Source organism: Mauremys reevesii, linkage group 8, assembly GCF_016161935.1.
Source record: "Mauremys reevesii isolate NIE-2019 linkage group 8, ASM1616193v1, whole genome shotgun sequence".
NCBI classification, from domain to species: Eukaryota; Metazoa; Chordata; order Testudines; family Geoemydidae; genus Mauremys; species Mauremys reevesii.
This window is the reverse complement of record NC_052630.1, coordinates 14,649,064-14,775,626: the sequence shown is the minus strand read 5'-3', so window position 1 is coordinate 14,775,626 and position 126,563 is coordinate 14,649,064. Positions and strand designations below refer to the sequence as shown.

Sequence of the window (126,563 nt, the reverse complement as noted above, 5' to 3'; positions counted from 1 at the left end):
ATTGTTTCAGTATCCTCACATGCTGCATGTCTGAGTCCAAAAGAACTGGGAGCCCTGCTAGCTTCAGCAGAATGGAAGTGAATCATCATCGGAATCCTTTTCCTTATTGGAAGGGGATATCCAAGGGATTTTTATTTATTTTGCCACGACATTTTATTTATGAAATGCACAGGGACTGAGTCAGAGAGGCAGGAGCAGGATTTCTTGTTTGCCTTTCTCAAGTGACACATCTAGGGTGACCAGATGTCCTGATTTTATAGGGACAGTCCTGATTTTTGGAGCTTTTTCTTACATAGGCACCTATTTCCCTCCACCCCCGTCCCAATTTTTCACATTTGCTATCTGGTCACCCTAGACACATCTCACTGGAGTAGGTGAGATTCCACAAAGCAAGTTAGGGTCTTGGACTAACTCCAAGTCAGTGAAAAAGATTCTCATTGGCCTTAGAGAGCTTTGGTACAGGCTTTTAGCACTAAAAAGCATTTCACATCTTCAAAGCCCAGCACAATCATAATTAACCCTCACAACCCCATGGAAGAACATTCATTGTATACGCCTGAGCCAAAGCCCACTGAAGAGCACAGGAGTCTTTGCATTAACTTCGATGGGCCTTGGCTCAAACCCTTAGTGTCAGATTTTCAAAAGATCTCAGGCCCAGATTTCTCAGTGCTCAGCAGCTACAACGAGGGCCAGATTTTCATAAGAGCTCAGCTGCCATTTACGCACCTGAATAAGGGGCAGATTTTCATAAGTATTCAACACCCAGCAGTTCCCATGGCCAGATTTTTCAAAAGAGCTAAACATCCAACATGACGAGCTGTTGAAAAATCTGGCCCTTTATTGTGGTGCCTAAATGGGAGCTGAGCTCATTTGAAAGTCTGGGCCTGGCTGAGGGTGCTGAGCCCTTCTCGACTGGCATCGGCCCCATGTTTTGCTTTAGCAGCAAGCAATCGTTCAAACGGTTGTTCGCAAGCTCTCTGGTGTTCAGTTGCTTAGGTTATCCCCTCCCCACCAAGAGGTTTCCCCACTCTGGACAGCAGTCCCCTCACTGTACTGACTGAAGAATGGTGTTTGTTTAGCAGCCACATCTGCAGATAGTTCGGCAGAACTGGGTTCGTAACATATTGTGGACTGTCTTTGTGCACAAAGACCAAACTCCATTCATCCCAGTGCAGAAACTAGTCAACAGATTTTAAAACATTGAATTAATACAGTCCCCATGAAGCCCGTCACGTTGCATAATCAGCTGGTTCTGCTCCAGGTTTGGTCCATGTTGAAGCATGTGTTCTGAGCCCAGCTGTTTGGGATCAGAATCAAACAGCAAGTTAGTGGGAGAGCTGGAACACACTCCAGTTTTTGTAATATGTAGTCCAGGGCTCTGTGATTTGGAGGCCAATCTCTTTACTGCACCCACATTATCAGAGTCGCAGACATAAACCTTCTTGTTCCTTGGCACCCAGCTGCATTACAAAATTACCTTAAAACTCTCGATGCAAATTTGCGCTAGCTGCCAGTCATGTCATGCCCTTGATACCACACGTTCTCCTAATGCAGGCTAACAAAACAGTTGTGAAAATTTAACAGCCTAGATACCAAAGCTACTCATCTGTCCTTGGCCGTATAAATGATATTGTACCTACCCACCAAAAAGATTCACTCTCTGTGCAGCGAGAGGGTGAGTAGAATTTTGCAAGGCAGTAAATACATCGCTCAGACTGTTTATCTAACACAGCGGTAAACTCCATTATGTAACAGCAACAGGTTCTGCTCCCAGGGAAGTTAATAGCAAAATTCCCTATGGGCCAGTACTGCACAAAGCATTTTGAGATCCTTGAACATAAGGCTAATTTATCTGTGACAACAAGGAGTGCGCTCCAGACACAGCCTTTCTCAGAGACTGTTCACTGCACTGGTCATGATTAAATTATACTCATTATTATTTCCAGCCCACCTCAGCTCTCCAAAGCTTGATTCTCCAGGCTACGCTGTGCTTCTTTCAAATCAGAAAGCGAGGGTGCAGGCAGTCAAGGGGATGCAATACAATAATCTCTTGATTTGAGCATAGCTGCCTTTTGGACCCACAAAACCATGAGCTCCAAGTTGCTGAACCCTTTCTATGCTCTACCCTAGCATCCTATCATGTGATTTTTCATTTGGGCCAGCTGTTCTTACCGCCAGCAAAAGCGAGCACCCTCAGACTTGGGCTATGTCTACGCTATAGACCGTACAGCGGCACAGCCATACCGCTGCAGCTGCGCCGCTGTAAGGTCTCCTGTGGAGCCGCTCTATGCCGACGGGAGAGAGAGCTCTCCTGCTGGCATAATTAAACCACCCCCAACGAGCGCCCAACGAGCGGCAGTAGCTATGTCAGCAGGACAGCGACCTCCCTCCCTCCCCCGACATAGCGCTGGCCACGCCGGCGCTTGTGTCGGTGAAACTTACGGCAGTCGGGTGGGTTGTCATATCTTGATATATTTAGAAATTGAGAGTGAGATCATGACATATGAGTCGCTGCTTGTGGTACGGGAGGAGCACCGCCCTAGCAGAAGGTCCTGGACACATTGTGTGGGCCTGGTTTTCCTCTTGCTTCGAGCAATGTACATCAGGAGTAAGCTCTCCGAAGTCAGTCACTCTTGCAAAAGGAGTGAAAGAGGAGAGCTCACTATGCCTGAATCAGGTGCGAAGTCTCCAGGAGCACAGGACCACTGACACTCCTTGCTCAGCCAGCCTAGCTCCAAGAACCAGTGAGGAGGGACTGTGTCTCCCACAAAGAAGTTAGAACTGAAACTCCTGCAGGTACTCCGGGGAGAGGTGACTTTTGGTGCATTGTCTCCCTCACTACCCCCTTCTGCTCCAATGCAGGGATAACCACAGTCTTTCTCCCCACCCCATCCCCACCCCGCCCATTGTCCTCAATCAGCTGATGAGTAGGGATGTGGTTTTTAGGGTGGTGCAGATACAAGCAACAGGCCAATGACCTAGCCTTGTAAAAAAATGTTAGTGACATAACAAGGCAGCCTTTTTTGCAAACAGCATGACAGACAGGGATGGCAGAGCCTTGTTTATGCCCTCAGTGAGCTCAAGCAGAGTGGGAAGGATTCAAATTCAGACCTGGATCCCAAGCACGCAGATTGCCAAGAGCCCTCAAACCACATGAGGAAAATGCCAGGACAGGATACTCAGCACCTCCCAGGATCAGATCCCTTGACAAATTGCCCTTCCTGCTGCACACATTTGATAAGGGATCCAGCCCTTCCTGTGGAACAGCATTACAATTCAATAGTGGTGACATTGTGATGGAACAGGTAAAATTCTCTAATTTTTCCCCAAAGAGGCAAAACAGCAATTTTTAAAATTAATAATAATAATTATTATTAAAGTAGGAGCCTGATCCAAAGTCTATTGATGTCAATGGAGAGACTCTGGTAGATTTTAATAGACTATGGATCAGGCACTAAGATAAGTCATTTGGATTCTGGGAAATTGTCACCACCGTCTCAGGGCATATTTTCTATAGTCTGAATATCTCAGTCACCAGGGATAGCACATAGTGCCAACTGGGCAGCACTTCAACATTCTTGGAGTTATTTTCCTACATGTGCTGCAGTCAAGCTTCTTCCTTGTACAAGAAGCATTTATAAGAAATGGAAACAGTTTAAAGCTACCTTGCTGCAATTCACCATCTGGATGACTGGAGGGAAATGATGACTCTTTGTCTCATATAGAAGTCTGTGGACAAATTTTGCACGGATTTAACCCCACACAGCTGTGCTAGCACCATGGGTGGGACACGTACATCGCTGTGGGTGACACTGGGTCCTAAATCTGGGAACAATCACTGGATGCTCAGTATTAGGGAGAAGTGGGAGCTGTTCCGTAGCTGAGATTGAAGGTAGCTTCCCATTTTTATATTCCCAGCCTAACTCCTCTAAAAAGTAACAAGTGCCCCTAAATTGGGGGCAGGGTGAAGGGAGGGAGAGAAGGAGAAATGCAGGAGAGCAGGAGGTTGGAGGGTGAAGGGATAATAGAAGAGGCGGACAAAGAACTCCCAAGTGGGGTAGGAACTGGGGGTGGTACTATGTTCCCTGGACTCAAGATGGAGGGGTGCACAGGGCGGGTGTAGGAGACTTGTTGAGCATGGAGAGAGTTAAAGGTGGTTCAAGGCACCCCGGTGGTGTGGAGGCAGGCAGAAAGAGGGCATGAAAAAGGTGCAGGGGAAAAAAGATATATGTTAAAGGGACTAGGGACCGGTGAGGAGCATGGAGAGAGGTGAAAGGTGGGTGGACTGGGGAAGACAGGCAGGTGCTTAGAAGGAGGATGCGGGGAATGGAAAGCGGGGTGTTGGGCATAGAAAGGGTCAGGTGATGTGGGGGTGGCGGGGGGGAAGGAGACGAGATGTGTGATGATTTGGGGAAGCTGTGTATACTTTATGAATTCTGGCTGATATTAGGAAATTGTTACCGTGAAAACGACTTTGTCATCATGAATGCCCCTCTGTATCTGTGGGTTCCCCCATTGCTGAAAAGGCTGTGTCGTGTCTTCTCCAGACCACAGCCAATGGAGAGTGGTCAATCTTATGACTGTGCTCTGACCATACAATAGTTACTTAAAATAGTGCCTGAGTAGGGAAAAAAGTTTGGCCAAGTGATCTGCAGTGGTGGGGCTTTGGAGAGTGGAAATTCTCCAAGCAGGACAGAGATACGTGACCAAAGCAGGAGGGAAGGCTCAGGGAGACACGCAGGAGAGGGCATGGGACAGACAGGCCAAGTCAGAGAAGAAGACCTGGGAGGAGAAGGCATAATGTGTCAGAACACAAACTATGCACTGGCGGAGAGGACTCTGGATGGTCCCAAAGGACTCTGACCCCAGCCCAAAGAGTGCTTCAGACTGGTGAGGAAGTTGAGGCAGGGAGAGCTGGGTAGGGTTTATTATTTGTGTATAGATCTATGTATTTCTCTTGTGATTAAGTAAAGAACAATAATACTGTAGATTCCTGTGCAAAGACAAAGACAAGGACAGTGCCTGTTCAGATTCTGGAGGCTTAAAACATTCAGGATCCAGCTGCTAGGTCCCCTCACAGCAGTCTGGTGAGTGGCATGGAAGTTTTCCAAGTGAATAAAGCCTCTGTCCCTAACACTATCCTCTAACCCAGGGATCAGCAACCTTTGGCATGCGGCTTGCGAGGGTAAGCACCCTGGTGGGCCGGGCCGGTTTGTTTACCTGCTGCGTCCACAGGTTTGGTCAATCGCAGCTCCCACTGGCCGCAGTTCGCTGCTCCAGGCCAATAGGGGCTGCGGGAAGCGGTGCGGGCTGGGGGACGTACTGGCTGCAGCTTCCCACAGCCTCCATTGGCCTGGAGCGGCGAACTGCGGCCAGTGGGAGCCGCGATTGGCTGAACCTGCAGATGCAGCAGGTAAACAAACTGGCCCGGCCCGCCAGGGGGCTTACCCTGAACAAGCGGCAGACCGGCTTTGAGAACCACTGATGTAGAAGACCACTTACAATGAAGTGGGCAGTTAAGGATTAGCAGCCAGTAGGGTGTGTTACCAGTTGTTGTAGTGAGTTATAAAACCAGTGTCTCTGTTAAATCTAATGTCTAGCAGAGTTAGGAATCTAAGTTCCCAGGCTCATCTTTTGAAGGTGGTGTGCAGGCATCCTTTGAGGATGAGGACTGAAGTATCCTGTTGATTATTTACTCAAGAGGATGGCCCAGTGGTTAAGGCAATAGCCTGCAACTTAGAAGAGCTGAAGTCAATTCCCTTCTCTGCTACAGACTGCGTGTGTGACTTTGGGTGAGTCATTTAGGGCTAGACTTTTAAAAGGTATTTTGCACCTGCCTTTAAAAAATTGGCCTTTCGTCTCTCTGGGCCTAAATTCTGGCTCTCTAAAGTGAGGATAATAGGTCTACTCTACCTCACAGTGGTGCATGCAGATAAATACATTAAACATTATGAGGTGCCCAGATACTATAGTAATGGGGCCACGCAGGCACCTAAGCTAATTCCATATCAAATAAAGTAGGACAAAGGAATGTAGTTCCTGGGTACGTTAAGGAATGTGTGAATTCATAGTTCTCACTATACACAACATGTGCTACTCCACTATGTGGAGCAGAATACTTTTTTTATGAATGATCCATCCATTTCTCGAAGTGTGTTGATTACACAGTGTTTGCTGGTTTGTGTAAATATAGCGTGTCCACATTTGTAATTTTTACTGTGTTAACTATATCGTTCAGTAATTACCCGAAGCAGTTTTGTTTGTTTTTTGTACTGAGTAGGGTTGTTAGTGTTTTAGTATATAAATGGGAATGGGAAATAGGATTTTAGTTCTCTCTGAGTCTAATTAGAACATAACATACAAAGGTGTTTTATCTGATTTTTTATTTCTTGGTCCCGGGCAAGAAGCAAACAAATGAAACAAAACAAGCACCACCCTGATTTGGGTAAAATCCTTTGCAGGTCACTCTGAGTGGGATCCTGCAGCAGAATGTGGATCTATGGGCCAAATTCTGCTCTCACTTAAACTGCATTGCACTGAGTGGAGTTACTGCTGACGTAACTCTTTATAAGCAAGAGCAGAGTTGAGATCAGGGTGTTACTCTCCCTTTGTGTATTCCTACTCTGCATTTATTTTGCTTCCCAGTATAAGTAAGTGCCTACTCACAGCTCTAGATGATTTTGTAGATTTAACATACATAGCAAAGAAGATTACATTATGCACCCCACCAGGGGCGGCTCCAGGCCCCAGCACGCCAAGCTTGTGCTTGGGGCGGCATGCCGCGGGGGGCGCTCTGCCGGTCGCCGGGAGGGTGGCAGGCGGCTCTGGTGGACCTCCTGCAGGCATGTCTGCAGAGGGTCCGCTGGTCCCGCGGCTCTGGTGGTCCACCAAAGCTGTCGGACCAGCGGACCCTCCGCAGGCATGCCTGCGGGAGGTCCACCGGAGCCACCTGCCGCCCTCCTGGCGACCGGCAGAGCGCCCCCCGCGGCATGCCGCCCTGCTTGGGGCGGCGAAATGTCTAGAGCCGCCCCTGCACCCCACACAGCGCAGCTGCTCCAAACACAGTAACATGTAATACTGAAGAATACTGGTCCACCAGACCTGAAAGGCCCAGAATAGCCATTCTTAAAAAAAAAGAGGGGGGCAGATTTGTGCCCTCCCCCCATCTTTATTATGTATAAAGAAGCGTGTAATATTTTCTCATTAAATCATCAGATCATAGCTACTCCCCACCCCGCCTGAAAGACTGTTGGATTACTGGACATACATAGGATGACATAAAACCCACTATGCAAATGACCCCTAATTAGTTCAGTTAATAAGTGATTTATATTTACCCTGTTGACAGCTCTTGTTTTGCATGCCTGCTTTTGTTAGCATCTGTTCAATTCAAATGCCTGAGAAACAACTGGGAGAAAAGATATTTTTGTTCAAAGTTCAACATCTTCAGCCCCTCTGTTCAGAGATGAGAAAAATGATACAATCGTAAGAATTTAAAAAATAGTTTTTGGAAGCAATATAAGCATTCATGCTTCAAGGCAAAAAACAAACCTCTAATGCAGTAGTTCTGTGGACCACTGGGAGTCTGCAGACTAAGCCCTGGTCTACACTGGGGCGGGGGAGAATCGATCTAAGTTACGCAACTTCAGCTACGTGAATAATATAGCTGATGTCGACGTACTTAGATCGACTTACTGTGGTGTCTTCGCTGCGGTGAGTCAATTGCTGCTACTCCCCCGTCAACTCTCCCTGCACCTCTCGTGTTGCTGGAGTACAGGAGTTGACGAGAGATGGCTCAGGGATCGATTTATTGCATCTAGACTAGACACGAAAAATTGATCCCCACTGGATCGATTTCTGCCCGCTGATCCAGCGGGTAGTGTAGACTTTGAGGGAGGTTTAGGTTGGATATTAGGAAAAACTTTTTCACTCAGAGAGTGGTGAAGCACTGGAATGGGTTACCTAGGCAGGTGGTGGAATCTCCTTCCTTAGAGGTTTTTAAGGTCAGGCTTGACAAAGCTCTGTCTGGGATGATTTAGTTGGGAATTGGTCCTGCTTTGAGCAGGGGGTTGGACTAGATGACCTCCTGAGGTCCCTTCCAGCCCTGGTATTCTATGATTCTATACCCTAAGTCTAAATTTTCCAAAGGAGTCTGCATTTCCATTAACAATTTTTTAGGGGTCTGCAAATGAGAAAAATGTTGAGAACCACTGCTCTAATGGAACCTTTAGGAAGAAATTTTCCCTGTGGGCAGATTATTGCATGACTGCCACCTGTAGGTTTCTTGTAACCTCCTCTGAAGCAGATGGTACTGGCCACTATCAGTGGTGATAGGATACAGTCCTAATCTAGAATGTCAATTTCTATATACCTAAAACTCATGATCTCTCTCTCTCTCAAGACCTCCAACAAAGCCAGAGAAGGTCATACTCCACATTCTGGTACTTCTAAAGTTTACACGCAAGCAGAAAACAGGGCTTTAAAATAAAACAAACAAATCTTTCTGGCCAGCTTTACATAACACAAGTCAGTGAAAAAAGGTAAATAAATAAACTTCCTTCTCCTTTGCAGGTCACCTTTAGAATTGAATGTTACAGCATTTCAGATCAATTGTAGCTCATTGTCTGGAAGTGGAAAATGTGTTTGTTGCCCCTGATTGGGGAAGAATTGCACATACCCTCTCATTTTTGCTGCCTTGTCTCCCTGTCTCCATACTGACCTGCTTATTTGTCTCATCTACCGGTTAGGCCTGGTCTTTTAGACTGTAAGCTCGTTGGAGCAGGGACTGTCATTTTCTGTGTGTTTGTACAGCGCCTTGCACAACAGGCTCTGATCTGGCTGACATGAAGGTCCTACCATAGCAAAAATGTTAAACAATATATACTAATAAAATTATAGGCTGAAAAATTAAGAAAAATTGAGAGATTTCTGATTTTTGCTTCTTTCTTTAGAATCTAAGCTTTACTTTTTTTAAGAGTATGTTTGTGTTTTTCCATCATGAAAACAGCAGGCAGATGCTGTTAACCTAGATTTGCAAAAAATCCCAAACCTACCTTCCTCTTAGATGTGAGCTTCATACCTTACTTGGGGACCATTAAAATGCTAGCATGAAATGACTAATGACATTTCAAAATGACCTCACTCTCTGCTAGAATCAAGTCACCGGTAAAAATAGCGTACCCAGTTCTGCTCTCAGGGACCAATCAAACTCTCTCAAAATAAATGGGAGTCTCTCTGTTGACTTCAGTGGTGTGGATCAAACCCTCACCTACCCCTGTGCCTGCCCAGAGGCATACAGGAGGAGAAAAAATGGTTACCTTCCTTTCTTTAGGATAGTTATTTCAAAGCAACACCTCCCTGACACACTGCCGAAGCTGGAGAGACCGGGGGATGCTTTCTTTCCCAGTGTCTGCAAAGTGTCCTTGTCTCCCAGTCCGTCCTCCTCCATATGATAGCTTTGGAGGGCAGGTACATAGGATGAATTTTAAAATTGCTGCTACAAGCAACTGTACGTATCACCTGGTAGATGGATGCTGTGGAAGTAAAAAATGTCTTGGGACTCACTGGAGAATTAAGCAATGTTCTATAACCCTATGGGAGCGAGAGACTGAGACCAGATTTCAACTAAGAGTTTTATGAACAGAGACACCAAAGTAAGATCCCATCTATGCTACAACTATAACCAAATTAAAGGACCCAGTTAAGATTGTCCAGATTTTTAACCTGGTCACAGGGGATGGTCAAGTTTTGTCTACACTACCACTTTTCACCACAGTGAAACCGGATGGGGACTATGTTATCTGCAGCTCCCCTGACTTAATTATTTTTATAATGTACACAGAGACTTGTTTGGTGCCTGCATTCAGAGAGGCCCCTACCTGCTTCTTTTAGACCCAATGTGCATTCCCTGAACATTCAACACTGCTAGGTTTTGAGTTCTCAGTTAGTGCAGGATCAGCCCCTTACTAAGATGGATTGATGTATCTGCTTGTCATTTTAAAGACACACCAGTAACTTCAAGTTACTTTGACTCAAGAAACTGAGCAAACAGGCTCTTAACTATCACTACATGCTACAGAAGTTTAAAAAGAAAAAAGGAAATCAGGAACATTCCCCACATATTCCTTTTTCCTGCTATTTTCCTCTGACTTGGTTTCCACTGGTCATCATAGCTGCTTTTTATTCCAGGTGCTGCTACATACTCTCTTACATAACTCTAATATTGACTAAATATATTCATGGTTGCAAGGTCCACCTTAGGACTCATGAACTGTGTTATCGGTGAGTCTTTCTTTCTAGTTTGTACTAAACTGATGCCCTAGAATGGTGTTAAGGGGCAGTCTTTTCAATGAGATGCTAAAACAGCATCAATCCTTGCCAGTTGGTTATAGTCCCACAACCCTTTTTGCAAGAGTTTGGAATGTTAACCCTGACGTCCTGGCCAAATAGGGTTTTTTTGCAATTTCAGCTGCATGCAGTATTTTCATTCATTTCCTGTTCTAAATTGTTAGTGTTGTTATGTGCTTTCAGACAAGCTGCTGCTCTCCCCTGCCACCCCCACTGCCATATTTCAGGGGTGGATTCAACAATCTTTGTGTGTAGCATCCTAGTCGGTCTGCTAAGCGCTTTAGGAGCTGTTAGAATGAAAGGTAATATTAGCAAGCAAGATTTTATGCAGAGGGAGCTGGTCTAGTGGTCTGAGCATGGGACTAGGAGCCAAGTTCTCTTGATTTCCAGCTGTGCCTCTCTGACCTTGCACAAGTCATCTAACCTTTTATGCCTTGATTTCTCTCTCTGTAAAATGGACACAATACCTGCTACACACAGAGATTATGAGGCTTAGTTCGTTAGTGTTCATGTAGTGCTTGGAGATCCTCAGGGGGAAGGCACCCAGAGCACAGAGTATCACTAGTAATGCCAACACACCTTGCCCTGCATAAAGGTGTGCAAGAGACAAGATCCCTGCCCCAAAGACCATGCAAAAGGGGCCCAGAACTGACAGCGGGACACAGCCCCCAGATCCATATTTGGATTCAAGCCCCTCAGAAGTACAGGGCTGGATCTGACCAGTTCGAGAAACTGGGACAGTGGGACCCAGACCCTGTCTGCCCCCCAGGGATAGGGACCCAGCTGCAATGGGACAGGACCCGGGGGTCACCTGCTCCTGTGACACTGATGGGTGCACGGTGGCTGGGGAGGCAGTTTCAGAGGGCTCCCAAAGAGCCTCTCACTTCTCCCCCCTTCCCTCCGCTCCCACACCCTGGGAGCAGCAGGGAGACGGGCGGGGGAGGGGAGCCGTACTTCCCCTTCAGCCTCTAGTGCTACAACAGCCTGATTTCCCCGAAATGATGCTCGCCGGCCAGCCAATGAGCGGAGGGCGGAGCCGAGCCAAGCCTCTGGGCGAATGCTGATTGGTCGGCAGGAGAGGTTCAGGCCAAGCAAGCGGGGAATCCCGACTAGTGTTAGGATATACCGAGACCACCGCGCTCCGCAGCCTGCAGAAGTCGCGGCTCGTTCACGGGAGGCGGATCTGCCGGCTCACTGGGCACCTTGGCAAGGCTGTGCACTGGGGACCGGAGAACAAGGTGGGTCACGCCTGGTGCAGCTAGCAGCCGCCGAGTCAGAGGTCTGCTTCCCCCTCCTGCCAGGAGCACTCGGTGCAGGACAACTTCGGAACTGGAGTGGCAGGACTTTGCCAACAGCATTCGGTCCTGTAACCAGGGAGCCCAACAAGGAAATAGTAGGAAAGCAACTTTTGCTCGGAGGCTTGGCAAAGACAAGGGATGCACTGAGTATTTAGTCGTGTGAGCCAGGGGACAGAGAGCAAAGGCCAGTCGCAGGAAGCTTGCATGGCAAGTAGGAGGCAATAAATGGCCTTAGCCCTGCAAATCAACTTCTGAACTGGTAAACGAGGAGTTTAGTGAATTTGCAGACACTTAAGCTGCTGTGCACGTGAGAGGTTCAGTCACATTCTGGTGACAGAATTTATTTTGTTAGGGAGGAAAGGGTGTGTTGTTGTTTTGACTTGTATGTACAGTTATGTGTAATGCAAAGACACAGTAAGTAGCACCTCTAATTCTGTGCTTGGGCATCAGATTGCTTTCTGAGGTGATGTGGGGGAAGAGAGTAAGACAAATACGAGCAACTGTGACAACAAAGGGTGCTGCTGTTGCTGCTCTCCGATACACAGGAAGTACAGGCTGAAAATAAAGTCATGCTTTTGGCTTCAACACCGGAGAGCAGCGTTCACAGGCAACAAAGAGAATTAAAGCATTTGAATGCAGATGAGGTTGGGAAAAGCTAAAAATAGTCAAGGTTTATGGGGAAAGATCTGTGGGACCAACAAATAATGAGTCAAATCTTCAGGCATTTGCAGAACTGGCCACAAAAGAGGTGATTGCTGTTATTTACGATTTTGTGAATTTGAGGATTGTTTGTTCAGATGAGCCCTGTTGCAAATTAACATTTAAGGGTGTGAAATTCAGGTGTATAATTATTAGCTAGAGAAATATAAGATCACGGGATGTATTTTGAAAAGTATTTTGTACTTTGGAAATATATATTGTATAATATGCATATAAATACAACTTTAAACAAAAAAATCACAACAAAAATGTTGGAGCTAGCACAGTTGATGGCATCGTTTTAGTCTCACAAAAGCAATAGTAAGTAAAATGAACACTCACAAACTGTGCCAAATTAATGGCAAAGCTCTAACTTTACACCTACCAGTGCAAGGAAATGCTGAATGCACGCATGCTTAATTCACCCATCTGAATCTGAGTAACACAAGGGTCTTGGAGAAAAGTATAACATTCTGTATTAGAATTTGCCCAACAGGGTGAGGTAGTGAGAGTGGAAGTCAGAAACCTTAGTGTATTGGCTGCTTAGGAAGCAAAATTGTTGCATAACATTTCTTCATGTTAGCATAATCTATTGTGTCAGTACATTCATGAGGAACAGTAAGCATACGGTGACAGGACCCATGCCTTTCTGTATATATGTGTTTAGAGGGTCTGATTGTGATTGGGGGCCCTGGATGCTATCATCAGACACATTACCTCATCAATATAATTTGCTCTTCAGGATTGCTTGCCAATGTTTAGTAATGCTATTCTCAATCACAAACATTGCATTCCTGTTTCAGTTTATAGACTTGTCATTAAGTATGAAGGAGCTACATAAAGCTGAAAATAATGTCAACTGAGGCTTTTTTAGTCAAAGTCAAGAACCACTACTAGCTTGAAATTGTCTAATTAACTATGTTTTACAATAGAACTCCAAGCATCATTCCTTGAGTTCAGTTTTGCAGCCCTTCTTTAAGCCTATCCTAGCACCAAAGCTAAATGCTAATGTCCACATGGAGGCCATACAGGCAGGAATGTGTTACAGGAAAAGAGAAGGAGCCCAGTAGAAAAGCTGCATGTTAACTTGGAGAAAGTAATTGATCTCCTCTCCCATTATAAAGGGGGGTTGGATTATGTAAGCCTAACCCCACTGCCAGCCCACTGAAGCCGTCGAGGAAGGTCTATTATTTGTAAAACGCTGGATTCTATTGTTTTTGGAAATGCTGATATTTCCATATAAAAAACAAGACAAGAAATATATTTATGCCAGTAGATCTCAGTGCAAGGAAAACTTTGTAGCAGAGTGCACCATTTATAGACTAATCTACTGCACTGTTTTTTTTAAAAAGGTAAACATTAATGATAGGGGAAACTTGGCACGGAAATAAGTGGCAACGAAAAGACAAGTAACAAAGACACTCCCTCAGAAAGAATTTTTTTTTGCTAGTCTATAATTCCTCTGGAGCCTAACACTCACGCTTCACACACACACGCCCCCTCAGCCACTTACAAAGATTTTAAGAATTTTTTAAAATTTAGTGTTCATGAGACGCGCGGGCGTGATAGCCCTGGAGACGGACATCCATCCTTTAGTATGGCACAGGACAAGTTCAGCACAGGACTTAGCAATTCACACTGCCCTGCCAGTGTGCCTTGGCCACAACCCAGAGTGACTAACATTGTGGGTGCAAAGAGAGAATTCAGAGTCCATGAACCTTTGACTTCTTGCCTTCTGCACCCAGCCTGGGAGGCAGAGTACCAGAGGTGTTGGTGGCTCGTGAGATGTGGCAATTTTGCTCACTGGGTAAAGGTCTGAGACCAAACTTTTTTCACGTAAGCCACCAAACAGCACCTGACAGTAATACTTCTCTCTCACTACAGGACTGAGTTCTGAAAGGTAGCGTAGGTGGGAAGAGCTCTGCATTCCAGTACCAACCTCCAGAGCCGTCCAGTTTCCCAAATTCTATAATTTTATTTCTCTATGAAAGGGATAATGTAGCCAGATTAGAACTAAAGTTGCCATTCAGAAACTGCCAAGATTTTGGAAGAGAAATTGTTTATTGATTCTGGACCAAGTTTGGGCTTTGTTGAAAGACTGCCCATGAGGAGGAGTGTTAAGAGTAAGCAGTGAGGGATGGCATTACAAAATGCCCAGCATACCAGAATATTTACTCTTTTGCTTACCTATATTTATTATTTTCCTTTCACAGACAACATGCCGGTAACAAGAATGCGCATGAGGCCCTGGCTGGAGTTGCAGATTAATTCCAATCAAATACCAGGATTGGTGTGGATCAACAAGGTGGGTTTCTTGGTCATTACTTTTGTATCTTTAATCATCCTCATCCCTGTATTCTTAGCTGATTTTATATAAAAATCAAGGTCACATCAATAGATTAAAAGAAAATGGAAAGAGTTTACACGCACGACATAAAACAGCATTTTTGTTATCAGAAAACAGTAGCTGTAATTGATCATGATAAATGGAGTAGACCTGACTTTTATTGGGGAAGTACTAGGAAGGAAAAAAAAAAATGAGAGCAGTCAGATCATAACAGATGTTCTTGGCTCCCAATGAGATCTGCCTCTAACTTGGGTCAAGCTATTTGTCTCAGTTAAGGAATCAGTGTTACAGTCTCAACCACTGAAGGGGACTTTAGGCCAAATCTTGAGAGATACTGAGCATCTGAACCATTGACTTCAGTACTGCATGCCCATCACTTCACTGAGAATTACAACCATATGAAACTCACCCACAATAAGATTATTTAGGTTTATCCTCATTGATTCAGGACTTTTTGCTCATTGACTCTTTTAAACTGTAAAGTGTCTTGAAGCGCATATGAAAGGAGTTATCTGAGCTAAATTAATGTTGCACTGTAAGAAATATCTTTCTTATGGTGGACATAGGTCCTTATTGTTAATTTTTAAAAAGATTCTGCGCAGACAGAGAAAGACACCTAAGAATTTTATGAGAAACATAAGGATCAGAGACAAACCAACAGACCAAGGTAGTTCTGAGATGAGGCTGGCAGTGTCCCTCATAGCTATTATATCTTGTTATACAGCTCTGTGAAACTCAGAACCCTTGGGGAACGTTACATGGGATGTAGAACATAGATAGTACTAAGTGAATGCTACATTAGGAATCTGGTGGCAGCCTTAAGGCAGAGTTCCCTTGGTGTGGCTGAGTTATCTTGGATTAAGTCCATATTTAGTCATGAATGGGTGTATGTTATATTCTCTGTATTCAAACCTGCATTGTTTAACTACAGGATAAGATGATGTTCCAGATCCCATGGAAACATGCAGCTAAACATGGCTGGGATATAGATAAAGATGCCTGTCTTTTCCGAAGCTGGGCCATTCATACTGGTACGTGCTGGTTTTAAAATTCTGTCTGTCACATAAACAGATAGAGCCTAATTCTGCCCTAATCGACATCCCATGTGACTATATTGACTGCCTTATATGACTGAAGAATGGAACACAAATTAGTTCTTTTGGGACCGATCTCTGCAGAATCTCTGAATACTTACGCACCATCTCTTATTTATAGGGAGATACAAGGTAGGCGAGAAAGAGCCGGACCCCAAAACTTGGAAGGCAAATTTCCGCTGTGCCATGAATTCACTGCCTGATATTGAGGAAGTGAAGGACAAAAGTATCAACAAAGGCTGCAGCGCAGTCCGAGTTTACAGGATGCTGCCACCCTTAACAAAGCTTCAGAAAAAAGGTAGGTGTATTAGCCTATCCTCAACATAATTTGCCTTAAGGGGACCATTACTGCAGTTAATTGTCTGTTTACGTTTCCTGTTCTGCTTGTGAACAGGTACAGTATAAATTCCTTGATAGAAGTAAAGTATTGCTGTGAATAGGCAGTATTATTACTATTGCTAAATATTACTTCAGATGTGTAGCTCCTTTCATCCCAAGATCTCATAGCAATTTTTTGAAAATTAATTCATTGTCACAATACCTCTAACGGGATCACTTCATCGGGCACAGAAGTGCGCTCCCCTCAGGGGTGGGAAGAGTACAGCAGTCGCTGCTGTCACTGAAATCAATAGCAAAACTCCCAGAGCATGATCATGCTCTTGCAGCGCAAAGCATCACTACACAGAGCAATTGCGGTCATGTAAGATTGGAGCCATCAGAAGTGGCTGCAGGCTTTTTCTCACTGTCACCTTGTTTTTGCTTTCACAGAAAGGAAGTCAAAGTCATCTAGAGAGTCAAAAAACAGGAGTAAGAGAAAGGTACGTATTAACTCTAGCAGTTAAAGGAGTCAGAGGTTTGCTTTGAAGTTTTGACATATGGGAACAAATAGATCACATCTTGGTCTAATAGATCTTTCATTCAATGCACGTGTCTTTATAGTCATATGAAGACCAGAGGATGGATGAGGCAGTAGAAGCACTGAACAGCAGCAGTCTACCAGATGACCACAGTGGTTATACAGTTCACAGCTATGCAGAACAGGAAGTGGAGATTGAGAACGCCTCCATCACCCTAGGTGAGATTCAATTTTAGTTCTTCAAACTTAGCAGAATGTGCTGCACTTACCAAACCCCAATATATGAGATCTCGGCATCATAAGCAGAGTGAACAGTGGCTTTTCCTGGGCTGCTATATAATGGGATATATGCAATGTGCTGTTGCATGGATTGTGAGGGATTGGAGGCTATTCTGAATTAGAAAGCCTTTGCATTTCCTAAAAATTCTAACTCTTCCTTTCTGTGCGTTCCATAGATCTCTCACCGTGTGATATGAACACAATGACAGATTGGAGAAGTCCAATGGAAATAGCAATGGCTGACAGCACAAATGACCTTTACCAGCTTCAAGTGTCACCTTTGGCTTCATCTTCTGAAGGTTGGTATTTTATTGGTTTAAACCTCAGGTCAACCAGATGGAAATAATCCTACCACTGCTGGTTTCAGGGGCAGAAGCAGGACATGTAGCTGCATGGGGTGCCAGAAAAAACAATAGGCCCTTCAAGTACAAGTGGCAAGATCTAGCATGCGTTCCAGGGTTAATGGGATCTACTCATCTGTAGTCAAATTTATTATAAAAACAAAAAGCTTTAGTTTGTTAAAGTTGAGGGGCCTTATGTTGCAGCTCTTATATGTGCAAAATGCCTGCTGAAGTCATTGGCAGTTTTGCATGCAGAAGGACTGAAGGTTTGGATGAAAAATATTTTCATTAGCTGCCTGAACTGTGCTGGGATATAACATGTCTCAGACTCCTCACTTCCAGGTATAAAAGTGTCACCCTCAGGGGTAAGGAAGAGATCTCTGATCTTGATACATTGTTGCACAGTGCTTTGTACTTGAGAGCTCCAGGGGGAAAGATTTGTTCCCCCAACCTGCTGGGAGAGTGTAGAGCAGATGCAGAGTACAGAGTACAGTGTAGAGTACAGCCAGCCTACAATTGTCACTGAAGTTCATGACCTCTAACAGTAACTGGGTTTATAAGAGGACAGGAGAAGCTTGAGAATGATGGAAGCATCTAGTTGTGGATCAACTGTCCACTCCGCTGATGTGATCTACCCTCAAATACCATGTCATATCACTGCAGGAGGAGGGGTATACTAGGGGCTCAGAGTTTTCTAGAGTGGTGACCTCTATAGCCTGCAGAAATTCCTAGGGCTTCCTGTTACCCATAGAGGTGGCAGAAGTGACCCTGAATCTGCTGTCTTATAAGATGTTTTAGTGCTATTATGTCACTAGAAAATGTGAAATAGTCTCTGGTGATAACTGAATGGAAAAGCCGGGAAGCTGATCTGTGATTTTTGCCAGTGAGGACACCGAGTTAACAGAAACATGTTTTTTTCTTTTCCCTATGTCTTTATAAAACCTAACAGTAACAGATGATGATGCAGAAGAAATGAAAGAGCAACTTTACAAGGTAAAAAGATGATCTCTTCTTTTCAGAATAATATGGAATAAGTTGCTATTTGTATCAAGGGAGGAGGAGAAAACAAAACATATAAACAGAGTTAGGTGCACTGAGAACTTGTAAATAAAAATCCAATGTACAGCCAGGATATGGAGAACACCCACAGGTGGAAATACTTAATATTCTTCTATAACTTTGAGAGCACATGTACCATTTTAGAGACAAACATTGAAAAGCTGGGTGATGGATCAGAGACTCAGAAGACATTTACACTCTAGAAGGAATCTCTTCTATACCCCCAACAAATGTGGTGCATTTAAATCAAATTAGCTATACATCTAGGCACGTAACACATTAATCACTATTATTTATAAGCACCTTCCTTCTTGGGGTGTTCTCTTGGCATGTGTTCTGAATTAGCTTGATCCCTACTTAAATTAATAGGAATTTTACATATATGAGCAAGGAGGGAAGTGAGTTTAGCATTTATGACAGTGAGGGGCTATTAGCAGTAAGCATAGTGTGGGTAGGCTTTGTGCAAGCTTTCCTACAGGGGTCCTCAGTACTGATCTGCAGTACTTATACTAATCCAGTGTTCGCTCTCTTGCGTGAAAATTGACAATCCCAGCAAACTGTGAGGTTGTTTTATGATGTGTATTCAGAGTTAGTTATCTGCATCATGATGAAATCTGCCCTTAAATTTAGCTGCAATGCCAGCTGGCATCATCAGCCCTATGTAGGAAATATTATTGCTGCTGATCTGTTTGTCCAATGAGGTTTTATTTGTTCTCTTTAATGTCGTAAGGCCCACAAATTTCCAACCTTCCCCTTTGTCTCTTACAGCTGTTTGAACAAGACTGGCATGCAACCAGTGTTGGTGGGAAAGGATATCTTACCAATGAGCCCGGCACACAAAACATCTGCAGCAACTTCAGCTACAAGGAGCAAGATTCTGAAATAGATACAACCTCAGGTACAAATCCCTTAATTTCTGAAGCAAAGTTACTTTAGAATACAACCAGAGGCAGAGGGAGAAGCAGATTAAGCTCTTTATGCAAGATGGCTTTAAGTCGGGTGAAAAACCAAAAAGAATAGAGCAGTTCATGCATTACTGTGTTTTATTTTAGATTTCTGACCAGCACGTTAATTTCAAATTGAAGGAGTTTGTTGGGGATTTTTTTAAAAGACAATTTGTACTAGAAAATGTACCAGATTGGTGTTTAAAAGTTATATTTATATGCAGTCTTGGCCTGATTAGTGGGAATTCAGCACAGAAATATGTGCTTAACTCAATTTCCATTTTAGCCTTACAGATTACTTTTAATCTGTGTCAGTTTCCAGAATTAAAGTTACCTAGCCGTATCACCAGTGAGAATGTTTTTAAAAAATGGAAGTTGTAATAAGGATTTCTGCAAATACATTCAATTTTAGTCAGAGATCATCTGAACAATGTTTACATTTCATTATAGTATTGGTATACATAAACTATTTTGCTGCTGCTGCCACACATGATAAATTTCTTTTCATTTCTATTTTTTTTCTTTTTTTTTAGGGGAAATAGAGTTCAGATTTTGTACTGATCTGAAAAGCGGTCTAGAATTCTCTTGGCTGGACACAGTTCGATCTACTGGTATACAAGCCATTCCATGTAGCTTGTAAACCTCTCTTGCTCCCTCAGACTGTGAACTGCTTTACTTCTCCTGTTCCTCAGGAAAGTGAACAGAGTGGGAGGCATTGTTTGTTACTGACTGTGTGAGAAGAAAGAACCTCTACTTTCCGTTTAGCTTCTGGGACTGAAGAGATCGAGCTAGTGAAACCCCGTTATTAAAAAACCTTAGCAGAACTGTGCGCATTGAAGTTGGTTGACTAAGCCATTGTCCTATAAAACTTAAAATTGCTTCCGATGTGAAGCTGTTCCTACATTAATGTGAAATGGGGTTCTGACCTTTTTGTTGGGATACAAGTGAAAGGTGCTGTAGGTCAGTAGAAGCTGGGCCAGGATCCCCATTTCTCTCTCATGAATTTCATATTATAACTTAAAAGCACTGCTTTTGGAGGAGATCATCTACAGTTTCATTTACTCTCCTTTACCAATCCAGTGCTTAGGGCACACTGGGCAAATTTGCCTACTCATGTTAGCTCTGGTTGAGACGTACCTGGTGAAGTACTGCTGAGCTTGATGACAATCATTACAGATTTTTGGATTCAACAAAAATTGCACTAATTGACCCTCTTTCCTTTGATTACTCCAGCAAACATTTGACCGACAAATCAAATTCCTCACTTTTGTAAATATATTTAGTCCGAGAAAATGTGAAAATCAGCTACATGCTTTGCTTCAACATATTACAGTTATTCAGAAGATCTGCTCATAGGACATTCTATTCTGTTGTCATTATGCATGACGTATACCAGTTTTTCATTTAATAATTGTGAAAGAGCTGCCACACGTTGGGATCCGTTCTTTTTTGCACTGATGGGCATAACACTTTATTTATGCAGTGCCTTTCTCGGCAGCCACCTTAATGCTGTTCACTGCAATAGAGTACATAGACTACCATGTACCGTATATTCCCAATGAACTGTGTAGAGAAGATCTTTAGAGAACAAAAAGATATAAGCCTATGCCGAGCAGTACAAAGTACAAAAAGGAGGGAGGTCTTTTGTGATTTATGCTTATCTGGAAATACATCAAATCACTAATTGTAACTGAGCATTTTCCTGTACATAGTTGTGTATATAAAAAGTGTTGTACATTTGTTTTAATAAAAATGTTTTATATATGAAATGTATTTGATTTATTTGAAAGCTAATGCGAAAATGTGTTCTGGGTTGTTTGGGCAGAATCAGATTGCTGAGAATCAGCATTGCTGGCAGAAATACTTCTGGTGTCACTATGTTTAAATATGGGGTCTGTTGTCATCCCATTTGGTACCCAACAGAACACTCATTGACTTAAATGGGATTCCTTCCAGCACGAGTCAACTCGGAGCCATGGGCCTGGGCTGCGTTGGAGACATTTTTAAAAATTCCCATCATTGGAACCAGTGGCTTATCTTTACCAGCGTTAGCAATATTGAGAAACCCTAGTTTAGGTGAGCCACTTGCTGTCACTGATGCTTTAAGTACTATGCCAGTTAGACCTGCTCTGAGCCGCACTAGAGGGCATGGTACTTAAAAGAAAAAAGCACCAGTGGCCTGTCTGTGCTCTGACTCCCAATATTGCTAATTCCAGTGAAGTCAAGCTGGTATCAGTGAAGATGAGATGTTTTTAGAAGCGTCCTGAGTGTAGATATAGCCGAACTGGTTAGAGCACTCAAAGTAGAAAAGCAAATAGACATTTAGCTGCAAAGAAAGAAGCTTAACTTTGTACTTGGTTTTGTTTTTCCACATGCTGGATTGCAGAAGCGCTGTGCTGCATTAGAAAACACTCCTTCTGGGGCGGGTGGAGAGAAGGGGCGGATGGGGCAGCACATGTGGCCTGAGTTAGAGACACTGAAAGCTGATACCTCTTACAACATGGTGTGTGGGACTATTGCTTACAGCACGGGGGTGCAGCCAAGTTTGGGACAATGCAAATTCAAGCTCCAGCTGAGGAAGAAGCTGGGTCAGATTAGTCTCTGGGGTCAGTGACATGTTTGAGGAATAACACCCTTAGCCTGAAGTGAGAAAAGAGCTTGGAGAAGTCAGAAGACAGTTGGCAGGGATGCACACACAGACACAACCAGTAAATAATGCTTCTCTCCCATGGTAACTGGCCTTGATGTGCAGTGGGGCTAAGGTCATGGAAAATGCTGAACAAATATCAGAACATTTAGAGAAATTACTCTAAGCAAGGAATGAAGCATCAAGCCTTAGCAAGACTCAGGCAAGAGTCTTATGAACTCAAATGGGAAGTTTTGCTTGAAAAAAAAATAACAACACTGCAGCATCCAGCCCTTAAACAAACACCAGGATAGGCACTTCAGGCCAAGAAAGACCAAGATCTAAACGCTCAGGGCCTGATCCAAAGCCCACTGAGGTCAATGGAAAGATTCCTATTGACTTCAGTGGAGTTTGGCTCAGGCCCTTATTGGGCATGAAACAGAATGTAAAGGAACATGGGGAAGTGTAGCTCAATGGTCAAAAGCGGGTCATGTAACTCTCCACTAATGGAGCTACAGGGGAAAATAGAGAAATAAAAGTGAGGCCATAAAAATTAGGGGTTTACTGAAAACTAGCATATTTGTGCCAGATTGATGGCATCTGGAAGCACAGGGAATGAAGTGGTAAAGAAGATTATTTCATTATCTGTTACCATCACCAACCTATATATTAACTTTGATGCAACTCAAAGTGGCAGACAACTGTGGGCAGTGGAGAAAAGCACCTTTCCCCCAGCTAAGTATCAAAAATGTCGCAAAAGGCTTTCCCCATCATCCTGGTATTGCTTGTGGTGTAGCTGCAGGAGGGGATCTTGCTGTTAACCCATTATGGCGATCAGCCTCTGTGCTTGCTGGTGCCCAGTGGTAAAGGTAAGAATTGGAATGGTGTCAAGATGGATGTTCAGTAGTTTGGTGGAATCAGTTGATCCATGGGAAGGGTTTTGCTCAGCTGGAAAGTACATGTCCTTTAAGTACTGGGTTCATTTACATGGTCTTACATGCCATTGCTGCTCATAGCAGAGAGCTTCTTACCCGCCTGATGTGAACTGTAGCTACTAAATAGATATTGGTGACTAAGACATTGTGTTCTCTGATGTTCCCCACAAAAGGGGCTATTCCCACTTGCGTGGTAACGAAGCACTCCCACAAGGCGCACTACGCAATCTTCATGGAAGCCACCTAAGAGAACATGCTGGCTGCCCTCTGGCTTAGATCACAAGTAGGACTGGAAGTGGGGAAAACATTTTTGCTAAGTGTAGCGCAGCATTGATATAAACCTAGAGAGAGATTAGGCTTCAGCAAGTAGCAGTGGAAGGAAATCAACTTCGTTTAAAAAACTAAAAGCCTCATTACAATTTCTTATGTAGCAGGGAAAATGAACTATATTAATGCAGATTTTCTTCAGCCCATAATAGTTTTTTCAGTTGGGTAACTTCATCTACGCATTAAAGGAGAGAAAGTTTCTACAGGTTACACTGTGATATAGGAGGATGGACGCTTGGGAATTTATTTATTTATTTTTTTTTTTGGAGATTACAGGCTGGAGACATAGATTTGGGGACAAAGTGGGCAAGGCTGAAAGGGGGCCACTACCTTCCAGCTGTGAGTCACAAAAAAGACCTTCTAAAATATCCTGTGATGGTCTCTAACCAGCCCCCACCCTCCTTAGTGACTTCCTAAATTAGGGTATAATATAGTTCAGTGCAGCTTTTTTATGTTCTGTTTTGCCAATCAAATCAGCTTGTATGTAAAAGAGCTGGAATTGGATGTGGTGACTATGAAACTGGGACTATTTTCGGGCAATAACCGCGGATAGAAATAAACTGAGCTCCGACCTCAGAGGAGGCTATGTCGGAGAACAGCAGTGGCTGGAGTAGTATTAAAATTGAACCCTGGAACAGTGCAGCATGAACTGAACCTTCCGGAGGGTGCCATGCACTGCTATGCAGCTTGTTTAGCTAGGCCATCATTTCCAATATTTCACTGCCCTTCCTGGGTCTTTAGCAGATCTCTCCTGGAAAACATTTCCTTTGATGTCACCAGTTTCTTCCCAGTACATTTTTAGGAAAGATCCCTTGCTGCTTGGGCCTTGAGAAGCATCCTGATCCCTTTGCTTTGGGCAAACTTCATGCCATTAATATAAAATTACATTAATTCAAGAAGTTTGACCCTTGGAGCAGCTGGAAAGGCTCGGAAGCTGCACTCCTGAAAGATAAATGCAGAACTTGCCCCGCCCGAACATTAGATCTATACAGAGTGTGCATTAAATATTTAATATTTGTATTGCAGTAGAGCCTAAGAGGTTCAGACATGGACCCACTGTGCTAGGAGATGTTCTGTTTTTATACAAAAAGATGGTCCCTGCCCCAAGGAGTTTGCTATCTAATAAGCCTCCATGTGACTTTCCCTAACGAAATGAAAGCCATTTTGCGGCTGTGAAGTGGTCATAGGAGTTTGCACTGTGCATATATTTGGCATGGGGAAATTCCCATATAACAAGGGGAGCACATCGTTGCAGTGAATCCAATTCCGCTCTGATCTCAGCCAAAGTAGCTAGATGGACATCTTTGGATGACATGAGAATACCTCCCTCTCATTTTGCATAGTTGTAGCAGTGGAGTTTGCTCTCTTTGTTCCCCAATAATGTCTCCGTTTAAAATAAACAGAACCCCTTCCCTCCCCCTTTTCCCCAAAGGATAAGTCAGTGTCTAAAGCAGAGGTAGGCACCCTATGGCACATGTGCTGAAGGCGGCACTCGAGCTGATTTTCAGCGGCACTCACACTGCCTGGGTCCCGGCCACTGGACCGGGGGGGCTCTGCATTTTAATTTAATTTTAAATGAAGCTTCTTAAACATTTTAAAAAAGTTATTTACTTTACATACAACAATAGTTTAGTTATATATTATAGACTTATAGAAAGAGACCTTCTAAAAATGTTGAAATGTATAACTGGCATGCGAAACCTTAAGACTCGGCACAGCACTTCTGAAAGGTTGCTGACCCCTGATCTAAAGTGTTTGGTGGCCAGCTGCCCCAATGTAATCAGTGGGAATTTTGCCACTGCCTTCTACGGGAGCAGAATCAGGGTCTCTCTTTTCAGTTACGTTCCTCTTCATCTGCAGTTGTTTTTATTCAGGGGTTTACTGTAGTTCCCCTCCTCCCCCAAATCAGTTCATTTGCTGGAGAAGGAATGACAAAATCTACCGGAAACAAATTCCGATGGACTCCCATAGATAGTCCCACAACATGACACCTCATGACATAACATTGAAAAACAAACACACAAACCTTGTTGCAGCAACTACAGAGAATTTGTGACTTTACAGGCAGAATTTCTGGGGCATTATATCCAAAAGGTTTTCATTGCTGAAGATACATTTCCATGCAAAGATTTTAGAGAACTGCCTTTGGATATTATTGCATTTTCAAGAGATACCTGTGAAATAATACAGCAAAAGGGTGCTGATTTTCCCTGTGTTTTAACCTAAACTGCTCACACAACGGTACCTGCCAGGATTAAAAAAAATGGCATGTGCATTTCCCTCCTTTCACTCTATGTGAAGCCTTGTTAATCAGAAGGGTTTGGTGAGAATTGTACAGCCTATGGGACTGATCCTCCCCTGCCTGGCCCCTTGGGCACTCAGTTATGCCTATGCAAAGGGAGTGGAAAGCGTTACCGCCCACTTTGCATAGGAGTATCTGCACCAGGCAGTAGAGACTCAGAGCCTATAAATAACTCTGTTTGCAGTATCCTGAATCCTTTTCCAGTTAATCGCGTGACTTGCCATATCAGGCCCTATAATAGCTTATGATTCTTCAGACTAAAGGTGTAAATGTACAATGGGGAAAACAAAAGGGGCATATTTTAACTTGGAGCTGCAAGATAAGCAATTTAAATAGCAACGTGTTGAATAAGAGTGCAAACATTGATCTTCTTTACAGTGGTGGACCTTCCCACCAGCTGATGTAATCTGATAATTTTGTAGTGAATCGATGTTTTCATTGCTTTTTGCTCCTTCTCCAGAATGATACTCTATGCTCCTATGTGTTATTGTTTTCACCAGGGAAACCAACTTAAATGCCTTTATGCCTTTAGACTGGAAGCATTTTTGGGGCAGTGACCAGTTTTTGGTTCTGTGTTTGTACAGCACAATCAGGTCCTGGTCCATGCCAGAGGCATCATAAAAAAAGTAAATACATAATGTGTAAAATAGAATTCTGCAAAGTGGATTACAGAGATTTATTTTAAATAAAGCCACTTTATACAGAACTCTCATTCGACATCTCCTTACCAATGCAAAGAGAAACCACAATCTCAGTTCAATCAGATTCCCAATGATTGGATTTTTAAGTGAATCAGCTGTCTGGATATTAATCATTAATTTAGCAAAAGAAAGTGATGGACAGAACAGAGTGAAGATAGGGAGGCACTAGAACTCCTGGATTCCAATCAAAGTGCTGCCTCTGGCTCATTCTGCCTCAGTTTATCCACCCGCAAAATGGGGATAATATTAACTCCCTTCACAGGGGTGTTGTGATGGGCTATAAAAATTAATAGTCTAAAATGCTAATTAGTTGTTTCCAAAGTGCTATAGAAGTAATAGATTGTGTTTTTTTACTATTACAAATAATTTCAGAGTACAAGGGCAAGTTCCCATAAGCACCATGTCATAGCTACTCTGAAATGAAATGAACCATATTGGACAAATTCATTGTAACTGCAAGCATTTGAAAAAGCTATTCAGCTGTGATAAGCTATTTTAAATCACATTCATATTGCAGGCAAGATCCCCAGCTCGTGTAAGTCAGCATTCAAGCTGAGCGGGAACTGGATTTTCTGTTTTGTGGGAAATACCACCATTTTGAATTTTTTCTCCATTCCAAAATTGAACAAAACCTTAAAAGTTTTGAAATTTCCCCCATAACAAAATTCTGAAAAAAAATATTTTGGATCAACTGAAAAGTTTTGTTCTGATGAAGTTGAAACATTTCATTCCAATTTTGACTTCTATATTATAAATATCTTATCAAAATTAAAAAATTAAAACAAAAAGTTGCTTCTGAATGAACAAAACATTCCATTTGGAAAAAGGTCAAAATGGAATGTTTTGATTTGATGGGAACGTTTTGTTCTGATTTTTTTCCATAGTGGAATTTCATCAAAATTGGTATTTCCACCAAACATTTTGATTTTGATGACTCAGCATTTTTGAGAAGCAAAACAGTCCATTGGAAAATTTCTGATCAGCTTTAATTAGTATAGCTTTGCCATTTATACCCACTGAAGATCTGAGCATTCATGTCACCATAATGGTTACATTCAAGCAAGCAAAGAAGCTGAGAAATAAGGCCGCCACAGTGCCCTAATATCTACCTGGGATCCCGTCTCCAAGAGACCCACAATACAAGACACAAGTCCCACAGCACATGACAGGGAGGAGTCCAAACTGTAAAGTTTGGATCAGGATCTGGATTCAAACTTTTCCTAAGTTCCAATGATTTAGCTTTAGGACTTATTTTTAGTTACGTTCCAGGACAGGTTCATGGCATTTGTACATTCATGCCAGAGGAATACACCATTGCTATAGAATCAGAGCATATCAGGGTTGGAAGGGACCTCAGGAGGTCATCTAGTCCAACCCCTGCTCAAAGCAGGACCAATCCCCAAATATAAATCCTACTATTTGAGGTGAGTTCACCATTATGTACTTAGAAGGCTGATGTTTTCTGGGCATCTTTGCTGACTGGGTGCATACTCAGCTTGTGCGCACAAGCACGGGATTGGGCTGGGGAAATATAGGCATATACACAAAATAGATGCGTCCCTTCTCTGCTGATTGGCTGTTTGCTCCACCTCCCTCCAATCCCCTTCTTCACAGTCCCTTCACCTCAGCCTCACTTCAAACCTGCCTTCCACCTGCAGGTGCCTTCTCCCTTTTTCAGTCCTTTCTTCCCTTCAACGTCCCACTCTTTTCCTTTGTCGGCTTTACTAATTCCTTCCCAACAAGACTTCACCCAAACAAACAGAAAACAAACAAGCCAAGAACAACAAAAGATAGTGGAGCGGGCCTGACGTTTGCGATCATCACACTGTTCAGTCTGCTTGTATGTTGTATCCCTTTCACAACCTTGGTCTGTCTTTTCTGGTTTGCTAGCAAGCTCATGTGGGCTCGAAGTCTGTACAGTGTCTAGGGTCATGATCTTGGTTGGATCCTTCGGGGCTACCGTAATACAAACAATAAAACGGGGGTGGGGGATCCTAAAAGCATAGCTCTCATTTCCAACTGCAGGTCAGAATATCTGCTCTCTGGCTTCACTGTAACTAAACTTGGCTCTAACAGACCAAAAAATAAACCCAAGAAGACTGAAACCATAAAGCATCCAGCAAGCAAGCAAAGAGTTCTTCCCCTGCCAGACCTTATGATTGCCTAGTCACTGAATCCCAGAATGCCCTAAATCAGTGGTTTTCAAACTTTTATTCTGGTGACCCAGTTGAAAATTGTTGATGCCCAGGACCGAACGGAGCTGGGGATGAGAGTTTGGGGTGTGGGAGGGGCTCAGGGCTGGAGCAGAGGGATGGGGAGCGGGGGTGAGGGCTGCAGGGTGGGGCCGGGAATGAGGGGTTTAGGGTGTGTGAGTGGCTCTGGGCTGGGGCAGGGGTGCAGGAAGGGTCAGACTCTGGGGTGGGGCCCGGGATGAGCGGTTTGAGGTACAGGAAGGGGCTCCAGGTTTGGGGGGAGCTCAGGGCTCAGGCAGGAGATTGGAGCAGCTTTCAGTCAGTGGTGCAGTGGGGGTGCTAAGGCTGGCTTCCTGCCTGTCCTGGCACTGTGCCCCAGAAGCAGCCAGCAGCAGGTCCGACTCCTAGGCAGAGGCTTGCAAGCAGCTCCGCGTGGCTCTCACCCACAGGCACCGCCCCCCTTCAGCTCCCATTAGCAGGTTCCTGGCCAACGGGAGTGCGGAGCCGGTGCTCGGGGTGGGGGCAGCGCACGGAGCCCCGTGACCCCCCCGCCTAGGAGCTGGACCTGCTGCTGGCCGCTTCCAGGGCTCAGCGCGGTGTCAGAACAGGTAGGGACTAGCCTGCTTTAGCCAGGCAGCACCGCTGATGGGACTTTTAACAGCCTGGTCGGCAGTGCTGACCAGAGCCGCCGTGACCCAGTGCCTTACATTCTGCGACCCGGTACTGGGTCGCAACCTGCAGTGTCAAAACCACTGCCCTAAGTGTTTCAGAGTCATTTCTAACTGTTGGCAGGAGGCATGCCCATTCCCTAATTGGTGTATACAGACGCCAGATAGTGGTTGGCACCCATAAATGTGTACAACTACTAGCAATCAGCTGTGCTCACTCCCCTATCAAAGGCATCCGCAATGACGGTGAAAACACAATTCCAAATGATCTAACATTTGGTGTGCGCAACAAAGCTGATCCTTAGCTATGTGGACAAAGAGTGACAACGACTGAAAGTTACACTGTGCCCTGGGATAGCTGGGGAAGTGCAGACAACTAAACAACTGATCTTGTCAACGTACTCACCAGCAATAACCATCTAAAAACCTCGACCACTACGGGATTTGGGGGGGATGAATCACAGGGACCAATGACTACAAAGCGAGCTGATAATGATCCCTTACCCAGCCTTTTGCTGCACAAGTGCCAGTGATATACCCAGGATGAAACCGTTTTTATGCCGCCCACTTGCAGCGGAGAGATGAACACGAGTTTCTCTTGAAAAACGACAAGTTCTGCTGGCACATGCTGCCCTTCTCGCCTTCTCCCATTCCGCAGGAACTAGGGTGAAATGGGCTTAAAGCAAAGACAGAAAACAACATTAACTGCCTTGGTAGAGATTTTCCTTTCAGAATCCTGGGTATGTCTACGGGGCAGTTAAACACCCAGGGCTGGTCCATGCCAGTTCACTCAGGGTCGCAGGGCTCAGGTTAATGGGCTGTTTAACTGCGGCAGAGACATTCGGGCTCAGGCTGGAGCCCTGGCTCTAGGACCCTGCGAGTTGGGAAGGTCCCAGAGCTCAGGCTGCAGCCCGAGCCCAAATGTCTACACCTCAGCGAAACAGCTCCTTAGCCCAAGCCCCACGAGACTGAGTCACCTGGCACGGGCCAGCTGCAGGTGTTCAATCGCAATGGGAGTCAGACCTGAGAACTAAGAAAAGTAACTGAAAACGATGGGCCTATCTTCACCCTGACAGCCAGGTTTGCTCTAGGCAGTCTCCTCCCAGCAGAAGGGGGAAAGATGCTGATAGACGCTATTCATTTCACTCATGATTCATAGAGAAACTTCTTTATGAAACTTACGGAAACCCACATAACATCAGCACCCTGGCACAAAGTCAGGGCAGGCAATGGCATCCGCACATCCCGGCTTAGCTAACCTGCATGCCCATCCTCTGAGGAAAGCTCCAGATTTTCACAAGGACTGAGAAGATCCTGAGTGGAGTTAAACAGTTGGCCACTGCAGCATGGAGTTACACCAGCAAAGAATTTGGCCTCAGAAGTCCAGAGTCTCCACTAGGTGTCTTTTTTAGTTATAGGAACACTTGTTCGAAAAAATTACAGGCAGGGCACTTTTCACGTGCACCTGATGTGTGTCTCAACTATCAATACTGTAGTTTCTGGATTCTTCACCAGTGGGATGGAATTAGTTTCAAAGGGCTTCACCCCACTGCCCCCCCCCAAAAAAATTTACCAAAAAAACCAATCAAAGAATCTTTGCCGATATTGATACAGTATAGAGCATCAGTTATTAACCTTTGCAGGCAGCATATTGGATTATACGGCCCAACAACCTGCTCTGGTATGGCAAATCCTACATCCCTACTATCGGTCTCCAATGCATTTTGTTCAATATTTGTTCATTCAAGAAATTATTAATCTGTCATAAGTGACAGGCTATACAATGTCATATGCACAGAACCTTGGTAGCAAGCCATGAAATATGCACCTCCCCTTAGGGATTTTAGGGGAAATCCAGATGTTTTCATATAAACTGTTTGATCAGAGGCTGCTGCTTCTTCTACTACTGCTGATAATGACAGCGTTTGCTTCCTTTATTGCAACTTATCCTGTGAGAGAACACATGAGTCAGTGGTCAGAATGTGAGTTTCAGTGCTAAAAAAAAAAAAAAGACTAGAATTGTCTGTATAGCTTTGAATTTGAGCAACAGGAGAAGACAGAGGAGTTGCTCATTTCAAATCAAATGATATTTCTCCAAAGGACACAGCGTGGGAGACAAGACTGGGCAAAGAGCAGGAGGAGTCCAGCCATCATTCAAATTCAACAACCAGCATCTCACAAAGTTACTTACAAGCCGGTTTGTTCAGCTGGAGTCCCGTTGGTTTATAGAATCATGAGCATTTGAACTTCCAGTGTTCTACCATGCAGATAATGACAAAGGTATATGTCATTCTGTCAACCACCAATGGATACTATCAACAGGGGTGAAAGTAACTTAAAGGACTTACCGGTATGCAAGGCGGCCAGGCTCCTGGGCAAGGTGGGGCGGGGGGCAGCATCTCTGGGCCTCAGAAGGGACAGGACCTCAGGTGGAAGGGGCAGGGCTGGGGCCAGACTCTCCCAGCCAGCCCTTCAGCACTGTCCAGCCCAGGACGCCCAGGGCTCCAACAGTGATTTAAAGGGCCCGGGGCTCCGACCACTGCCAGGATCCCCAGGTCCTTTTAAATTTCAGAGCCCCAGGGCAGCTGCCCCTTTCCCCACCTGCCCATCAGCAGCCCTGCCAGTACGGTCCTTAAAGTGCAGCCACGGCAGCTTTAATGTCGGCTGTGTACCAGCCTGTACTGGCTTACTTTCACCTCTGACTATCAAGGTCCTGTCTACAGAGTCCTTAATCTTTTTAACAGCACAGTGTGTAGGGGGCTACGTGTCAGCTCAATTGTCAAGCCCAGTCAGGGGGCATCTGTGTTCCAAAATGTTCTTTTGTTTATACCGTGGGCAGGACAACTGTCCGAAAACAGCACCAGGGAATAGACAGGAATGGAGCTACGACAGAATAGCGATACAGCGGCCTGCTCCCAGTCTTAGTCTCATAGACCGCTGCTGTGAGTCTCAGAACAGCTGGTTTTTTAAGATAGAATTTTTCAACTAAAAAGCAAATTAAAATTATGTAACTCTACATCCTCCATGGAGGGGGTGGGGAGAGGGAAGGGATTTACGTGTCAATATCAATTTGTAAATGACAGATATTGAGACTGGCAAACAAACCATATTGGCAAGTCTACACATCAGAGTCCACCTGGAACCAAGCAGCTCAGCCCCATGTCAATGTTCATTGAGACCTCTTAAAAAAAATTATTTTAGTGCCATTAGACTACGTAGCATTTATGCTACACTGTTCATTTCCTCTTCAAAGCTCTGCACAAACGATACCCTTCTGTAGACGATAGGCACGTTACTATAAATTGACTTTACTGCTCTGTTGTGAGCAATTAGGTTAACACTCAACAACTAGCAGGGTTTTGGGTCACATTCGTCCCTCTCTAATGTAAGTCCAATTGCTTCAATAGTTTTACACCAGGGTTGGATTTGACCCAATGTAATAATTGACCCAACCACTTTCTCCACCAGGTTTTATCATTCTTGGTTTACTCATCATGAATCTATAGAGTATCTTCTGTATTAACCCTTCCCATTCCAGGAGGATGCTTTGCTCACCCTGAGCATCGCAGACTGTAATTACTATCTGACAAGGCAAACAGCACAATGACCTGAACAAAGTTGTTTGCCACAATACAATGACTCACCCAGCTCTCATTACAAAGCGCACAGCACTGCAGCGGGTCTCACATTGTGCACTGAAACTTGTATTCACTGTAGGATGCACAGTGAATACAAGTTCCAGCTAGTGTGTGAAGGAAAAGGAATTTCCTCTCTGTGTTTTATTTCCAGTGTGCTTAGCCTTTTCGGAGAAAGCCCCCTTCAAAACCCACCCCAAGTGAGCCCTGTAGAAGAGAGGGAGTGAGACGAAGGGCTCAGATGGAACCCGACAGCACTACAAAACTGTGTTTAGATCAAGGAAAAAGCGTCTTAAATGGTGCCTATTACTTATTAACACTCCCCGTTTTATGCTTCATGACAGCCACTAATGCCAGAAACATAGAGGACCCCTTACAAAATGGTCCCACATTATTTGGCAGCAATGGTCCAAACCACTACAGCTTGTACGGGTGTTTTGCAAGTGCAGTAAGATCCCCTCCCTGTGTGCACACGTGAGTTGTTCAGATCAGGAAATATGGATTCTCAAAATCATCGAGTTAAAACAATGAGTGAGCAAGGTCACTGCCCTGGACTACACTTACTTTGTAGTATCATGTTGTACTTGCCATGATTCAGCTCCATTGACCCAGGGTATAGGGTGACCAGATGTCCTGATTTTATAGGGACAGTCCCGATTTTGGGGTCTTTTTCTTATATAGGCTCCTTTTACCCCCCATGCCCTCTCCTGATTTTTCACACTTGCTGTCTGCACAAGGTATGTCTGCACAGGTGGCTGGTCCGTACCAGCTGATTCAGGCTCACAGGGCTGGGCTGTGGGGCTTTCGTTGCTGTGTAGACTTCCGGGCTCATGCTGCAGCCAGGGTCTGACTCCATCCCGCCCAGGAGTCTACACAGCAATGACACAGCCCCACAGCACTAGCCCCAGGAGCTCAAATCTCCTGTGGGCAGGGTTGTCTTTGCTGTGCAGACATACTCCAAGAGACTTTGGAGGGACAGAGAGAGAGAAAAAAAGAAATACTTTGTTTTAAAAATATCTAGGGACCATCCCTGGCACGTAGCGGCAATGGCTCTTATGGGCTTGATCCTGCAGTGTGCTGAAAGCCCCCCACTGCTACTGACGTCAGCTGCACCAGGTCCTTACTCCCCATCAGTCAGTGTAGCTCTACTGGCTTCAGCAGAGCTGGACCAGTTTACGGTGAGGATCTGGCCCCACAAGGAGCTGAACGCACTCTCCCCAGCTGCTCACCACCTTCCATATAGCAATAGGTACCCAGAGAGGCATACTGGACTTGCATGTAACATGCACATCACAGGTCATCTTTGCAGGACACAAACCTTAAAGAAATGTTGTCAGCAGAAAAGGCCCTAATCTGTCTGACTTGCTTTTTTTTAAAATGAACTGTTTGCGTGTAACACAGAAGAATTACTATAAACGAAACAAATTAAGGGGGAAAGAAAGAGTCTCTGTGTTATGTTTCACAGCATACAAACAGAGAAGTTAGATAAAACAAAATACTCTTGTTGGAAGGTTGCAACATAACTCTATTTCTTCAATTCAGAAGAGCAGCACACAAAAACTCCAAAACAGCGAGCGAAAGAAAGAGAGCAGGCTACTTCCTAAAACAGAGAGGCACATCTCACTCCACCACCTTACTCTTGACTGGCTGCGTGCAGACTGACTGCTAGCAGATACCCAGATCGCACCACGCTTCCCGACAGAACTCCCTAGTCTGCAAGCGGGCCCAGGAAACTCCTCTAAGCATTTAAAGGCACAGCCTACAAGTTTCAATACATCACATTCCTTTTAGTTTGGTTGGTTTACTTTTACATTCAACAGCACCCTGGGTATACTCAGTGTCAGTGTTTTTCCTTATATAGTGAGTCCATTTCCTTTGCTCTGTGTGTGAGAATCTTTCACTCCATAACAGAGGCAAGAAAAATAATTGTAAAGTGCCACTTTTAACTAAGTTCTTGCAATAGAAACCAGGGCCTGCTCCAGGCACCAGCCAAGGAAGCAGGTGCCTGGGACAGCACATTCTAAGTGGTGGCACTCCAGCTATTCAGGGAGAGGCAGTTCCTCGGCCAGCTCTTTTTTCTTTTTTTTTTGCTTGGGGCAGCAAAAAAGCTAGACCCGGCCCTGATCAAAAAGATTTCAAATTGATGATGTCCTTTAATTAGAGGCCTCTGCTGTGAATTGTAACATCCTTTCTTAGCTGATTAAGTGTTATCTTCACCTGTGATGTGAACCAGAGTCCACTGAAGTCAATGGGAATCTTTTAATGGGCCTTTAATAGACTTTGGATCAGGCCACTAGAACCTGCTCCCACTCCCTTTAGGGGGCATCTTCACTGTAGAAGTAACTTTAAATTCTGATCTCGGTCCAAAAAAATCACATTCTTTGCAGACTTCACGTTGGAGATACACCAGAAGTTTGGTGTCAGCTCTGGCAGCCATCTTCCTGGCTGCATGCTGGGAAGATGTCCTCTTGGTCACCATTCCAATCAGCTGGCGTTCTCTACTGGAGCTGGAGAAGTGCAGTTGCTGGTCCTGGAAGCCAGGTGTGAATGTGGGGTTTGAACTAGAACATATTTTTGCAGTGATTTCCTCCGCATTCTGTCTGAGTAAAACCAGGTGTGGAGCAGTCAATTAATCTGAATGCAACTCATCGTGGAGTAAGAAATGACTCAGTTTTTTGATTGTTTGTGGTTTTTATTTCCACCCTCCACCCCCAATCATCACCTTTTACAGGTAGTCTTGCCATGCAGATCTTTATTAATAGCATTCTGCGTGATAGGTTTTTAGAATCTGAGCCAAGTAAAGTCAAAGGCAAAATTCCCTTTGATTTCACTGGAAGCAGGATAAGTGCTCTGAGGCTTTGGGTAGCCGCCTAGAGACACTTTGGGCCTGGTTTTCAGAAATGCATCCATAGCCCCAGCTGAAGTCAGTGGGAGTTGCAAGTGATCAGCACCTCTGAAAAATCAGGCCCCAAGTTTAGCTCCTAAGGACTGAGACACCTAAAAACTAGAGGCCACTTTTAAAGTGACTTGTTTAAGGTGGCACAGTGAAATTGAAGGGTGAAATTATAGTTCCCACCTCACTTCTCTAGTTCAGAGGCTCTCGTTCTTTTACCAACTGGATCATGTCTCATGGACATAGCCCCAGCCATTCATGATGACATAATACCCTTGAGCCAACTGTTTACATGGAAACATGGAAGAACAGTGCTAGGAAAGTAATGGGTTTTAGCTTCTCTTAATGCGTTTTGGCAGCTGAAAACAAGGAAGAGAACTCAGCTCCCAACAGGCCACAGTTTGAGAACATCTGCTCTAGAGCACGCTGCCCTTGACGGAAGTGTTCATTTAACGAGAGTCAGTCCATGGTTTTGAGTACGATTCTTTGAAGAAACTGCCTCTGAATTTCCCAGCAGGAGAAAAACTAACTTCCTCTCTGTCCTGTCAAGATTTCCCATAGGTCGGAGTCGCACATGAAATAATACCTTCTTGGCAAAGGAAACAGTGAGGGAATCCTGGATGGTTAGTGAAGAGGTAACAACTGATAACAGGCGATATCTGCTGTGATAGCTCAGGGGAACGCACCCACTAGGTTTAAACATCTGTAACACATGGAGTGTCAATCTGTATCTCCTTCTTTTATAAAGTGCTTGACATTTTTAGAGCACTGTAGAGACACTGGGCACTTGTGACTCCCTATGAAGGAGGCATGTTCTATAGATAGGAAAAGCATGGCACAGACCGGAGAAGTAACTCACTCAAGTAACTTACCCAGCAAGGCAGCGGCAGGGCCTGGATTAGAACTCTTGAACTACTGAGTCTCCTTCTCTGTGCTCATTCTTCCAGATCACACTGCCAGAAATAGCTCAGCTGTGGCCTCTGTCAGATGAATTTGTGGGCTACATTAAAGTTTCTAGTTGTGACGTGCTCTCCCCAAAGAATGCAGGATGTTGCACGCCGGGTAATCGCCACACCAAGACAAGCATTGTCAGATGAAGTCCCACCCCATCTAGACTGAGGTTTCAAACAAAGAAACTGGCCCATGCAACACACACACCAAATACCAGATAAATCTCAAAACATTCACCCACCCCATATGCACAGTCATAGAAAAGAGCAAATGCATAAATCATTGGCTCCGTTGGGCAGGCTCAGCAGAGAGAATAAGGCCTGACCTGAACAAGAGGTAGTTTTTAAACAGCAGGGGCACACTGGGGGGCAGCACATGTGGGAAGCTGGCACTGCATCTGCTGGATGATCAGATGTCCTCAGTCTCATGGGACCCCTAACAAAGCAGGTGGAGGAGGAAGGAGCCTTTTTCTTTTGTTAAGTGGGGAAGCAGCGCGGGAAGAGACTTTGGCCATGTCTACACGGCCATAAAAGTCCTGCAGCACCAAGTCTCGGAGCCTGAGTCAACTGACCCGGGCTTGTGTGGGGCTTGGGCAGCAGGGCTCAGAAGAGCCGTTTAGATGTTGAGGCGTGGGCCAGAGCCCTGGCTCTGAAACCCCAGGAGGGTGGAGGGTCTCGGAGCCTGGGCTCCGGCCCAAGCCCGAATATCTACACAGCTATTTTTAGCCCTGCAATCCCAAGTCAGTTGACCCGGGCTCTGAGACTTGGTTCCATGCTTCTTTTATGGCATTGTAGACGTTCACCACCCCACCCCAAATTCAGGTTCTGACAAGTGTTTCTCGGTTTTCCCAGCAGTGACGTAATCAGGTAAGAAACGCGTAACTTTAATGTTAGCAGCCGAGAAACCAGACTATTATATCAGCTAGCAAGCCACAATACCTGGCCAAGAAACATGTGGGCTCAAGCCTTAAATAGGTCTCTCCACTACCCATAGCGCTGCAGTCACCTGCTTCATCTGATTTTCCAGTAACTGTCTGAAAGGAAATTTACTTCAGCCTGCAGCTAGTCAGTCAGCTGGAGTTCGGTTTTCACCACTGTTTCACAATGAATTAGTTGTGGTTTGCCACTCTCACACTACAGGCACCTCATGTTTCATACAGAGGAATAAGAACCCACGGGTGATTTAATTCACCAAGATATAATTAATGAGTGCCTAAGCCAGGCTGTTTGCAGTACTCAGTTTATCCAATAAAAATAGAAGAAACTTTAACTAGAAGTTCACCTCCTTACTCAGATCTAGAAAGATCTATAAAGTATGTGGCAGATGGGATTCCAGTCAGATTTCTTAGCATTTCCTCTAATATCAGACTTTCAGGAACCGGAAGTTTCCTTGTCACAAGGATCATGTTCCCCTCAGTGTCTCCCTGCAGATCCCAGCACAGGTCTTTGCTTTGGAGGAGACAGACTTAGCAAATGGTGGAGGAGTCATGAGAAGGGCCAGTGTGACTTTTGAGAACACTTTGCTGCCTTCTGTACCTCTGCTGAGCAAACCACAGTGTTTCCTGAGCTGAGGTGTGAAGCATAAAATACTTGACATAGGCACAGCAGAGCAACCGTCACTGGTAACGGACAGAACAGTGATCGTTTCCTGGTATTTACTGTATAAATCAGGGAGCACCTATATATCTGTTTGCCAGTGCATGATCCTTGTTATCACTTAAGGAGGGATGTTGAAGGAGTTTTACTCCGGTATGGATTTGTCTAATCCCTTTTTAACCTATTTCCTACCTAGGCATTTCTAGTGTGTCCATTACCATGGTATCTAGGCTCAAGGGGCCCTGAAGCCAGCGGGAGTCTTTCCCGTGACTCCAATGGGCATTGGATCAGACTCTGAATACAGAATTAATTAAGAATCACCTAACAAACTGTCTGCAGTGGCATCCTCCTCTTCCCTACCTCTTGTGAGGTTGTGTTGCTGGTGCTTAGGTGCCGGCTCATGCCAGGGCCCCTAGGTACAAGTGCCATTTTCCTCCGGGCCCCGGGGGTGCTCAACCCCCCACTCCACCCCAGGCCCTGACTCCTCCCGACCCCTTCCCCCCATGCCTCCACCTCTGCTCCGCCCCGTGTCCTGCCCCCACTCTATCCCTTCCCCCAAGTGCCCAGTAGGTGCTGGGAGGGAGGGGGACGCACTGATTGGTGGGGCAGCAGGCAGGCGCCAAGTGCTGGTGGGAGCGGGGAGCACTAATTTTTTTCTGTAGGTGCTCCAGCCCTGGAGCACCTGTGGAGTTGGCACCTATGCCCCTAGGCCTCAATGAACACTGACAAATGCATTGCTGGAAACCAGTCTGGCTCACCTGTCTTTTAGCATGGTTAACATAGATGTTAAGTTGATGAAAATGTGTTTAGACTTTATGAAAGAGCAGGAAATTTGTTTTTAATCTGGCAATGCCCAGGGACGAATAACCCTTTTTTCTACAGAGCTCCTGATACTACCACAACACAGCAATAATACAATAATCCCTTGTAATCCTCAAACACTTCACAGCTATTCATTGGTTAATTCTCACTACAGCTTTGTGAGGTAGGGCATTGGTACTTTACAGGAAGTGTAGCAGAAAGCTTAACTGAGTCAACTGCTCAACACCTCAGAGGGAATCAGTGTCAGAATAAAAAAAAACAACATGGAGTCCTTGTGGCACCTTAGAGATTAACAAATTTATTTGGGCATAAACTTTCGTGGGCTAGAACCCACTTCATCAGATGCATGGAGTGGAAAATACAGTTTGGGGGTGAAATCCTGGCCCCATTGAAGTCAATTTAATGGGTCCAAGATTTTACCCTAGAATTCAAAACTTCCTTTGTCCTGGTCCTGTTCTCAGAACACCTTCCAGCAGAACTCATTAACAAGCGTGAATTAAAGAGAACAGGACTAATCTCTTCAGTACCCAGCATGAAGACTTCTAGAAGACATTCTACTGCATTCTTCTAGTTACAGTGGGGAAATTACCACAGGTAAAGTGGTTCATGAGAAACTATCCTGCTTTCTCTTCTTGGTTACAGTGTTATCTTTTGAGGTTGGCTTCTACATCAAAGACGGCGTAGAAGAGGGAGCCCTTTCCTTGTAAAACCTTGATTTTATTTTGAGCAAAAGCTGGGCACGCCCCCTCCTGTCTCCTCACATTTTAATATCCAAGGGCTATATTTATCAACAGGAATTTGTTCCCTGTAGGATGAATAAGCAAGAAGCAAAGCATCGCTGTTACAAGGCACAGGACAGTACATATTTTGAAAAAGAACAAGACATTACATTGAGGCGTGAGTTTGGTTTTTGAGGGAGCCTCTGGGGCCCATATGAAACCACCTGTATAATTTATAATAACTGATGTGAGTCATTGCTGGTCTTCAGACACACAGCTTTTCTAGCAAAAGTTTTCATGCTTAGCTAAAGCGTTTGTGACACAGAGACACTATTTTAAATGTGTTACGTGTTGTTATCGAGTATCATGCAAAAGAAAACCCCAAATCCATCATCCAAAAAGTCAATGAAAGATACAGCAGCATTAACAGGAGTCCAGATCTTCCCTCCAGTTAGGACATTCCAAGGGGGTAGTTCCTCATAAATCACAAGCAATGTCTCAGTTATGGGTTAACCTTCTCCAACACTACTCAGAGACTATAGAGGGATAAGACTGTCAATTGAAATTGAAATTTCCCTGTTATCGGCACATGTGTTTGGGGAAGGTACAAGCTAGAGATTTTGCCACGTTGCGGCTTCTGCTTATTAATACATCGAATGCATTTGGGCTGTATTTGCAGTGCACCTGTTCACTAAGCATAGGTTTTCTGAAGCAGAAACCCTAAGAGTTAAATGACCCAGATACCAGAAAATTAAAGTTCAGAAGAAAATGTGCTGTCTGCAGCTGGAGGGTTCTGAACCTGGGTCTTGTCTACAGATCTATCTTGCCTATTTTGAGCCAGATAAAGGGGCCTAATCCTCCAGGATACTCAGTGTCTTCAGTTCCCATTGAAATCTACAGGAGTTGAAGACAATCAACATGTGGAAGTGGAGAGATGGGGAGACATTCAGGGCCAGCTTACTCTTTATCCATTTGCGTACATTGGCTTTGCCTATCTGCAGCAGAACTTAACGGCAGAGTTCATTTTTTCCTATTAGATCAAATTATGTTACAAGCCAAATATGTAATTTTAAACCTAGCGGTGGTTAATTAAAAGCTGAACAAATCTGAAAATCTATGGCTTGGCAGCACTAATAATTGGTAAAAGACTAGTACTACAAATACAGAAATCCAAAAAGTGACCAAAAATTGAAGACTGGAGCACAGACATTGTTAGCTTGGCCACCATGGAAAGAAGCTGTATACTGGGAAGTATCTGAATGATCTTATTGAATATATGGGGCCCCCATTACCTTCTCCTCCTCTTTACCCAGTTCCTTCCCTCCCTTTCTCTATTCCCCTCCTCTGAATTTTGCTTCTATTCTTTATCTTATTTTAATATTTTTAAACAGTTGGATTCTTATAAACAAATTTTGTCTGTAAATTGTTCCATATAAATCAATTATTTGTATTTTAACTATTCACATTAGGTTTCAAGTATAGCTAAGTTTAGGTAGCAAATGGTTAATAGAGGAAAAGTTTGTGTATTTTGAGAAGTTTACATATCGTTTGTTTTTTCTGTATATATATTTTAAAAATTAAAAAGTTAATAGGATTTTTTATTTCTGGCCTTGTCTGTCAGATGTCACCAGCCTCCATTGCTCTGCCACCATTCAGGACAATGCAACAAGGGGCCCAACACACATCAGAGAAATAGGCTTGTAGGGGGATGGAGCTAAGTGCAGCATAAAGGGGTTAAAACCAAGGCCCAGCCCTAAAAAAGTAGCCTGCAGAGAAACAAGCAGAGCAAACACCAGTTCTGGCAAGTGTTGGGCACCTCTGTGCAAGGCCTCACAGAGCCCTGGGAGGAGGGAAAAGGCAGCTTCTTCCCCTTGCTATGTTACAATGCAATGTTTTGCATGGGAAAGACACAGCACAGGGTACAGCTACCTTATGCATTTTTTACCCCTCTCTCTTGCACAAGGCACTCCATAAAACTCTCCTCCCAGAATGGTTAACAGCACAGCATTTCATAGCACTTTAGCTTATCAGTCAGTGCTCTAAGGTCAGCCACTATTCTGCCAGACAGCTATTGCTCCAGGCTGTTTCCTACCAAGCCCATACAAATAACTAGTAAATCCCAGGTGTTATTCCTACTAGGGAAAGCAGAAATAAATACACATTGCAAATGTTATTGGTCATTTAAACTACAGACAATTATAATTAAAATTATGAACATTTACTAGACACCATGTTATAAAAACACCAACACAGCCAATTAAACAAACAAACAACCAACAGAATCAACTGTCACTGAAACCAGGGCTGAGACATGACCGAGTTAGTGGTTTTGTGCCTGTAGGTGATTGAAAACCCTGGGACAAATCTTGAAGTAGCGACTTGGAGGAAGAAACATTTCTGACCCAGGGTCCGGCAATTTTCCCCTACCCCTTTATTGCTCTTTCCTCCCCTGTGCCCCTCACCCACCACCCTCAGCATGGGAAACGCTTCTATAGTGCATTCAGTAACCCAAGGTTACATTTCTAGCTGTATTTGACAGTTTGTATCCTCAGTGAGCAGGTAATTATGTAACACATTTAAGTGGTGTCAGAGTACTTGCCATGAACTGGGGCACAAAGGTCCTTCAGGTCTGTCTTTGTAGAGGCAAAATCAAAATCCCAAGAGAGTGTTTCTCAGTAATCTCTCAAGGGAGTACTACATAGATTATTAAGGAAATACAAGAGTCCAAGAGGGTAAACTGTTGGGGTTTTTTGCCATATGCTCATCAGCAGGCAATGTAATCGTAATCTTCCCACTGCCTGTGGCTCATAGTTGTCAAGGCTTTCTGCAGCTCTTGAGGATCCACTGTACCACTTCTGTCACTGTCCAGCCCAGAGCTCTTTAAATTCATTGAATCCCAATGTACCAGACATATCCCTATCCAGCATAGAAACCATGAGTCTGGGGTCAGACATCTCTGCAGCTCATCAGCATCTATTTGTCCATCCTGCCCAGCTACTGCAGCAAAATAACCATACAAAGGATCTTGAGTCTGTCCATGGAATACTGGTCCTCCTGGATGTCTAGCAGCAAGGACAAGCTCTCACCAAACTGAATAGCTTTATTGCTGTGGCCTTATATAGCTGGCTCAGCTATCCCAGAATCCCTTGCATGAGGATAACTCAAACTGCTGGCTCATGCCTATCCCTACCTAGTGCTATGCAGCATCAAGCTGAAGCCCCTACTGATGATAAGAAACAAAAGCCCCGGGGACTCTCTATTACCAAAAACCTCTAAGCAAAACACACAGAATCTGTAGATAGTGAGAGTGTGCTGGATTAACACTGAAGGTGAAGAAACTCAGACATCCACTGATTACATCATTCATGTAGGAATGGAGAGAAGGAAAACTCTAGCATAAACAACAATATACTTTAACACACAGTGCTCTGGCCCCAGGTAAGACGTTCTCCCTCTACCGACAGCCTCCTCTTCCTTGCAACTTTAAGAAGAAAAAGAAACTTGACCTTCAGTCATGCGTGAGAGTTGACATGGGTTCATCTATGGTAGTGCCCAGAAAGGGACTGCTTGGGAACAGCCAAACTCTTTCTTTTATTTTTTAATATTTATGTTAAGGTAAAGCCCAAAGGCCCTGATCAGAATCAAGACCCCCCATCGTATTAGGTGCTGGACAAACACAGGGTTAGATGTGGTCTGTGTCCCAGACAGCTTTCAGTCCAACCCCCCAGTCTCTTACCAGTCAGTGGAAGTGTTCACAGTGAAAGGATATGCAGATCTAGCAAATGCAATGAGTTCAAGTCAAGACATGCATTTTCCTTGTGTTCAGCAGCACAGTATTCCTGAATTATTTGGCATCTTCATTTATAGAAAATCAGGCCAATAGTTGTGTATTGCAGACTAGTATAACTTAAACCATCTGACAACCCATGTGCTTGGGCAATAAGAGGCAGAGAGGGTGATGCTGCAATAGTATATTCAAAGGCATAGCTCCCTTGAACTCGGAATTAATGTTATTGCCAGTATCTGAACAGTTTTCTAATGCTCTGGGACTTACAGTTTGTCCCGGCTGTTTGGGTTGGGAGGTGCCATCACAGCCTAACTTTAAACAGAGGGTGAGAGGAGACACACAAGCCGCAGAGGCAGGACAGAAAGAGCAGAGAGAGGGTGCTGACAGCAGAGACAGAGCACAAAAATGGGGGGTGGGGCCTGGTCATGTACGGAGAAGGGTGGGGTTTTATTTGCCTTGCTGGAGAGACACAACTGTAATATCCTGGTGTAACTATCTTCCTCCGTCTAATGTTTGTACAGCTGATACAGCCCTTGTCAAAAATAAACTGCCCACTTGACACCATGATGGAGCTTAACCAAGAATGGAAGGACTGCAGTTAAAAAGACTGATATGCACTTCAGTCCAGTGATCAGAAAGCAAGCGACAAGCAAGCGAGTGAGAGAGAGGGGATAAGCTGAAACAGCCAGTGCCAGGAAAAGAGAACTGAAGTAACCACCGTTGTTGGGAAAAGAGAAGTCCCTGGGCCTGATTCTGATGTTTCTTAGCCAAATTTGAATCAGCATTGCTCTGCTGACTTCAGCACTGCTATTCCACGATTCCTGTTGGTGTAAGATCTGAGTCAAGTCCTGCCAAGGCTGGGGAGCAGCCCGGTAACACTGGGGCGCCCACAGCACTGTGTGGTGATGGACGCTGTGGGGTTATATTTTTAAGCCGTTATTCCTTTTCTCAGGCAATGTGCTGCAGTTGGAAAGCAATCCCTTTAGTCACAAAGCCAGGGTTACAGTCTGCTGTGTTATCATGTCTTACACTGGGAAGAAAACACTACACATGAAAAGTTCTTTACTTCTAAATTGTTCCATGGATTATGTTCATTGCGTTGTGTAGTGCTGTGGCTGAATACCGTGCTTCAAGGCAGCACAGCACACTTGGAAGAGTGTTGCTAGGCCATACTTACAAAGGTATTTGGGCACCTAAAGATGCAGGTAGGTGCCTGCCAGGATTTTCAAAAGTACCTAAGCAGGCTAGCTCCTAATCTTGAAGTCAATTCCAAACAGCTTAGCTCCTTGTCCCAAGAATTACCTAAGAGATATTATAGTGAACTAAATGAGTGATGAAGTTGCTTTGGGGTGTTTGTACATATAGGCCTTGGCTTTCACATGGAAACAGTTTTCTAAAACGAGAGGAACAGTAACTCTGGCCCTCAGGACACATCCCACTAGTAATCAGGAATTTGTAATACAGCAGCCTAATATCAAGATGGAGGAAACAGCACAAGCATTTTGGATTTAAGAGTGTTGTAAAAGTGGGGCTTATCCATGTCACAGTTTGGGGGCATGGGGTTTTCAGAGGAACTCAGTTCAGCACACTAGCATGAATATTTCTGGTTCTATGTATCTACATGCCAATCAAACCCATATACATATTCTACGTGTAATGACCAACACCACACAACCAGCTAGCATGCTCAGAGAAGGCTTTGTCTCTGGTTTAGCTCCTGTCATGATTTCTGAGAAACTTCTCTTTCTTTCCTTCCTGCCCAAGGTCAAGGAGATTCATATTTTTAAATGTACTAGTTAATGAGAAGGCCCTTTCATCTTAATCATTCCTTTCATGGTAATTTTAAATGGGTTCTTTAGCACATGTTTCATCTCAGCCCAAGGGTGATTTTATGTGTATGTTTTTGAAACTTTTGTAAAATGGGTTGGCCAGTTCTGAGAGGCATGGGGGGGAGGGGGTGGAAATACACTTTGTATTTTTAAAAATAATAGTTAAAATAACAGAGAGGGCTGCGTGGGTCAGGGGATTGGAAACGAGAGACGGAGATGTTGAGCTCTATTTTACCGATTCAACTCTACCTCAAGTCGGCAGAGAAAGAAAACAATTTCTGTCTAATAGCTCTGACTGAATGAAATGATTTGTTCATCTCAGTTCAGTCTGTCCACAGCGCAGAAGCTACCATCACAAATAGCCTTGGTTAGCACCCTTACTGTTTGCCTCAGAAGAAAAGTGACAGGTCCAGATGGGCACAGACTGACTTACCTACGAGTCTCCATGGGAGATGCCCATTGGTAGGGGAGGGTGAAGAAACCGGCATTAGTAGTATCCTGGGCTGACTAGAAGATGTCAGTGTGACCAGGTGTGATAGCCTGGTGTGTTCCAGGATTACTAGTTCTCTGGAAAAAAATCTAGTTTAAAGAAAAAAAACCTAAGTGACTGGAAATGTCACCGCTGCACCCAATTAATCCGTAGCAATTATTTTCAGTCGATTGCAGCAGCAATAGCCAGAATGCACAGGGATTTTGGATGTCTACTGCGATCATTTAGAACTAAATCCACTACCAGTACAGAGACAGGCTCTAATGCAGGTTAAAACTTAGTAAAAAAATTGGGACTCATTGGCCTAAGACAACCCACCAACTGCATTTTGTCTTTTTCTGCAACTCATCTAAGGTTCAAATTTGTGGGAGGGGCAAAATCATGGGCCAGCATCCTTCACCTCCTTCTCCTCTGATCCCTGCAGCAGCATCCTCTGCTGGCACTACAACTCTGATCCCAGCCTGGTGTGGTGGGGAGTCTCAGGGGTGGGTGGGTTGGAGAGCAAGCCGGCCCCACGCTGACCTCAAATCAACGGCTACTGTCCTGCAGGGCTGGGCCTGGTTCCCTGCTCCAGGCGTTATGATCCTTTGTGTCTTCCCATTCCTACAGTCTTCCATAACACAGATCTTCCAAACGAGTGCAGGCCCCTTTCTCACACCCGAGTCATTTAAACATGTTAGCAAAATCTACAGAAGAAGTGACAAGATCACTGAACTTACATTCACCTTTGAGCAGCCTGGGAAATGATAACCACAAACGTGAAGTGTACATCTCCAAAGCCACAACCTCGCTCATTAGCAGTCATGTCATTTTATTTGAGCTTATTACATTCCAGAAAAGAAGAAGTGAAAAGCTCAAAGGTGCATTTTAATACAGATTGAAATATAATCTCCCTCCAGGTTCACAGCTTGTTAGTTAGGCCTTTTGTTCATTCCTGTGTGATATTTAGATCCAGGGGAGCTCTCAGATAATGCGAATGAATCCAATGTGCAAGGGACGAATAAATCCATCCCAGCAGTTTTAACATGACAGATGGTCAGAAAATTTTTAAAGAGTTCAAAACTTCAGTGAAAACATGGGAAAAAATTTGTGGAATTTGTTGTCCAATTCTAATTAGCACATCTAGTTTCACCTTTAAAATGGAGGTGTTCTATTTTTATACCCTCATATAGCAGTTTTCATCTACAAAGTGCTTCGTGAACATTAGCTAATTATGAAGAAACACAGTCTATTGGTTAGAGCTATGTCTACACTACCACTTATGTCGGTATAACGTATGTCGCTCAGGGGTGTGAATAAGTCACCCTGAGAGACATAAGTTACACCGACCTAGGCTTCTCCTACTGACATAGCTGCTTTGGCTCATTGGGGGTAGATTAATTGTTGACAGGAGAGCTCTCTCCTATCAGTTTAGAGCAGCTCCATTGAAGAATTCACATCAGTGCAGCTGCATCGGTTCAGGTACGTGCTCTGGTATAGCCTAAGCTTCAGATTTGTGTTTCACCCATCAGTTCTGGGGCAGAGTTCCTGTGTGATCTTAGCTTCCCCCATTGTCAGCTGGGGATACTACTTCCTTAAATCACGAGGCGCTGGTGAGGAGTAAATCATTGTTTGTAATAATCGTGGGATCCAGTAGGAAGGCGCAGTATAAATTCAAAGGATTACAATATTATTAAGGAATTTCATACTCATTCTATTAACAATTTAGGACCTTAAACAGCTTACATTGTTTTCCAAAACACATTTCAAGTGAAAAAGAAAAAGCTGAGAATCAGTGTTTTACAAAGCCCCATATTCCCAAATCCACTTCAATTGTTCATGCTGCAATGTGTTCTGTTCTAGAACCCTCGCAAGGGAAACAACCAAATAGAACCACTTTAACAGGCTGTCACCCAAATGTGATTAAAAAGGTCTCCTTTCAACCAGCCTTTCAGCTTGTTATACAAAAACACACTAGTGATCACTAGGAAAGGAAACTCAGAAAAGGAGCAGGAGCCTTTATGGAGCTTTGTGAACATATTATTGCCAGAGTATTTTAGGGCTTTTCCATGTCCCTGCTAAACTCAGTCTGGGCTGTAACCTTAGCTGGTATAAAGTGGAGGTGATTGACACCACCTGAAGACCTGGCCCTCAATGTGTAGCTAAAAGGAAGGCTTCGTTAAGCTTTGATGGCAGCAGCAAGGTGTTGGGAAGTCTCTCAAGTTGTCTGATGAAGTGGGTATTCACCCACGAAAGCTTATGCTCCAATACGTCTGTTAGTCTATAAGGTGCCACAGGACTCTCTGTTGCTTTTTACAGATCCAGACTAACAGGGCTACCCCTCTGATACTCAAGTTGTTCTGTGTCCCTAACATTTCTCTCATGGTTAAGGTCTTGTGGGAGTGATGGTCCCCCAGTGTTTTAACCCCTGTGTGGTCTATCCCTGGGATTGTAATAATCTCATAATCTCGTGGCAGTGCAAGACACAAACAGAGATGAGCCCACACTCACAAAGGAGTGCTTATAAGTTAATTAACTTTATTTCCTAGACTTAATCCTACCAAACAGGTCAGGGAACACTGTGGCTACCGTTACCATTATGAGCTAGATCCTCAGATGGTGTAAATTAGCATAGCTCCATTACAGTTAATAGAGCTGCATCGTTTTTGTATATTCCTCGGTCACATGGCTACTTGTGTCAGCACTGCCACTACTCACCAGGCATGCTTGTGTTGATGCAAAGTGCAGTGCACTACAGGGACGTATTCCAAAGTGCCATGCTCTGCCGTCTGGTGCAATGCCATATTGGCCATTTTTGCAATGTGTTGTGGGATTATAATGACTCATCCGGGGATCTCTGGGAGCTAGGGGTTAAGTTCCCAGCAGGTAACTTTCTCCATCCCATCATGTCATCCAGGGCCCATAATTTTCAAACCTTTTTAACCCCCCCCCCAAACTTGCATGACACTTTTCAGTCTCTGCTATCTCTGGCTGAAGCCCGGAATCCACAGATCTGTATGCCAGGGCTGCCCAAAGGATTCAGGGGGCCTGGGGCAAAGCAATTTCGGGGGCCCCTTCCATAAAAAAATGTTGCAATACTATAGAATATTATATTCTCATGGGGGCCCCTGTGAGGCCTGGGGCAAATTGCCCTGCTTGCCCCCCCGCCGGGCAGCCCTGCTCTATACTGTTCTTGTGAATGTTGCAAATACAGGACGCACACTTCTCCTGCATTTGTAGACCTCCAGGAAGTACAAGAACCAGGAACATGAGAATGTCTTTGAGGACAGGTTGTTGAGGGACATAGTGATAAACAATTCAAGGTTGTTGGTGACATTCACAGAGCAGCTAGAGATGATGGAGTGCTGCTTCTGGACCCAAGAAAAAAGCACCGACTGGCAGAATCATACCATAATGCAGGTTTGGGACAATGCACGGTGGCGGTAGAACTTTCGGCTGTGCAAGGCCATATGGCTGGATCTGTGCACTGAGTTCACCCCAGCCCTTCAGTGCATGGACAGCAGAATGAGAGCTGCATCAGCAATGGAGAAGCAAGTGGTGATCACACTCTGGAAGCTTGCAATACCAGATTGCTACCGGTCAGTGAGAAATCATTTTAGGGTTGGAAAATACATTGTGGGGCTATTGTTGTGCAAGTGTATAGAACCATTAATTATCTCCTGCTATGCAGGCCTGTGACTCTTGGCAATGTGCAGGACATAGTGGGTGGATTTGTAGCAATGGGCGTTCCTGAACAGTGGTGGGGTGATAGACAGAATGCAGCTCTCTATCCTGGCATCAGCCTATCTTGCCACAGAGTACAACAGAAAAGGAAACTTTTCCATGGTTATGCACGTGTAGGTGAATCACTGACATCAGTGTTGGTTGGTCAGGGAAGATGCATGATTCTCATATCTTTAAGAACACATGGCTGTTCAGAAATCTGCAACTAGGGACATTCTTTCCTGGCCAGTGAATTACCACTGGTGATATTGAAATGCCAAGGATAATGCTAGAGGACCCAGCCTAACCCTTTTGAAGCTATACACTGGCTATCTGGACAGCACCAAGGAAAGATTCAATTACCAGCTCAGCAGGTGCAGAATGACAGTTGAATGTGCTTTTGGTAGATTGAAGGGATGCTGGCAGTGTCTACTCACTAGTTGGAGCTCAGTGAGAAAAATATTCCAATGGTTATAGCTGCCTCTTGTGTCCTGCATAATATATATGAGACCACGTGGGAAAAGCTGCCACCAGGGCAGACGCGAAGCAGCTGCTGACTGACTTTGAACAGCCAGACTCATGGTTCATTACAAGGTCCCACTATGGAAATATGCAGTTGAGGGAAGCTTTGAAACAGCACTTGAACTATCAGCCACATTAGTGGTCTGCAGGCCTAGAGCTTTATGGGTAGCTTAGAATCATAGAATATCAGGGTTGAGAGGGACTTCAGGAGGCCATCTAGTCCAACCCCCTGCTCAAAGCAGGACAATCCCCAGGCAGATTTTTACCCCAGTTCCCTAAATGGCCCCCCAAGGATTGAACTCTCAACCCTGGGCTGAGCAGGCTCAAACCCCTGAGCTATCCCTCCCCCAAGTGCTTACTGTACATTTATGAATACGACTGGGTGTTTTTCTGTAGCTATGAATTCCATGATGCTTGGCGAGCATTTACAAATACTGGCTGCTTTGTGTACCATTCTGCAATGTTTGTTGTGAACTAATAGAGGTCATTTGATTCTCCAAAAAACCCAGGTTGAGTGGGAAAAAAGAAATGATGCTGCAGAAAATCAGTGTGCAAAAACCAGAAAACACACAGGCCCTGTTACACAAGTTTTTAACATAACGGGGTGAAAGTTTAAAATGATAAACATGTGTGTCCAGTTGAGGAAACAAGCATAGTCCAGTGTGGCTACACGTACACCTGCCGTAGTTCTCACAGGCTAGTGTATGTAAAGCTGTGGTTTTCCTTACTGTCCCTGGCATGGAGTGGAAGGGGTAAGGATGTGCCCTGTGATGCCATGTGGTATATTAGGAGGTGCAGGGAGCAGCGACCATGGAATTCTCCAAGGACTGCAAAGGGTGGGCAGGTCTGGGATTTCTGGACTGGTAGGTCAATCAAGGCCTGCAGCACTTGAGTTTGCTGACTGAGAAGAACTACTACATTCTGCTACATTTCCTGCTGCAACTCCTGGGGCCTCTTTCTTTGTTCTCTCTTTCCTTCTCCATGCTGTTGGTCACGGTGGCCCTTCAAGCCCTTTGTTCATGGTCTGATGCAGCACTGGCTTGCAGGATCTCACAAATCATGTCCTCCCTCATTCTCTTCTTTCTCCTCCTCTTCAGGGTCAGGTGTTCTGCTGGCAAGGAGCATCCCTCAAGGCCACCCTGCCGAAAGCTGCTGATAAAAACAGACAGATGTGCCATTGGATTTACAGTCACAAGAGAAAGGGAAAGATAAATTTCAAGACTCTTCCCATACACGCTTTGAATAAGCTATGCTTATTAACACTTCAGCTTTGGAGTGCCTCTGCACAGCACTGCTTTCCAGTCCCAGCCACGGTTAGCACAGCCTGTCAGGGATGCGGGGAGCGGAGAAGAGGAAGGATTTGTGTGTGTCCTTAAGGTATAAAAAAAAGACAGTTACTTTTTCCATAACAGGTGTTCTTCGAGATGTGTTGCTCATGTCCATTCCATATTAGCTGTGTGTGCTCACCACATGCACTGGTACCAGAAGTTTTTCCCTCAGCAGTATCCGTAGGGGACCGGCTCTGGTGCCCTCTGGAGTGGTGCCCACATGGTGTGGTATAAGGGGCACCGCTGGCTCTCCCCACTCTCACTTCCTTCTTCCTGGAAACTCCGACCATGGGGAAGGAGGGCAGGTCATGGAATGGACACGAGCAACACATCTTGAAGAACAGCAGTTACGGAAAAGGTAATTGTCTTTTCTCTAACCCTCTTGCCTCTGTGCTTCTCTGTCATGACTGACACTCATCTCCTATGCCTGAGCATGGCCTAATTTCTTCCATAGAATATCAGGGTTGGGAGGGACCTCAGGAGGTCATATAGTCCAACCCCCTGCTCAAAGCAGGACCAACCCCAGACAGATTTTTGCCCCAGATCCCTAAATGGCCCCCTCAAGGATTGAACTCACAACCTTGGGTTTAGCAGGCCAATGCTCAAACCATTGAGTCTACCGTTGGCACCCAGCAGTGCACTGGGTATTGATTGGCAGTTTTCCACAGGCTGTAGGGATTCTAGCCAATATCCAACTCCCGAGGGTCACAAAGAACACAGCTCCTGCATGGACCATATGATGCCAGTCTGTTTACTGCAATGGTGCCAGCTAAACTCATCACACAGGGTGTGGGAGAGTCTCTTACCATGGGGGGAAGAAATAAGGCTGCCATCACTAGAAACATATGGAAGAGGATTGCAGAGTATCTCTCAGGAGGATAAAGGGGACACCCCTATGTACATAAACAAAGTGCTCTGCATGTCCCCTCCCTCTGCCTAACCCAACAAGGAAATGAAAAGCAGATGCCAACTCTACCTCTGTTGTATCTCCGTCTCTTCTTATACGAGTAAAACAATGAAAAGTTGATACCTTTGTCTTGTTAACTTGGGGCCTGGCCAGGTGCCATCTTTAAAATTAATCATTGTAAAGGAAAAAAAATTTATGCACACACTTACCTGAGTTCTCTTCCCCCTTCATTAGGCTCATCTGTGCTCGCCTGGTAGGACTTGCTGGACTTTGGTGGAGCCTCGAACAGCTCCTGCCTCACAGCATTGCTGGAGTCCCCTGCTATGTCTCCCCCATCCCATCCTCCTCCTCCTCCTTGCCATTCACAGCCGGGGTCTTGGGCTCCCATGAGGGATCCACAATGGTCTGTGAGTTGCTGGTGAGGTCTCTACCATGGATGGCATGCAGTTCCTTGTAGAAGTGGTAGGTCTGTGGCGCAGCACCAGATCCATCATTGGCCTCCCTGGCCTTGTGATACCCCTGGCAAAGTTCCTTCGTACAGCACTGCTGCTGATCCCTGTCATAACCCTTTCCCTGCACCCCCCATGCAATCTGCTCAGGGATGGCCACGTTTCTACAGCTGGTCCATGCCCAAGAAATCCAATACTTTCTGTCTACTGCAGGCAGGACTGTGTCTAGTATGTTTGTGTGCGTGGAGCTGGCATGGTCAGTTAGGCAAGGCAATTGCATGTAACAAAGGTGAGCTGCTGTGTGTGTGCTCGCCAAGCTGGGCAATCAGGAAGAGATATTTCAAAAGCACACCGGGGATTTAAGTTGGGGGGTGTGTGTGTGGTTTCCAGCCTCTGTGACCCGTAGGCAGCAGAGTTTAAAAATATAACCAGGGTGGTTACTGTCCATTGGGACAGCTGGTGGAGGTTGTTGGAATCGACACATGTTATACAGTGGCTATGCCCGCTCTGCATTGACCTCAGTAGGTCAACCATGGCTCTCCGCAGTTCGGACAGTGTTTTTACTGTGTCGCTGTAGTGAGGCACTTACATCAGCCAGTGACAAATTTGAGTGTAGACACATGCGCAAATAGGCTGATCCAAGATGACTTACATTGACCTAACTTTGTAGTGTAGACCAGGCCTAAGCACTCAGTGCCAGACAAGCAAATTCGGCATGACCCTGAAGTCACAAGAAGCTCTTACATTGGTTTTGATGTATCAGGATTTGGCTGTTAATGAAGTCATAGGAATAAGCATGCCAGCAGAGTTAAAACCAATGATGTCAGAAGGTCCACGGTGAAGAAACTTTTTCATCTCTTTTGTAATTTAGCTGCTTACAGGGGTCCATACCAGGTTGTTCAGAAATCATTCATCACAGCATGCAACCTAACAAATCCATGACACCCTGGCATTATCCCGTCAGTTTCCAGTCAAACCTTTTGTTCAAAGCATAGTACGGAAGCCTAGTTATTCTTTGGCTGGAGAAGACACAAAGTCATGGCAACAATAAGCACATGGGATCTTTACCAGGTCTGAAGAGATAAATACCACTTGGGTGAATTAGTGGAGATTATAATTCACCACAGAGTGCTAACTGTCAAGACAAAGTCAAGGGCCCTCTGTAGATAAGGCGCCCAACAGATGTTTGTTTGCCCTCTGTATCTAGTTTTTAATTGTAGTTATCCAAGTGATAGCCTGAGCCAAACTGATTCATCCAGTTTCCAGCATAAGGGTTGTTCTAGATGACTGACACATGGGAGTTTAGAAATACAGGAGCAGAAGGGGGGTCATATTTTCCCTTATAGCTCCCAAACTGTGAATTATTCAGCTCCATTGCAAATGTGCTCTGCATCCCTGGTCCCACGAGGGAAAATTCTCAGGCCTCCATCTCCCCCCGTTTACTCTTCTGGATATAGTTGAATTTTGTACTGAGCACTGTAAGAAAATGAGACAAAGTTAGTGTCTAATGCCACCCAGGAAATTGTACTGTTTCCAGCTCCTCCAGTGAAAACAAGACTCTTGTTATTTCTCTCTCTGTTATGATGCATTCACCTCTTTACATGCTGGTTTCTGTTCTCCCCGCACAGTACAGATGCAGCCCCGTTTGTTTTCTGGACTGTAGATGAGAGCTGTGGGTTTATTAATCAACTTTGGTACATTTCATGTTTCGGCCTAGGTACTTCTATATCCCTCAAATTCCTATAACAACTGAAATCAGTGGGCATTAAGCACCTAAATATCTTTGAGGATCTGGGCTGAGTGCCTCCCCGAGATTAATACATTCATTCTGACGCCATCCCCCTGAGGGAGGCCAGTACTACTGTTCCCAAGAGTCACAAATCCCATGGTATAGTATATACGGCAAGAAGCATGTTGCAGATTGGTTCTGAACAGCCTTGGATGGCAGATTACTCAAGTGGGGGCTAGCACTTCCCTCTCCCCACCCCAGCTGGAGGCTGAAGTCTGTTGGAGAGCAGCCCCATGGTCTGAACTGCCTATGACCCCCAGCAATAGGGCAAGGATCATGAGTATTCAGATAGCAGCTCCCAGAGCTTTCTACAGCTCCCAATATTCTGCTGTCATAGGAGATTTGCTTTCCCTGTGATAAGGTTTCAAATACAGAAAAGAAATGGAGGCGTTTCAAACACTGTCTAGCTTGTAAATAAAAACCAGCCAACGGCGTCAGACTCTATCTCCTCCGCTTCCCACCAAGCTTGTCCCGGCTAACAGCTTGGAGTGTCATGAGGTGATTAATGGAGAGTTCAATGGAGCAGGGAAGGTGTCTGAAGCACCAGAGCCTGGCTTTACCAGTACCGCTTCCATCTACAGCAGGGGCAGGAAAACCTTTTGGCCCGAGGGCCACATCGGGTTTCGGAAATTGTATGGAGGGCTGGCTAGGGGGGGCTGTGCCTCCCCAAATAGCCAGGCATGGCCTGGCGCTCACCCCCTATCCAGCCCCCCCGCCGCTTCTCACCCCAGTGCCCCCCTAGATTTCTTCCCCATCCAACTCCCCTGTCCCCTGACAGCCACCAGAACCCCCACCCGACTGCCCCCTGCCACCCCATCCAACCCCTCCTCTCCTTCCTGACTGCCCCCCCGAGACCCCTTCCCCCATTCAACCCCTGTTCCCTGCCCTCTGACCGCCATGACTCCTATCCACACCCCTGCCCCCGACCACCATCCTGAACTCCCCTGCCCTCTATCCTACCCCCGCTGCTCCCGGCCCCCTTACCGTGCTGCCTGGAGCAAAGTGGCTGGCGGCGCTACAGCCACACTGTGCAGCACAGAGCACCGGGTCAGGCTGGGCTTTGCAGCTGCGCTGCCCCAGGAGCTCGCAGCCCACCACCCAGAGCATTGCACCAGCGTCGGAGTGAGCTGAGGCTGCGGGGGAGGCAGAACAGCAGGGGAGGGGCCGGGGCTAGCCTCCCGGGCCAGGAGCTCAGGGTCCGGGCAGGAGGGTCCCGTGGGCCGGATGTGGCCTGCAGGCTGTAGTTTGCCCACCTCTGATCTACAGTGATGTAGGCCATGAAGCCCATGCATTTCTATGTCAAGGGGAACATGAACCCACTAGGGGGAATTCTTCACTTTCTTGCGATCTGAGCCACAGAGAAGCTGCACTGGCACCCCCACTCCCAGCTGGGGCAGTCCCCCTGACATAAGGGGCCTCTGACAGCTTTTCAACCCCTCCCTCCCTGCCTGTAAGGGCCCTGATGTAGGAGCCATTCTAGGGGCCAGAGGGGACTATGCCTGTATCTCAGCCCTAATGACCTGCTGCAGCAGGAGCACAAGTCAGAGTAGCTCTCAGAGCTACTTTAACCAATGCCAAAGGCTGAACCAGCTCCAGACTAGGGGAGGAACGTTGCCACCCTGAACCAGACTCTGCCCTGGTGCAGCAATACATTTAGGCCTCTGACTGCATCTGTGTCAGCGCTTGCTCAGATGCAGTTGCCCAGATTCTTTACTAGATGGTACCAGTACAAAAGCACATTTCAAACAGAAGGCGCCAGCGTGACAGGATGTCGCATTATGAGAGGAAGGTATATCCTAGGTCCTGACTCCCACACAGGAAACCTCATCTGGCAGGAAAGCAACACACGATGGGGCTGTCTGAAACCTTCCTCTCAATAGCTCTGGTGGTTTCTTGCAGTTGTACATTGCAGGAACTCCCACCTCTAACCTTCTACCGAGGCTGCTGCAGCTCTTTGGTGACAAGAGCGATTCTCTAGCTGCTCACACCTTTCCCACAAGCATCTCGAGGAGCCCTTCGATTAACAGCCTGCGCAGAGTTCAGCTTCCGCTTTGAATCCACCATAGAACTTTTCCAGTCCCTTCACCACACACCATGAATTAGGTGTCTATTATTATCCCAGATAATCCTGATGGGATGGGTACCAAAATGCAGAGAGGTTCAGCAACTTGGCCGAAGTCACAGGATGTGTCTCAGTCTGTGGTAGAACTGGGAACACAGCCTGACGACTCAGCTCACATTTCCGGTCTCTACAAGTCATTACCAATCTGATAATGGTACATATAGCCAGAAGAGAACACTAAGCTTGAATAAACATCCCAAATTAAGAAAAAAGTGCATCTTCCGGAGCCCAGAGCACCCTAACAAATCTGTTGTAGGAGCAAAAAGGACAAAAATACTATGTCCCTGAAGAGTAGCAACTCTGAATCCATCCAAAGCAAACAGTTCTATGTTGTTGTTATTACTTATCTGTTTATGTTACTTGCAAGCTTGCCACGCAGAGCTGGTTGGGGGAAAAAATAACCACCTCAGCAAAATCCATTTGTTTTTGTCAATTTTCAGTGGAAAATTTTAACAATCAAAAAACTGAATAAACAATTTTTTTTAAAGTTTTCATTTGCTGAAAACTGAAGAAAATCCAATAAAAATAAATCATGGAAAGCAAAACAGTTTACACACACACACACACACACACACACACACACTTGTTTAGTTTAGAATCCTGTGGCACCTTATAGACTAACAGACGTTTTGCAGCATGAGCTTTCGTGGGTGAATACCCACTTCTTCGGATGCTCACCCACGAAAGCTCATGCTGCAAAACGTCTGTTAGTCTATAAGGTGCCACAGGATTCTTTGCTGCTTTTACAGAACCAGACTAACACGGCTACCCCTCTGATACTTGTTTAGTTTAAAATTCAGTTCTCCATTGGAATTTTTTTTCCAGCCAGCCCTACTGCAAGTACTTTTTGGGAAACACAGATCAAGTCGTTGCTCCAAGGAGCTTATAGTCTGAATGGTTTTAACTCTGATTGGTCCGTGATGAACCACACAATATGCAAAAATAATGTGGAGAGATATAGGATAATTTATCAGGGCTAATCAGCCAAAAAAAATTAACCAATCAAGACAATGACCCATTTGGAAAATCCTACCTCAAAGACTGCAGCCATGTTTGAAGTCTGAGCCATGCTTCATCCCAAATATAATCAGAAAAGACTGATGTGCAACTGATTATCAATTGACTAACAATAATCCAAAACAATCAAACCATTCACCCCTACTCGGAGATGGTACAGCTGCTACAGCGAGAGAATAGGTGGTTCTAGCAAGCAGTGAAAACTAAAGATGTCCTCATCTCTGCCTGCTAGAAGCTAAAAGCATCCTTCCTGAAACACCCACTACTTTTGGATTGCTGATCCTTAGGCCACTAGAATGACTGTGGAGTCCAGAGTGAAATACTAGTAGCTAAAGTTCAAGTCTGTACTTTCCCTGGGAGTCCTTGCGTTATATAAAGGCGATAAAGTGGCCAACATATATGTTATTATTTTAAACATTTATGTTACAGTGTCTGATCTTAAAACTGGGATGACAGTGTCACAGATGAAAATGTGGGCGTTCCTCATTCCTGCTCCAACCACTAGACCACAACACTGTCAAACCGGGAATTACCAACTGAAGGTAAATTTTGAAACAAAAAGTTTTTTCAAAATACAGACTATCAGCATAAGCCACACTTCTTCTTGATGTTGCTGAATCTTCCAAAGAAAAAATTAGAATCGGTTAGAAATGCAAAAGGCCTGCTAGGTCATTGAATCCTTTCACACCAAGAACAGGATATAGTCCATGAGAGATTGTACCAGAAACTCAATTGATACTATAACTTTGATCTTAACCACAATAACCAGCTCTTCCGTACACAATACCTCCCAAAATATTACACAAAGGATGGGTGAAATGATTTGGATAAAAATGATCCAAACCTTCCCCAGACCTCAACTAACCTTTCATTGAACCTGTATAGGGACACAACAAAGAGAGACGTTACAGCAGACATGCCTAGCCCGCCAAAAAACACAGAAATTGGGCTTGTTTTTGGCTTAATTGGCTTGTGAGTTGCTTGTTGGCTAGTTTTTGGCTTGTAGCTTGTTTGGCTTGTTGCTTCTTTTTCATTGGCTCCCGGCAAGAAGGGGCAAGGGGAGGGGAAGAGAGAGAGTCAGGGGTGCACAGTGGGACCACCACAGTCCCAGTCTGCATGCTGGGGGGGGGGATCTAGTCACAGAGTGTTGGGGTTCTTAGGGATTAGCTTGATTCTTGTCTTATTGTGAAAGTCAGGGTGCTTATTTACCACGTGAAAGTCGGCAACTGTGCACCTCTGTTCTTTTCTGGTCAGGACCAGGAGTTGTTAAGAAATACTATCCCCACCCCCCATTAGTCCCAGTTCCGGCCTAAATAGACAGTAAATACCCCAAACTTCCATCCTTGTTTTACAGACCATAGATGCTGAGAGGGCTCAGATAAGCATCTGATCTTTAATGTCTATATCCGTTCCAAGCCTCCGAACCATTTGATGTTTGCTTATGCCCCAAAAGTGACCATTTAATAAATGGGCTCAAGATGCAACATTCAACATCCAGCTCTGGGATCAGATTTCAAACAGCTCCCTTTGGCCATCTATCTCTGAGGGTAAATATTTTTGGCAACTAGCCTGATCTCACCACTGCTCAGACAATCGGAAGCCTTTTTTGTGTAAAACACTTAACTTGCACTTCGTCCTTTAATGTTCATTGCAGAGGTCAAGCCTTTGAAACTCAGATATGAAGATATTAAAAGTTATTCCATAAATCACAGGCCATGTAAATTCTGATACGTTTCTGTGTTTGTTGACATGCGGTACATAGTGCCACTGTTATCACTCCTTCATCTTGACTCCTGCATGGGAAAAACATTGAGACTAATTTGGATATGCTGGGAACACTGCACTACCAGAGGAGAATGGACAAAGGCCTTCTCACCCACTTTGGAATAGCCATCACTTCATACAGCTACAGAGCTAGGTTCCCCCCATCCCCCTTGTAATGGGATTGGCACCCACCTCTCACAAGTGCCCCTTTCTGGTTGGGTGTGTCTGCATTCTTTAGTTCTAGTGATCCTTTTCGGTGATTCTCAGGCAGGTTTGTCAGTGACACAGTGCTCTGGCCAAGTCACAGTGTCTGCATGTTAACCTGCACAAACCCCTTCTCGGGTATATGGTCCACCATGGCATATCTCAGTACAACTCTGGTGGTGTCTCTCTCTAGCCCTCCCTGGGCTTTGGTCTTTAGTAATCCAGCTCTCATTTGGGCTGCAGCCCTCCCCAGTCCTAGCATCCAGCCTGGAGCTCCCTCAATGCTCCCCCAGGCCCTGCTGCTCTTCCAGCCAGCCAGCCTGCCCTACAGTCCTTTCTTCCCCTGCTCCAAGCAGCAACTGACTACTGCTCTGCAGCTCCTTTTATATGGCCTTTCTGGGCCCTGATTGGCTGCTTCCCCTACAGCCACTATAGCCTGCTTGGAGGACCTCTCCACTGCTCCTTTCCTGGGATGGGTGTGGCCAAACCCTGAGGCCTCCAACAGCGGGTCTTTGGGCCTAGTCCACCCCATCATACCCCTACAGTGAGTTTTTTTCCCCCACAGGTGCTCTGTTTCTGATCTGACCCAACCTAGTTCACATGGAGCTCTATGGGGCTCCACATTACTTCACCCCTAATTCCTTAAAGATCTAGCCAATTGCTTGACTACAGTTATGGGATGTTAAGAATGTTTGAGAGACCAGTTAACCAAGCTTAGCCAACTTTATTTGTCAAAGACAAAGGAGTATAATACAGAAAGTAAAAGAGTTCATACTTCATCAGTCCTTCTGGGAATGAATTCTGGCAGCATCCAGTTCACTTTACACAGGTGTGCTCTGAAAATATGCACTTAAACTATTTATAGTACGGTTAGAGAGAATACTACATGTCAGCCAAGATTAAAGTCGATCAACCAACCTTTGGTCTTGCTTTTCTTGTATCAAGCTTATCTTTTGTTTTGGATACTACATTCCAAGTATCAGTTGGGCCATGGAGGTACATCCGAATCTGTAACAGGACATACCTTTCGTGCACCTTGCCTTTGAGTCTGCTGGAGCCAAAGCTGACTGCAACTTTACAAAGTGTTATAGGTGTTATCTGAGCCAGGGCCGGGCCACAACATTTTGGCACCTGAGGTGGGGAGCTCAAATGAAGCCCCCATGCCCCCTCACTTGGGCCAAAACTTTGAAAGGTCTTAATTCTGCCTTATTCGTGTTCTACTCCTCTCATGGTACTGCTCTGCTACCTACCCCAATAAAGGAGAACTAACAACTTAAAATGCCTAGTTCAAAGATTTTAAGTAACACTTAACTTTCAAACGCCTAAACAGCAAATGTAACTTTTCTTGTCTGCATAGTAAACACTGGCATTTTTATCTGTTTGAATAATCCAAGCGGTGCTTTCCATGCCTTCTTGGTTGCAAAGATGTGAACTGCTTCCTGCTGAAGGTCCACAGTCTGGGCCAGCTCATGCTTTATTGAGATGGTTGCAAGGTCGGCCAGCCTCTCCTGTGTCATTGTGGAATGTAGATGTGTTTTTATTAACTTCAGCTTGGAGAAGCTGCGTTCTCCACTGGCAACTGTAACAGGAAGTGTTAGAAGTATGCACAGAGCAACAAAAGCATTTGGAAAGAGGGTGGTCATCTTATTTGTGCACATATATGCCAGAACAGCCTTTGGAGTTGATCCTGCTGAAATGTATCTTGAAAAGGCTTTCAGTTCATCACCTAAATCACTCGCATCAATATTGTGCATGTCATCATGTGTGAACACTGTCTCTAGTGCCCTGCATTGCTGGTGCAGGTCTTCTTCAGGTATAGTGAGGAGTTTTGGAATATCGTACAACATCCCAAATATACTGCTGTGTTCCTTGAGCTGCATGAAACGTTCTTCAACTGACTGTATTGCACAATCTAGCACCTGGTTAAAGAATTCAACTTTGAATTGTTGTTTGGGGTTTCTTATGGGATTATCCCGTGCCTCGTAATCAAAATGTCTTCTTCTTCAGTGACTCTTGTATTCTTGAATGGGTAGCAAAATAGCTTCAGTGTGAAGTTCCTCTGCCAACTTCTGTGCACTCTTCAGAACGTTTTGAAATCCCTCATCTGACCGGTAAGACTGTAGGTCTGACTTTGCTTTGTCCATTTGTTCCATTGCTCCAGATATATCAAGGTGAACACCTTGGAATCTCTTGCTTACAACATTTATTTCAAATAGTATGTCATGGCACAACACTAAGCCACACAGAAATGTGAAGTTATGTACATTTCTGGTGATTCCATTTCCCTCTGCCACTGTTCTCCCACGAACAGTTCCTGTCATAGCACTATCATCCATAATGGCAACTATGGCATCATCTATCTTCCCAATTTGGTGTTTGATAGGCTTTATCACCTCCACTTGACTTTCCCATCATGTGGCACTCAGTGGTTTCAGTGTCAGAGAGGATGTTCCCAGATGTTGCTTCAAAATTTGCCATCGATGAGTTGATGCAGAGAAAAATACATAGATGCTTTGAATTACATTAAAAAATTCAGCAGCCTCACTAGAAGCTGATGCTGCATCACTGACCACCAAGTTCAATGAATGAGAACTGCCGGGGACAAAAAAAGCCCAAGGGTTTAACTCTCAGATCCGTGTCTGCATTCCTCTGTTCTTTCCTCTCACGTTGGCACCATTATCGTAGCCTTGACCTCTCATGTCAGCTATCGCAATTTCAGTATCTTCAGCTTTTTAAGAAGCACATTTGTCATACCAGCAGGTTTCAGAGTAGCAACCGTGTTAATCTGTATCCGCAAAAAGAACAGGAGTACTTGTGGCACCTTTTAGACTAACAAATTTATTTGAGCATAAGCTTTCGTGGGCTACAGCCCACTTCATCAGATGTATAGAATGGAACATATAGTATCTGATGAAATGGGCTGTAGCCCACGAAAGCTTATGCTCAAATAAATGTGTTAGTCTCTAAGGTGCCACAAGTACTCCTGTTCTATTTGTCATACCAGCTCCTGTAGTATCATCAATGTCAATACATTCTAGAAAATGCTCTCTGACAGTCACGATTGCAGGGACATTTTCACTAGGTTCTGTTGTTGTTACAAAATGCACTATTAAAGTCATTTGTTCTGTATGGCCGATGTCAGGTGTGCAGTCCAGAATAACAGAGTAATATCTTGCTGACTTCAGATCTGCCACAATCTTCTGTTTGACTTTTGTTGCCAATAACCGTATGATCTCATTTTGAATTGTTTTTCCAAGGTAGTGGTGTGTGTACATTTCTTGGGTGGTGACTCTTCTTAGATGCTCCTGGAGTACAGCATCAAACTCAGACATCAGCTCCACAATTTTAAGGAAGTTTCCATTGTTTGGCACATACAGCTAATCTGAAGTGCCACGCAAGGCTAGGTTTTGGGTAGCAAGCATTCTCACAAGGGCAATGAGCCTTTTCAGGACATTTTGCCAGTAAAGAGACTCTGATGCAATCTTCTCTTAATGCTGATCATCTATTGTGGCCTTTAACCTTAGTCTCATACTAAGCTCTTTCCACCTGTGGAATGCTTTCTGGTGGTTTGCTGCCTTCTCATGGCATGCCCTATTCCTAGCCAGATTTTTACAGTCCTTTGTTCCTGTAGAACCCAATGTGGCTGGAACATTAGACTGGAAGAGTTTGCAACAAAAACAGTATGCAGAAATCTGGGGTTTTGAGTACATAAGCCATGGCCTCTCCACTTTGTCACCATTGGGGATTTCACACCAGTAATGTGTTGGATGGAAACTTCTATTTTCATTGTCTTTGGGGAACATGAAGTTTTTCACTTGCTGTGGCCCATGCAGTACAAGGAAGTCCCTCAAGTTACTGCTCAAGTGGGTCCTCAGTCCTGGATCATCTAGATTTAAGGAACTAAACTCAGCAGCAGCTGTTTCTTGTGCCTCCACCACACTCTTCTCTGAGCTACACTTTTCTTCAGGAATGTGCATGGTTACATCCATTTGAGATGGAGATATGGATGCTGCAGTAGCTGTCATGTCACCTGCACTCTGACTTACTGGAAGATCCGGCATCTCCTCACCACTCACATCCTCACTGGGGACGGAAGGCTCACCGTGAACATTTGTGTCTGTGTATCTCAGGAGAGTGCCTTCCTGCTTAGATAGAAAAGCTTCCTTTGCTTTCTTTCTTTTTCTGAATGCTTCCCCAGAGGGGTGTTCTCTTCTTTCACTCATGACTGCTGTTCTGTGCCAGCTATAGTGGCTCTCAACACTCAATTGAAGGGGACAAATAAGCAGGCTGGTAGCAGGGCCTGAGTGAGGGAAGATATCAGCGTTTTAAGGCCTAACTGGCTCCTACTACTTCAGTTGACTGCCTGTTCTCCTCAAGTGGGTTCAGGGAAGCAGGAGGAAACAGGAAGCTCCCGGAGAAGCTGGTGGTAATCAGTCCAGGTTCCTGGGGGTGCTAGAGAGGTACATAAGAGGCTCCTCCTCCTCTCTCTCCCTGCAGCTTCTGCTGCTTTCTGTTATTCCCTCTCACCTTTTCTCCTGCCTGCCTGTTATGTCTCTTGTGCCCTCCTTCCTCCAGCACAGCACTCCACCATCTCTGTGCATCTAGAGCAGAGAATATATATGCACTAGCAGCAGACAATTTTCTACACTCTGGGTCCTAGTGGCACCCTCCCACAGTCTGGCACAGTTCCTGGCCAGCCCTGATCTGAGCCTGAGCAGAAGTGAACAGCATTATGGGAAAGACATAATACAACTTGGTTCACATAACTGCCTGCATGCTCTATGTGATACAATATTAATGAGGTGTGCACTACCCTAACATTTGTATGGCCTAACACCATCTTTCAAGCACTGCACCTCTAACAGAGGTCATTGTGCTTTTTTGCTGCAGCTGGGAGCAGTCTGCTCTCACAAAGATACCAAGAGTCTGATGCTACTCTGAGACCAGTTCCCAGGAAACTCGGATAGCCATTGCTGTCTCACAAACACAAACACATTCATCAGCCACATTCACACACCAGCTACTAACTATACCCGCACTACTCCAGCCCAAGAAATGAAAAGCCCATTATCAGTCTCAGCCTCTGGTCTCCTATGCCACATCTCATGGTGCTGTAGCCAAAGAATCAGACCAGCAAATCAGATCCTTTCAGATCTCAGCACCAGCATATTAAAGTGGATTGATGCGGTTCTGAGCATTCCTAATTGACCAAACTAAGCAATTACAGCATAATTTCAGTCTGCAGAAAAATGCAATGGGCATACTTCTGTCCTCATTTACGCGGGTGCAAATCAGGAATAATTCCACTGATGTCAATGGAGTTCCACTGCTGTAAGCCCAGTGGAAGTGAGATCAGAACAGGTCAGAGTTGCCTTGTCACTCAGCATTTCATAGCCACTCCTGTGATGACTGATGACTAATGGAAGCACATTTTCTTAGTGCAAAAGTTCTAAACTCTGCTGAAGAAAGCCAAGCCATGGAGCTCTTCTCTTGCATAAGAAAAGTCTCATACTTCAAAGAACTGGTGTGTGAAATATAGCAAGAAAACTATTTGGATATGAAGAGCTGTAACTGAACAAAGAAAGAATTAAAGATCAGCGGGAAAGCAGTATACAATAGCGATGCTTCTCTCACCTTATTCTTATCTGACTTGCCTAAACTCTCTGTGCTCTGTGAGAGATGTCTGGTGCTTTTAGGAAGCTAAAACATTTTTTCTTCATTAATGAGAACCTGATAGCATAGGACAAGAGTTCCATGGTGGGAGAACAAGTTGGGAGATATCCAGAGAGATGCTTTCAGCTTGTTCCAAAATCCTAGCATTTGCTCTAGCACTCCACCGTAAATCCAGGAACTACAGTACAGACCCAGTACAGACAGGGCTGATGAAACAGGTCTTAACTATCCCCTCAGAATGGTTAACCAGCATTGTAACAGTTGCTGGGCCAACTGCACATACATCTGTTAAAGAAGCATAACTCTCCTGCAACAAAGCCTTCCCTATAGGATTTAATGCTAACTTTCTTCTCAAAAGGGTTTGGTAACAAGCAACTGAGGAAAAGAAAGTCATGGGTTTTTTTAATATATTCAGTAAAGCAAGGTGTCTTTTTGGTGCTGTTAATATGAGGATGGAAGGAGGAGTGTTTGATGGGAGAAATCTTGCCCAATTAGAAAGGCTTAGACAGTATGTGAATAGTGCTGAAAACCACAGACTGGCTGTGGGCAATGAGACATTACATTAAGAGGTTCATATTACCTTCAATGTGACTCTCATGAGTGGGACTGAGGGCCCAGTTTGACCCTAAAAGGAGAATGGAATTTGAACGCTGGGGCCACTTACATGACTGTATCACTTACATATTTGTGTGGGGAAAGCAAATGTGAGTTTGACCATGCTCCCAATCTTTTACAAAGACAGAATTAACCGAGTCACTGGGAAAACAGAACTGCCTGTGATTCCAAAGAACTATGAAAGCTATGGCCTATGGGTCTCTAAAATTACGCTTCTCAAAACAGTTCAACAGTATGTGCTCTAGAAACCATCAACAGTCCACTAAACCACATGTCCAGGCACTTCCTGGAAGAAATGAAATATGTCCTATAGTTCATACTGCAGTCAGTGCAGAAGTTGCTTTAAAATACTTACTGGCGTTGAAGTCTTATGTCTGTGCATTCTCCTGAATAAGGGGTCTTTTGGCATAACGAAGAATGCTGAATGAGATGAAGCACCTTGCTTGCCTTCACTAAACCCCAAATCGCTCACTCTCAGCCCTGGTCTACACTATGAGTTTAGGTCGAATTTAGCAGCATTAGATGGATTTAACCTTGCACCCGTCCACACGACAAAGCCATTTTTGTCGACTTAAAGGGCTCTTAATATTTCCGTACTCCTCCTCATTGAGGTGATTAGCACTGAAATCAACATCACTGGGTCGAATTTGGGGTAGTGTGGACACAATTCAACGGTATAGGCCTCCAGAAGCTATCCCAGAGTGCTCCATTGTGACCACTCTGGACAGCACTGTCAACTCAGATGCACTAGCCAGGTGCACAGCAAAAGCCCCAGGAACTTTTGAATTTCATTTGCTGTTTGGCCAGCATGGTGAGCTCATCAGCACAGGTGACCATGCAGAGCTCATCAGCAGAGGTGACCGTGCAGTCCCAGAATCGCAAAAGGGCTCCAGCATGGACTGAACGGGAGGTACTGGATCTGATAGCATGGATTCATCTCCCCAAACAGCAATCAGAACTCCATTCCAAAAGATGAAATGCCAAAATGTTTGAAAAAAAATCTCCAAGGGCATGATGGACAGAGGCTACAACAGGGACTCGCGGCTGTGCCGTGTGAAAATTAAGGAGCTCAGAAAGCCTACCAAAAAACCAAAGAGGCAAACAGATGCTCCAAGTCAGAGCCCCAGACATGCCGCTTCTATGATGAGCTTCATGCAATTTGGGGGGGGGGGCTACCACTATCCCACCCCTGTCTCATGCAACAGGGATGAGGATTTTGGGGATGAGGAAGATGAGGAGGTGGAGGAGGATGAGGATAGCACACAGCATGCAAGCAGAGAAACCATTCTCCCCAACAGCCAGGAACTGTTTATCACCCTGGAGCCAATACCCTCCAAACCCTCCCAAGGCGGGCTTATGGACCATGAAGCCAGAGAAGGCACCTCTGGTGAGTGTAAATATAATGCATGGTTTAAAATAAAGTGAGTTTAATGATTAATTTGCCCTGAAGACTTGAGATGCATTCACGGCCAGTACAGCCTCTCCTTTTAAATGGCCAACCCAACAGGTGCTTAGTATGGGAAAGGAGGGCGCTGCTGTTTGAAACCATTCCCACAAATTATGAAGGTAGAAGAAGCCAAAAGACTGAGGTTTACCATGGCTGCCTGCAAGCCAAATTCTGTTTCCTGGCCCTGTGTGTGTGATCTCTCACACCAAACCGGCAGGACCTCAATATAAGAGGCAAAATGCAACCTTGTACCGAAAGCACATGTGCTATGTAATGTTAACAGCTTGGTTCACCGTGAAAGAGTCTACTCATTGTTCTCTAAAATGAGTCTTTTTAAATACTACTCTCTCTTTTTTTCCTCCCGCAGCTGCAAATGTTTCAACATTCCCCTCTATCATCTCCATCCCAGAGGCTAGCGCAGATAAGAAGGTGAAAAAAATGCACTCGCGATGAAATGTTCTCTGATCTCACGCAGTCCTCCCGCAGGCAAACAATATCAGAGGCCAGGAAAGCAGAAAATGAACACGAGGACAGGCAGGACGAGCAAGATGAGAGGTGGCGGGAGCGCAATGAGAGGAGGCAGGATGCCATGCTGAGGCTACTGGGAGATCAAACTGATATGCTCTGGTGTCTGGTGGAGCCGCAGGAAAGGCAGCAGGAGCACAGGCTGCAGCAGCTGCCCCTGTGTAACCACCCGTACTCCTCCCCAAGTTCCTTAGCCTCCTTACCCAGATGCCCAAGAATGTGGGGGGCTCCGGGCACCCAACCACTCCACCCCAGAGGACTGCCCAAGCAACAGAAGGCTGGCATTCAATAAGTTTTGAAGTGCAGTGTGGCCAGGGGCGGCTCCAGGCACCAGCGCTCCAAGCGCTTGCCTGGGGCGGAAAGCCACTGGGGGCGCTCTGCCGGTCGCTGCGAGGGCGGCAGGCGGGTTGCCTTCGGTGGCTTACCTGCAAAGGGTCCGCTGGTCCCACGGCTTCAATGGACCTCCCGCAGGCATGCCTGTGGAGGGTCCACCAAAGCCATGGGACCAGTGGACCCTCCGTGCTTGGGGCGGCAAAATGTCTAGAGCCGCCTCTGAGTGTGGACTTATCCTTCCCTCCTCCCCTCATCCACCACCCCACCTGGTGCTTTCCTCCTTCCCCACCCCTCCCAGGCTACCTTGGCAGTTATCCCTCTGTAGTGAGGCGGCCTGGCTCCCGGCCGCACCTGAGAGGGAGGAGCCAGAACAGCCGCCACAGTGGGTGGAGCCACCACCGCCTGTCCCCGCCCCCCGGAAGTCAAGGGGCGGGACAGGAAGTATAAAGGCCCGGCCCCAGCGCTCAGTTGCAGCCCGGCGGCCGGAGAGGACAGACGCCCCTGACCGAGCTCCTGCTGGACCGAGCCTGCCCCGAGCCCGGTACCCCGAGGAGGACTGGCCGAGCCTGCCCCGAGCCCGGTACCCCGAGGAGCTGCCCGAGCATCCCACCGACCCGAGCCCTGAGGAGCAGCCCAAGCTAGCCAGCCCTCAGCACACCGAGGAGCCCATGGTGTGGGACCCAACGCCGGACCCCAGCGATGAGCAGGTACCCATGGAGGGGGAGATGGAAAGTAGCCCAGGGGTAGCTGACTCCAGTCTGGCTACAGCAGACTTCGAGCCGATGTCTGTGTGTTGCAGTCAGGACCCCACCGACACAGCAGCAGACTAACTGCCACTGTTAGGGCCCCCGGGCTGGGACACAGTGGAGTGGGTGGGCCTGTGTCCCCCCTGCTGCCCCCCTCATGGGAGGCAGTCTCCCCCTCACACCAGAGCTCAGACACAGAAGTCTGGACTCACCTATTGTTGCTGCTCAGCTCCTGCTTCAAGGACCTGAGCTCTAGAACTGCTGTTTGCCGCCCCACCCTGACTGAGGGCCTGGGCTTAAATTAATGACTCTGTGCGCTCAGCCCCTGCCTGAGGGTCTGAGCCTAGAACTGCTGTTTGCTGCCCCGCCCTGACTGAGGGGTTGGGCTTCATTGACTGTTTGTTTTTGCTCAGCCCTGCCTGAGGGTCTGAGCCCTTGGACCTTCGGAGACTGAACTGCTGATTTAGGCCGTGTAGTGACGCGGCCTGGCTCCCGGCCGCACCTGAGACGGCTGAGCCCCCACACCGGACCCTTACACCCTCCTATTTGTGTGATGAATTAATAAAGAATGCATGATTTTGAAACAATAATGACTTTATTGCCTCTGCAAGCGGTGATCGAAGGGGGGAGGGCGGTTGGCTTACAAGGAAGTAGAGTGAACCAAGGGGGTGGGTTTTCATCAAGGAGAAACAAACAGAACTGTCACACCGTACTCTGGACAGTCATGAAACTGGTTTTCAAAGCTTCTCTGATGCGCAGCGCACCCTGCTATGCTCTTCTAATCGTCCTGGTGTCTGGCTGTGTGTAATCAGTGGCCAGGCAATGTGTCTCAATCTCCCATCCTGCCATAAACATCTCCCCCTTACTCTCACAGAGATTGTGGAGCACACAGCAAGTGGCAATAACAATTGGAAAATTGATTTCACTGAGGTCTAATCAAATCAGTAAACTGTGCCAGCACACTTTTAAACGGCCAAAGGCACATTCTACCACCATTCTGCACTTGCTCAGCCTATAGTTGAACAGCTCCTGACTACTGTTCAGGGTGCCTCTGTATGGCTTCATGAGCCATGGGAGCAAGGGGTATGCTGGGTCCCCAAGGATAACTATAGGCATTTCAAGTCCCCAACAGGTATTTTCTGGTCTGGGAAGTAAATCCCTTCCTGCAGCTGTTCAAACAGACCAGAGTTTCTGAAGATGCGAGCATCATGCACCTTTCCCAGCCATCCCACACTGATGTTGGGGAAATGTTCCTTGTGATCCACCGGTGCTTGCAGCATCATTGAAAAGTACCCCTTGCGGTTTATGTACTGGGTGCCCTGGTGCTCCGGTGCCAAGATAGGGATATGCGTTCCGTCTATTGCCCCACCACAGTTAGGGAATCCCATTGCAGCAAAGCCATCCACTATGACCTGCACATTTCCCAGAGTCACTACCCTTGATAGCAGCAGCTCAGTGATCGTGTTGGCTACTTGGATCACAGCAGCCCCCACAGTAGATTTGCCCACTCCAAATTGATTCCCGACTGACTGGTAGCTGTCTGGCGTTGCAAGCTTCCAGAGAGCTATTGCCACTTGCTTGTGAACTATGAGGGCTGCTCTCATCTTGGTATTCTTGCACTTCAGGGCAGGGGAAAGCAAGCCACAAAGTTCCATGAAAGTGCCCTTACACATGCGAAAATTTCACAGCCACTGGGAATCATCCCAGACCTGCAACACTATGCGGTCCCACCAGTCTGTGGTTGTTTCCCAGGCCCAGAATCGGTGTTCCACGGCATGAACCTGCCTCATTACCACCATGATGTCCACATTGCCAGGGCCCATGCTTCGAGAAGTCTGTGTCCATGTCCTCATCACTATCATGATTGCACTGTTGTCGCCTCCTTGCCTGCTTTTGCAGGTTCTGGTTCTGCACATACTGGTGTTTACAATGCTCACAACAGCAGTGGTGAGCTGAGCAGGCTCCATGCTTGCCAGGATATGGTGTCTGCAGGAGAGCAGAGTTGCAGCGGAAGCGGTGGATGACGACGGATGCCACAAGACTAGATGTTTATACCGAATGACGAGAGCACCTGCGAGGCGGATTCATGGCACCAGGAGAGCAGAGTTGCAGCAGAAGTGGTGGAGGATGACGATTAGCACTGCACACATTTCCCGCAGAAGAACACATGTTCCCGGGAGCCCATGACAGACAACAAGGAGAAATTGGCTGTTGAGACACAAGCAGGAGAGCAGAATTGCAACGGAAGCAGTGGATGAAGACGGGATGCCATGAGAATAGATATTTATAAAGAATGATGAAAGGCCCTGCAAGGTGGATTCATGGCACTAGAAGAGCAGAGTTGCAGTGGAAGCAGTGGTTGGATGACGTCGGTTAGCAGTCCTACTGCACCATCTGCTGAAAAAAGGCGCGAAACGATTGTCTGCTGTTGCTTTCATGGAGGGAGGGATGACTGACGACATGTACCCAAACCCACCCGCAAGAATGTTTTTGCCCCATCAGGCATTGGGAGCTCAACCCAGAATTCCAATGGGCAGCGGAGACTGCGGGAACTGTGGGATAGCTCCCCACAAAGCAACGCTCCGAAAGTTGCCGCTAGCCATGGTACTGTGGACACACTCTGCCGACTTAATGCGCTTAGTGGGGAGACACACAATCGACTGTATAAAATCACTTCCTAAAAATTGACTTCTATAAATTCGACCTAATTTTGTAGTGTAGACATACCCTTAAGACTCAGTTGAGGAGCTCTGATTTGGTTTTGAGAAACCTCACTTGTCAGGGTTTGGTTTCACAAAACAAAATCCCACAACAGGCATTTTTGGGGTTCTGAGTCACCAGAGTGTGAAGGCTTTTCAAGAAAATGACTTGGTTGTCAAAGGCATTAGCCAACTCAGGAGACATACTAGTGAGATACAGAGCTTCCTCTGAGACTCAGAGTTTCCCCATCTTTTTTTTTTAATAAGAACAGGGAAAATGCCAAAGGGTCAGAATTTGAGCTTGTGTAAGCAAAGCTCTGAAGTTTACATTTAAAACTGAGCCAGACACTACACAGTAAAATGCAGTGCAAGGAACAATCCAGCACTGGCCTAGAGGATGTACTAGATGTCAGAAGACCTGGACCATCTCCAGTTTCTAGGGTTATCTGAATTTTTAACTTGAGGCTGAAAAACTGAGCTGAAATCTCCCAAGAACCACCTCTCTTGGGGTATTCTGGCATTTCCACTCCCTACCCTCACCGGAACCAAGATATGGAGAAGGACGTGGCTAGGACAAATAATAGGTTCGGGGGGAGGGGAGGGAGGAAATAAATCTACTGTGAACCTCCACAACTCTTGGATTTGGAACCAGTTTGGGGGTTTTGTTTTATCCAGCCTAGCCTCACTCTTTGGATGAATGTGCCTTGTTTCAGTTAACAAGGCAAAACCTGAAGCTATTCTGGCAATGGTCACACTGACCCAGTTCCCCTAACACACAACACATCCTTCAACTGATGGAAAAGTCATTCAACAACATTAAAAAGCAACACCTGCCACACAAAACCTTGTAGGTCAAGAAAGAACAACTTCCTGCAAAACCCGCAGGCAGTGATGTTGGGACAATCTGAAAGGTGAGCAGCACACAAGGGCAAAACCCTGCTCTGCATCAAATCTCACAGCCAGGACTTGGTTTCTTGGCCTCGGTCCCAGTTTACCTCAGGCAGAACAGCGTGGAAACAGTTTCATTCATTCTGTTCTGCTGATAGTGGCACACTGGGAGCTGAAACTTTGCACTGGCCATGTCTGCCATTAGAGATCAGCTAAAAGAAATTCAGTGCTGTGTCAGTTCAGTCTAATGGGAGAAATATTTTATCCTCATGCTGGGGGCAGGACTCCTCTAACTAGATCTTGGTGGAAATCGTTTAATCAAAAACTAATTTGGATGAAAAATGGCTTCTTGTGAAAAACAAAACAAAAAATGTGGAAAAATTGCTTTTGGACATTTTCCCAAGAGAAAATTTTTTTGATCAAAAATACTTTTCAAAAATTGAAAATTTTCACTGAAACCCAAAGTTTGTTTTCCAAAAACAGTTTTTTGAAAATCAAAACATTTTTAGTTTTTTAAAAAAAAAACAAATATTTTCATGGGGAAAAGGAAAGAAAATAATTCCCTTCTCCACAAAAAAAAGTCCTATGAAAAATAATTGCTATTTTCCAAGGAGCTCTCTCTCTCTCTCTCTCACCGGTAAGCTGGGAAAAGGGGTGGTCTCCTTACTGATGCACCACTCTTATCTTGTGTCTTCTACGTTGTGAAAGCATTTCCCAACTAGGGTGACCAGACAGCAAGTGTGAAAAATCAGGACGGGGGTGGAGGATAAAAGGAGCCTATATAAGAAAAAGACCCCAAAATCGGGACTGTCCCTATAAAATTGGGATATCTGGTCACTCTATTCCCAACACTCGGCGTGGCTGGTTTCACCACAGAAATGTAGGACAGGACTGGAAGGGACTGTGAGAAGACAGCCAAGATACTAATAGCCAGGAGTCAGACCATGAGCCCAGTCGAAGGACCCATGTAGGTCGCTGGGTATTTCCCAGAACAGTAATGCTAGCTGATCACGGAGGCTGCTTTATCCCAATTCAGCAGATTCAAACACCAGCAATGCTGAAGCAGCCCTTCATTCTTTGCAGGAACATATGATGGGCAAAATATTAAAATCCAAAGCTTTGGGCACACTTTCATCACAGTATCATACCTATCTGCCGCTGGGGTGGGAAGTTGGGGAACAGAAGATCCCATAAAGTCTGTGTTTTTCCTTTGCCAAGATTTCTTTTCCCATCTACTATTGTGAAGGCTGCCACCTTCCACCCCCACGCTGGCTGTACTTCATGGCTTAGTACTTTGAGACGGAAGAGAAGATAAGATTAACGTTACTGCAAATAATCATGTCCCTCAAGTTCAAGGTAAACAGCTATACAAGCAAAAGTTTATATTAATTTTATTTCTTGGCTCATTTTTTGTTCAAGTTGCTTCCTGTGTGTGTTGGGAATGGATGATCTGTGCTGGGGAAGAGGTTAATAGAGAGCTTAAAATGATGATGAAACTGATGCTTCGCATTAGTGGTGCTTAATTGTTGAATGCCTTTGCCAGAAACCAAAGACACAGTTATCCCCACCGTAAGGTAGTACAACTTACATACTGCAGGACAGGCGCTTTTAGAAGTTTGATCTCAATTCAAACCACTTGTATTTGACTGGGATTGAACCATGAAGCCTGTGGGGAAGACAGTTTTATTTATATTGGTTATTTATTGGGTATCAAATTATGTTTGGGCTGAGTTATCATACACAGTGCTAATGGCTGGTGGGGTTCTCCTTGGTTATGCAGCTAATGGAGAGTCATGTAAACTGTCACAGCTCTGATTTCTTCCATCAGCTGATACAGACAGAACACAGGGGACACCTGGGGGAATTTAGCCGGACTAAATTGCAGGGATTGACCTGGCCTTCATGCTCCAGCTAAGGCAACTCGCACCACCAAATGTATGCAAATACAACAGGGTTATTCAGATACAGTTAAGATCAAAACCAATGCCTGTGCATTCGAAGTATCATTTGTGTTATCAGCCCCACACCCCTGAATGTCTAGAACAGATGCTTGGTTTAGAACTAATTGGGAACTCTCTCTCTCTCTCAATCTTTTTTATGCGGTTTCCACACAATCAAAATTTTCTGGGGGTAATTTTTGATTTTGCTGACATTTTTTGATTTGCCATTGGGAAAAATCAAAAGGAAATATTTTGTTTCCCAACTTGAAACAGTTTGGTTGGTTCAACTGTATTTAAATGTTTTGTGGCAGGTCAGACAGACATTAATCTGGGTCCCCCTGAGTTACCATATTGCCTCATGGGAGTTGTAATTCAAGTGCTTTATGACCCTATTCATCTATTGGCCAGCTTCCCTGACAAGACAACATCTTTCATAATGCACTCCTGTCTCACTTCTGGCTGAGCCATCATAGGAGTCCAGTGGCCATGGTGCATCTAGTCTGGCCAGAGAGCCTCACCCAGAGAGGAGAATATAGGGATGCAGCACCTGAACTACAACTCCCATGAAGCAATGCAGCAGCTTAGGCAGATGCAGTTCGATGTCAAACTGAATCAAAATGCAATGTTTTGATTTGGGAATGTAACAAATTTTCATTTCAATAAAAAAAAAGTATTGAAACAAAACATTCTGAAAAATTTCTTTTTACAACTTTGTGTTCCACAAAACATTTTGTTTTCTCTACTTTTAGTCTTGATTTGGGATGAAAAACGTCAAAATACTAGAATTGCCCATGGGATGGAAATTCCATTTCATGCCGAGCTCTAAACAGGACAAAGTGTCAAGCTACTAAAGGAATTCCACACCAGATCACAGCCAGCTAGGAGTGCATTATACACCGGAGAGGGCCATATGCAATATTTTATGACTGATCAATCAATTAGATCTACTGAGAACTGCGCTTTTAATGTTCCCTTACTGTTCTGCAACATTCACCAGTCCCCCTTTATCTACATGAATTTCTTTGTTCCCATGTAAATGTAACATGTTTATAAGACAAGTAAAAAAAAAAGTTGGGGCCCACAGTTATCTAACTAGGACCCAATATTAACAAGTAGAGGAGGCTGAAAAGTGAAAAAAGAAAACAATAATTTTGTCAAAACTTTTTATGTGGGTCTTTTTTTTATTTTTTCAAAATGTTGATGAACAACTGAATACACTAACAACCTGATCAATGCAGCTCTAAAGTGAAGCACTGAATGTGCTACAGTCATTTTGGGCAGTTGTCAGAGATGGTGGATTGGAATAACATGCTCATCTCCTGGGCCAATTCTTTGCTTAGCCCATACATTATGCATTAGAAATGCTGCAGCTATATCTTGCAAAGTACTGAGCATCTTTATCTCCCACTGGCTTCAAGAAGCAGTGAGTGTGCTGACCGCCACATTGAAGTCTGAACCCTGCAAGGTACTGAAATCAGACTTCTAAGGTACCTCAGCTATTAAACCATATAGTGTTGTTTTTTTAAAAACTGAAATGTGGCAAAACCTGCCAGTTTCTTTCCTCATTGCCTCCTACACTGAGGAAAAAGTTGCAGTGACCCCTGATTAAAAATGCTTTCTACAGAGGAGACAATGGCTGCTCAGTTTCTCAGCTATTTTCAGCACCACCGCCTGTGTGTGAGACATGTTCTGCGACATGTTTATGTGGTTTAACACTTTCAAATAGTTCTTGTTCCATGCCAGGCCCAGCAGTTCTGCAGTTCCTAGGTCAGTGACTAGGCATCTTATTGCTGGCACCAAGCCTATCTGTCCAGCCCAGTTGCAGAAGATTTCTAAAAAAGGCACCATCTCACAAAGTGTTAAGGAAGGGGTTTTTTTCTGGATTACTTGCTTACAGACTGTCAAAAGTTCTCTCTTTACATCAGATTCAGATCCTTTAGCAGCTAAATGGGCAGAGATTTTTCTGCCTTTCCAAAGATGGGTGTCATTGGAGAGGCAAAAATGTTTATGTAAACCCTGGGAATTAAATCCCATTCTTCATTTATCATTGTATCATAATAAAATAATAATAATAAAAGATCTTTAAAGAACAATGCAGGTAGTAATGTAATATTTAACACAGAAAGTTTGTGTTGCTAAGGTACTGGTATCGGACTCTGGATTCAATTCCCACCTCTGCAACAGGATTTCCTATGTGACCTTGGGCGAGTCACTTGATTGCTCTGTGCCTGGGTTTCCCAATCTGTACCATGGAGATAATTATTCCATACCTCACAGGGGTACTGCGAGGAGAAATTCACTAAAGCTTGTGAGGTGTTTAGATACCATGGTGATGGAGGCTATCACATACGTACCTTTATAGAGTAAGGTCTTGTCTACACTACGGGGGTAAATCGACCTAAGTTAAGCAACTCCAGCAAAATCAATAATGTAGCTGGAGTCGATGTAGCTTAGGTCGACTTACTGCAGTGTCTACACTGCGCTGGGTCAATGGGAAACACTCTCCTGTTGACTTCCCTTACTCATCTCATTTCAGTGGAGTACCGGAGTTGACAGGAGAGCGATCTGTGGTCGATTTAGCAGGCCTTCACTAGACCCGCTAAATCGATCCTTGGTGCATCAGTCGCCACAGTGTCGATCCCCGGTAAGTGTAGACATGCCCTAAACCTAAAAATTGTTGTAGGTAAATAGATTACACTTGTCACCAACGGTTCATCAGTTAGGCCAAGAAATGGGCCATGGAGATGGAAGTAGCCTCTTACCCTGACATGGTGCTTCCAGGACAGCTTTGTGGCAGAAGCATGAAGGAAGCTGGCTGCCACCTGCACTGTCAGAAGGGGTCTCTAGGGTTGTATAAATACACTTTTTTAAAGCATCACATTCACTTATAGTACTTCCTGAAATTTGACATGCCTGAGTAATGCCTGCGATCAGTGACTAGCTGCCAACCAGCACCTTGGTCATGCCATAAGATGCCAGCACTCCTCCATTTTCTCATACATCGACCCTCGTAATGGGCTGGTGGGCAGCACTCTCTTTGGAGTTACTCAGCTCTGCATCAGGAGAAGCTGGGATGAGAGGGATGGAGGCTAAAGCTCTCCCATAATTGTTTAGACCAACTCTAATAAAGAGGCTCCTTACATACGAGCCGGCATTGAGCAATGCCTCCCCGGTTTGCCTTGCTTTGCCGTGATCATGATTAAAAGACTGTTAGAAAACTAGATACTGCAATCTAGACAAGATTACTTCAGGATTCTCTGGAAAATTCTGCCACTACTGAAGTACCACAACCAGCAGAGAACAGCCTCAGGGCTCTGTGTATTATGAGCTTATGCAGCTGCACAAATGGTCATGTAATTGGATTATTTTTAAACTATCACATAACTTTGCACAGATCCTCAGCTGCAAATTAAGGTGGCTTTCTTCACTTGAGTGCAGCTATTGTCTGAGAACTTACACCAGATAATCTGATCCTTTAATTCTCTAGTCCTTAGATGGTGAAGAAAACCTTCAAAATAGGAACCAAATGTATCCGGACATATAGCAAGGTCTGTTTGCAGTCAAATGTTCTGGTTCATCTCTATGGGGTCCTTCTCTGCAGCCCAGAGATGAACAATTCAAATGGCCACATTATTTCACTGCTGATCAGTTTTGGGGAAACGTAGAATTGATGTGCTTATTTGTTAGCTTTGGATCCCTGCCCTGAAAACCTTGCTGTCTAGTTTAAGGTAAGTGGTAATTAATATAACAAACAATAGGAGGAGTGAGGGAAGAATCATAAGAGCATGCAGTTAACTCAGACTAGGAGGGGCATAACCTGAATGCTCAAACACTATTAATCATTTTACTTTTTAAAAACTCTCTGCCTACTTCTTTTCTATTTTGAACACTGTGTTGATTCCTTGACACTTCCCATTTCAATTTTAGTTTAACACATTCCTGTTTCTAGGTCAAGGGAGTGCAACGAGCTGTCTCATAACAAAATTATCCATAAGCTTTTAAACTGTCTTAACCTCCACTCAACAGGTAGATGCTGGACAGCTCACTCCTCCACTGCAGGGCTGACGACCCTGAAGGTAAGAATCCACTTTTCAAAGATAAGTACTGGATACAAATCCACCCACACTCTCTAGGTGCTGTATCCTTTATCATCTGCTACTAATTACATTCAAGCACAAGAGAGTACGCCCTAGAAATCCACTAACCTGGCCAACCCTCGGGCCTGCTCTGCTTCTTTCCCCATTGCAGAACACCCACAGGCCTCATAGAGCCGGATGTGGCTTCTTGTTTTTGAGGTAGGTGGTGAAAGTGTCCAGAGCTCAGTTCAGTTAACAGAGCTGCCTGCTTCACATGCACATTAATCAGTTTGCCAGCTGCAAGCAATGTGTCCTTACTTGACTAAAATATCTAACAGTTATTCCCCAAAGGGCTACCCAGCACACACACAAAACCAAACACACACACACTTTCCAGCTCAGCAGTGCAGAGACTGGCTCATTCACACAGTCTTGCCCTTGGCCACAGTTCTTTACCACGTGCCCACTCTCACCTCTTGGTTCTTCCGATACAGATGGTTTTTAAATCCCTTATTTGCCTTTCTCCCTTCCCTGTTTGTCACCCATTTGCACCTTGAGTCGCTGGAGGGTTTGGTGCATTTGTAAGGCACTCTGGGTGGGGAATAAGAAATAGGAAGCGAGCACTGAGACGTGTTCAGATGATTGGATTCTCTTTCCTCGTATCTCACCATCAGTGCTTGTTTGTTGCAGATATCTGGCCCAGCTTTAACACCACCAACAATCTTCAGGGCACCCAAGATATTGCTATTACTATTTACCCCTTATTATATGTAATCAACCAACACCACCATGGAGTAGGGAAGTATTATTATCTCCATTTTACAGATGGGGAAACTGAGGCAGGAGTGTTAAGGGACTTGTCCAGTGCAAGGGCAGGCGTCATTGTTAGGGCATGTTAGAACTTTGGGTTTCCTGTTTCCCAGTCCTCTACTCAGAGCCAGACCACTAGAGCACATTCTGTAGTGACCATGCTAATGCCTAAGCACAGTCATGGCATAATTATGACTAGAAGCTTAAGGAGTAGTCGCTTGCAGGGAATGAAGATGACACTGGTCATACAATCAATACCTAGTGCAAGGGAAAACAAAGCAACATGGATTCAAACCAAGGGAGATGTGAAGAGGACTCCCCAGCAATAAGCCTGAATAAACCGAGAGAAGCCAAGAATACAACTACATCTGCTACGATGCCAAGCAGCACTCTCTGGCATCCCTTCCAACACGGGCTGTGGGTATGAGAGACTGGCAAGCAATGCTGCACCGCTCCCAGCACACTACGAGCACATTCCTGGCCTGCCACGAATGTACCCCTTTTCCAAAATAATTGCTCCATGTCTCTCCCTCTCTCTCCCCTCACTTCTCCTTTCTGCCAGGTGGGCTAAGGCCAACAGAACCTAGATCCCTAGGTGGAGAATGAGGGAGTTAAGTGTAGGATTTTTTAATAAATACCATATATCCCTCAGGTTCCCTTTGGCTGGCAGTCAGGCAGGTTAAATCAAGAGGCTGTTAAAGGAGGAAGCAAACAGGAAAAGACAAGACTCCTTAAAGGAGCAATGAGGAGAGCCTGGGCTTGGCTCCCACTAGGCTGGCATGGTTTTCTCTTCCCTAAAGCCTCTGAAAGTCTAGGATCAAAGAGGAACCTAAGCCGTAAAGCAGCTGGCCTCAGGAAGGAGGGGTGGAGGTGCCCAGGGAGCATCAGCAAGAGCACCCAGGCTGGCAAGGAGACACACAAAGAGGTCATGCTGCAAGCAGGACAGTCGCTCAACCCAGCCAGAGATGAGGGTGAGCTGGGATGAGGGGAAACTTACAACCGAATTCAAGAAAAGACTTGGGGCAAGTCTACACTACAAAATTAAGGTGACTAAGTTACATCGACATGCAGCCACCATAGCAATTAAATCGTTTTTGCATGTGCACACGATGCTCCTTGTGTCAGCGGGTGCGTCCTCACCAGGAGCGCTTGCACTGATTTAACCGTCGTTGTGAGGCATTGTGGGATGGCTTCTGAAAGGCAGCAACAGTCAAGCTAAGCAATGCAGTGTCTGCACTGACACTGCCTTCACCTAACTACATCACCCTAAGCACTACGCCCCTCGCAGAGGTGGAGTTATTAAGTCGGTGTAGTGGGCAAGTTACATTGGTGGGAGTGACATTTTAGCGTAGACATTTACGGAGTTAGGTCTACATAAGCGGCCTGACGTGGACCTAACTCTGTAGTGCAGACCAGGTCTAAGTGTAGGTAAGGGGAAGCGTGTATAGAACTTTATTGTTTAACCCCTTTGCTCTGCGTACGACGTACCTTTGGGTGAAAGAATAAATCCTGCCTTGTTGTGAAGAAGCTGTTTCTGAGTCACTTTACGCAGGGGTTGTCACAAATCTCTGGAGCTAAAGGCCTTCAGGGGCCAAACTCAGTTGGGCCTGTTGGGTTAACCTGGTTGGGAAATAGGGAATGCTGCCACCCAGAGATCCAGTTCAAGAGTGGTTGGACCACAAGATTCTATCCTGAGGGAAGTGTAGGAAGCCATGGCCTGTCACCCAGGGAGTGCACTCACGGGGACAAAGAGGAGTCTGGAACACAGCTCACCCTATAACCAATACACACACTGAAATATCACCCCCCAGGATGGAGTCTTGTTCTCATTTTGCTTGTGAGCCTTGACTTTCTTCTTAACTGAGGCAATCCAGTTGGCTTAAACCCTTCCCATAAGGCAGTCTTCTAACAGCAAACAGCTGTGAGGCATCTCCCCTCTTTGACCACATCTCCCCGATTTACTCTAAACTACTCCTTCCTTGCACCACTGATTTTCTGTCTCTTTCACCTCTCCCTCCACACTTGCACCACTGGAGCTGCAAATAGGGTGACCAGACGTCCCGATCAAATCAGGACCGTCCTGATATTTAGGTGTTTGTCCCATATCCCAATCGATCTTTGGTCGGGACACAATTTGTCCCGATATTTTCTTCCTCTCGTCTGGTTGCCCTAGTGTAACCTTACTACATTATTACATACAAACACAGCTCATTGTCACCCACAAAACAACTCTGGACGCTGGCAGGCCATATTAATGCATGGACTCACAGTCAAGCTGGCTACAGAGAGCCAACCTCAGAGGCGATGTAAAATACCCAACATTAAGGGTGTGGAGGTAAATCTGCCTGGTATGTGTACGTGTTTAAATGATATGCCCCAGGAGAGGAAGGGTAGGGACGATAGCAGGAAAAACAACAAATGAGAGTGTAAGAAGGTGTGAGATAAACCAGAACCTCCATACTGTATCTTAGCAACCAACAGGAAAAGTCGTCTCTCCTGCCACAACCTCACTCTCCCATTCTTTCAGCATTGTGCTACACTAATCTGCACCCACAAACAGCTGCTTACACTCTCCTTTAAGCCATCGCTGAATTGAGACCGGAATACTCAAGTCATATTATTGCTATTTGTATTGCTACAATACAAGACTCACCCAATCGCTCAATATTTGTATTGCCACTGTACAAAAATCTCCCTCCCATCCAGTGTCTGTTAGACAGCACACTCACCCGCAGAAGGTGGGGTCAAGTCACGCACACACACCCATTTCTGATGCGGCTTTGTAGTGATACTTACCAGGCAACTGTGTAGCAGCAGAGTTGGAAAACCCAAGACACAGTAAACGGTGGTTGAGGCATGGAAACCCCAGACTTTCCTATTCATGTTAAATTTCTCTGTTCTGCAACAAGAAAAATGTTACTAATCAGTGGAGTCTTTGAGATTGCAAAGACATGTCAACACAGAAAGACTCCCTCTAGCAGTGAAAACATCAGGAGTCTTCCTAAGTGTAACCTACTTGTTACAGCCCTGAACCAGGGTCCAAAGGACATGGGTTCTATCCCTCTCTCTACCACTAGGTGACCCTGGGCAAGTCATTTTACATGCCTCAGTTTCCCCATCTGTAAAAGGGGGGTGATGACACTGACCTCCTTTAGGGCTAAATGGAACGAATCACATAAAAGTGGCATTAGGCAACACAGCATTGCTGGAAGTGTGATTTTTGAATGAGACGCAGAACTGAGGTTTTCACCTCCATTGGTAACTGCAGATCCATATAGCCCTTTCTCCCCCCAAAAAAGCAAGGGCCTACGCCTCTGTTTACATTGAGGCTTTCGGTCCAAACTTCCAGGATTAGCAGTGTTAAGATCCCTTCCCTAGTGTAGATGGAGTTTCAGCCGATGACAGGTTTTCTGCATCTCATTGATTAGATTTCCTCCAAAAGTGACAGCTGACACAGTCTTGATAACACAGTGTTACCACTCTTTCTGCACTGGGCTTTCATTGTTAGCATTGCTCACATCAATTTAACTCAACTGCTGTTAGCGGCTACAGGGATTTTTCATAAAGTTCTCTAGCATAGACAAGGCCTCAGTGCCAAGGCTAAATTCCGGCTTGAGTAATTATATTCTGGCCTGCTGCCTGCATTCCCTTGCAGTTTCAGTGTGTGATCTTACTAGCCTAAGCACCTGACAACAGCTGCTGTGTGTTAATATCTATTGTGTTTCACCCCAGAGGTGGCTACGTTTCAGTGGTGGGTGAAGTGAACCCAGCGTTGCTCATCGACACTTTCACCACCACTTATCAACTTGATACTATGTATATTACCACCCACGGAATAGGAAATACGCGGCAGTCTCTCAGTGACAGCCATTGGTAACTGTTTGCCTTTTAACGGTGAACAATACGTAGTGCAGTGTATGCTGCTCCACCAACAAGTGCTCATCTTAGCCTCTCTAAATAAACTTTGGGTCAGGTCCTTCCTGCACCGAGATCCACACAGCATAAGAGTGCAGGATCTCGGTGTGCGGGGAGAAGGGAGAAAGGGGCCATTGGACAATTGGTTATAGCTTCCCGTTTCTACAGACTGACCTCCACTGGCTGCAGCTTCAGCAGTTGTAGCTTATGTCAGCTTAGTTTGGTCCTAAGGATGACTACACCAGCTGAAAATTGATGGACCCCCTCTACAGCTCCTAACATGCCCCCTACTCCAAGAGGGGTGTGTGTGTGTGTGTATATAGAGGGTTGTTGAGGTCTGACCAGGATGCACTGGGGCAATTCCCAGCTTTGGCCAGATTCCAACTCCTTTGTACTGACAAACTTTTTTTTTTTAAAGTGGGATTTTAATACATTGTCTACAGAGTAATCACAACAGACCCCTTCCAGAGTGACACAGAAGGTTAAATCTGCTTTAAAATAAACTCCCCCTCTCTTGTAAATCAAGGAAAATACTATTTAGCATCTCTCCCTTTTCCTCTTCTCTCCTCTGGCCTTCAGCCAGCTGGAGCCTTTCAAGGCAAATTCAAGGGGTTTGCGATCAAAACACAGATAAATATTGTGTAGACGGAGAACAATTTATTAGAAAGGCTATATAAATAAGTCAAAGAAAAGAACATAAGAACAATGGTCCATCTAGCCCAGCATCCTGTCTTCAGGCAGTGGCCAATGCCAGAGGTCTTAGAGGAAATGAACAAAATGGGGCAATTTTAAGTGATCCATCTCCTCTTGTCCACTCCCAGCTTCAATCAGTTGGAGTTTTAGGGGCATCCAGAGCACAGGGTTGCATCCCTGACTATCTTGGTTGATGCACCTATCCTCCATGAATATACTTTTGGCCTTCACAACATCCCAAGGCACCGACTTCCACAGATTGACTATGTGTTGTGTGAAGAAGCACTTCCTTCAATACCAAATATAACTGACATTAGTCAGTGCCAATACTAAAAAGGACATTTTCCCCACTGAAGATCTGTAATTTTTTTTAAAAAAAGTTTAGTTTAATGCTAATCCTATGATCAGGAATTGTCTGAACTAACTAGCCTGCTAGAAATGAATTTGAAGGTGGGCTACCCTCATAATATTTTTATAGTTGAAAACGTGGCAAAGTTTTGCAATTCATTAGTAGTTTTTCAAAATTTTATCAATTATTTTTGAAAATTGAAATGTTCCAACCAGCTCCGCAGCTGGTCAAAAACTTTTTAAAAAATAAATCCTTATGAAAATGTAATTGAATTACTTTTGAGTCCCCCCCTCATCTAAAAATCAAAATTGAAAATGAAAAGAACAATTGAAATGTGCAGAATTCCAACAAGCTCTCGTGACTAATGAGAGATCAAATAGATTTTTCAGGATGGAGATTGTATTTGCATGTAGAGGAAGAATTCTGAAGTGCAGCCTGAAGCAATGGGGAAGGATTTTTTTTTTAAACTGATTCCTTCAGGGTCTTCAAAGTGCTAATGAGTTCAAGGGCAAGATTTTCAAAAGTGTTTAAGTTACTTGCAAGCCATAGGGGACGTCTATGCTACAGTGGTTACAGAGGCACAGCTATGGTGCTACAGCCATGACACTGTAGCGCTGATGCTTCCTACATCAGTGGAAGGGATTTTTCCTGTCAAAGTAGTTAATTCACCTCTTCTGTCCATCTAGCTGCATCTGCAGTGGGGATACAGGGCACAACATTTTCCAAATCCCTGAGTGATGTAGCTTGGTCCATCTAATGTTTAGATGTGGACCAGGCCTAAGGGTATGTGTCCTGTACCTATGCAGGCATAGTCTCTGTACATCGCCACAGCTATACCAGCAAAACCCCGTAGTGTAGACGCAGCTATTGGAACATCACCTTCCCAAACAACAGTAGGTAGGTTGACAGAAGCATTCTTCCATTGACATTGCTGTGTCTACACAGCAGGTTAGGTCAGCATAGCTATGACAGTGAAGGGGCTGTAACTATGTCTACCTAACTTAAGTGTAGACCAGGCAATAGTCCCATTTTCAAAAGTGACGAAGGTATTAGGGGCCAGGTTTTTAGGGGAATTTAGGCACCTCGTGCAATTTTCAAAAGCATCTAGGCACTGAACACACATTGAAATCAAGTCCCAGATCATTAAAAGACATATAGACACCTAACTTCTACTGATTTCAATAAAAGTTAGAAGCCAAAACTGCTTTAAGGACTGAGTCTTAGGAATAGAGTCTCATAAAAAATCAGTGGCACTTAGGTACCTAAATGTCTAAGTCACATCTGAAAATGAGATGTAGGCTTCTAAGTCACTTAGGCTTTTTGGAAATTTTATTCTTAATCCCCAGACCTTAAATAATACAAATACTCAAGCCATGTTCTGTAAAAATTGCTTTTTTTCCTTCATGTACATGTCCATTTTATAAACTCAAGGTAGCTAGCAACATTTTTTTTTTTTTTTTGGCTGGAGGGAGTTGAACTGTGGAAGCAGATGGAGAATATAAACTTTTTAGCAATTAATTTGAAAAACACCTCAAGTTCCTGTTTTCAGAAGTAGCTTTTTTACAGTGATTCAGCAGTTTACAATACAAAGATAAGTATCTCCAGATGCAGGCTCAGGAAAAGCATGAAAACCAACAATCATAATAAATTTTGCAAAGAACCCACAAACCCATGTTCTGGAGGAGATGCTCTCCAAATGCAATGTTGAGGGCAAGCAATGTTTGCCTTTGTTAGGATTTCCAGTGGAGGCAATAATTCTAAGCATTCCTGGAACACTTTCCTCTCCTTGCCTGTCATTTGACAAAGCACAGTAGAAACGCACACTTTCCTTAACTTTTAGTGTGATTGTTCTCCAAACCTCCCTCCAGCCCACCACAACCCCCAGCCCTTAGGATTCCTCTTCTCCTTTATTCTAAGTTATCTCCCTACACAAACCGCGAGTGCAACACTCACCTAGAGTGTAGATACCAAAGTTATTCCATGGCTCAGCCAGCAGAAAGTGCTCTTGCTGGGGACTGATGGTCTTGGGGATAACCCACTGAAGTCAGGAGACTTAAGTTTTATTTCTAGTGTTGCCGTAGACATTTTGTGTGACCTTGGGCAAAGTTTTAAAAATTGCTTTAGATTCTGGGGGCCTGTATTTAAATGCTTAGGCCTGGTCTAATTTAAAAATTAGATTGACATAGCTGTGTTGTTATAACCATATTTCCATGAAGAATATGGGGTGTGATATGAATATGGTATAACTAAGAAATACTTTATGCAAGATGGGTCTTGTGAGGTATCATTGGAAAGGTTATAATTTACTGAATGTGTTTATCCACTTTGTATGCATGCATCATTTTTGTATCTGAAACGGGGAATACTGACCATATCTCTGTATTTCAAATGTGCTACGTTGGATGAGGCCAAACAATGTGAGTGGCTTATTGAAGAAATGCACACAAGCATAAGGATTACCCCAGGAACTGTGTGCAACAGACACCTCTCAGAGATAGCTCTACACAATGGGAACTCTTTGACCCAGGTCAGATAGCTCTATAATATGGGAACTGTTTGACCCAAGTCACAGCAAAAAAGCTTTCCAGCAAGTGGGGGAGGGGGAAGATATGAAGGAGGAACAATGACAACAGGGGGGTCGTCACTCTCCCTACAACAACACACCTGAGATCACCTGAGGAACAAAGACTGAACTGTGGGAAGTGATCGTCCCAGGTTGGAAGGATTTTTAGCTTGTGTAAGAAAACCTGGAAAAGCCAAGGCAACTTGTGCCTTAAGAATCTGCCAGCCTGTTTATCAGTCAGGGTGAGAATTTGCTAATTTGTATCCTACCGATCTAGTGCGTCAAGCTCAGTTTGCGGCTTTTGTTTATTCACTAAGGTAATCTGCTTTGTTCTGTTTGCTATCCCTTTAACCACTTTAAATCTATCTTGTGTAGTTAATAAACTTGTTTTGTTTATTATTAAACCCAGTTTATGTAATTTATAACTGGGGGTGAAGGAGTCATGCACATGTCTCTTCACATTGAGAAACAGGACAGATTTTTATCAGCTTGCGCTGTGCAGTTTTTTCTATACAGTGCAAGACAGTATTATTTTGGGTTTATCTCCCAAAACAGGTGGGCACGTGAGTGCTGGGGGAGTCCCCTCACACAGTGCTGACTTCAGTCTATGGATGCAGCTGGGTGTGGCCCTACCTGTGTGTGTGTGCTGCAAGAGGCTGGAGAGCCTAATTTAGGAAAATAGGGAGTGGGAACCTAGGCTGGTGGAGCAGAAGAGGCTCAGTGAAATCCCAGTACATCAGGTGGCATCCCAGAAGCGGGACCCAACCCATCACAACATCTACCTCACTCAAGGCTGGGAAAAAATTTTCACAGCCCTCAGTGATGCAGCGAGGTTGACCTAACCCACCATATAGATGCAGAATTCTTTCATTGACCTAGCTACTGTCTCTCAGAGAGGTGGATTAACTACATCAACAGAAAAACCCCTTCCGTCAATGTAGGAAGCGTCTACACTATGGCACCACAGCTGTGCCACTGTACTGTAGACATACTTTAAGGCTAAAATATTCAGACACAGGTGCCTAATGTTAGTCATCCACACCCATCTTTAGCCACCTAAATAAGTGGCCTGATTATTGGTGCTATTGAATACTCACAGCCCTGCTGAAGTTAACAGAAGCTTTTCAGCAGTTCTGAAATCAGGCCACTTATTTAGGGGCCTAAGTAAGGATTTAGGTGCTTGAGCTGAAACATCCATATCTGAAAATGTTGGCCCCAAGACCTTTTTTTCAGAAGGCCTGAACACAAATAGCTTACTGTTTTCAGCTGACGCTGTGCGTGATCAGCACTTCTGAATTGAAATGGGGTGTCTTAAGTGAGGCACCTAAAAACACTGACACCAAAAACTACTGATGAAACTAACCCCCTGTGTCTGAGCTCCCTCATTCAGAAAGATGAAATTATTATATACTCGCCCTTGCAGGAGTGCTGAGAGACACAATTCATTCTGGCCTTGGTATCTGTGAAAGGACCATTCTGATCACCTAGTCTGACCTCCTGTATAACACAGGCCATAGAACGCCCCCAAATCATACATGTTTTTAAAAGGGGGGTTGATATCATCATACGGAATATACTATACAATTGAAAAGTATTTTTATTATTATTTTAGAAGTAAACAGCAGTCACCTTGTGATCTTCCACTTCCAACTCTCATCCCCCAGACTTGGGGAATAAGCAACCCAAAGCAACTCCCTAACCTGATTCAGGTAAGAAGAGAACCTATGCTAATTCCTAAGCTATGTAGCATTGGAAGCAGATGAAGCACATCTATCATAACACGCAAAGGGCACAAGCAAAATGCAGATTCTTTTTGTGTCCTGCAAGATTCCCTTGAATATAGTGAATGCACTTTAGCGTGGAGATAATGACGAGCCACACAACTATGATGGAGCATACATTGCTGACTCTAGTATTTGTAGTTTCTTATATTTGGATCAAAGCGGGACTGATTGCAAACTAAGTAGTGTGAAGGTTTTCAAATCCCCAGATTCTGTTTATGAACACACAGGCGTTTTTACAGTGCTGGCAGCACTCCTTGGATAAACACATTCCTGGGACAGAGTCCATTTCATGAATACAGCAGGATTACTTCAAATACAGAAACAGACCGAGGGAGTCGTGCCACAACACAGGCCACTTCAGTGGCCAACTTCTCACCTACAAAATCCCACTTTTAGGCTTTTGCCGCAGTCGAAGTGAAAGCTGGCCACCCGCCTGGCACATCTGTGCAAAGTATTGCATCAGCACTTCCCACTAACAAGTGCAAGTTCATGACACTAGTTAAACATGTTTTCACACACACCCAGTTTTACTGATAACCTAGCAACATTACACCCATCAGGGGAGGGAGAGAGAGAGATTCTTCTTGTGAAGAACTAAAGATGTTTCTCATAGCAATGGTACATGAACACATCTTGCTGTGGTTAATTTAGAGAATCATCCTAGCTGACAGGTCTGTCACACAACAAGCACTACCATCATCTATAGGCATATCTCTGGGCCTCTGAAAGGACAGAGAAACTATCCCAGTAACAGGTTTCAGAGTAGCAGCCGTGTTAGTCTGTATCCGCAAAAAGAACAGGAGTACTTGTCGCACCTTAAAGACTAACAAATTTATTTTAGCATGAGCTTTCGTGAGCTACAGCTCACTTCCTTGGATGCATAGAATGGAACATACAGACAGGAGATATTTATACATACAGAGAACATGAAAAGGTGATAGCTCATCTCAATTGATTAGACTTTTCCTGTTGTTATGCATACTTCCACCTTTTCATGTTCTCTGTATGTATAAATATCTCCTGTCTGTATGTTCCATTCTATGCATCCGAAGAAGTGAGCTGTAGCTCACGAAAGCTCATGCTAAAATAAATTTGTTAGTCTTTAAGGTGCCACAAGTACTCCTGTTCTTTATCCCAGTAACAGTTAGGGGAAATAGCACATACCCCACATGAAGCAAATTAATAGTCACAATTACAATATATGGAACTATACCTATCTCATAGAACTGGAAGGGACCCTGAAACATCATTGAGTCCAGCCCCCTGCCTTCACTAGCAGGACCAAGTACTGATTTGTCCCCTAGGTGGCCCCCTCAAGGATTGAACTCACAACTGTGGGTTTAGCAGGCCAATGCTCAAACCACTGAGCTATCCCTCTCCCCAAACATTAGATTAGCTATGTATCAAACACACACACAGTAGTCGTACCAGCAAGGTATAACATGCCTAGAACTGAGTGGCCATTTGATTGCTGTTTGTTTTGCATTGTCTCATGTCTAAACACCAATGCACGCTGCTCACATGAGCAACCCTGGAGTGGCTAGGCCTGGATCCCAAACCCACGGAAGTAAATAAAAAGACTCCTATTGACTTCAGTGGGCTTCAGGTTGGACCTTGCCTGAAACTGGGGCTCTTCAGCTGTAAATGGGACCATTTGTTTCTGTAAAGGTTTCACAGCGATTTGGGGTGTTGCAAAACCAACATGTGACAATGATTTACATCCCGATTTTACTTTCTATACAATTTTTATGGGGTGATGGGAGCTGCACCATAGGTAAGAGTGAACTGGGCTATTATAAACTAGTGTGGAATGCGCTCTAGAGTCTACATATTCATATAGTGTTTGTTCAAATCAACTACATTGTCAAGAAATTAATAAAAATAAGCTACTGCTTATGTAGAACCCATTCAATAGAGCTAGGCATTTCAGAGGAGCTAGGCAGCCAGCCCCCACTGATAGCCAATGTGATGTGATATTGTCTTGTGCACCCATTGCTGGTTTTGCATCAGTCCGCTTCCTTGTCATCACTACCAGTGCACTAATTAGAAAGTCAACAAAAGAAGCTATATTGGCTTAAAGTTCTTTGGAAACACAGGGAACTAGACACCACAGAAACAAATAGAAACAGGCCAAATTCTGCACACACACACGCACACATATGGTTTCAATTTTCAAAGAGGAGTTCACACAGATAATGGAGATCACAAAATGTAAAATCTCTTTAGCAGGCCTGACAAAACCCTGCATCCAAGTGTCTCTAAGCTTGGAAGAAGTTCTTATCTAGAGCCAAGTGTTGCAGATCTGACAAAGCAGTAGTTTTCACCTGACTTTATTTCCCTCTCCAGCTACTAAGGTAGCCAATCAGTGCCGTACGAAGACACACATTCCATTAGGATTTAAAAAACAAAACACTTAGGGCTAGATTCCCAAAAGGACTTAGGCACCTGTCACTTCTGGTGCCTAAATCCCAGAATTCACAAAAATGCAGCTCAGCTGCCAACAAACACTGTAGGTGCCTAAACTTGCTCAGTGCATATATTTTTGCTGTAAAGTTTGCTTGGCTCCCAAGTTTCTGCCTTTGAGCATTCTTACTGCAGCTCCACACCAGGTGTCCAGACACCTAAGACCCAGTGTGATGCACAAACAGGGGGAAGATAGGAGATCCTCCACCTGATTCACCTGCAGGGCTCAATCCCATAGGTTTGCTTAGAGCTCACCTTTAGAGCTAGCCCCAAGAGGGGAATGTACACAAAACAGCTGAAGGAGATAGAGGAGTAGGAGATTCTCCCTCAAACTTTTAGCCCAGTTGTTAAGGTTCTCACTAGGGTGACCAGGTGTCTGGTTGTGGACTGGAACACCTGGTCAAAAGGGGATCCTGGTGGCTCCGTCAGCACTGCTGACCGGGTCATTGACTGTCCAGTTGGCCACGCTGCCAATCTGTGGGTAAGGCACGTCCAGCACATCCGGCTCCTAGCCTTAGGGGCGGCCGGGGGGTCTCCTCTTCCTACCAGCCACCGCTGAGCTGGGCTTTTCTTCATTTCTCTCTCTCCCAGCATGACAACTTGCACAGGTGCAATGGCTAGGGTGGGGCTGACTGGGACCACATCCTCTCACTAACCCCTTCCTGGTTAGTGTGAGGTCTGCATACCCATCCCAGATATGACCAAGACTTCTGCCTTCCGGGGGGCACTATTGTGGGTAAAGAAGCAAACATAAAAGGAAAAGGAATTTTTAAAAAATGATGAAGGAAAAGGAAACTTTCTGCAGTGGTTAAAGCACAGGGTAATAGGAAATCTGCCGTGATTCACTTATCCTCTCTGTACTGTACTTTCCTTCTCTGTAAAATGGGAATATTAATACTCGCCTATTTCACAGGGTTGTACTTACCATTACCACTTATAGAGGATCTTGAGCACCTCAGACAAAAGCAGCAACAATAGGGAATCATACCGAGCTCTAATTCTAGTGCTACTGTCAACAAGGTTATTTGCAGGATTCCCTTGTAGGCAATGCACCTTTCAGGTTCATAGCACATCTCAAAGGTTTGTGGTGTGACTGACTTTTAAATAGATACTTGAACTGGAAGGGGAAAGTGTTCAACTTAAGAAACAAGTGTACATGAAAAGGAAGGAAGCAGCAGCTAATCATTCTTAAGCTTACCCAACTAAATACATATACTGCTGTTTACTGTGTTACAGCGCTGTATAGTGATGTCACTGGAGGGCTCTGAGAGTCACATTCACTCATGTTAATGTTACTCACACTAGTAGAGTCTGAGAGAGGAGAGAAGAGAACAGAGAGTCTAGACACAAAAAAAGGCCATTTCAGGATCAGTATCAATAAAGGGGAAATGAAACTAAATCATAGTAAATAAAGTCGTGCAAATATCTGCTGTAGCAAAAGTAGAAGCATAAAGCACCAAGTCAAGAAAGCTGTGGCAAATAGCCCCTTCTGCCCTCTTCAATAGTGTTCACAGCTTTGTGTGCTGCTTAAAGTGGATTTGATTTAGCAAGATGGTCCAGTTCACAAAAGGTCTCAACTCCCTTTTTGGGTGTATTTTATAGCACATAGACATCTAAGTACTTTTCAGAGATGTAGTCAAGCATTCAACTGCTAAGTGCTATTAGCCTCCAATTAACGGTGCCTGCCATTTTTGGGGGCCCAAGAATGGGAAGCTATTGGGCTCTATAGCTCTTAAAAATCGCTCTTTGCTTTGGGCTAGGGCTGGTCAAAAACTTTCCATCAAAACTGCCTTTCCTGGGGAAAACTGAGGTTTTAATTTATATATGAGAGAGAGAGACGCAAGTTTCTGCTTTCCAAGGAAATTTTCACTTTTCATCCAATATTTTTTTCAATTAAATGTTGAAATTTTCTGCAATACAATATTGACAGACAGGTTTGTTTGTTTGTTTTTGGTAACGTTTTTGTCAAAAAATGTCAGGAAAATAAAACATTTTTTTCAGCAGCAGCTGTAGTATGTATGTCTATGAAATATGTAGACCGTGGGACTCCCAGTTCCTCACACGTTATTTTCATAAGTAGCCAAAAGCTGCAGCACACTAAATGAACAATATCATCAGTGCTAGAAATTCATATGGTAGAACCTCAGAGTGACAAACTGACTGATCAACCACACACCTTATTTGGAACCAGAGATATGCAATCAGGCAGCAGCAGAGACACACCAAAAAAAAAAAAAAAAAAAGCAAATACCAGACAGTGCTGTGTGAAGCAAACTACTAAAAATATAACAGGAAAGTTTAAAAAAAAAAGATTTGACAAGGTAAGGAAATTGTTTCTGTACTTGTTTCATTTAAATTAAGATGATTAAATGCAACATTTTTCTTCTGCGTAGTAAAGTTTCAAAACTATATAAAGCCAATGTTCAGTTGTAAACTTTTTAAAGAACAACCATAACATTTTTTTCAGAGTTCTGAACATTTCAGAGTTATGAACAACCTCCATTCCCAGGATGTTCATAACTCTGAGGTTCTACTGTATTTAAAATACTATGAAAACCATTTATGTAGGCAACAATTTTAATTAAGTAATGCACAGCAACTTAACTAGGGTTACCACATTTGAACATTGAAAAAAAGAGGACACTCCACAGGGCCCCCTTGGCCCCACCCCAACTCCGCCCCTTCCCCACCACCATTCCAACCCCTTCCCCAAAGTCCCCGCCCAAACCCCGCCCCTTCCCCAAATCCCCGCCCCAGCCCCGCCTCCTCACCTGAGAGCAACACATTCCCCCATCCTCTTCCCTCCTTCCCAGCCACACGAAACAGCTGCCTTCCCCCCGGGCTCCAACTTTCCTGGCTCCCACCACTCTCCAGCCTGTGCGCCCCTGGCCAGGCGCTTCCCCCGTGCAGCAGCTGCCAGAGCCCTGGGGGGGCGGGAAGTTGCTTCAGGCCTCGGGCCTGCCCCCCCCCCCCGCTAGGCATCCCAGCCCCAACGTGCTCCCACCTGCGAGGCTGCTTCCCAGCTGCGGGCTCCCTCTCTGGCTGGGCTGGAGCAGAGAAGTGCTGAATGCGTGGCCCGGGCCTTGCCGACGGGCTCAGGGGGGCCTCCACCCCGCTCCCAGCTGGACCTGGTGCGGCTGCAGCAGCTCAGGCGGGGCAGCTGCGGGAGGTGCTGCAGTGCGGGCCCTTCCCAGGGGGGGTGGGAGAGATCAGGCTCCCGGGCACTGCTGCCGCGCACCGAGAAACTTTCCCCTGCGCTGTGACCCTCCCCGCAGGCAGCGGCTCCGCGGGGTAGGGGGAGGGGAAGGCAGCCCCAGCTGCACGGACTGCTGGCGGGGGGCTCCTTGCATGGCTGGGGCAGAGGGGGAAGACTGAGGCTCTGCCAGAGCCACAGGGGATGCTCGGAGGAGGGAGAAGCGGCCATGGGTCCTCCCCACCCGCAGCTGGCTGCAGAGACGCCACCGCTCCTAGCCATGGGGCATGGGGTTGCAGCAGCACTGGGGGGGGGGGGGAAGGATAGTTGCAATCCACAGGTTGCAGCAAGCTGACACCCCAAGAGGAGAAAGGGGCAGTGGGTAGGGTTATCATAATGTCTATCTTTTCCGGACATTTTTATATATTTAAAAAGTCCTCCGGGACGGCAATTAACAACTCAAAACCCGGACATGTCTGGGAAAATATGGACATATGGTAATGTGGCAGAGCTCTGACCTTCCCCCCGTGGGCCCTGCGCTTCTAGGCGGTTTATGGTAGCCTCAGTGGCTCACTGTGACCCTCCACGTAGCCCTTCTCTCTCTAGGGCCAGGGTTACAGTCTACTGAGCCCTTTTCATCATAGGCCAGCAAGGAGGTTGGTGAGAGAACTCCCACAGTCTCTGTTCAGCCTCCTGTCCTGACAGGGGCCTGACTTCCCCTCCCAGGAGATGTTCCTGTAGTGGTGGGTTGGGGGGAACCCGGGCCCGCCCTCTACTCTGGGTTCTGGCCCAGGGACCCTAATGGTAGCAGCTGTTGGCAGCCGACTTTTCACTGCCAGAATTGCTACATTTCCCTGGGCCACTTCCCCACAGCGCTCCTGCTTTTCTCTTCTTCACCCTTACCTTAGGGCTCCCTTACCAATGGTTTGAGGGTGTCTTCATTAACCAGCCCTTCAGCCGCACTTCCTCTCCTCTGGCTCCCTGGCTCTCCCCTGCCTGACTGGACTGAACCCTTTTTATAGTATCAGTGGGGCCTTAATTAGAGTCAGGTGGTCACTTTAGCTTAATGGCCTCACCTGACTCTTTGCAGGTTAATCAGAGTCAGGTGTTCTCATTAGCCTGGAACAGCCCCTGCTCTGGTCAGTCAGGGAACAGAAAACTGTTAATCCAGTGGCCAGTATATCTGCCTTCTGCTATTCTGCTGTACCCAGCTGGCCTGGGTCTATCACAGTAACTCTAACTTAACATGCAATCGGTGTATTCAAAATGAAATAGAGCTTTCCTGTTTTAACCATGAAGTTGAGGAACCAAAATTTAGAGCGACCCCTGAACTGTACAGAGAAGATTTGTGTCATGTTACCGGTTGTTACATCCTGGCCCAGTCCCCCACTGTACAGTAACCAGTCTGTTGTGAGTGGACCTGTTTGCTGGGTCCCTCGTGTTTCCAGCTGGGTCTGGGTAGAGTCCAGTTACTGCTTCTAGCTCTGGGTCTATAGGGCTCCAAACTTTTGTTTGACACCCTTCTTGGGGCATGGGCACCATCACCCAGCCATCTTGGGCCCCAAATATAGCACCTGAGACCTCTGAGACAACCTGACAGGAAAGCAAGAAACCCAGGCTTAGCAAAGGAGTTTCTTAACCACAGACACTACTTCTAAAGCACTCAAGAGTTAGAAATTTTTGAAAACCACCACCAGAGTCCTGAGACCCACCTTCTCCATATCTGATCTTCTACCTGCTGGGACCAACACAGCTACAATACTGCTCCTGCCTCCTGTGAGTCTAAGGTTGTCAGCATTTCCGGCTGTGCAGAGTCCCTCCTACCCCCTTTCTCTGTCAAGTCCTTCATATATGTGGCAATGGTCAGCTCCCCTGCATACAACAGTTCCCCTGTCTGCAATCTGCTCCACTGCCATGGGAGATACAGCCGCCTTCCCAGACAGGCTTTCCCCACTTGTGTAGTAAAAACATTGTTCCATGGTGGGGTAGGCAAATAGCTGAGAGATTCCAAGCCACGGTCCCAGATGGCTCTCAGGGACAATCCTTCAATGAGGTGTCAAACACCTTTCCTGGGTAGGACAGCTGTCTAGAATACCATAAAGTAGATTGTTTGGGAGTATGTCCAGGCTAGTTTTCAAGACATAATACAAAATGGAGTTCATAATTTGATGCATACATTATCCAATTCTGTCACACCAGTTTCCCTTATTGTTTTTTTTTCAAGCTGCTCATTTCCATAACTAATGAGTGTAACATGCCCAGGGACCTGTCAACAAGTTATATCTACTGTGCAGTATCACAAACCCCACCCGTTAAAAAAAACATGATGGAACACCCCCAAAATCAGGAGATTTTAAAAGAAGTAATAAATGTTGGGTTCTTCTTATTCACGTTCTGGATTTGAGCTTTTAGGGGGTCACGTTTTCAAGCTATTCTCTGTAAACCTGAGGGCTAGAAACTTTTAAATAAAAGCAGAAATTTTCATGGATTCACATGACTCCAGGAATGGAAACTTTAAGGAAAATACCAAATATCATGGGACATGCAATAAAATTATGAGAGCTGGTAACATGTCTTCAACACCAGCCATTCCCAGTGAGTACTTTGTATATGTATACAGTTTCCAGAATGACACCACAGGACACCTGTTAATCCCATGAAATCCAGTGCATCAGTCCAAAGAAGTCTGTGTTGTTAATTCATGGTTTACAAAATTGCACTGGTTGTTTACGCGCACTAATATGTTTGAATGTTGACAAATGCTGAGAATTAATTTCCTTCCAAGACTTAGTAGCTGCTCAGACATGTAAAACATTTTATTACAGTAATGTACACTATATATTTTTAATAGGTTGAACTCCTGAGATGGCTGTTCAAACAATAATATTATCCAAGCAATCCAAACAACAGGCTTTTCAACTAAAGGTCAGAGGAACAAATCCCGGATTACAAATTTGCAATGCAACACAAGGCAGACAAGTCCCGACCAACTAGGTATTGGTGAGAGATCTACAGGACAAAAATAAGCAATTGCCTGAATGCTACTGCAGCTTCCTTTCGCCCCAGAGGTGAATGCTATTTAAACTGAATGGGCCCTAAAATCTGAGAGATGGAATTTTCCTCTTTAACCCCTTTCAGCTTGCCTAGTGCAAACTCTGATACGTTTAGACAGAATTAAAATGACTGAATTTCGTGTGACCTTCAGTCCTTGTTCAAAGAAAGCAAACAATCACAAGACTGCGAATTCAGCGATCGTATAGTAAGCAGCAATAACCTTTCAACTTCATATGATCTTTGATCTTCCCCTCAATTTTTAAATGGGTGATCACCTATGAGGTCTTTGAGAGGAGCTACAGCTAAGCACGAACGTAACAATTTAGGATTCTCTATATCCACATTATATAGCCATCCAGGTAGGAAGCAGGGTGTAGCCACAGTGTATAAATTTGTTAACCGCCTGTTTCAAAAATAAATACGTATTAAAGGGATGTACAGGGGTGATAGTCAATGTATTTGGAGTTTTAATTGTTTTTAATCATTTATAATATAAATGATTTACTGAGACGTCGGACAATAGGTCATTGCCCATCCATCATAGGTTGGGGCCCATCTAAATTTCCATTCTTAGCTACATCACTGGTCGGAAGCTATATACATCTTGAGTTGCACTCTGTTCTTTACCACCTAGACCTGGGGGACCAACATAGTTAAATGACCATGTACTGTATGGCTTTGCAGTTGTTCCATATTTGTGCCTCTTTTTGACCAATCTCTTTCAGTTCAGAATAGCAGATCAGTGAATGGAGCTGTCCAAAATTTGGGACCATTAGGGTTATTCATCCAAGATGGAACGCAAATCCAGACTGACCAAAATCCACTGACATTGAGAGAGTTAAGCCATTCCAGCTTTCCCAACTAGACCATGTCTACACTGAGAATTTTGGTGAATTCTCTCCCACTACTGGTGTAGCTCCATTGTTAGTATAGACTGGGTGCAGGTGCTTTTTCCACTGTGTGCTCTAGACCTGCTCAGAGCGATGACTCAGAGAACTGTAAGTGCAACAATGATATCAGAATCTGTAGTTTTTCCAAAGGGATGGGAACGAAAAATAATGCAGACATACAAACCTTTGCATGGCTTTTGTAAAGCTGGCAAAAAAATAAAAGAATAATTTCCCAATTTCAAACGTTTAAAGTTGTGCGTGTTCTGCCTTTGTTTTTTGTATTTTCAAAAAATGCTTGTGAAATATTTTTCAAGTCAATTTTTGAAAACAGACATTTCCCCTCAACTTTTAAAAAATGCTGCGGGGAAACCCAAAAGGAAAGATGAAAAAGGAAAAACAAAGGAGGCAAAACCAAACACTCAACAATGATAAATGAAAAATTCTGAGAAAAATCTTAATAGAAACATTTGAAACCCTGAATTTTATTTTTATTTAATAAGCCATTTTTCAACAATGAAAGTCTAATTAAGTTGACCAGCTCTGTGCTGCGATTGTTTGGGAACTTGACAAAGCTAGAATCCTGGGACCAAATTTGGAGTTGCACCCATTTGTGTCAGCAGAGCGTTTGGCCTTTGGATGAAAAAGCAGTTAGTTGGAACAATGGCATGAAGACTAGTTGGCCATAAGCTGCATGTATAGGTTTTGGCTGCAAGAAGCCCACTACAGTCACATATTGTAAAATTTCAAAGCAGCGTGGGATTTTACTTATTAGAGCCCAACCCCATTAGAAACTGAGAGCCTACTGAAACTCCTTCTCAATGCCTGCCATATTTGCATCACGCAGAAAGCAAGCTAGAGCACAGTCAACTGCAGCTGCGGAAGCTGGTTATATTCTGGTTTGGGAATATCTGTCTGGCATGTGCTAGAGAATGCTCAGGAAATTCTGCTGATATAGGCCAGAAAACTAGTCTGATGTGTAGCAACGGCCCAGTCAGATAGGGCTGTAGCCTGAAACCAACGTGCCTCTGTTCATGGACGACGAGCCAAGCCCGGAAGAACATCCGGAGTCACGTCAGATAATTGTACTGCTCTTATGGGTTTGGGACGGGGCTTTTATGCTCAGCTTCATTAACCCAGGAATTATTTGCCTTGTCAAACTCCTTAGCTGGTCTGTAGTTTAGCTCTGCCTCCAATTTTCTACTTTCCTGTGATTTCCTGGAAACATAAACTATGTTTGCCATCCTGATAATACAAAATTTACAGGAGATCTATGGCTAGGTGACCCAGCCTACCTGACTCCAAAGATAACACAAGACTATATAATTTAATGTTTAACTTACACATTTAAAGGAACAGCAAACACTTTTCTTCTATAAGGCCTTTCACGGCAGCCAACTATGTCACTGCCTGCTGCCTGACCACAGTCGAGTTCGTTCTTTGAAATCACATGATTTGCTGTCAGGGTGTCAAGTTACTGTTTTATTCATGTTATCTAAGTTCTTGTAGTCATGGTTATAAAAAAAAAAGAGAGCTACTAGGAGCATGGTTCTACCAGATGCTGCCAAACTCAGAAGAGAGAGAGGGAGAGTGTTTGTATGAGAGAGAGAGAGAGAGAGAGAGAGAGAGAGAGAGAGCGTGCCAGACATCCACTCATAGTTATTATTTTAAGATGCTTATTTTTCCACATGGCCATTGCCACAGTTATATTTCTTCAAAGTTATAATTAAAGAAAGCTCCAGGGCACTATTAGCTATTTCAGGAATAGTATGGGCGAGTGGCTTTATCCTGGGAATAGGAACCAAGAACACTAATGTTCTAATCCCAGCATTGTCACCAGCTTGTTCTGTTGTCTTGGGCCAGTCACCAATGGTGTGCCTCAGCTTATTCATCTGTAAAATGGGGATAGTAATTCTTGACTGCCTACCCAGGGTGTTGCAAAAAGAAATGTGTGTAAATAAATCCTAAATATTACTCCTATTTCTGTTTCCAGGCAGAAGTCCAGTGTGATGATGCATTTTGAGACCTAGGCAATGGCAGCATTTGGACACACAAGAAAGCAGGAGGCTTGGGAAATCTAGGTCTGCAACAGGTATCTTGAGTGGCTTAGACAAGCCATCTACTCCTGTACATCAGTCCCCTGCCTGTAAAGTCGGGGTGATAATACTGCCCTTCCTCAGAGAAGCTTTGTGGGATAAATTCACTGATATTTGTGCAGGGCTCAGATACTCATCACCATGAGTCTATGGCAGGGGTTTCCAAACTTCATTGCACCACGACCCCCTGCTGACCACAGAAATTGCTACATGACCCCAGGAGGGTGGGGGGACCCCAAAACCGAAGCCCAAGGGCTTCAGCCCCAGGCAGGGGGCCTGTAACCTGAGCCCCATTGCCCAGGGCTGAGGCTCAAGGGCTCAGGCTTCAGCCCTGGGTGGTGGGGCACAGGGGGGCTTCAGCAAGTCTAACACCAGCCCTGGCGACCCCATTAAAATGGGGTCGTGACCCACTTTGGGGTCCCGACCCACAGTTTGAGAACCGCTGGTCTATGGCGATGGGGCCATATGCATAGATAGATATTAGAGCTGGTCGGGAATTCTCCATCAAAATGCGTTTTGAACAGGAAATGCAATTTCCACAAAATCAACATTTTCCATGGGCACAGCTGTGGCACCTCATGGGAGTCCCAGGACTGTGGTGCATCATGGAAGACGCACAGTCTAGACAAGTGGTTCTCAAAGCCGGTCAGCCGCATGTTCAGAGAAAACAAACTGGCCCGGCCCGCCAGGGGCTTTCCCTGAACAAGCGGCGGACCAGCTTTGAGAACCACTGGGCTAGACCAGAGAGGAGAATGGGGATATGTGGCACGTGACTTACAACTCCCATGAGGCACCACAGCAGCTCAAGGTGACATAGATTAATGCTGAACCAAGCTGCAATGGAATGTTTTGACATTGCTGTATCATAGTTTTTCTGAACTTTCCATTCCACAAGAAAACAAAGGTTGATATTTCTACTGTTCATCCCACTTCTGGATGAAAACACATTTGAAATACGGTTCCCTATGGGATAGAAATTCTAATTTTTGGCTAGCTCTCATAGCTTAACAACACTGTTAAATTAACCAATTAAGACATAATACTCTGGCCAGTGTAGCTGGCTCTACACCTGGCTGGTAATCGCACCCTGCCAGAAGGATTCCCCTGGTAACTGAATGCACCCCTGTATTCACACTCTACACACTATTGTAATGATATTTGTACAAAATATGCCTTGTGAGATATCATTTGAAAACTAACTCCTCACTGGTCAATATGGTGAAATGTACATGGCAACATGGTGTGTAAAGTTATGAAATCCCCCATGTCTGATGTTAAAGGAGTGTTCAAACTCATGTAGCCCCAATTAGGTAGAACCAGTCAAACAAACCTGTCTTAAACAAAGATGTGTGTTTACCTCAATTGGCAAATAAGCTGTAATGAATCCTCAAACAGCAAGAGCACGAAGAAAGAAGACAAAGAAAATTTGCATTTTAGCATATGCAGGTGAAAAGAAACAGCATAACACCTCTTCCTCATTAGACTTCATGTCTCCTTGCTCTCAGCTGGAAAGAACTTTATCTAGAGGTCACTCTCAGAACAACACATTTCAAAGGGTGATTGAACTATAAAAGTGAGGGCAAACTCCCCCCCAAGTTATCGCTCCCTCTCTTTTCTACTAAGACAACAGAAAAAAAAATAGCTATTGAGCAGATCCTGGCCTGAGAATTTGGTTGGCATTGTCCTGAAAACCTGTGGTAAGAACTTTAGCTTAAACCAAATCTAGTTTGTTAAGTTTAGTACTAGGAAGTATTTTATTTTCATTTTCTTGTAACCATTTCTGACTTTAATGCCTTATACTCACTTAAAATCTCTTTGTATTTAAATAAACTTGCTCTATTGTTTAATCAAAACTAATCCACTGTTGTGAATTGTTTGGGTAATTCCATTTGAAGTGGCACGCTGTAGTACCTTGATTCCCTTAGAGGGGCAATGGATTTAATACATCTGGACTAAGGGAGATGGACAGTGCTAAACATGTTTTTCAGGACAATTGGAGACTGAGAGTGCGTTGGGGTCACCGTGCATATGGTCACGAAGGCTGGGAAGCCAGAGTGTGACTGGACAGCTAGCAGGCTGTTTGCGAGCAGCCCAGGTGGGAGCTACAACAGTGAAGCATTTGGGAGACACCCAAGATTGCAGGGCAGGGGGTGACACAGCTTCTCACTGATCTGGATTGCATCCCATTATGTCATAGCTCCACAGCAGGGCAATTCCCCAGCTGGCTAGTTAAGCGGGCTTTAAGCTGTTCTGCACTGCTGCCTTTACAAGGGATAGGGTCTGGCCCAACACGTCTGTCTGTCTACACACGCTCACTCTCTCCCCACTCCTGCCCCCTCCCAATCCCATAGGGCTGCTTTAACTCGTACTCTGTAGCTTTCCTCCCTTGTCAGGGGCAAGTCACAGTTATAGTCCTCACACTGCTCAGGGCCAATCCTCCTCCCACGGAAGCTAGCAACAAAATCCCCATTGGCTTGAGTAGTGCAAGGGCAGGCGGCCTGCTCACAGACAACCGCCAAGTGTATGGTCAGTCTCCTCAAGGCAGGAGAGGAGAGCAGGGCCAGCCACATATACACTTGTACTGAGCATGCTCACAGGCAGGGCTTAGATGTGCTTGGTGCTGCACATTTTTGAAGGGCCTAACGGGCTCCTTTGGCCTGTGGTCATCACAGCTGAGGGCATACACTCAGGTCAGGAGCATCAGCCCTGGGAGGTCCTCTTAGGGAAATGTGTCCTCCCGCACCAGCAGCAGAGAGTAGCCAAACAGTCACACTCTGGCCTGCATTTGGAGGACAGAGTGTGTTTCAATCACTAAGTGTTTCTCAGATAGCTGTTATTCCAAACATTAGAGCTGCCACCAGTCAGAACCTTTTCTATAGCTGATGCACTTATTATGGCTTCATCTCCCTGTTGTCATGGAAGCTGCTCTGAGAAACGGTCGCCTGCAAAGGAAACCAAGCGAGTTCACAACATAAAAGCCAAACCAAACAGAACTCAGCTCTAGAGCTGAGAAGCAGCAATCAGCTGTGTTCTCTGGGGGCCATGATCCTTCCTCTACGCCAGACACGTAACACGGCAGCGCTCTGGCTCTCACCCCAATCCCAGGCTCAAAGTGGCCTCACAGCCATGGCAGCAGCACAAACAATTTGTTCTCCAATGCGCCCGAGTTTTGTATTGTTTTCTATTGCTATTTGTTTTGCGCCAGCCCCAAGAGGCAGGGATCGGGGCCTTGTTGTGCGGGGCCCTGTACCCATACGGAACAGAAAGACAATGCCTGTCCCAAAGAGCCTGACATCTCCGTAAACACAGCTGGGGACAAACTGACTTCGCCATCATTTCAGTAACTGTGGTTAATACCTGCTCCAACCGGCTGACCTGGGCCTAGCCCCATTTGTTACCACCAGCCCATGTGCTTCCCAATGCAAACCAGCCCTCTGAGCAGGAGGGGAATTCTTAATATTTTTTCCCAGTGTCTGTAGGCCCACTCATGCCAGCAGCTTCTCTCTGAAGATCTGGGTCGCCATTGAGCAGGTTGATTTTATTTGTATCCTATCAGGCTGCAGTGGCAATCATTTCTGATTTGGGAAGAGCTCGGCGTCTATCTATACAGTTTGCTGAGTAAGAGAACCACAGATCAAAGTTAATTCGTGTTTTCTATGACTCACAGAGGCTCCATATGCACAAAGGTCCCTACACAGGAATAAATAGCAAGCTATAGCATGACAAAGCCAGCAGGACACTGGAAAGGAATTCAGCAAATAGAAACACACACACTTTGAACAAGTATCCAGCTTAAACTTGTGGTTGAGCTGTTTAGATCACAACATTCTTCTTTCTTTTCAAAACATGCCAAGCAAAGACGGAGCTAATTATAGCTAATGTACCGGTCACAAACTGAGTGCATAGGAGGGAGACTGGTACTAGCATTCCATAAAGAGCAATGGTTAATCCTATCCCCAGGCAAAAACAAATACAAAAACAACTTTCCATTAAATTGAAGTTAGGATTGTAAAATACATATTAATTATTTCAAACAGCACTTACGAGAATACTGTTGCTCTCTAAAACAGCCCTAGAGATCCAGGAAGTTCAACTGTCAGGCTACACTGAGGGTTTGGCTACACTGGAGAGTTGCAGTGCTGGTGGTGGCTTTACAGCGCTGCAACTCACTCACCGTCCACACTTGCAAGGCACATACAGCGCTGTATCTCCCTGGCTACAGCGCTGGTTGTACTCCACCTCGACGAGAGGAATAAAGACTATAGTGCTGCTGATGCAGCGCTGCTCTGCCAGTGTGGCTACCAAAAGCGCTGTTATTGGCCTCCAGAGGTATTTGGAGGTATCCCAGAATGCCTGTTCAGCCACTCTGCTCATCAGTTCGAACTCTACTGCCCTGGCCTCAGGTGACCCGCCCTTTAAATGCCCCAGGAATTTTAAAAATCCCCTTCCTGTTTGCTCAGCCAGGTGTGGAGTGCAATCAGTGAATCTTTCCAGGTGACCATGCCTCCACGCGGCAAACGAGCCCCAGCATGGAGCAATGGCGAGTTGCTGGACCTCATCAGTGTTTGGGGGGAGGAAGCTGTGCAGTCCCAGCTGCGCTCTAGCTGTAGGAATTACGATACCTTTGGGCAGGTATCAAGGGCCATGATGGAAAGGGGCCATGACCGGGACGCACTGCAGTGCAGGGTTAAAGTGAAGGAGCTGCAGAGTGCCTACTGCAAAGCCCGCAAGGGAAACCGCCGCTCCGGCGCTGCCCCCATGACCTGCCGTTTCTACAAAGAGCCGGACGCGATACTTGGGGGTGACCCCACCTCCACTCCGAGGACCACGATGGACACTTCAGAGCGAGGGGAGGAGGAGGAGGAAAGCGAGAGTGAGGGTACTGGGGTGTGGGGAGACACCCCGGAGTCCCTGGAGGCATGCAGCCAGGAGCTCTTCTCAAGCCAGGAGGAAGGTAGCCAGTCGCAGCAGCCGGTACTTGGTGGAGGACAAACAGAGGAGCGGGTTACCGGTAAGCGGCTTTTATTTTCAGGATGGAAATTTTTCGGGAGAGGAGGGAGGGTTGGCTGCATGCATGCATGCCTAGATGCAGAACAGCGCATTGATGTGGTCTATCATGTCGCGGTAATCGGCCTCGGTAATCTCTTCAAAAGTTTCAGCCAGAGCGTGGGCAATGCGCTTGCGCAGGTTTATTGGGAGAGCCACTGTGGTTCTTGTCCCAGTCAGGCTAACGCGTCCGCGCCACTGTGCCGCGAGGGGTGGGGGGACCATTGCTGCACACACGCAAGCTGCATAGGGGCCAGGGCGGAATCCGCATTGTAGTAGAAGACCCTCCCATGCTTCCCAGGTGACCCGCAGCAGCGAGATATCTTCCAGGATAAACTCCTGTGGAAAATGTTGGGATAGTGTTCAGTATAGGTGCCCCCTGCAGCTGTTTGCTTTCCCCAGCGCACAGAAACCCCAGTACAGCCCTGAACCAATCATTCCCCCTTACTCACCATTTCGGGGCTCCCGTGGGTTACGTGCGCTCTCTTTGGGATAGGAAAATTATGCTATTGTGAAGACTGTTAATGTGCACTCACTCCTTAACTGCGGGGGGAATAACTCTGTCTGGTATAAACAATGCTGCCCCTGTTAAGTGTTGCATTTTGCCTTTACAGATGCAACCTTGAGATCTCGGCTGTCCGTGTTATCACCGGCTGAGAGACTACAAAAGCTCCAGAAGAAGCCGTGAAAAAGCAAAGACGACCTGCTGCAAGAAGTGATGTAGCAATCTCTCGCAGAAAATCAAAAAGCGCAGGACTGGAGGGAAAGGGAAAGCAGGATCTGCAAGAAAAACGCAGCGCAGAAGAAGAAAAGCACAAAGCAGCTGCTAAGCATCCTGGCGCGCCAAGCGGACTCTATCCAGGCACTCGTAGCCATGCAGGCGGAGCACTACCGCGCCCAACCATCCCCCCGCCGCCCTCGTCCCAAAGCTCTTTCCCTTGTGCCCCCATGTCAGCTTAAAACCCCCTTCCCCAGCATCCAGGTTCTTACCACCAGCAGCTGCCTCCAACACCTGTACGTTCACCAACCAGCCCTGAGAACTACGACCCTTACCCTCTGCACTCAACCCCCCTCACCATGCAGTATAGCCATCCTGAAGTGCAGCACTCATTGCACAGCACTCCAGACAGGACATATGCAAGCCTGTGACTGTACAGTTCCCCACCCCACCCCCTTGCCCTTTCAGATTCCCAAAAAGTTGTGTGTATGTCAATAAAGTGATTTTCTTTTCAATAAATGAATTCTTGGCTTTGAAAACAGTCTTTATTATTACAGAAAGTTAAAGATACCTTAGCCCAGGAAAGAAACAGGCACTGCAAATCAGCTTAGGAAACACAGATTCCTACTAATTTTGTAACCACTGCACTTCACTCCCGTGCAAGGCACCAAACATTACTGTTGGTTTTCAGCCTCAAATTCCTCCTTCAAGGCATCCCTAATCCCTGCAGCCCTGTGCTGGGCCTCTCTAGTAGCCCTGCTCTCTGGCTGTGCAAATTCAGCCTCCAGGCGTTGAACCTCAGAGGTCCATGCCTGACTGACTCTTTCACCCTTCCCTTCACAAATATTATGGAAGGTACAGCACACGGATATAACCGCGGGGATGCTGCTTTCCCCCAAGTCCAGCTTCCCATACAGAGATTGCCAGCGCCCCTTTAAATGCCCAAAAGCACACTCCACAGTCATTCGGCACCGGCTCAGCCTGTAGTTGAACCGTTCCTTGCTGCTGTCAAGGCTCCCTGTGTTTGGTTTCATGAGCCATGGCATTAACGGGTAAGCGGGGTCCCCAAGGATCACAATGGGCATTTCGACGTCCCCTACTGTGATCTTCCGGTCTGGGAAAAAAGTCCCGGCCTGCAGCTTCCTGAACAGGCCAGTGTTCCGAAAGATGCGTGCGTCATGCACCTTTCCGGGCCAGCCTGCGTTAATGTCAATGAAATGCCCACGGTGATCCACAAGCGCCTGGAGAGCCATGGAGAAATACCTCTTCCGATTAACGAACTCAGATGCCAGGTGGGGTGGTGCCAGAATAGGAATATGCATCCCATCTATCGCCCCTCCACAGTTAGGGAAACCCATTTGGGCAAAGCCATCCACAATGTCCGGCACGTTCCCCAGAGTCACGGTTCTTCTTAGCAGGATGCGATTAATGGCCCTGCAAACTTGCATCAACACGATTCCAATGGTCGACTTTCCCACTCCAAACTGGTTCGCGACCAATCGGTAACTGTCTGGAGTTGCCAGCTTCCGGATTGCAATAGCCACCCGCTTCTCCACCAGCAGGGCAGCTCTCAATCTCGTGTCCTTGCGCCGCAGGATGGGGGCGAGCTCCTCACACAGTCCCATGAAAGTGGCTTTTCTCATCCGTAAGTTCTGCCGCCACTGCTCGTCATCCCAGACTTCCATGACGATGTGATCCCACCACTCAGTGCTTGTTTCCTGAGCCCAAAAGCGGCGTTCCACGGCGCTGAGCATGTCTGTGAATGCCACAAGCAATTTCGTGTCATACGCGTCACGCGACTCGCTATCATTGTCGGACCCCTCCCTGTCACTTTGAATCTTAAGGAGTAGCTCAACTGCCAAACGTGATGTGCTGGCGAGACTCGTCAGCATATTCCTCAGCAGTTCAGGCTTCCGTTTCGGTCTGCGGGAAATGGACACAGAATTGCGCTACACAGAAACCGTTGAAAGATGCAAGATGGCGCTAAACATGGACGGAAAAACAGGGATTGCTGGGATGTGAAGCTATGCATCACAGGGCATTTGGACAGGAAGCAGAATGACCCGCCCCCTCCGCCCCCTTCCCACAACCCACGGTGCCAGAATGGGAAGAGGTGCTCTGTGGGATAGCTGCCCATAATGCACCGCTCCCAACACCGCTGCAAATGCTGCAAATGTGGCCATACTGCAGCACTTTCCCTACACAGCTGTACGAAGACAGTTGAACTCCCAGGGCTGTACAGCTGCAAGTGTAGCCAAACCCTTAGATGAAAGTCAGCGGGAGAAATCCTGGCTCCATTGATGGCAAAACTCCCATAGACTTCAATGAGGCCAGGATTTCGCTTCAGATTTGTTGGGCCTCAAACCAATTTGGAATCTCAGATTATTATTACTGGAATGTCCCAGAGGCTATAAAGATGCCAGGGACAGACCGTGGCTGCTCTAATACCCTTCCCATGAGAGAGACGTTCCTGAGCTACCAAACTCAGCTGTGGCAATAATGCCTCCCATTAGCAGGTGGCACTCCTTGATTTAAAATGCTCCCTGCCCCAGGGCTGTGGACAGGCTGCGTAAGAGTGCTGTGACCGCTCCAGACTCCAGTGGGGAAACTGAAAAAGGAAGTAGAGCCTGCTGATGTGGAAGCACATGTTGCTGACCTGAGACAACTTGCCTCCGCTCATGCCCTGGGAATAAATTTTCCCAGCAGTTTCTCCAGTGACATTCTAGAATGCATTTGGAGGCTGTAATTTTAAGTTACTTTAAGGGTTAAGATGCAGACTGTGGTAGGTCCCAGCATAGAGACAACAAAGGAAAAGTGACCTTGCAGAAACTGAGATGGGGGCTGAGATTACTACAGAGATTCGAACATTTCCAAAGCTAGGTTTCTCGAGCGAGGCTCCTAAACCCACACTGATGTCTCCATCAACCCTGAATCCTTAATCACAGGCCTCTCATTTTGCATTCCTCTCGGGAAGTAAAAATAGACCAAAAGAGCCACAAGAAATCATGCACAGGTTTATAACGCTGTGCTTTTTAGCATGTATTGGCAAAACTTAAAAATAGTGAAAGCTGCTGTGTATAAAACATTTCACACAGCCCGACATTAAAAAAAGAGATTTAAAGAGCAATGTCACAGGCTGGCAGTGTAAAAAGTGCCTTGGGCTTTTTTTTCCAAATCAGGCATAAAATCAATTGCCAGTCATCCCTATTATCCAGGTAAATACACAGGAGCGTCCCACTAAAGCAGCTTTTAATGTCTATTTAGTGAAAGCAATTCCTGGTCACACATCCCAGGTGTGTGGCACTGACTGAATAGGTTACATTTTTACACAGCACAAGCTGTTTTTATTAACATGGAGAAAAGGCAGCATCTAAGAATTCATTCTGACACTGCAGCTCTGAATTAAGCAAAGATTCTTTTCAAGGGGGTGATGGGAGATCTTTTGGGGAAGAAGCAACCCAGCCCATCCTGCAGAGTGGGCAGGGCGTGCCTCCCACATTCATGCCTGTACTGCAGACTTGTGCACATATTACTTTTATTAACCGCAATGCTTGTTTAGAGGAAGGTGATGCAACAGCTACATGGGTATATGCCTCTGAAAAAAGGTGCTCAGAAATCTGATGTTTGCTGCTCTGTTTGCTAACCCCCTGGTCTGTGGCTTTTGTTAGCTGCTCAGGTGTAAAAGCATGGGGGAGCAAAAAATGGTGTATCTTGGTGGAGCAACAGAGGGAGGGAGAACCATCACTGCCGCATACTCCTCTGGTCCCTAACCCTGTGCAAGCCCTTCCATGGGGACTGAGCTCTGGGAACAACAAAGGATGGTCCTTTTCCTCTGCATCATTTCTTCCCTGTTGCACTTTCCCTGCAGGAGTTCTGGCCTAAGCTAATTCAGACCCAATCAGCATTAACAAAGGCTGGTTCCTCCACTCCTCAGTTAAACATCCCCCTGGAAAGGGCTTTGGGGTAGCAGCAGTTGGGGAGAACTTGCAGGAGTTGTGCTGCCCTGGGACACAGGAGGGGGCGAGATGGCCTTGTGTATTGGTAACTGAGCCATTTTCTTATTCCTTGGAGTGGGGGTAACACTGCTTCCCCCCATGAAGTGATTGAACAGAATTGTCCAGTCCATGGAAATAACCCATGTAAGGGACCATTTGGTCTTCTATATTTTATATCTTCAATAACCAGCCTCCTCTTGCAAGGTCATAAGTTCCAGCCTTGTGGGCAGTACTTGGTCAGAACCTTTAACAACTACCCATTGTTTTCAATTGCAGCAGCACAACTAAATCAAATCTAAACCCAACAAGGGAATGGATTTAAATCAAAGCACAAAATGCCTCTAAATCAGTAATAAGAATTTACGAGATAAAGAGGAATTGGGAAACGCAAATTCAAATGGCCAAGTTGGACCCTCAAAAATTGGTTGAAGGCAGATACTAATGGACCTCTAGCAACTGATTCACTGTTAAACCCCAGTCCATTCGAATCCAGACAGGTCTATTCGTGAGATGCAAGCTGCAGACATGTCGATCCAACGCAGCATTTCTTCTAGGACATAAAGCAGTACATTGACATTCAAATCAACAGGGTTGATATATGCCTCAACTATCTATTGTAAACCATGTGCAAGGTGGAGAGAGCAGAGGGCAATCCTTTGAAAGTCCGTTGACAGATGCACCGCACTTCCATAAACAATGGGATAATAGTGTCAATAATGTAACCTTTCCACCGAACGGCCTCCTGGGAAGCTATTATCCTTATCGCCAACTGGGAATCATTAACCCTACAACCAAAAGTTCATCCTCATGCAGGTTGGAACGTAGTCAATGGAGCTAGACTACACCCACTTTTCCCGCATTCACATATTTAGAGTTCACTTCTCAGAAGGCTGAAGCCTAAGGTCTGTGTAAGTTTGAGCGCATGCAGTTGCACGGCGACTCAGTTACTGTTATTGTCCAGGCCGGGGGGGCTAAGTATCCATTTTTACACACAAAAGCATAATTTGCATTAGCAGTTCTATGGTGATCTGGACTCAGATGTGTGTGATCTCCCACTGAGTTCAACGGGAACTATGTTCACCCAAGGGCAGAATTTGGTGACAGACAGGACTGGACATTAATATGGATAGAGTCACACTAGCAAGGATGAAAAAGCAAACAAACAAGACAAACAATGCTCTCCCCCCTCCACCACCATCACCAAGAGTTTTGGAAGGGCTATAAACTAGAGCTCACAGGACAATGACTATTCCATCTAGTGGAAATTTCCACTGGAACAAAAACTAATCTTTTGAATATTTTCACGAAACCAGAATTGTGTCAAATGCCTGGTTTTGGATCGAAACCGGCATGTGCGCACATATCCACGCAGTCCCTGGTGGTTAGGGCACTGGCCTGGGAGAATCTGCCAAATTCAGAGCATCTCTAACTTACATGCACACAAGAATTGCTTTACACACCATTGAAATACAGCCACCTCTGGGGAAAAACATGGCAGCTTTTAACAGCTGACAGCAATGCTGCACAATGGCTTTGGACAGGAAGTGAAGAGTACCACATTCAGTTCCCTTTGCAGAGGAAATTTGAGGTGGACAGTATACAATTAACCAAATTACTGAACAGTAATAAAAATGCAGAAAAAAGAAACCACAGACTCAAGGTGTTCTTTGCTCCAATACTCTCCCATTCTAAACATATTAACAGTCATGACATGATGCAAAGGGAAAGCTTGTCTGACATGTAAAACCATGAAACAAACAAAGCAGCTGGATGGAATCTCTAACTTACATGCACACAAGAATTGCTTTACACACCACTGAAATACAGCCACCTCTGGGGAAAAACATGGCAGCTTTTAACAGCTGACAGCAATGCTGCACAATGGCTTTGGACAGGAAGTGAGGAGTACCACATTCAGTTCCCTCTGCAGAGGAAATTTTAGGTCGACAGTATACAAACCATGAAGCAAACAAAGCAGCTGGATGGAATCCAGGCAAGGGTGGCCAGTTGCTTTTCAGATAATTCAGCCTTATGAGAAACATATTACAGATTGTCACCTTTCCCGTAACAGGCTGGCAGGACAGGTTTTACAGCACTTCAGGTCAGGTTACCCTGTGCTAATTGGTGGTGGCCCAGGGCGGATAGTAAACCTGGTGTTTATAGCACTATTGTGCTATGGAGAGACCTTTATTCGGGTTAATCATATGTCTCAGTGTGATTAATTTTCATACAGGAAGAAGGATTGTATAACTATGGCAAGACGACTCAAGCAGAGTTCACTTGGTAACGCATGCCCCTCCCCCACCAGACCTTTTCCCTTAGGGGAGTGTAGTATCACTTTAAATAGCTAAGAAGTGGTTTTCTTGTCGGAGGAAGAACTCTATGGCCTAATGTGACTTTTCTATCTCTAACTGCTATGATCTTATATGAGACATGCCCACTACGATCACCGCCCTTGAGTAGCTTGTGTTCGTTTGAGAATGCAGACCCTGTTAGAGTTCCTATTTGGGCTTCTAATCCTAGGGAATGAGAACAGCAATTTAAGTGGAAATTGTGGGTAATGCATCACTGAAATAAATACAAAGGTTGAACAAGGTCGCAAAGAATTGGGACCTGAGCCAACTCCCATTAAAATAACCGAAAGACTTTAAATGGGACTTTGACAGCTTCCCAAATGGAGAAGGGGCTCTTGCCTTCATATCATTGCAGGATTTTCTCTTTTGCCCAAGGCTAATGGAAGAAAACAGTGTTCCCCTTCTTTGTTTTCCATCGATAGATCCTCAGGCATCACTCTCTCTCTCCATCCCCCCATGATGGATTTAGATGGCAGACTATTGTACTTTCTCTACCTTGCGGAACTATAAACATTTAATTCTATCTTTAAAGCCTGAGTCCAACCTTATGATTCTGTCAGGTTTTTCTTGTTCTCTTCTCTCTTAGTTGACAGAGGCTGACTACCCGTTTTATCGGCTGATTTCGAGTCTCCTAAGAAGTGCAATCAAACCAGCATAAGACGGCCATTATTATATATCCAGGAAACCTGTTTGAATAGGTAAAGAACATCCTGGCAGCTTTGGCCGATAGTTTTTTTTAATTTACAACATGCACTTTAGGTTACAGCTACGTGGCTTGAGGGCAGCTGGCAGTGTAATTGAACTAATAAACTCGCTTATTTTGAGGCTGTCCCTTATCATAAAGATATCACAAGTATTTAGTGTGCACAACGTACAGTGTGACAATGATACAGAACCAGGACAAACAGCAACCAGATGATGTTTAACTGGAAAGCAAGGCATTAAATCTAACCCTACTTTATAAATAATACCAGGTTGGCTTCTACCACCTTTCCTAATGTTGAGTAGACCCTTATACTCAGCAACTGATCCCACCGACGACAACTCACAGGATAAGATATTTCTTAATATGAGTAAGGATGGCAGAATCTGGCCATCACAATAATATGGCAAGGGCACCACCATAGCAAAAACACCTGTCCCCCATTGCATCTATACATTTCTTAGCTGAAGATGGACACCAACATTACAGCCATAGACAAAGTCAGTAGTAAATGACCCAGGAGAACTCAGTTAAAGTAAAGAACACATTAGGGATTCAATAGTACGCCTCATCCAAAATCTAATGCTAAGCCAAGACAAAACAGGTGATTCTATGGCAGGAAATATTACAAAAATATTCCCATTTGCTTTCCCGGAGGTCAAATGAGCACCGATTTCTCCCTGGCTATGTAAGAGTACAAATTGTCCTCCACTTCAAACAGGCCCTCCAAGTTCATAATCGGAAGGAAGCTGCCCACAGACTAGGACCCACCGTCTCAAAGCAGCACCAGACACAACACCAGATGCAAAACCTGCCAACATGTCTCCACGGTTACAATGAGCTTCCCGTGTGTGGGCCGAGATACAGACCCGGCAGGAAGGAGTCTGGCCGTGAGAAGGAGGGCAATCCCACTAATGCAGCTCAGCCCACCGCTCTGTTGGAAGCACCTCCAGGGTAATTTGGTCTCCATGCTGGTCATCTGACTTCCACTCAGCCTCAACGTTGAGGATGCCAGCAAGAGTGCGAGTTGTGATGGTTGTGGTAGTGACCTGGCCACAAAACTTATTCATTTTATTAGCTCAGTGAACAACCTCTAGGAAGTGACCACCGCTGACCTAGAGATGAAAGGCTGTGTACCCCAGAAAGTGCCTAGCCTCTCTTCCCTGCACTACAAGCTGCCAACCAGAATGCACAGAGCTTGAGATAAGGCAAAGGAAAGGACCCCAGCTAGTCTCCTTTGTCCTCCCTTGCAACTATCAAGTCAAAGACTCCTCCCATCCCCCTCCCCAACAAGTCCCCTTTCCCCGGTCAGGGCTCATCCCCACAGCTGATCACGTCCCCTTCCCGGTGACATCCCATTTCCATCCCCCGCATTGCAAGTTCATCTCCAATCCCATCTCTGTCCTACAGGGAATTCCTTTTTCCAAGGGTAGAGGCTCTCAGGCTGCACTGTGTCCCTTTGCTGCTCTGCTGAGCACCTTTCACCAGAATACACCACAGCAGCCACTGCATTTGAGCTTATCTTTGTGCAAAGGCTTCCCAAGAGTACCTGACAGCTGGCACACGAGGCGTGGAATGAAGCCAGCCAGGGAAACGTGGTCGAAAGAGAACAGGGCCCTGCTGCTAGAAAACACAGCTGAGAAAGAGACCTATGGGCCCTCAAATGAGTCTAGTGGAGTCCTAGGACAACCTCCCTTGCTCTGAGTGCAGCCCTCCTGTGCATTAGCAGAGCACAGGGCCGGTGTACACACAGCACCCTTTCTGGAGGATTTCTCCCTGCTACTTGCAACCAAGCAGCAAACATTTGAATGTTTTCTCGATTACTATTATTGCTCAGTGAAAAACTGCCACAAATGAGAGAACGGAGGGACAGAGCCTGCATCTGGCAAGCGTCCACAGCAGTGGTGAAGTGATAAGTGTCGCTGTTACACTTTTCTTTCCCCTGCAGAGGCTCGTGATGAGACAGGAAAGGGTTGGGTGGGGTGTCAGCTTGAGAACAAGTTGCAACTATGTGAGTTGAGAGACTCAAACGCCTGAATTCTCAGAGCGACTGAGAAGGCACCTGATCTCCCCATGCAGCGGATGAGATGCAGTCCCACACTGCACCCGCTGGAATGTGCTGTTACTGAACTCACAGTGGCCTACGCCCTAAAGCAGTTTGGTGTTTTCCCCCTGGCATGACACACCATGCAACCATCATTGTATTTTCCAGAAAACAACATGCACATTTCAACTGAGTTTTGACCCTAGAAATGAAATATGCGGCAGGAGGTGGGGGGAGGTCTTTGCTGCCAAACTGGAGAACTGGGGTTGGGCTCCAGTCCTGGGGCCAAATTCATCTCTGATGGAAGTCCAGTGGCTTCAAAGGCATTATGTCAGGAATGCGTTTGGCTCTCTGGTGCCAAGCTCCGGTGAAGGTAGCACACTCCGCCCCCAGGGCAGGAGGGAGAGTTCAACACAGTAAAGGAGTTAATGTGAGGACAAACTTGGTAGTGGTTCAAGCAGTAGCTGCAGAGACAAGCCCAACCCCAACTGAATCTGCAGTGCTGGTTTCTGTTATGTAAAACAGCTCTTAGTATGAGGTAAAGACCGGGGAAACCTCCCCTCTGGGGCACTTCTGAGGCCTGCTGCAGAACACTGGCTGCAGCACCCCAGTGGAGAGGACAGATAAGAAAGGGAAGATGAGATTCAGACGACGCCACCATCTGGGGCACATTCTGATTACGGTTACATGAGGGCAAATCTGGAGTAATGCCACTGAACTCAACGGATTCACTCCACACTGGCGCTGTAAGCGAGCAGGATCTGGGTAGTCAGTTTGGCAGACACGCTGCTCCAGAATCTCCATCCCACCTGAGCTTTACTTCAGGTGGGAATGGAGTGGTGGGGCTATGGTGGCCATTAGCCACCATTGTTCCTTCCCTTCTGGAGTCATCCGGGGCCGATGCAACTTCCAACACAACTTCCAGCAGCCTTGTGCCTGCTCTAAGTGGAGCTGACTCGTAACAGCCCCTAAGTGACTGTTACACTGGCTCAAAACTGAACCCTCTACAAGGGCTGTCAAGCGATTGAAAAAGATTAAAAGCAATGAATCGTGCTGATGAACAATAACGGAATACTATTTATTAAATATTGTTGGATGTTTTCTACATTTTCAAATATATTGATTTCAATTACAACACAGAATGTGCCTTATGTGCTAAAGATTCATATGTCCCTTCATGCTTCAACCACCATCCCAGAGGACATGCGTCCATGCTGGTGATGCTCGTTTAGCATATCTGGCATGTAAATACTTTGCAATGTCAGCTACAAAATGCCATGCGAACACTTGTTCTCACTCTCAGATGACACTGTAAATAAGAAGCAGGCAGCATTATCTCCTGTAAATGTAAACAAGAAGTAGGACTGAGTGGACTTGTAGACTCTAACGTTTTACATTGTTTTGTTTTTGAGTGCAGTTATGTAACAAAAAAATCTACATTTGTAAGTTGCACTTTCATAACAAAGAGATTGCACTACAGGACTTGTATGAGTTGAACTGAAAAATACTACACCTCTATCCCGATATAACGTGACCCGATATAACACAAATTCAGATATAACACGGTAAAGCAATGCGCCAGGGGGGTGGGGCTGCGCACTCCAGCGGATCAAAGCAAGTTCGATATAACGCAGTTTCACCTATAATGCAGTAAGATTTTTTGGCTGCTGAGGACAGCGTTATATCGAGGCAGAGGTGTATTTGTTTATACTGTTTACAGTGAAAATATTTGCAATCAAAAATAATAATATAAAGTTAACACTGCACACTTTGTATTCTGGGTTGTAATTGAAATCAATATATTTGAAAATGTAGAAAAACATCCAAAAATATTTAATACATTTCAATTGCTATTATACTGTTTAACAGTGTGATTAAAACTGTGATTAATCATGAGTAATTTTTTTAATCACAAGTAATTTTTTGAGTTAATCGTGAGAGTTAACTGCGATTAATCGACAGCCCTACTCTCCACCCAGACCCCTTCTCACCCCTCCCTGCTTCGTCCCCCCAACATACCCTATATGAGAGGTGGCTAGGGAGGCAGTGTAGACCTCTGTGCCAGCAAGGGAATTCCCTTGATACAAAGGTATTCCCCTGAAGGGCTTGATTCTGTTAGCCCTTCTATCCTGCCAAAACAGCATCACGGATCCACAGTGGAACAGAGTCTGGAATACTGTGTTTTGTCTAACATAGACAGCAGGCTCCTTGAGGCAGGGAATTGTGTGTATTTTAGGTCAGGATGGTGCCTAGCACGCTGCAGAAGGCTTCGAGAATAAACAAACAAACAACAAACATGACTAGTTTTTTGAAAAAAAAAATCCCTCGCAAGTCATAAGAACATAAGTCACCTCTGATAAAGCAAGACAATGAAAACCGATCGATAAACTAACATTAGAAAAGGGGCACAAACAAGGGCACTCAGTGGTTTCCACTCCGTTTCAATATTGAGTGCACCCACAAACACAAAGCCGGTAAAAGAGATTCAACGTTTCTGCCTGGAGCTCAGACCATTGCAAACCCCCATGTGCCTACCACACACCACAGTGCCAGTTAAGAATGCGTGCATATTTCCTGACTGCCCTTTGTTTCTTTCTTATAACGACATTATCTTTGAATATGGATATTCTTGCAGGTGCTACTGCCCTCTACAGTTCCAGGAGAGTCATCACAAGAGCACGTTACAGCTCATTGCAACCATATCATGCAAGTTGGTGTGTCTTCTCTTAACCCCTATTTTCAGTCGCTTATATCTTTCCTTAAGAAATCCTCTCCTGAGCAGACTCACCTCATGGTAAGCCCTGGAGAAAATTTCTTTTTCCTGGAAAATTTGAAGAAAATCCATCCAGCCATTTTTGGAGTTAGGCCAGCATGAATAATTAAGTTGCGTGATAACCCAGGGTGTCTTTGACTCACAATCCATTGCTCTAGCCAGAGACACGGCCTAACCCAGATGGGATGCTTGTTGGCCATCCAGACGTATCAGGAAAGCACATACGTCAATTTCAAAAGTTCTCTAGAGTGTCAGCCAGGTCCCTTACTCAGATGTCTACTGATGGGGAGAGCACAAAGACTCTTCTCCCGCATGCAGCCCCCATAGGGACGATGCATAATTGAAGCTCTTGTGCTTGAGTGCAGACAGGGGCAGCTCCAGGCACCAACACGCCAAGCGCGTGCTTGGGGCGGCAAGCCGCGGGGGAGCGCTCTGCCGGTTGCCGCGAGGGCGGCAGGCAGGTTGCCTTCGGCAGCTTGCCAGCGGAGAGTCCGCTGGTCCCGCGGCTTCGGTGGACCTCCCGCAGGCTGCCGCTGAATCCGCGGGACCGGGGACCTCCTGCAAGCAAGCCGCCGAAGGCAGCCTGCCTGCTGTGCTTGGGGCAGCAAAATACCTAGAGCTGCCCCTGAGTGCAGAAGCTGCTTTGTGTACTCCTCACGGCTCACATAATGTCCTAAAGGGGTGGGGAGGTGGCAGAGTCACAGCCTGGCCCCTGGAACAGGAACACCACAGAGGCTGCATGCCATAATAAGGTTTAGAAGGGGGCACGCACCCCCTACACACAGGGACGCTCCAGGAGACATTCCGCCTCCTGCTACTCTGCTGCTCTGAACCATCCCTTCCTCTGGGTGGCAGCTCACAGGCCCAAGCTAGCCCTTGTATCAACAGGAATACAACAAATTCATATTAGCTCACGGATGATCAGCCAAACCATTCAATACTCCAAGTTCCCTACAGCTGAATACAATTCTCCTGTGGGGTCAGAAACAGCAAGGAAGATTGTATTTTGAGCCTAACATTAACCCACTGCACTGATCAATACAGAATTAGAGACATATGGAGCCAAGCTGGAGAAAGGCCACTGGCTTCAGTTTGGCCTATTGCTTCTCTCACATCCCAAAGCCAGCTAACCGTGCAGTGACAGAAGGTGACAAACAGGTGTACAGTGTTAGTAATGCAGCCTTAACCACCTTAGTCCTAGTTTTGGGGGAAACAGATGAATTGGTTTCTCTTCCCTCTCCCCCTCCACCCGACATGGACAGTCCTGTCATGCTGGTTGTAGCTCTCCAGCTAAGTGGGGTTTGCCAGGCCAAGACCGGGCTGGGAAGCTGCCAAGAAAAACTGAAGTGTGCTGCAGGAAACAGTGGCAGCGACTCAGTAGGCGGCACCGACTTAGTACTGAATCAGTGCTCTTATCTCTGGGAGCTGTTGCGCTTAGCTAGCCTGCTATCAGCCTCTCCCAGCCTCCAGGAGCGGCTTTCTCTGTTCTGCTGTTGAAGGAGGCCTCCAGTGACTCCTCCTTTAGCACTCAGCTGGCATGATCTCACCCACCCCAACCTGTCTTGTCTCTGCTCCTCAGGCAGTGCGATTAGCCTCCCTTTCTCTGACACACACATCATGCACCCAGGCCTGGGGTAAGCAGCAATTCTATGGTTCCTGTGGCACTCTCTTATTTGCTTTGCAGAGAGTAAATGAGTGAGTGAGTGACATGTCAGAGTCCGTGAAGAATGGCCTTGTGATGGAGGCACTAAACTAGGATTCAGAAGCATGGGGTTCAGTTTCTGCCACTGACCTAGGACAAGTCACCTCACCTCTCTGTGTCTCAGGTCACCATCTGTAAAGTGGGGTAATTGTTGCTCCTTTGTTTAGTTACTCTAGGTTGATATAACACTAAGCTCAACACTGGCCAAGCTCTGCAGGGGCTACTGTAATTATTCCTGGGGAAATTCTGCACCACTGCGTGCACATAATTCATTTGCTGTACATACTTTTTGTGTGTGCGTGTGCAGAAAATAGCTTCTGCTGGAAAGTTGCCGTTCTGCCTTTTGCCCACCAGAAGGCAGTGTGCCTTCTTCACAGCACCTGTAGGGCCAGGTCAGGAGACAGGGGATATGAGGAGACAGAGAGCATGGGGCTGCAGGGGCTGGGTCACAGACAGGGGCTCATAAGGGCTAGTGGGGGAGCACACACTGGGGCGGGGGCTAACTGGGAGTGGAGGTGCAGGGCCACATGGGGACCAGGCATGGCTGAGCGGGGGCACAGAGACACATGGGAACAGGGGGAGGGAGTGCAGGGCCACATGGGAATGGTGGGGAGTGGCTGTCTAAGTGAGGGTGGAGGGATACATGGACGCTGCAAGGGGGTGCAAGGACACACGGGGATGGGGTAGTTGTGCCTGCCTGAATAGGAGAGGCTAGGGGTCAGCCAGGGTCTGCATGGGGGAAGCTCTTTAACAATCCCTCCCTGTACCTGCCCCTCTCCCTAAAAAAGCCCTGTTCCATACTTTTCCCACCCATACTCAACAACCCTCCAAGTTTAAACCCAGGCTACGTTCCAGCAATTACTTCCCTCTCCCTCAGTTCCTCCATTACCCCCGCCTCCACCAAGCCTTTGCACTGCTTCTGAGGGGTATGGGAAATACGGTTCTGTATTGCAGTTGAAATGAATTGTTACTAAGAGTTCTGTATTAATATGCCTATCAAGGAATCTATTAGTCAAAAAATACTTCCTGAATCTTTTATGTTGTCTGTATTGTTACAGACATACTTGCTGACAGGTACTTTGGAATAAAGTACCAAAATAATTGAAACTGGTGTGATTATATTGTGCTATTTTGATAAATAAAGTATGCAGAATTTTAATTTCTTGGTACAGAATGTTTAATTTTTTGGTGCAGAAATCCCCTGGAGGTATGTAATATACCTAAGAAATGGAAATAGAGTGAGGGGCTACTTAGGAAAGTATTTGGGACGAGCAACTAGGGCACAGGGGCAGGCAGGGGAAGATCGTTGGGGTGACACAATGAGAGGCTGGAAGTTGGGGTCGAACAACACAAAGAAAGGGCGAGAGAGACAGAGCGCACACAGTGTAGGGAGAGGAATGGGAAAGGGAAGAAAAAAGGTCGACTGAAAAGATTCCCTGGAGAAGAAGCCGAGCAGTGCAGCGGAAGAGGAGGAGCAGAGACAGCAGAAGCAGAGGGGATCTCATTCCATTGCAAGATTATTAGAAAAGTGAATGTCAAATATTACAGATAAAATCCATACACCATCCGACGTGATGTAAGCGACAGAAACAGAGTGTTATATGTGTACAAATGCTGGGTGAGAAATACCTTGCGCTTGGAGACAAGTTAATAAAAAGCACCACCATCCCCAACTGAAATGCTTGGCACTTACAAGCACCAGCAGACACTGCTCTCTATAATTCTATTAAGTTTGGAATTGAAGGAGACTTTGAGAACTAAACAGTGGGAAACCCCAGCAGAGGCAGGGAGATTTCTCCAATCTCCCCTGCTAAGCATGACATATCTGTGTCTCGCGAACGGAAGTTTTCTCTTCCCTTTAGAAAACACCAGATTGCACCATGTCACAAGTATTTCCAGAAGCACGTGCTGGAGGAAGGGAGCCTCCAGCTGCCTTGCAACAACTTTCCCCAGATTACTGAAGATCTCCTATTTTGTTCAAAGAGAGATTGCCCAGCTTGTTCAACCTGCCATGCCAAAGCAACTAAGTGTATCCAGAGACTTTAAAGAGAAGAGTCCTATGAAAGTGTGATGCATTTCACAGCACAGTTCAGTGCTAAATGAAAGTCACAAAAAGCACCAGAAAAAACTACTGTAGGCAATAGCCCTGAACTGGCCAGAGTAGAGTGACCAGATAGCAAGTGTGAAAAATCGGGACAGGCAGTGGGGGGTAATAGGCGCCCATATTTTAAAAAAGCCCCAAATATCAGGATTGTCCCTATAAAATCAGGACATCTGGTCACCTTACCAGAGAGATCGAATAATGGGCACTTTTCTCTCACTAATTTCTGTTGATGCAGTCCTTAAAGCCCTAAAAGTCAATACATTTTGCTTAGTGCAAGGACTACGGTATCTGGTTTTACAAATGCACAGTGAGTCTGGCTTTAGAAATGTGCCTGTTAATGAGGAATTGTGAAAATTGGCTCCTGGGGGGAGGGAGGCATCCACAAATTTATGCAGAATTTAAGGGCCTTTTTTTTATATAAATGCACATTACTGGCCCTTATGGTCACAAAGACTTTCTAATGTGAACTGAGTGTAAATGAGTGATTTCTTGAGTCTGTAAACAGCTGGTTCCCATGCTTCTGCTGCTATTCACAGATCTGCCAATCAACAGCAGAGTGTAACTAATATAAATGATCAATTTTGGTGCCGCTACTTGAAATCCTGGGGAGGGAAGTAGAGAGAGATGCTAGTTTCATGTTCCTTCTGTTGCTTCTTGAGAAATTGCTGAGCAGCAGCAAAGTGGAACACTGGAGTAATTCTACCCTGCCACAGATTAACTGTCCACAAGGACTCTGCTGACATGCATCAACTCTCCCTTAGTGTGCTTTGATTAGTCCCATTTCAAAGAGGACTATATCAACCCACACTAATGAACCATTGATCCATGTCAGCAGTGTCCATGTGAACAGTAAGTCTGTGGCAAGCTAGTGAAGAGTGGATTCACACCCTAGTTTGCTGCAAACTAAAAGTTTGTTTAGACAAGCCCTAAGTGCTTCACAAACTAATTCATTTCTCTTCACAAACCCCCTGTTCCTGGGAGGGAATCCTGATTTCTAATACAGTGTGATATGACAACTACACATCCGCTTCACCCACACTTGTATCAGCCCAAGGCCTGGGAAGAGAAACAGAAGCTATCAGGCTAATAATGAGCAGCCCTAGCCTTCAAATGGACGATGGAAATTAGCTACAGGAACAGTTTGCTAGGAACAACAACAAAAACCCACCTTACACTTACTGCCCTATAGAAATTCTACCCCCCACCCTCCCCACCACTCCTTTCCCTCTGCCCCCTCCCTTCCCTCAGCCTCTCCCCACCCCCTCTCCTTTCCCACTGCCTCTTTGGCCCCCCCTCATACCCTCCCTTTCCTCTGCCCCCTCAGCTTCCCTTCCTACCCATCCTTTCCCTCTGCTCCCTCGGCCTCCCGCCGCCCCGTCTCCTTTCCCTCTGCTCCCTCGGCCTCCCGCTACCCCCTCTCCTTTCCCTCTGCCCCTTTGGCCTCCCGCCACCCTCTCCTTTCCCTCTGCTCCCTCAGCTTCCCGCCGCCCCTCTCCTTTCCCTCTGCCCCCTTTGGCCCCCTCATACCCTCCCTTTCCTCTGCCCCCTCAGCTTCCCTTCCTACCCATCCTTTCCCTCTGCTCCCTCGGCCTCCCGCCGCCCCCTCTCCTTTCCCTCTGCCCCTTTGGCTGCCCTCAGTCCCTGTCCCTTCCCCCTCTCCTTTCCCTCTGCCCCTTCCCTTCCCTCAGCATCCCCTCCCACCATACCTTCCCTCTGCCCTCTTTGGTGCTCCTTTGGTCCCCCTCCCATGCCTTCCTTTCCTTTGCCCCCTCAGCTTCCCTTCCCACCCCATCTCTTCCCTCTGCCCCCTCTCCAACTCCTCTGTCCTTTCTCTCTGACCCTTGCCACTCAGCCCCCTCCTTTCCCTCAGCACCCTCTTCTTCCTTGTCGCAGTTCCCCTGTAGGATCAATGGAGGATGCAAACTTGCACCTGAGACTCAGCTCAATGAGGTCTCCTCCGGGCTGCCCCCAGTTGGAATCAAGTCAAAGAAACACTTTACCTGCACATGCATCTCCTCCTTTCAGCATAATCTTTAGGGAGCCACTGTGGCCAACGGGTGGGGATGGGACAGAGCAGGCAGAGGGGCAGATGCTTAGTCTGGTCCAGGCTGTACCCACAGGTTCACTGCTATTTCCAGAGGTGTTTAGGATCCCATTACTTATCACAGTTCCATTTGGAGGCTGAATCTCATCGCTTGTGTTCCCAAGATGTGGACCACAGGCTGTGAACCCCAACTGGGCTGTTTTTCTCCGCAGTCAAAACAAAGGCTGGTCACTTTCACTTTTCCTTTAGGCAGCATCCTCCAAAAATATTGGTGGGGGAGGGAAGAGCGAGCTGTGGCTGGGGAAAGTGAAAGTGCGGAGGAGGGAGGTGGAGCAACGGCCTAGGATCTAATCCAGCCTGGTACACAGAATGTTCCCAGGGATTATTATACTTCACAATGTTCGGACTCGGATACAGGCAGAATGGGCAGAGGAGGAGAGAAAAGAACCCCCAAGCATGTCAGAGGGACAGGATAGGAGGAACTCAAATTCTCTGGGGGTAGAAGACAGTATAATTAGAGTTTCAGGCTTGGTAATGGGAGAAAATCCTTTCTACTAAGTCAGAGAAATGTTTTCTTGATGGGTTGCATAAAGCCTTTGACCTCATTGATCACCGTGCACAGTGGCCTAGTTTTGATATCTCTAAGGTTTCCTGTCCTCATGGCTGGCTCTCGTTTCCAGCTTGGGAAACTCAGCCTGACTCTCTTTTCCCTTTCTATTTAGAAAGTGCAGAGAGATTTTACAAGCATCTCCACCCAATCATTAAAATTCTTATTGTCCTTATTAATAACCCTAAATAAAATATTTCGGCCACACTACTTGGTTCATTTACAGATGACACAGAGACATTACTGAAAGCAACTGCACAGAATTTTTTTTTTTTTTTTAAGGGACGGGCATGTTAAACTCTGATCTGATGCCCCCAGCTGGCTGGGAGCACCTGGAAATTAGGGATCAACCAGTTGCGTACAGAAATGTGGTCTGTGGGAAGAGTTAGAAAGGAAGAAGGCATAAAACAGAAGAGGACAGGGGGCAGCTGGGAGAGAGAAGCAGGGAGCGAGAAGTACGTCTGGAAGTGGACAGGGCCAAAAAATAAAACAGACCTCCAAGGGGGGGGTTGAGATAGATGTTTACTGGAAAACTGGTCCTATAAATACAGATACATGGTCTGGGTCCTAACATTTCCTCATGAGCGAAAGGAATGGCACTGCCAAGGAATGCAGACCCCACACTTCTCTGCATCCATTTTAAGCCCTGAAGAAGGTCATAGATTTTCACAACTCATCCCTCCCAGAATCATCTTCACAACTATGGAGGAGCAAGTGTATGGAGACGTGGCTAAACAGCAAACATTGAGTCACAACAGTACATCAACAACAGCCCTGTCTACGTTAGGCTTCTTGCCAGAGAATCCTCCGCAATGCGAGTGCTAGTATAGGCATGGAACTGGCTATCAGTGGGGTTTTAAGCACTGCGTTGGCTCTACCTGGAGCCCTCTTTCTCCTAGCGCATCCACCATTGGCAGCAACAATGAGAAACAGGGCTGGTCAAACATTTTCCTTCACAACTGTTTTGTCAATGGAAAATTGGATTCACAACTAAATGAAATTTTTTACAAATCTGCTTTCTCTGGAAAACTTTTTTTTTGTCAAAATAAAAAAAATTGGCTTTCAAATTTCTGATGAAAAATCAACTTTTTCTAAGGAAAACCCTCCATGTTTGAATCAGCTCTAGAGAAAAATTGTTGACCAAAACAAAAATAGTCTTAGCACCAACATCCTCCCCTGCCCTTATCTGTATGTAAATGTGGTGAAGGGACTCAACCCTGTATGGGGAAATATGACTTGGTGTGTTCAGGGTGAATGCATTGTCATTTTTCTATGAAGAGGAGGAAGTAGCCCCCCCGAGGGAGAAGTGACAGCAGAGAAGAGGGGGACGGTGGAGGGACAGAGGCAGGCAGTGGGGAGCCGCAGAGAGAGAGTAAATGGAGAGAAACAAGAGGAGGGGAGAGGATAGTCAGAGAGATGGAGGGAACCTGGGACTTGAGAGAAACCAAGAGTAAGCAGAGACACTAAGGCAGAGCAGGATAGACAGACATGCAGAAGAAAGTCCCTTTAGTTTCAAGTTGGCTGGTCAGTCCATGTTTGATGGTGTGCTCCTGATTGGTCATCTCCTATCCTTGATTCAGGTGGTCCCAGAGATCTGGAACAGGAGAACCAAGGGCCCTTTACATCCAGTGGGTCTGGTCTAATGTGCACCCCCACAAGCAAGCACTGCTGGACTCAGATCCATCTCTTCAGGATGTCACGAGAGGTGTTTGAGGCTCAAAGACTGACTTGGGCATTAGACAGCACCCAGTGAGAGATCTGGGGAAAGGAAACCTTGAACTAAATAAAATAAATAACAACAACCACCTATAATAGTCTATGCACATGTAACCCTTCTGCCCGTCTGAGTTGGCAGCAACAAGGGCCGGGTTCAGTATCCAGGGGTTCCGTTTCAATAACGCAATGCAAAACTGGCTCAAGCCCCCACCCAGTGACCTGGGACAATTACATACCACCCCAAACTCAACTTCCCCTCTTGCAAGCATGGAGTCTGAGTGTAGCAAAATCCTTTTAATAAAAACAATGCAGCATTATGTTGGGGAAACACCACAAACAGGATTCATAACACAAACCATGAGCAAAAGACCCACCCCCAAGTAAGTATCCTTTTCCCCTCAGGGTCTTAAGTCCAGCAACCCCAAAATCACCCAAAAGTCCAATAACCCAAAAGTCTCTGTCCCTGGT

General features: G+C 45.6%; 1 protein-coding gene and 1 long non-coding RNA gene across 4 annotated transcripts; one reads left to right on the top strand and one right to left on the bottom strand.

The window, feature by feature from the left end:
• Positions 1-11,456: 11,456 nt before the first annotated feature.
• On the top strand, positions 11,457-21,033 carry IRF1 (interferon regulatory factor 1). Of its 2 annotated transcripts, none has more exons than XM_039486377.1 (10): positions 11,457-11,585; positions 14,558-14,649; positions 15,623-15,722; positions 15,907-16,083; positions 16,554-16,603; positions 16,725-16,860; positions 17,097-17,219; positions 18,211-18,254; positions 19,089-19,218; positions 19,798-21,033. In XM_039486377.1, exons 2-10 carry the CDS (start codon positions 14,563-14,565, stop codon positions 19,902-19,904), a joined length of 954 nt encoding a protein of 317 aa, XP_039342311.1. In that variant the 5' UTR covers positions 11,457-11,585; positions 14,558-14,562; the 3' UTR covers positions 19,905-21,033. The 2 variants fall into 2 exon arrangements, with proteins under 2 accessions (XP_039342311.1, XP_039342312.1); XM_039486378.1 differs by lacking the exon at positions 11,457-11,585 and adding an exon at positions 11,605-12,393 and having other exon boundaries at positions 19,798-19,904.
• A 29,699-nt stretch (positions 21,034-50,732) lies between these two features.
• On the bottom strand, positions 50,733-124,010 carry LOC120371125. 2 transcript variants are annotated; one of them, XR_005584153.1, is made up of 4 exons: positions 123,729-124,010; positions 82,089-82,191; positions 52,405-54,120; positions 50,733-51,112 (listed from the first exon to the last, which is right to left on the bottom strand). It is a non-coding gene; the product is annotated as an uncharacterized LOC120371125 (long non-coding RNA). The 2 variants fall into 2 exon arrangements; XR_005584154.1 differs by having other exon boundaries at positions 50,733-51,109.
• Positions 124,011-126,563: the final 2,553 nt, after the last annotated feature.

Excerpts from the sequence above, each read along its gene's own strand:
- IRF1 (XM_039486377.1), top strand. The coding sequence starts at position 14,563 with ATGCCGGTAACAAGAATGCGCATGAGGCCCTGGCTGGAGTTGCAGATT. Across the intron at positions 16,084-16,553 it reads AACAAAGCTTCAGAAAAAAG|AAAGGAAGTCAAAGTCATCT; the intron begins GTAGGTGTATTA and ends TTGCTTTCACAG. Across the intron at positions 16,861-17,096 it reads GAACGCCTCCATCACCCTAG|ATCTCTCACCGTGTGATATG; the intron begins GTGAGATTCAAT and ends TGCGTTCCATAG.